At 38.7% G+C, this 142973-nt stretch overlaps 8 protein-coding genes across 21 annotated transcripts in view; 4 read left to right on the plus strand and 4 right to left on the minus strand.

Moving 5' to 3' along the window:
* Positions 1 to 614: 614 nt before the first annotated feature.
* lrrc38a (leucine rich repeat containing 38a) lies at positions 615 to 9502 on the plus strand. Its single transcript, XM_060894305.1, has 2 exons — positions 615 to 1505; positions 8618 to 9502. The coding sequence occupies exons 1-2, from the start codon at positions 872 to 874 to the stop codon at positions 8860 to 8862; spliced, it is 879 nt and encodes a 292-aa protein (XP_060750288.1). The 5' UTR covers positions 615 to 871; the 3' UTR covers positions 8863 to 9502.
* Positions 9503 to 14232: 4730 nt separating this feature from the next.
* Positions 14233 to 55416, plus strand: vps13d (vacuolar protein sorting 13 homolog D). 8 transcript variants are annotated; one of them, XM_060893728.1, is made up of 71 exons: positions 14233 to 14771; positions 15930 to 16109; positions 16205 to 16282; positions 17355 to 17545; positions 17639 to 17719; positions 17822 to 17938; positions 18020 to 18124; positions 18258 to 18428; positions 18520 to 18620; positions 18710 to 18878; positions 19024 to 19125; positions 19347 to 19548; positions 19691 to 19873; positions 20015 to 20145; positions 20238 to 20304; positions 20572 to 20748; positions 20842 to 20972; positions 21061 to 21193; positions 21315 to 23513; positions 23725 to 23867; positions 23982 to 25061; positions 25156 to 25246; positions 25336 to 25462; positions 25538 to 25718; positions 26227 to 26451; positions 26882 to 26929; positions 27761 to 27911; positions 28013 to 28223; positions 28412 to 28583; positions 28837 to 28952; positions 29045 to 29257; positions 29359 to 29630; positions 29716 to 29849; positions 29964 to 30119; positions 30205 to 30403; positions 30491 to 30565; positions 30662 to 30859; positions 31040 to 31129; positions 31707 to 31847; positions 31972 to 32097; positions 32614 to 32688; positions 33100 to 33205; positions 33292 to 33444; positions 33626 to 33761; positions 33941 to 33988; positions 34084 to 34234; positions 34444 to 34660; positions 34744 to 34991; positions 35248 to 35439; positions 35527 to 35653; positions 35749 to 35891; positions 35984 to 36114; positions 36238 to 36413; positions 36533 to 36656; positions 37016 to 37251; positions 37361 to 37463; positions 37549 to 37706; positions 37903 to 38011; positions 38168 to 38338; positions 38439 to 38543; positions 39737 to 39886; positions 40025 to 40174; positions 40315 to 40411; positions 40507 to 40655; positions 41223 to 41357; positions 41487 to 41654; positions 46646 to 46778; positions 46880 to 47075; positions 50707 to 50838; positions 52731 to 52971; positions 53098 to 55416. In XM_060893728.1, exons 2-71 carry the CDS (start codon positions 16013 to 16015, stop codon positions 53227 to 53229), a joined length of 13176 nt encoding a protein of 4391 aa, XP_060749711.1. In that variant the 5' UTR covers positions 14233 to 14771; positions 15930 to 16012; the 3' UTR covers positions 53230 to 55416. The 8 variants fall into 8 exon arrangements, with proteins under 8 accessions (XP_060749711.1, XP_060749709.1, XP_060749713.1 ...); XM_060893726.1 differs by having other exon boundaries at positions 14233 to 14763; XM_060893730.1 differs by having other exon boundaries at positions 14233 to 14763; positions 26227 to 26409.
* Positions 55417 to 57259: 1843 nt separating this feature from the next.
* On the minus strand, positions 57260 to 63096 carry dhrs3a (dehydrogenase/reductase (SDR family) member 3a). The gene is made up of 6 exons (XM_060894927.1): positions 62633 to 63096; positions 59854 to 59997; positions 59309 to 59428; positions 58196 to 58434; positions 57971 to 58096; positions 57260 to 57871 (listed from the first exon to the last, which is right to left on the minus strand). Exons 1-6 carry the CDS (start codon positions 62828 to 62830, stop codon positions 57787 to 57789), a joined length of 912 nt encoding a protein of 303 aa, XP_060750910.1. The 5' UTR covers positions 62831 to 63096; the 3' UTR covers positions 57260 to 57786.
* Positions 63097 to 64153: 1057 nt separating this feature from the next.
* On the minus strand, positions 64154 to 77618 carry igsf21b (immunoglobin superfamily, member 21b). Of its 2 annotated transcripts, XM_060894696.1 has the most exons (10): positions 77313 to 77618; positions 73222 to 73334; positions 72561 to 72682; positions 72353 to 72471; positions 70406 to 70521; positions 69291 to 69774; positions 68785 to 68885; positions 66006 to 66198; positions 65214 to 65252; positions 64154 to 65083 (listed from the first exon to the last, which is right to left on the minus strand). In XM_060894696.1, the coding sequence occupies exons 1-10, from the start codon at positions 77371 to 77373 to the stop codon at positions 65007 to 65009; spliced, it is 1425 nt and encodes a 474-aa protein (XP_060750679.1). In that variant the 5' UTR covers positions 77374 to 77618; the 3' UTR covers positions 64154 to 65006. The 2 variants fall into 2 exon arrangements, with proteins under 2 accessions (XP_060750679.1, XP_060750680.1); XM_060894697.1 differs by lacking the exon at positions 77313 to 77618 and having other exon boundaries at positions 73229 to 73334.
* Positions 77619 to 80248: 2630 nt separating this feature from the next.
* On the minus strand, positions 80249 to 118423 carry arhgef10lb (Rho guanine nucleotide exchange factor (GEF) 10-like b). Of its 3 annotated transcripts, XM_060893574.1 has the most exons (28): positions 118134 to 118423; positions 113841 to 113906; positions 111386 to 111712; positions 111199 to 111226; positions 110787 to 110863; positions 108122 to 108250; positions 106481 to 106617; positions 105558 to 105665; positions 105081 to 105189; positions 104807 to 104910; positions 104635 to 104712; positions 104303 to 104482; positions 103051 to 103167; positions 102797 to 102889; positions 99796 to 99966; positions 98500 to 98645; positions 97789 to 97961; positions 94938 to 95053; positions 94695 to 94822; positions 94105 to 94205; positions 93881 to 94002; positions 89176 to 89262; positions 86828 to 87039; positions 86562 to 86719; positions 84698 to 84840; positions 83220 to 83391; positions 81541 to 81660; positions 80249 to 81464 (listed from the first exon to the last, which is right to left on the minus strand). In XM_060893574.1, the coding sequence occupies exons 2-28, from the start codon at positions 113875 to 113877 to the stop codon at positions 80920 to 80922; spliced, it is 3918 nt and encodes a 1305-aa protein (XP_060749557.1). In that variant the 5' UTR covers positions 113878 to 113906; positions 118134 to 118423; the 3' UTR covers positions 80249 to 80919. The 3 variants fall into 3 exon arrangements, with proteins under 3 accessions (XP_060749557.1, XP_060749555.1, XP_060749556.1); XM_060893572.1 differs by lacking the exons at positions 113841 to 113906; positions 118134 to 118423 and adding an exon at positions 113386 to 113612; XM_060893573.1 differs by lacking the exons at positions 105558 to 105665; positions 113841 to 113906; positions 118134 to 118423 and adding an exon at positions 113386 to 113612.
* Positions 118424 to 123555: 5132 nt separating this feature from the next.
* On the plus strand, positions 123556 to 132686 carry rcc2 (regulator of chromosome condensation 2). Of its 2 annotated transcripts, none has more exons than XM_060894023.1 (13): positions 123556 to 123706; positions 124846 to 125054; positions 125419 to 125512; positions 126414 to 126557; positions 127187 to 127318; positions 128117 to 128205; positions 128367 to 128481; positions 128588 to 128754; positions 129135 to 129315; positions 129401 to 129506; positions 129610 to 129682; positions 131221 to 131298; positions 131685 to 132686. In XM_060894023.1, exons 2-13 carry the CDS (start codon positions 124851 to 124853, stop codon positions 131787 to 131789), a joined length of 1488 nt encoding a protein of 495 aa, XP_060750006.1. In that variant the 5' UTR covers positions 123556 to 123706; positions 124846 to 124850; the 3' UTR covers positions 131790 to 132686. The 2 variants fall into 2 exon arrangements, with proteins under 2 accessions (XP_060750006.1, XP_060750005.1); XM_060894022.1 differs by lacking the exon at positions 123556 to 123706 and adding an exon at positions 123794 to 124081.
* A 672-nt stretch (positions 132687 to 133358) lies between these two features.
* Positions 133359 to 136501, minus strand: LOC132862036 (large ribosomal subunit protein eL22-like). The gene is made up of 4 exons (XM_060893857.1): positions 136431 to 136501; positions 135830 to 135940; positions 133649 to 133773; positions 133359 to 133546 (listed from the first exon to the last, which is right to left on the minus strand). The coding sequence occupies exons 1-4, from the start codon at positions 136482 to 136484 to the stop codon at positions 133402 to 133404; spliced, it is 435 nt and encodes a 144-aa protein (XP_060749840.1). The 5' UTR covers positions 136485 to 136501; the 3' UTR covers positions 133359 to 133401.
* A 998-nt stretch (positions 136502 to 137499) lies between these two features.
* The window catches only part of rnf207b (ring finger protein 207b), a 10707-nt gene continuing 5233 nt past the window's right edge, over positions 137500 to 142973 (plus strand). For 2 of the 3 annotated variants that reach the window (XM_060893852.1, XM_060893853.1), the window contains exons 1-9: positions 137500 to 137735; positions 139098 to 139230; positions 140173 to 140317; positions 140422 to 140503; positions 140583 to 140658; positions 140748 to 140873; positions 141879 to 141925; positions 142614 to 142686; positions 142781 to 142849. In XM_060893852.1, coding sequence (XP_060749835.1) covers positions 137545 to 137735; positions 139098 to 139230; positions 140173 to 140317; positions 140422 to 140503; positions 140583 to 140658; positions 140748 to 140873; positions 141879 to 141925; positions 142614 to 142686; positions 142781 to 142849 — 942 coding nt within the window. In that variant the 5' untranslated portion in view covers positions 137500 to 137544. Of the gene's footprint in view, positions 137736 to 138476; positions 138665 to 139097; positions 139231 to 140172; positions 140318 to 140421; positions 140504 to 140582; positions 140659 to 140747; positions 140874 to 141878; positions 141926 to 142613; positions 142687 to 142780; positions 142850 to 142973 lie in introns of those variants that run through there. The other variant, XM_060893854.1, reaches the window with a different exon arrangement.

Below are 142973 nucleotides of genomic sequence, written 5' to 3' on the forward strand. Positions count from 1 at the left end.
TGATGTAGAGCTCTAAAAAAAGGTTATCCTCCCCGGTGAGACTCGCCGTCACGTTGACACTCACTATCTCACTTTTTCAGACAGTAATCTGTATGCAGATGGCTCCGGGTTTGTGCTCATCACCATGGCAATGGAGCTGGAATATGTATTCGTATGCCGACTACATGGGGAGGACAACAGAAAGGAAGCTAAGCGTCGCTGTCTGCGAGCAGTGCTGCCTTCTGTGCATCTTCTCTTTCCAACTGACTTGATGGGTCAAATATTTTATAGCCAACAAGCTGTGCATCATGCATGCTGAACAACAGAAGTGGACAGAATACTGGAGACCTGCCCCAATAAGGCATAAGTCTATGGCATCAGCACTGACTGTGGGTTAACCCAGACAAGCACACCTCCCCCTTTGTCACATCCCCTCCTCTGCCCAACACCCCCTTCACACCCCCGGCTTGCTTCTATTTACCTCTCGCCTAATCCTAAGCATATCTCTCTCTCTCTCGCTCTCTCTCTCTCTCACTCTCTCTCTAACTCTCTCTCTCTCTCTCTCTCTCTCACACACACACACACATATTCTGCTCTATCCTCCTCCTTCACATTCAGAGCGAGCAGGCTGCAACACGACCCACACTGCCTGCTATGTGATCTCTTGGAAAACATCATTTCGTGTCTTTCTGTGCTGTCTGATGATGCTGAACCCTTATTTACATTGTGATTTAACAGGCGGGGAAAGATGCCTTCACAACAACCCTGACTCCTTTCTCTTCCTTATGCTCCCCCCACCCTTCATCTCGCCTTCCCCTTGACCCTTTCCTGTCTCCCCTCTCCTTTTCCCCTTTCCTGGAATCCCCTGTTCTCCCTCTCACCTCTCACCCCCATGACAATGTTCTCATGTGTTCACTGGCTTCAGCCTTTCCTTGCCTTGCTTTCCTCTGCCTTAGTCACTTGGGGTCAAAACTGTCCATCCAGCTGCATGTGTCCAGATCATCACACCGTGGACTGCACCGATCGAGGGCTCACCCGATTACCAGACTCCTTCCCTCTGGACACACGAAGGCTCCTTTTGTCCAATAACTGGATTCCTGGGATCCCCTCAGATTTCTTAGTGCTCTACAGTGATCTGGTGTACCTGGACTTGCGGAATAACACTCTGACCAGGCTGGAGCCAGGGACGCTGACCAGCTCCTCCAGGCTTGTCTACTTGGACCTGGGAAGCAACAACTTAACCGAGATCCCCTCTGGAATCTTTGGAGAATCACGCAGCCTGATCAAGCTTCGTCTGGGTCACAACCCCTTTCTGAGCATGGTGAGCGAGGGGGCATTTTCGGGCCTCACTTCTTTACGAGAGCTGGAGATGGAGAAGAATGGCCTCTCTGGCCTAGATGTCAGAGTGCTAAGCCAGCTGCCTTCCTTGAGAGTAATACGTCTAGAGGGGAACCCTTGGGTGTGCAATTGTCATTTTGCCAAATTGTTTTTCTGGCTGAATGAAAATCAACACAAGCTCTCAACTGGTAAGTTGCCTAAAATCAAGTTTTTTGATATTGTCTATTCACAAAAATCACACATGCTTTCAAGATGCAGTTCGAACACTTAAACAAAATCTTAAGCCTTGGACCTGCACTTGCATCAGAGAACATTTGCCATCAAATTTAAAAGACGTTATAGGCATTTCGAGATCCATTCAGCATAAATAACTAGGAGACAATTTTGCATGCCTTTTCAGATATTTGATTTAATGCTTATATTTGCTTATATTTGCATATTTTTATATGAAACCCAAAGGCTATATAATCATCATTCATGTGTTCTGGGTACTATAAATCTGTTGTCAGTGTGCTCAGTGAACATATTTAAGAGATAAGACATGTGGCATGACATAGCACTGATTAGAACTCACTTAAATAATACATGAATATGGCAAAAACGCTGGCAGACAAATTACAACATGCTACGTTTTCATTCATGTGCACAATTTAAAAACCTACAGTGTGCAATTATACAAATAACCAGATTTTTTCCCTACTGTTGTCCAAATAAATTATATATATAAATATAAGAAAGTCTGAACCGGAAGCTACTTTAGACATGAAAACCCTAGATTGTTGATTACCAGTTCCGTATAATTGAGGTCAGGCAGTATCGGGTGTGGGTTTAAGGTCTTTTTGTTTCTTAGCGATGACCTGACAACGTAGACTGTGTAAGACGATAAAGACTGACATTCACTTTCTTTTTTCATGCTTTTTTTTCCTGTGTTGGTTCTTTAACTTATCGCATTAAATCTGGATTATGTAACTGAACTACCACAACCTAGTACATGAAATCATTACGGTCGAAACTCTCCCGAGTCATAGTCTAATAGTTTTTTAATGTGCTCCTTAATTAGATCTTGATGTCAGTATCATTACTTTACTCATTTGTAATTTACTGAGTGTAATTTACTGTAAACTGTAATAACTGTCCCTGTGCCTGAGACAGCATGCACTTTAATATGTAAATCGTGATCCTTTTTGTGAGATTGGTCTTTAAATCATTTTGTAGACATTTCTTATTCGATCGTTTCCTTTCAATAGATCCATGCGTTACAGCTAACTATTAATAGTGAATAGGAGTGAAAATGTCAGCTAAAAATAGGAGTCACAAAGTAACAATAGGAGTAACAAAAGGAGCAGTCGGTTCTTTCTGTGCAGCAGTACAAGGTTATACAGATTATTATGAAACCATTCAATTGAGCTCCATGAGATACAGTCCAAATATAATCTTAAAGTAATCTAGATTGCACTTTTAAGTAATATGTTTAGCAAATATTATGTGTTTTGTTTTTTAGCCACTGAGTTTGTAATTAGCAGCTTACCAGGTTTGTGTTTAACATTTTATCCAACACTATTAACATCGTTTACTTGTTTGGACAAAAAAAAAAAACAGAAAATAATTTAACTCCTTTATTAACACCCGGGAGTTGCATTCAGTCCTGAGTTACACACACGGAATGAGAATCGAATCCCCAGATTGTACACATTAGTGTTCATAAACCAAGTATAATAGCACATCTAAGTTTAATTCAGAGAGAGATCTGTCTCTGTAATGTGAGAACTGCATGTTACGATTACGTGACTTTGCGGTATGGTCCACCTACATCCTTTTTATTTGCTGCTCTGTTTACATCCACAGCATTTTGCTATTGCACTTTATTCATTACAAAACTGAGTACTAGTAACTGCTACACTGTCCCTTGTCAACTATTGTATTTTACTGTACAGTCTTGCATTGTTTGTATTACTCTCTTGTAATTCTGTGATTTCTAACGCACCACGCTTCTGGAGAAACCATGTTTTATTCATTTTACTATGTACTCAAAATAGTTGAAATGACAATAAAAGCTTCTTGACTTGATATTAAGTGCACAACTAATGTTCTGTTGGAACGTGCTATTAAACAATGCAACATAATAGTGTGTACTGTATCAAGTGCTATTTTTTCCACTGCTGATGCAATGCTATTTCCAGCTGTGGCTTCTCCGGGAGCTAAACAAAATATTTGGCAGTATGTTGTATTGACTGAGAAGAGTTACTCAGTATTCGTTTTATGTTCGGTGGACTGTTGTATGAAAGAATTATCGCACTCACAATCGTGCTGTTGTACCAAATATCATTCCTCATTCAGCCTACAGCCTCATGCCTATGCCCAAATCCTAGTCCAGCTGATGTTCTTATCAATGCTTGTGCTTGTGTGTTATTACTAAATTAGTTAAATCTAACAAGACAGAATACGCTTTAAATCTGTAGCCCAATATTCCTGATCCGTACTGCCAAATATTAAGAATTTAGTTCATCTTGCTAAAGGAATTATTAACAAAATCACCCTCATAAAAATTAATATAGACAGAGATTTCACCTATTTTGATGATTTGAGGTGTCTGCAATTATTACAGTACATTCAAATGTTGGCACATTCAGTGAGGTGCAATTTGAGGGCCTACAATGTTACAGTAGGTTACCTCTTTTAATTGTTGTGTAATTGCCATGCAATTGTTGTGTGTGTGTGTGTGTGTGTGTGTGTGTGTGTGTGTGTGTGTGTGCGCGTGTGCGTTTGTGTTATTTTTTGCATGCAGCTTTGTAAAGGATTTCTACAGAAGGTTGCTTTTAGGAGGAATCTGCAAACCTTGAAAAGTTTGATTGTAATTAGACATGCCGTTGTTGTGTGTATAGGAACCAGAGCACTAATTCCATTATCAGTGTTGATGAAATAGTATAATGTTATTTATGTCTGTACTTTTGAGAGTCACAAACAGCTGGAACCAAATTCCTTGTGTACGTCAACACACTTGGCCAATAATCCTGATTCTGATTCTGATTCGGAAAGTTAAATGTCAGCCAATCTGCACATCTTTCCTGCTCAATAGAAAATCTTTAATTCACTGGCAGTTGGAGTCAGGTAAAGGAAACTATAAGAGTTTCTTGACTAACTGCTCTGGAATAAGTAACAGGAATTCTTTTGCAAATATATAATCTACTCTGGATTATTAAATACACAAGTTCCAAGATTTTTTAAAAATGAGTTCATACTAAGCAAACAATCATCAAGGATCGTAATTCTTAATTTACGAAGGCATATATATATCTTGTTCATTCTAGTTAGACACTTAATATACGAGTCTTCGTTTTATTAGGCATTTAGACTGAAATTGAATTGATCTAAATTTATCTTTTTTCTAAATGTTTTTGATTTGTTTGTGGCACTAATAGTGATTTAGTTGGAGTATTAAAGATGACAGGATGATCCGGTAGATTAGCCATGACATGTTGTCCATTACCACTGCAAAACTGATTTATTTAATGTGTTGTGAGTTCAAATCCCAGGACCATCATGTTACCACTACTAGGACCCTCATCTGCTCTGTTGTATAAATCACATAAATGTAAGCCCTTCTGGGTAAGGATGTCTGGATGTATCTGTTAATATTTAAATTAATAAGGGTCATAGTTCATGTCATTACACTTGTCTCTCACCAGTGGTGGCCCAAGCTTCCACTGTTGGGCCCTTGAACAATCCCCTTAACCCTCCCTACTCCAGGGGCACTGTGTCATGGTTGACCCTGCGGCCTGACCTCAATCTCTAAAGCTGGGATACGCAAAGAAAGATTTTCACTGTGCTGTAATGTATATGTGACAAGCAAGTGCTTCTATATTCTATATATTTTTTAATTAAGTTAATAAGACCAATCTGTTACACAGTGCTAACACTGAGACTATTGACATAAATGTTCCCAAAAAAATAAAATAAATAAAGCTCCACCATACCAGCAAAGATTTGAGAATTCGGCAGCATTGTGTTGAATAAACTGAAATAAAACGTGCATGTGTGCAAACGTGTTTCTCTGTTGATGTAGAACTACAGCTTCAAATATGTGATTCTTCATTGAAGCAGCAAACCTACAGTATGAATTATCTAACAAGTTAAAAGCATTTTTGATCGAACGTGTGTTTGTGCATTTGCATACTTTGAGGTAGCTGCTGTGTAAGGCAGTTGTAATCCTCCAGGACATACATAAGACTGACAGAGTGTGTGGAGCTGAGAGGAAGGCTGAAGTCACTGAATCTCTTGTGTATGGAAAAGCCCTTCTGGTTTTACTGACTCACACAGACTCACTTCCACACTCCATGATATTGTCTGACTTCTGCCAAAGACACTATGTCAATCACAGTGCCGTCTCTGTCATTATAGTCTGTGCAATGCATAAAGACATATAATGAGACCGCAGCTAATTTCAACAGTATTGTCACTGCCGTGCCTGTGCTGACATTAGCAGACATTAACACAAAAACAAGCAAAATTTGTGATATTTGGTGGAGCATGCAAATATTTTTTTATAGATTGAGGCCATGACATGTCATGAGATATCGCAACACACATGCAGCCAAAGACAAAGTACATGAGTACTTAGCTGGAATTGGAAAAACTGCAAGTTGCATTGCACATTTTGCAAAATCAAGCCTTTTTGATCATCTAGATGTTAAGGTCTTGGACTACCAATCAGAAGGTTGTGAGATTGAATCCCTGGTCTACTAAGCTGCCACTGCTGGGCCCCTGAGCAAGGCCCTTAACCCTCAATTGTTCAGTTGTAAGAATTGAGATAAAATGTAAGTTGATCTGGATAAGAGCAGCTGCCAATTGCCGTTTGACTGATCTTTTGATCAAGGCCCTTAACCCAACTGCTTAGTTGTTTAAACACAAGTCACTCTGCATAAGGGCTCCTGCCACATACCTATCTACTCTACAACCCTACCATATGTCTCGCAAGCCTAAATTAGGTTTATTTCTTGTTTTTTAAAAATGAATCAGAAGAATTTAGTTCACAGCATCTTATCTGAACCTTTTAATATTTAACAAGGTTGGAATCACTTGTGGAGGATCACGGTCTTCTCCTCAATGCTAAACAGTTCCTGCTCCTTCTTTGCTCTCATTTAGTTTAGGATTTGCCTCAGGATTTAACAGGGTTTCAGATCACAGAGACTGAATTGGCCATTGCAGAACACGAGTTTGTACTGTATACCTCAGCCATTTTTTGTTCTGCACTGCATTCTGTGGGTTGATTTCACAAAGGATATTATTAATGCTACCACTGCTTGTTCTGACTGCGGCGTCTCACCGTTTTAAATCTTCACCAATCCTCTCAACTCTGCAGTAAAACTCTAAAACTCTTTGAGGCCTGTTCTGCTGCTCTTAACATCCTCCACACTGTGTGGGGGTTCTGTACGCTCATGCTTCCAGTTCCTGCCAGATTTTCAACTTCTTCAGGATTTGAAACTTTTTTTGCTTTGTTTTGTTCATTTTACTGTAGATTAGCATTTGCACAGATGTGAAAGAAGTCATGGGAAGATTGTGACTGTAAACAGGAAGAAGAAGGAGCAATGACACTGTATTGACAGCACTCTATAAACCATCACTGTATGTTTACTTTTCCCCCCCACAAAGTCCATTTCAGTGTGAATATGATTCATCAGAAAAATGGTTAGCAGTGTGGCCGTGTTACGTAGGAGATGTTCCACTTTAATTCTATCATCTGTCATTGTTGAAAGGAGATTAAAGTCATTTCTATGAAAACAGAGGCCAACCACTTACATCTTACTGCTGTGTAATAGGCCTTAACTGATTTATAGTATTATTATTTAAAATGGGGGGAAAATGCACTATTCATGCAATAATTATATACTGTAGTGTACTGTAAGGTTTGTTATCACCTGAACCTATAATAAATGTGTAAGAGCACATGAACTCAGTACAGTGCCTAGAGTACATAAATCCCACATTTATGTCTAGTCCTGTTCTGAATCAAAACCAGATTTTATGTATGTATGAGTATGTGTATGTGTATGTATGTGTGTGTATATATATATATATATATATATATATATATATATATATATATATATATATATATATGTGTATATATATATGTAATGTGTATATGTGTATATTTATCAATTGTGATGATTGAAATGTTGTTATTGTTGTAATGTAATTTTTATTTTTTTTTGGACCCCAGGAAGACTAGCTGATTGCGCAGACTTTCAGCTAATGGGATCCATATAAATAAACAAATAAACAATAAACAAACTCAGTACAGTGCTGCTGCGATGCAGGATTTTCATTGGTTGATAAGAACATCTGAATCAATCTGTGTTTAATGAACAGTGTTAAACTCCTATCTGTTGAATTAGTCACAATGTTTCAGCAAACTAGTCTTACCCAAGGCCTTAAAATGTACACTATTAAGCATAGCTACATTGTACCTTCAAATGCATCTGCCTTTACATATTGATATAATGTGAAATTGGACATTCCGTTAATTTTAATATCATGTATATTAAAATATAAAGCAAAAAATGACGTTTCCTAACTGAACAGTTACTTATTTTATAGACTTATTTAGTGTTGTTGGTAGCAGAGCATAGAAATGTATTCAATTTTGAAAAAAAAAAACAATCTTAAATTTTCAATAAAATCTTCCATATTTAAAATTACAACATATTTTACAATGAATGAAATGCTAACTGCTATTGGGGGCAGTCGTGGCCTAATGGTTAGAGAGTCTGACTCGTAACCTGAAGGTTCTGGGTTCGAGTCTTGGGCCGGCCTCGACTGAGGTGCCCTTGAGCAAGGCACCGAACCCCCCCAACTGCTCCCCGGGTGCCGCAGCATAAATGGCTGCCCACTGCTCTGGGTGTGTGTTCACGGTGTGTGTGTGTTCACTGCTGTGTGTGTGCACTTTGGATGGGTTAAATGCAGAGAGCGAATTCTGAGTATGGGTCACCATACTTAGCCGCATGTCACGTCACTATTATTATTATTATTATTATTATTATTATTATTATTATTATTATTATTATTATTATTATTATTATTATTGGTATTGTTAAAATCCAATAAAAGATATTTAAAATATTCATATTGCTTTAAGACGGGTTTTGAACTTATATAACTATTTTCCATTAATATCTGTCATATACTGTTCACCCACTTTTTGTTATTAATAATACTCTACTTTCAACACAACGAATGTCTTTGTTGGTATAAAATATCTTTTTCTGTCAGTGATTAGTTATGTATCGCTGTACCCCTGCAGGACTGGAGGGAATGGAGTGCTCGCTTCCAGTGGATGGACGGCAGATCTCTCTGAACCTGCTTTCTGAGGAGAGCTTCCGGGAATGTCGGGGAGTATTGACTCTTAAAGACTATCTCATTGTTATTTTCTCTGGGATCTGTATATCAGTAGCTGCCATTATTGCCAGCTTCTTCTTGGCCTCCATCATTCACTGCTTCCAGAGACTTAAATCCAAGAGGACAGATGAGGAGGAGGGGGACGAGTGAGCTTCAGCTATTCTTCAGAGACTTGTCCTGGACAGATTTACTAATACTGCACCTCAGCTTGGATGACGGATGGAGCACCATGTGTCCATGTAACAAGTCCCCAGATTAATATAATGGAGTGAGTAAGGTGAGGCTGAACAAGCCACACTATGCCCAGTGACTCACAACCTCCGTGAATGATGCAAAATATCAGAGCACTTTTATACTTGAATACAAATGACTCAACCAAGCCTTAAAAAGTAAACTGTTCTAGTAACAACACTGCATAAATATGTACAAGCTTCCTGTGTTCAGGCTGTTATAAGTAACTGAGGTACTGAGCAAAATCATTCACAGCATATTGGCAAGGACTTAAATCAGCAAGGTATTGAACAGTTTCTATTATTTATTTATTTGTTTGTTTTGCTAATGTAGAATTGAATCACACTGAGAACTAGTAAGGTTAATGAACTTGCACTTTAAGATAGATGATATATTGCACATAATCCCAGTAAGCCATAAAGTAGGCTGTCATATTGACTCAGGTCACCAAAGAGTTTCCTAGAAATTAGTATTTTGTTACTGATCCTGGGTGGGTGGGGGATCGAGATATGCATACTAAAGCTCTAATCACTGATGTTGTAAATGAAATTTACAAATTGCTCACAACTGCTTAGATATGCATGCTTCCCATTTACAAGATGATGTCCTTACTGTATATTTTAAGTGTAACCAGGGGACAACCAGCAATGTAGGCAAAATGTTGAGAATGAAACTACAAAATGGATTACAATACTTTCCCTTTTTTTTACTTTGTGTACAATTAAATAAATCGTGACGCCAAACTATAAAACAATTTACTGCTTATTGAGTTCTTTTCCTCATACAGGCATAAGTCACAAATGAATCCTACAAGACCCAACAAAAAAGTAGTAATTATTAAGATTTAGACTCTGTTGGTTAGTTTAACACTGATAGTTTGAAGATTCAGGAAAAGCATTGGGACTGGTTCTGTAAAAAAAATACACAGGTTTATTAAGAGGTAAATTTACATGTAATAACATGTCGTTATGTAAATTTAAAAAGAAGCCAAGAAAAAAGAAAAGAAAATATTTGGGGGTTATAAGAAATCTGGGTTCAGGTTTTCAGTAAGACATTGTATCAGGGATTGAATATGATCTCATATCTGGAAGACAGAAAGACTCTCTTAATACATGTTTTACCTGCAAAGACGTTCGTGCAAATTAAAGAGTTTAAGAAAATGGTTTTCTTCTCTGTGCAGAATTCAGCTACATGTCGTAGTTTTGTGCATGCACTTTTCGCAGAATTAAAAAAGTACTCATTTTGTCACTCCCACACAACCTGATGCGCAGTTTGTCATAAAATAATGATTTAACAAATAATAAGAAGAAGATGCCATTGTAATTATACTACAATTTCTAGACATAAATAGACCAATCAATGTAATAGAAGATACATTTTCTGAGAGAAGACCAACGGAATGAGAGGCGTACATCTGCAGTGTGTAGGAGGAGTACTGTTACAGCACATTTACAGTAGCAACAACAATCTGGTTGCACATCTTTGATCAGAAAAAGTAATGTGATGGAGAAAATAGCTCGATTTATACCATTTTTGCATGTTTGACATTTTATCTTTGATTACTCATGTTACTCATAATCGCACCGTTCTGCTTTCCATCTTCATTCATTCGCCTGTTTGTTATATTATTAAAAAAATCTATAAAATACATTAGGTTTACATTTACATTAGACCAGCATTACAAATGTCAGCGCACGTCTATGGAAAACAAAACAAATAACAAATGACATCTAAAAAAAAAAAGGAGTAATATTTACAGGAATTTCTCTAGTTGATGAGATTAGACACATTTATATATAGAGAAAGAGACTGTGTGGATGGAGGGTGACCCAGGCAGCACATCAGTGATTTGTGTGCTTCAAAGCAACCTGACAGAGCACACTTTCAGCTCCAGGGCATGACGAAGCGAACAAGCTTCAGCCAGACCTTCAAACAAAGCCATGTCTAGATGGAGCTTATCTACAAACATGATTCTCTACAAATGTGAGATAAAAGCACTGCCATTATTATTAACTATTTATTTCTGCCTTCACGTCCCGAGGCAGGTAGTGAGATGAGTCAGGAAAGTATATACAGATACCAGGACTCTTATTGGTTGATTTCTCCTGTCGCCATGGTTACATGGTTGTGGGCCAAATGTGTTGAGGAAAGATGCAGTCACTGAGGCACATGGTTTGTAGATTTGCATTGTCATGTGTCTCACTTTGCATTCACGCCATGCCAGACTGACAGAAGACGCATGCATTTTCAAAAAGAAAGAAATAAAAATGCTCACTGCGTGCTTGTATTTCAATGCAGCCATTTAAAGACAAGTATAGAGATGTAAGCTTGAATGAGATGTTTTCATTGGCATAGGCTGCAGACCATATGATTGACACATCTCCGAGTTAAAGCATGTTCTATTATCAGTAAAAACATTAAATACAACCGAGCTGTGTGAAAAACACAGTGCTACTGTACATACTACAAACAGCACTAATAATAGTGAGAATCTCATTTTTAGTTATTATAGTCTATAAAATGCACCAACCCAGGTAATGGGTCTGACTGACCAGTGATACCAGCGTAAACGGATACCAGCAAGAATTACTGTGAACATAGGGATTAGATCACTGATCTGCAAGCATCTGACTCATTATCGACACCCTGAGAAGGAAACCCGGATCCCTTTGAATAACAGCAATGTGACCTTGCTTCCTGTGTTCATCTCTTGTTACTGACACAGACAATGCTGCACTTACACGGGTTGTGAAAGGACATCCCTCTGCTCCGGCGTAAAGCGGAAAATCAAATGCTTTATATTAAAATTAACAGCATGTTACAAAATATATCATACCAACGTCTTATAAAAATAAAATAACACACTATTTTTTATGCAATGAAATATACAGTGAAAAGCATGTAATTACATAGGTCAACAGATCATCAAATATCAGAACGAGGGAAAATGTGATCTCATTTTTGATTGTTGGTGCCAGAGGGCTAGTTTGTGTACTGGAGAATTGTTCATGCACAATAGTGTGAATGGTGTGAAAAGCAACAACAACAAAGTACAGTATGGACAGAAAGGTTTATGCTGACAGGAAGGTTGCTGTAATTCAAATTACCATTTGATAAAACTGTCATGAGCAAAAAACTCAGAACACACAACACAAAAAAAAACAAACCTTGAGGTAGGTGGACTACAACAAATGACCACATCAGACTCCATTCCATTCTGCCAACCAAGAGCAGGAATCGTATGCGCTCAATGAAATTGGACAGCTGATAATTGGCAAAAATACCAGCAACAAAGATCCGGGTTGAGCAGCTTTTACTAATGTGCGAGTGAAAATATAGCATTTTTGCACATTGATATTTGATATTGCTCATAATCACAGCATTATGGTTGCACCGAAACTGGAGTGCTGAAGATGGGGAAAATGTCAGACGATGTTTTTAATCCAATCTCCATTGCACTGCACAAATCTTAATTATGAAGATTAAAAAAAAACAGTTCCACTGGTTGAAATACCCATTAAGCGTAAAAAGATGTTGAGCCACCACAAGCTGGCAGAACTGTGTCTTGGAAATGCACTGAAGTAATAAACACCATTCTTCCAAATAATATTCCCTAGTTGTGTTTTGATCATGGTTTATATATTCGTGTATAAAAAAATGATTTGTGTCAGATTCATTTGCCCTGTGAATGGGGGCAATGTTATCATTATAGAGGTCCCTCTCTTAATTATAGAAAAACCTTATTATAGGACAAAGTCAGAACATCTTTCTATTGATGCTTCCTCCTAAGGGGACAAGGGGACCTACACCATACCAGTAAAATACCCCCAGGGCATAAAGAGAGTCTGTGATTTTTCCTTTCATTTGACACAAGTCTATAAATATGCCAAGTAATAGAGGATTTTTCTTGCAGGCACAGTTTTAGGTAGCCATTTTGAAAACTTTATCAAGTATTTTAAGCCTTTTTGAGATATAGGCTATAAATATGGGCTATAAATATGTGGTGTGTTTTGTAGCCTATAAGCAATAAGTTATTGGGAAAAATAACTCGCCTTTTCAGTTCAGGATCAGATACAGATCAGATTCAGATTCAGATACAAGAAGCATAAATATAGGAAACAAAGTTTATAAAAGTTGACAGAAACTGTGACATTTAAGCTAAAATATGAAAGATAGTAAAGCCTGTGTTTATGCTAAGCGAGAGAGAGAGTATGATTCTTATGAAATGTATGATTATGAGAGAGATGGGGAGGAGGCAGAGAGTGTACTGCTCCTCTCTTCTGTCCAGATGTGGAGATCTGTAAGACTGAGCTGAACAGATGGCTCTCTACACCTCTGAAGCTATGCTGTGGAATATATGGTGGTACATGACCAGTCAGTACATTGTACAGCTCCACATGTCCTGGATTTATTGCTGAGCATTCTCTCTAAAAGCAGTAATTGTATTTGTAAGGCAAATACGACTACGAGGCACACCTAATGTCTGTTTGCATTTCAAATGTATGTAGGTTGGCTGGAAAACTGGCCTCTGTTAGGAGATTATACTGTGGCATCTGGATGGATCACTGTGGTTAAGTGTTTACGGTTACAAATTTAGATCACACTGTAAAGCGTGTGAGTTGAGTCACGAGTGAAAGGTCACACCGAACGTACAGATGAACATAAGAGACTGTAACAGCAAATTTATTTTGGATGATGATCATTACAGTAGCTTACACACACATCAGCATATTTCTCATTTAGCACTGAATAAAGACCAAGTAGTTTTCCATCAGCCATCTGTTCCACTTTTTTTTCACTAAATAATAATATCTTTATTAATCCATGTCTGGTTTAAAAGAAATAAATCCTGCATTAACTGCTAACTGATCATTTAAAACACACACACACACACGCGCGCATACACACACACACACACACACACACACACACACACACACACACACACGCATACACACAAATGACATTTTTGTGCAATTGCGCCACGATATGTACAACACTGGAACTGCACATCTAGTCAAAAAATCATGTTTTAGTAATAACATACTAGTCATCATGTGATTTGCTTTATATCTAATCATTTTTTGCCCTATTTCTATTGAATGTTATATTGTGTTTATACTTTCTTACTGCTTATTTTATTCCATTGTGATCTGTTTAAGCTTTTGTGGCATCAACGATAGCCTTTAGGCTTCCAGACGCTAGATGGCCACAATCACAATCACGTGTTTTGGAGGCGAGGTGTTTTGTTTTGACACGTGACCGGAAGTGCTTAGCAACGATGGACGCTCGGTCATTCCAGGAAGCTTGTATAGACGTGACATGTACTAACGGATAAACACGCATAACACCGGGCACTACGATGCTCACGGACAGCTTTAACAGAAGACGTTTTGTGAAAGTGAAAGCCAGATTCTGGTGACGTTTAGCGCGTGGTTTTATGTCAGTGTTTACAAAAGTTGCTGGTTGTTTGCTAACTATGCTAACCATGCTAGCTAGCTGGTGGGCTAAGTTCAGTCTCAGTACGGCGTCTCTCAGTGTCTCAGGGTCACGGCGGTGTTAGTATACAAGACATTTCAGTTTCGTTTTCTGTCTCTTAGGAAAACTGTAAACGTTTAAAACTCTGTTTAAGATGTGAAAACGGAGAGCGAACAAACGAACGCAAAACCGCTGTCATTCCGGATTGTTTTTGTTTTGTTAACAAGGACGGATTTTCTGCTCATTTCTCAGTTACACAAGTTATGTGGATTGAAAACTGAACCAAAATCCTTTCGGTTAAACTGTCTGCAATACCGCGGATCATGCTCGTCCAATACGATGGTGAGTTGGTAAGTTAAGGTTAGGATTTTTTTTCCAAAATACTGTCTTTATGTTGTATAGCTGTCCTCCGATCTGTTAGAAAAAGCAGGGGTTGTTTTGTCAGCCTTGTCAGATTATTTGTCATGAGTCCTCATGGATAATGTAGAGGATGTGGTAGCCTAGTGGTTAAGGTGCTGGATTACTAATCAGAAGGTTGTGAGTTCGAATCCCACGTCCACCAGGCTGCCATTGCTGGGCCCCTGAGCAAGACCCTTGAGCAAGGCTCTTAAACCTCAATTGGTCTGTTGTATAAATTGAGATAAAAATGTAAGTCGCTCTGGATAAGGGTTAGAGTTATAATAACTCTAATAATAATATAATAATAATAACTCTAATAACTCCAGAGTTATTCTCCGGTTATTGAGGTTCTGGGGCACTGGATATCACACGCTTACACCCTCCCAAAAACTGACACTTATCCATACTTGACTTCAAGACTCCAAGTTGGGAAAGAAAGTACCTTCTGATCATTAGTTGCATTTATTTGTATAACCTGCACAGCTTGTCTTTCTGTGACATTTTGCACACAACACGGCTTGGTCGGTGTGAGGGTCTCAGCATTAGGTCTCAGCTGATACCATGCGTTCTGATAAAGAAGTGGAATCTGTGCCACCGCATTATTTGTTCAGATCTGACCGATAGTTATGTGGTACATCGTTATGTTATTTATTAAGTAATTGTGACTGTTGCTATGATGCTCATCTGATTGGAGGACAGCAGAATAAATCTGCAGAAAAAACAGAATAAATCTTGCTTAATATCTGACATTCAAAACATTCCTGTTTACACAGTTTATCATTAAAAGATCTTCACTGTATAATCTGACATGGAGAATAAAAGTCTATTATTAGGATCATTTCAAACAGTGCGATGAATGAAAGACAGAGAAATAATATAAATGTTTATCATATTTCATACATGCTGTATGTTTTTTATGTAACTACAAAAAAGCATAAATTAGCAGGTACAGAAATTAAAGTGACAGTGGTTGAATGTGTGTGTATACAAACACACCTCCTTACACACCAATCTACTAAATTGTCTAATATTTGGGTCGTATTGTTTTTTTTTTCTATTTCTTATTTCACAACTCGGAGTCACATTAAATCGTGTTTCCTGTTTGCTAGACTTCAAATGCCTGGAGTGAGCATATATTGTAAAGCCTCTATCCACTGTCATCGAGGATCCCCTGCCACTTCTCCCTCTCACCATGTTAGAGGGACTTGTTGCCTGGGTACTTAACACATACCTGGGCAAATATGTCAGCAATCTTAACACTGACCAGCTCTCTGTTGCTCTTCTCAAAGGTATGAGTCCTGAATACATACACTTTTGTGGCATGTTGCTTGTGTCTGTATCTGAAATGATGAAGTAGATCAAATGGTTTTCATGTATGTTCCAGGAGCAGTAGAGCTCGAGAATCTTCCTTTAAGGAAAGATGCTCTCCGAGAGTTTGATCTGCCCTTTGAGGTCAAAGCAGGTGAGGGTTTACTTACTATTATTAAGGTTATAAATATGCAGCTGATTTATGTGAAGGAATAATATTTGCTACAGATTGTGATCTGTGATATCAGTAATAGATGTGGAACAATGCAGACACAGAAAACCTTTTTTAAATCAGGAATTTGACTTTTGTTGTTTGGAAATATTAACAAGCATTGGCTACAAACAAGGGTTTTGGGAGCAGGTAGTATCACTGCCTCACAGCTTCAGGTCCTCTGGTTTGATCCTGAGATTGGGCTATTGTGGACTTTTGCCTGTTCTCCCTCTGTTTGAGCAGTGTTACTCATTGCGCGGCTCGCGAGCCTCCTGCGGCTCGCCAAGCTTTAATATGCGGCTCGCATGGCAGTAAATAATACGATGATATGATCATGTGGTTAAAAATTATTTTTCATTTAAATAACATTAAAAACAATCAGGGAAGCATAGAAAAACGAATGTGCTCTATTACAAATAATAATATATATTTATATATATTATTTGACTCGTCACTGACTCATTGCGTTCTGCGCAATAGCCAGTTTTTGGCGGCCTGCCAGAAGCTAGTTTGTGTTTCATGCTAGTTAACAACTTGTGTTTACTGTACACACGGACTAAAAAATGGATCGATTTCTTATCAAACAATCCCGCGCACAAAATGAACAGCAACAAAACAATGTGACGGTGACAAAAGAGGTAACTGATAGGGAGCATGCATCATCTGTCAACTCGAGTAATTATTGTATTGCAATATTGTACATTGTATTTAAGCAGATAAGCTATTTAAGACTGAATAACTTGGCATACTTTGCGGTGAAAGTGGCTCTCCTATTGACTTTGTCCTATCAGTGTGGCTCACATGAAAAAAAAATAGTGAAGACCACTGTGTTGGAGTCTTCTGCTTCCTCGAATCCCCCAAAGAAAATACTAATAGATGGATTAACTATGCTAAAATGCCCATAACTGTGAATCCCCAAAAGCATGAAATCTACCACATCTCTTACCAGGAATAGCTTACTAGAGACGAAACAACATGTATACTGTCTTAACACTTGTTTTCTTATTTTGTCCAGGCTTCATTGGGAAGATTGTGCTTCAGATCCCCTTCTATCGCCCTCATAGTGATCCATGGGTCATCTCCATGTCTCAACTGAACCTTATTATTGGCCCTGTCCGTCCCCAGGAATACGACGAGGCACGAGAACAGGAAGCAGAGCGAGAGCAGAAGAAACGGTTGCTCAAAGCTTTAGAGGACAAGTGGAAGGTAGGGAAAGTTAATGCTGTAACTAATTGCAAAGAAACCGGTTTACCTGCCTGCTAAAAGAAGAAAAAATGTTACAATCTGTCTGTCATTTAGAGTGAACGTGAGCAGCAGGGTGAGTCTTACTGGTACTCAGTCACAGCGTCTGTGGTTACCAGGATAGTGGAGAATATTGAGGTAACCTTCCCCCCCCAACCCAATATCATGTTTGTTGTGAGTTTCAGTAAATTGACAATTAAATACGACTGTGAGCTCTATGGCCTTTCACTGTTTTTCTAGCTGAATATTCAAGGTGTGCACCTAAGGTTTGAGGATGACCGCTCTAACACAGAAAAACCTTTTGCCTTTGGAGTATGTATTAAGAATGTATCAGCGCAGAACTCCTCTACAGAACCGGTGAGATAATAAACGTAATAGATATACAAACAATAATTCGGCTCCACAAATCCAATTAACATTACAATTTTCTGCTCATAGACTCAGAAGCTTATGCGACAGAAGCAGCTAGAGATAGAGGAGTTTAGTGTGTACTGGGACACAAAGTGCACCATGATCGGGGATCTTCCTCTTGCTGAAATACAGGTAAAGTGTCTGCATTACCTGGGATTCTAAGTTGCTGAAGTAATTTTGCTATGAGAAATCTTGCTGGTTTAAAGATGGTTCTCAACTATAACGTGAACGCTGTTTCGTCACACTTCTCTTTATTCCTATATAGGAAGCTATGACCACGTGTATGCAGAGCAGGGAGCATCAGTACATATTTGAGCCAGTGTGTGCATCTGTCCTGCTGAGGAGAAATGCTTCAAAAGAACCGTTACGATCCCGCAACACCCCTCGCATCGAAGGCCATGTGCAGCTAGAGCCGCTCTTACTGCACCTTTCTCAGGTAATATGTGACGCACAATGTGACACTTGTTTAACAAGACCCTTTCTATAAAAGGTCTGTATGGGTGATTTCTGTTAAATCTGTTCTACAGGTTCAGTATCAGCAGATAATGACTTTTCTCAAGGAGCTGGACAGGCGAGAGAGAGAGATGCTTTTCCGCAAGTGGAGACCTAGAGTTCCTGTTTCAGAAAAGTAAGGCATAGAATATTTCAATAAATAATGCAACCGTTATGGTGGTTTTTTTTTTTGTAGCATTATAAAAGGTGGTGTGTTTATTACAGCTGCCGGCAGTGGTGGATGTTTGCCATCAGTGCTAACCTGGAAGAGATCAAAGAGAAGAAGAGGAGGAATAACTGGGACTTTGCACTTCAGCGAGCCAAAGATGCTCAGCTCTACACAAAACTTTATGAACAGAGGCTGAAAGGATTTACTCTGAGTCTACAGGATGAGGTAAAATTCCCTAAACAGCTGTAAACGAATTGCTCTTAAATTGCCTTTAAATCTAAATCGGGAGAATAATGATAATAATAATAAGAATAAGAATAGTTTTGGATGGTACAGAAGTGAGGTGGGTTGTTTTGTCTCTCATAAACAGAGTGAACTTGAAAGGATTGAAGAGGAACAGACCCTGGAGGAGTTGCAGATTCTCAGGGAAATCATTCATGAATCCCTTCGAAAGCAGGCGGAACTTGCAGAGGTAAGCGTTTTGCTATGACCTTTTTCTATGCTTTCTAAGGTACCAACTTCTAGAAACTTGCAGTGAATAAAATCAAAGTGTGAACAAAGATGCAAAGTGTATAACAATACCACTCTTCTCTATCAGCAGCTTCTGTGTGAGAGACAGAAACAGTTCTGTACATCAGTAATCAGTTACTGTTATTCTTTTTTTATTTTCTGTTTCCTTTATCCTGTTTTCAGAATTTAAGAGAGCCTATGTCAGAGCCAGAAGTTTCTTCACCTTCTGGTTCTATTCCAAGAAGTGGCAGTTCTGGTATGATTCAGTACCTGCAGTCTTGGTTTCCTGGTTGGGGTGGTTGGTATGGAGGTGCTGAGAGAGGGCCTGATGGCCAGCCTGTGACAGATGAGCTCATTCCAGCAAGTAGCCAATGGGATATGCTGGGTGAGTTGTGATGTGTTTATGATTATATATAAATGGATGATCTAAAACATAATATATTTACCATTTTACCATTTTTTTAATCATGGCTGTCCAGTAGCACGGTAGATAGTGTAAATGTAATCTGAATCACTGCCATCCCCAGCTGAACCAGATGACCTCTTTGACGCATTGGAAGACTCTCAATCACTGAATACGTTTACCCGAAGAGACCACTTGTTTGCACGGCTGGATTTCTTCTTAGAGAAAGCAACCGTCACACTTTTCCAGGAAGACAAGTTGAATCGTTTATCCAATGAAAGCGGTGTAATTCAGTTGGAGTTTTCAGGTGCAGTCATTTTAACATAACAATGTATTTTTTTCAGCAAGACAACCTTATTATTATTATTATTATTATTGTTATTATTATAATAAGACAACCAAATATCTATTTGTCCTTAAGCTGAATGCTTTGTTTTTCGGTTCGCAGGTGTAAAGATTGGTGTTGAGTCTCTGCCTCGCTCAGAGTCCTCTTTACTTTCTGTAAAGCTTGGGGGGCTGTTTCTCAGAGATCTCACTACACAGGGATCTATTTTCCCTTTCTTGGTGTCACCAAAACCGGTAAAGGTCTCTTAACTTCTCATTATTATTTTTTCCTTTCAATTTAAAATGTTAAGCGGTTTAATTGTCCCATAAAATCTCTTTATTTCTAGAGCAATATTGCTGTCAAGGTCAATCAGCCGTTTGGGCAGAATAGCAGCACAGACAAAAGCAGCACCAGTAAGTGTTTTCTTGGAGAGGGAAAATCAAACCGTGTGGTTATTTTTAACAAGTCACTGAGCTCCCAAATGACTCAACTGAAAAGGGTTTGACCTATTTTCAAAGATGTCAAGTAAATGATAATAAAAGTCCCACAAAAGTATACTTTATATATGACATTGTTCTGTATAAACAGATTATAGGCAGATTTTTGCCTTATATTGAGTGCAAAATCCAACACTTGGTAAATTTATTGATCTTTTCATATACACTTTACACTTTATTTAGCCTCTGACATGGAATCTTCTGCATCACCTGTCTTTGAGATGATCTATGAGCGTATCCCAAAAAGCAGGTTTGAGAGGAGGTTGGAGGTCAACACCAGTCCTCTTAATATCATTTACAATCCCCAAGCCATCAAGAAAGTGGCTGACTTTTTCTACAAAGGAAGAGTTCATACATCAGGTATTGAATTAACTCTCAATTATTAGACCTTTCACCCTTAGTCACCACATGATTTGTTTAGTATTTTGATGGTTACTGTTTTTTTTTTTTCAGGGTTTGGATATCAGTCAGAGTTAGAGTTGAGAGTGGCTGATGCAGTAAGGAGACAGTACAACAAGCTCAAAATACAAACCAAAGCTGAAATCCGGCAGACCATAGACCAGCTGTTAGTCGGAGAGTTCATAGTAAGACATTTTAGCGTGCACTATTATTTCTTTGATAATAGGTCGATAATACTTTTAGATGAAACAATTTTTCTTTTTTTTACTACAGGAAAATAGTAAGAGATGGACAATGAGATTGGATATATGCGCACCTCAGGTTATCTTTCCTGACGACTTTCAGTCCGAAGACCCCATGCTAGTGATTGTTGATCTCGGTCGTATCCTTCTTACCAATTCCCAAGGTGATATGTGTAGAATTGTGTTCATTTGACTACAGGGAAGTTTCTGTTGAGTATTTCTGCTTCTTTTCTAACAATTCTTCATATCTTAATACATGCCTCTGTTCTCTTATTGTGCTTCTAGAAGATCTGAAAACAAAGTCCAAAGTGTCTCAGTCCGAAGGAGAGGAGTTCAGTGATGAGGAATTCAAGACACCTCCTGGGTCTCCCCCTCCTGAACCAGAGACAGAGTATAAAGGGCAAGACCACTGTAGCCTTAAATCAATAGAGGAGGAGGAGCCCTTTGGCAGGAATCTGTATGAGAAGTATTCTTTATCATTTAATGACTTGCAGATCATGGTCGGTCGGTACAAAGACAACTGGAAGCATCTACAAGAGAATGAAGTGGGGCCCACTCATGTAGTGGAGAAATTCAATGTGCTTTTACAGCTGGAGCAGAGACTGCGTTACACCTCAGATCCTCGGCTTCCTGGTGCAGTTCTCTCAGGTACCTTACCAGACCTCAAAATACACATCAACCTGGAGAAAATGACTGCATTGAGAAGCTGCTTGGCTAGACTGGATAGTCCAAGTGCAGATGAGGCCTATATGGGAGAGACCATCAAGTCACCGGAACCTTTAACTCTGCGACACGAAAAGATTTTTGAGAAGGAGGACAGTCAATGTCAGCTCCAGGAGTCTGACAGAAATCTCACCAAGAGTGTAATGACTCTGGAGCAACACACACGTGAGGTGCTTGTTGAGTCTAGGCTTCTCCTTGCAGAATTCAACATCAACTACATGCAGCTTGGAGTTGAAGTTGAAGGGCAGTATATATCTGTCCTCAAAGTGTTTGGAACAAATGCGCATTTTGTGAAACGACCTTATGACGCTGAGGTTTCCCTCACAGTCCATGGACTTCTTCTGGTGGACACATTGCAAACATACGGTTCTGATTTTGATCTGCTTGTGGCATCCCATAAGCACCTCAGTTTTGATGTGCCCACCGGCAGTCTAAGAGAGAGCCATCCTACATCGCCAGTATCACAAGATGAGAAGTCTCCTGAGACTGGTGTGGCTTTTGAGAAAATATCATCACTCAGCCCTTTTCTTATTGATCAGGAGGCCCTCATTAAACTGGAGTACCAGTTTGTCAGCTCAGAGTGTCCATCAATGAATTTAGAAAGCTCTCTACAGGTAACTACCATGCAAGTGAACAATTTGGACATTATTCTCAACCCTGAAACTATTGTAAACCTGCTCAGATTTCTTCAGAAATCATTTCCTAAAGAAGAAAGTACATGGACTCCATTAACACCGCAGATGACAGCACTGCCCAATGAACAGGTCCATGAGGAAAATTATCAGTCTACTTATGACCAGAATAAGGAGCTAACTGTAGAGATCCATAGGTTAAATCTGCTACTTTTGCGAACAGTTTCAACTGGAAATGCCATTGGTGGTGAAAAGCGGGGCATGAAAATTGCCACAGCCAGTATAAATGGGACAAAAGTCAACATATCAATGGGAAGTCGACTGGATGTCAATGGCTCCCTAGGATGTATTCAGCTTGTAGATTTGACTCAAGAAGGTGGGAAAGGTCAATTTGTGGTCAGTATTGGAAATATAGAAGATAGTTCCTCTGAAGAATGTGCAGGATTCACTGGTTCTGCATTAATGCCTACATCTGAGGCTTTAAATTTCCACTTTTTGGAAAAGTCTCAAGGAGAATGCTCTCTGGAACTTCATATGGCTTCCCTGCACTACAATCACTCAGCTAAGTTCTTGAAAGAGCTCAGTCTTTCTGCCAACGAGGTAGAGGACAACTTTCGTTCCATGCTGAAGACTGCTGCGACAAAAGTTTCAAATGTCCTGGCTACCAAAACAGCAGAATACAGCGGTATGGTGTCTCTCTTTGAGACCCCATCCAAGAAAGCCAGATCGCCAAGTATGTGCAATTGTATACTGGAATTTGAAGACAACAATGACCCTGCAGATCTTGAGACAGAACCAAGTGTGGACTCCTATTTTGTCAAGCTTATCCTAAATGTCAGTATAGAATCACCTGTTGTGTCCATTCCTAGGAAACCTGGTCACCCAGAGCTTCTTGTTGGTCACCTTGGCAGCATTGCCATTCAGAACTTTGTTGCAGGGCAAGACTCCGAGCAGGGGAAATTGCAGGTTGAGGTTAAGGATATAAGGCTCTATTCAGTCAACACAAGTCACCTGGTCCTGAGAAAAGGGCCCAACTCTTGTCAGTCTCCCTCCCACAAGACTGTGTTCAACCTGGATGAGCCGCAGTTCACGCGCCATGATTTCTTTGAATATCTAAGTCGTGGAAAAGGTGAGCAAGTATATAGATTAACCTCTTTTAAGCTTTATTCTGGGATCGTGTTTGTTCTCTTATGTTATGACATTATTAAAGAAATCAGTAGATGAAATTTACGTGTCAGCCAAGATTCAGTAGCTGATTGTTAAGCTTTTTCTGCTTTTGGAGAACAATGAGTAGCCCCGGATTTTACTGCCCAGTGTTTACCCTCCGTTCTCTGTTTCAGCCTTCCATATTCTGAAAGATACCACTATCCAGTTAACACTTGAGAAGGTCCCTGTTGTTGAAGTCACACAGTTCTCCGTTCTTGAACCATACCAAAGTACAGGCTTTCTTAGAGTTGAGGGCAAATTTGTAAATGCTGTTCAGGTATGAAATTCTAAAAAAAAAACCCAAAAAAACAGTATAGCGGTTATTCTGTAAAGGTCACATTTCGTTGTATTTTTCATGTTTTCTTCTTTTTTGATTTTTTTCCCTTTTTAGGTTTTTCTTTGTAAACCTGTTTATGAGCAGCTCCTGCAGACTCTAGATAATCTCTCTTTAATTGAGGATGAAAAAGTAACTGCTCGTCAGCCTCCAACCCCACCACCCCCTACACCTTCCTCTTCCAAACCACATCGTTTTTCTGATCTTCAGGGTGGGTTGTTCCCCCGAGATCCCTCCCTCTCCTTGTCTTACTCGTCAATATCATCCTCCTTCTCAACTCCTCTTCCTCTTCAGGATCACAGCTCTTCTGTCAAGCCTCCCTCTTTCACCCAGGTCAGTGCAACTTTTAAGGTGTCTGAGCTCCAGGTGCAGCTGAGCGCAGATCTTAGCCAAGGGTCACAGGATCTGGTTAGTCTGCGATTCCAAGACCTGGAAGGAGATTTCACTAAAGACCATCCTCACACTCTGTCAATCCAACTGACCCTTCACTCTCTGCTGATGGAAGACCTTTTGGATCAAAATCCTGAATCAAAGCACAAGCACCTTATGGTTTCCAGAGGTGCCCCCAAACCATCTACCTTCAACCTTAAAGAATACCTTTCCCAGTCATGCCCGACAGCATCTAGTGCTATGTATCCAGAAATGCCACGCTCACTACCAGCCCAAATGGAAGAAGCACAGAACGTCTTCCAGTTTTACCAGAGGCACCCCAGTACTCCTGTATCCAGTCGGAAACGTAATAAGGACTCAGAATGTCCCAGCACCCCTCCCCCATCTCCTTCTCGCAATTCACAATCCCCTCACTCTCTGCCAGACTTAGATGACTCCCTGGTTCACATCAACGTGCTTCTGGTCGACAGACGACATCCTGAGTTTCAGACACGCTACGGCAGCATCGGTCGTAGTGTAGATGTGGACTTCAACTGTCTAGATGTTCTCATCACACTGCAAACCTGGGTTGTTATTCTGGACTTCTTTGGCATTGGTTCTACTGCCAACAACCATGCTGTGAAAGTGCCTAGTATGTCTCCTGAATCCAAGCCTGGACACACCGCTCCTTCGGATTTAACAGACATGTTTCCTGAGGTTAACGGAGACGAATCATTGGAGAAAGTCAACACTAAACTGGACCTGAAGGTAGAAAATTAGTTATGAATGTCATGCAGTTGTTTTTGTAAAATGGAAAATAAATGTGAGCATTTTTAATGAGGCTTCATTCTTTTTGTCCCAGGTTCATTCTTTGTCTCTAGTGTTGAATAAAAAGACCAGTGAGCTTGCTAAGGCTAGTGTGTCAAAATTGTTTACGCACTTAGAAATGATCGGTAAGTTTAGTTATCTGACTAAAAGCATTTAGTAGCTCTGTTTAGCTGGCTTTTCTGTTTAATATAATTCTTGCATTACATTATTTTAGAGGGGGATCTTGCCTTGCAAGGAAGTCTGGGTAGCCTGTCACTAAGTGACCTGACCTCACATGGAGATCTGTACAGGGAACGCTTCACAACACGGGGTGGAGAGGCACTCATTTTCAACATACTCAAGTAATTTATTTCTACATTCTGCACTTCACTGTATTTATTTCTATTCGACTGTGCTAATCATGGTTTTTTGTGTAGGTATGGAGATCCTGACCCATCCCTGGTACGGGAGTGTGATATAAAGGTTTCTTTGCAGATGGCTTCAGTGCAATATGTACACACGCAGCGTTTCCAAACTGAGGTGGTGGCTTTCATCCAGCACTTCACCCAATTACAGGATGTTCTAGGCAGGCAGAGAGCGGCCGTGGAGGGTCAGGCGGTAAGCAAGCCTTTTTTTTTTTTTCATTCCTTGTTTGTTTTCTGTTAACCTTTGGACAATGTATGCTTGAATGGTTTATTTATTGCCCTTAACCTTTGACCAATGATATTTTGTCTGTCTAAATGACATTCTGTCACTGTGATCTTCACTGTGAAATTCTTAGCTATGGGATACAGCATTGTAATGGCAATCAACATGGTTTCAATATCTGTGTGTGTGTGTTTTGTGTGGTTTATTAATAATCCTTGCATTTCATGAGTTTTCACACTGTATAATTGCTGCTATTTTGAAGACTGAATATTGGACTGTGTCCGTGCAGTGATGCCCTGTAGATATGTTATCTAGCTAGCAATATGAAATAATTGGGAATTTTTATCATGGCAGCAAGTATTACTAAAATTAGTCAAGGTTAGTAATCTGATCATTGTTTATTCTCTTCCAGAATGAGTAAATAAGTGGCGGTGTAAAAGCATTAAATTGATATTGTTAATTTTTTCCGGCTGTGCAGGTGCGTGAGCGTCCACAGCGAGCCTCACGCGTACTGTTGGATATCGAGGCAGGGGCTCCTGTCCTCCTGATCCCAGAAAGCTCCCACTCAAAGCGCCTCATAGTGGCCAACTTGGGCAAGCTCAAAGTACGCAACAGATTCCTGCCTGCAGGCACCCGTGGCACTTTTTCTCTCAAAGACAAGGTAGAGAAACTTACCATGGCACATACCTTTTTCCCATCTCTGGTGAGTCCTGCCAACCACTGTGAACACACACACACACACACACACACACACACACAAACAACAATTCCACTCTGTGCTTGTCGCATCTATGTAGCATTTTTTTTTCTCTGCACGTTTCAGTAGAAGAGTGTTTTATTAAGTGAAAGTTTCACCTGTGTGAAGGTTTGTGCATTTAAATGTTATTGTTATAGACAAAGACATCTGCAGAAAAAAGTGCTTCATAGATGCAGCTCCATCTTCCTGTGCATGATTACTAGCAGGGTCTCGGGCAAACTTTTAAAGAAAATTTGTGGTGGTATATATCTCATGCATTGTATTTTATGCTTGTTATTTTATATCGGGTAAAGACGTTAAGATCGATGAATGATTTTATATTAAAAGTCCCTATTTAATATATAAACATTTGCTGTCTTAACTTTGTTTTCTTAAGAATTTGATTTTGCATGCTTATTCATACAAGGACCCAACCTACTATAAGGTAGTTGTTATTGGTGAATTTAAGTTTGAATATGTTTGCTTTGCCCTGCGTGGTCCTATAACATTAGAGATTTACTCCTTGGGTGACATGTATTCATTTGCCTTTTTTCTTCTATTCTGTTCTCTGAGTACTGTGTGAAGCTTCCTGATGCACATGGATAATAAATAAGGGGTTTTTGCTTGTTTTATGCTCAGAGCCAAAAAGCTGTGGTCCTGGAGTGCCCCATGCACTGCACTTTTTAGTTCTTCAGCACACCACTTAGGCTTTGCTGTTTAGTTGAATTATTGGTGTCAGAAGCAGAACGGGGGGCACGGTGGCTTAGTGGTTAGCACGTTCGCCTCACACCTCCAGGGTTGGGGGTTCGATTCCCGCCTCCGCCTTGTGTGTGTGGAGTTTGCATGTTCTCCCCGTGCCTCGGGGGTTTCCTCCCGGTACTCCGGTTTCCTCCCTGGACCAAAGACATGCATGGTAGGCTGATTGGCATCTTTGGAAAATTGTCCGTAGTGTGTGAGTGCGTGAGTGAATGAGTGTGTGTGTGTGCCCTGCGATGGGTTGGCACTCCGTCCAGGGTGTATCCTGCCTTGATGCCCCGATGACGCCTGAGATAGGCACAGGCTCCCCGTGACCCGAGGTAGTTCGGATAAGCGGTAGAAAGTGAGTGAGTGAGTGAGAAGCAGAACGGGGTGACTCCAGAACCAGGGCTGATTGCAGGCTTTTCTGTGATTTCACAAACATTCTCTTCATCATTTTTATTTCATTTTGTACTGTATTTAAGCATTCAGTACTAAACCCGTTGTGCCTTTTATGTTAATACTCTTGTCTTTTCTAAAGGATCGTGTGAAGAATGCTCAGCCTACTTCGGGGAAAGCGAGTGAGGATGTGTCAGCAGACAGCGTCAAAGCCACTGCTTCTGGATTTACCTTAGGCAGGCCTCAGCCAGCTATGGGACACAGTTCTGATGCAGATACACTTTCAAGTCCAGGTTAATAACTTAAGTTAACCTTTTGAATGAATTTAACTTTCCATAATTTTATTGTATGAGGTTCTAGTTAAGCTGTCCTTTGTTTTTGTTTTTTCTTGTAGATTACATATGTCTGTTGGACTGCATTGCCGTGGATCTGCAGGAGATGGATTTATTTACTGCAGAAAGGCTGCCGTGTGAACCTTGGGACAGTGGAGCGAAGCGCCTAGACACAGACCTGGTTTTTCCCTCTTATTCAGTGTGCAGAACTGGAGGCAGCCTCCTGAAGGAGCGGTGCCACCTTAAACTTAAAGTGGAACGCAACCTGGACAAGTAAGTGTTCACTTGATTGTTTTTTTTTTTTTATCACTTAACACATCCTAATTACATTATGTCTGCTTTTAAGAACACCATCACGTCCTCTTTTTTTGTTATCCCTATCGATGTGTATGCAGTTGTATTATCACACAAATGTTTTTCATTACTTTAGCTTTATTACACGTTGCTAACTTGTGTTTTAGGGAGCTGAGTCATGCAGTCCCAGACATGTCCATCCATGGTAGCCTGTCTTCTGTACACTGTTCCTTGGATCTGGAGAGGTACCAGCTGATCCGTGGCCTGCTCGAGCACAACCTGGGAGAGCCTGTAGAGGAGTTCCTCAGACCTTACAACCTACAGGACCCCAGCACCTATGTAGGCTCCTGATGTTAAAAGCTGTGCTTGCATAGTTTGTACAAGTTCTAGTCAAGACTTTGATGTAGTGCAATTATGGTCTGGTCTTTTGGGAAAAGCATATGAAATATGATAAGATATGAATGTGTAATTACAACTGATATGCATGTAGTGATGTGTAATAAAATGCTAAATTCTCAAGTGTTGTGTCACTAACAGGAGACTCATTTAAGCAGCTTAATGTCTTCACCTCTTCCGTATTTCTCATTGACAGACGGTTCTGAGTGGTGATGTATATACAGGCCTGTCTTTCTTAGTTGACATGATGAATGTCAGTTTGGAGTTTTTGGATGGCCCCAAAACCTCTGGACATAACCAGTCTTTGGCCAGGTATTTCATTTATTTAAATATTTCTGTATGTCAAGGGAAATAATTTTATGGATTGCAGCAAAGATGAAGTGTCCTGTGTATTTGCTTGATAGGTTTGACTTCATGAAATCCAAGGTACTGTTTGAGAGTTTTTCGGACGGATCCAAATCTGTGAACCTGGTGTCTCATTCGCTCTTGGCCTACGACACACGTTATAGCGAGTCCAACAAGGCCACAGAGGGAAAGCACAATGTATTTGACTGCATTCTGCAGCCCTCTAGAACAGGCACCAATCGAGCTTCTCTACAACTAGAGCTGCATTACAGGTGCTGTTGAATATTAGATCATAAGTTAGTAATACGTTATAAATTAAGTTCCAGATTAGGCCCTTTTGTGATTGCTTTTAATCCCTTTATCCCTTACCTAGATCTACCAGGGATTCCTCATGTTTCACTGTTGTGCTAAACAACCTGCGAGTGTTCCTGATTTTTGACTGGCTTCAGCTAGTCAGGGATTTTCTGCGTATGCCTACGGAGAAGGGAGCGGCACCCACCCGACAGCGTTGGCCCAGCAATGGGAGTGACCCCGGCATGACGGGCACCGTCATGCCCAAAACTGTCAAGAGTGGAGTAGTTACAAAACGATCCACTGTTCCTGTCACCCAAGACAAATATCTGGAGGTTAAACTTAATGCTACAGGTAAATGTCTCTCTTTGTTGTAAAATGTATTTTTTTTTTTCATCAGTCCTTTTGTCAACAGTAGGTTCTTCTCTGTTCTGAACAGGGACTGAGTTTGTGGTTGTGGAAGACTCATCATGTTCAGATACCAATGCCATTATTCTAAAAGGCACTACTGTACTCACCTACAAGCCTCGTCTTCTGGACAGACCGTTCTCTGGCAGCTTGGCCGGAATTGAGGTGAATCATTTTTCATGGCATCGTAACCATTAGCAATACATCGGGGGATGTTTGCTAAAAACATAGTTAGCATTTCTTTAAGCCTTGTTTCTTATGGATTTCCTTGTTTTACAGGTGTATTCCTGCCGGCTGGGCAGCGAGCAAGACACAGCGCTGTCTATTATTGATCCTGTCAATGTACAGGTCGAGCTGTGTGGTAGTCCCACCTATCAAAGCAGCTCAGGCCTGCTGGATGCCTTCAACATGGAAGATTTTCCACCCCTGCTAGAGGTAAGAATACTCCCAAAATAATTCTTAAACTTAGAGGTATTAAATCCTTATCTTGGTATATTCTTTTTATGTCTTTGCTTTACAGATCCAGTTTCCTGCTCTGGATATCCGGCTGTCTTACAACGATGTGCAGCTCTTCCTGGCTATTGCTAAGTCCATCCCCACCGGCTCCCCAAGTGTTGATAACTCTGCATTTGACTCCCAGGTAGTCCAGTCCACTGCAAGCCCAGAGACTACCACCAAACCAAAAGACAGTTTCAGGCATCGAACAGAAGCCCTACTGGGTATGATTCTCTGATGCTTATGTTGGTGTGATTTTTAGATTGTTAAGAATTTACATTTTTAGTAGTGGTGTGTTTATGGAATTTTAGAAAGTCAGCTAACACGCCTTCAGGATCTGGGATTCAGGAGGGAAGATTGCAGACGTGCTCTCATCCATTGCAAAGGTAAAATGTTGTATTTGACTGAGTACTCAGCAGGTAAATTGATAACTTTAAAGAAACAGCATGAGTAAAGTGACATATACAATGGTATGGCTGTAGGTCAGTTGGATCAGGCAGCTACGTGGCTACTAGAAAACGCAGAAAGCACTTCTGGCAGGAGCAGAGCCGACTCCGGTTCAGGCTCCCACTCCGCTCCTCCTTTGTCTGGAGTGGAGGTCAAGGCTGAGAACGTGTGCATTTGCTTCATTGATGACTGCTTGGATTGTGATGTTCCCCTAGCTGAACTCACCTTTTCACGTGAGATTACTCTTCCTTTTCCAGTGAAACGCTGCCTTCTTAATATTACAAGAATCATTAGGTCACATGAATTTGCATTATTATTTTATTATTGTCTTTTCAGCTTGAATAATCCTAATATTTAGACGGGACAACTTATACTTTATATCTATATTTAGCTTCTACCTCCTTGTTTTAAAGGGCTGTCTGTGCTGCAGAGGATCGGATCTACACTGGAAGGAAAAGCTAGTTTCTCTCTGTCTGGAGATTATTATAACAGGGAGCTCTCAGGTGAGATCTCAAGAACTCATTTATTGCCTACTGTCAGATGTCTACAAAGTGCCTAATCCTGCTAGGTTTTTTCAAATCAAATAAACAGGCCTTTCAACCAATAAAAGGAACTGGTTCAGGTTACATATAAAAGCTCAAAATAGTTGAAGTCTGGCATATCTCACTATTTTTTTGTAGTCTAGCTATTTCCAGCCATCTTGAGGATTGTTCACATCACAGATGTGGTGGTGGTGGTGGTGGTGGTGGTGATGGTGGTGGTGGTGGGTGTGTGTATGTGTATGTATGTGTATGTATGTGTATGTATGTGTGTGTATGTGTGTGTATGTGTGTGTATGTGTGTGTATGTGTGTGTATGTGTGTGTATGTGTGTGTGTATATATGTGTGTGTGTGTATATGTGTGTGTGTGTGTGTGTGTGTATATATAAAATTACCAGAAGTTATATTCATGTGCTTTATCATTAACATGTTGCATAATTTTATTGTTATACAATAATAAATTGTTATTATTATTATATAATTTGGAAAAGTAAAGCAGATGTGACAAGACGGTGTGTCTGTTTGTATGTGTGAATGCAGGCTGGGAGCCATTTATCGAGCCCTGGCCCTGCGTCCTGAATTGGCAGCAGCAAGCGGCAGGTCGTCTCCATCCTTCTCGTTTGAAACTGGGAGTACAAGCCAAGCAGAGACTAGACATGAACATCACCTCCGTCTTACTCGGTAGCCAGTCTGGGTCAAGCACCATTATACATCTGCCTTCTTTTCACTAACTGTTTACCTTCATATTTATGAGTGGTGTGAGGTTTTTCTCACCCTGCTGTGGGCCTGTTGTTCTGACACATAGACCAGTACAGCACAACCAAGACTTCGTGGTTAGCAGACTACTGTAAGGAAGACGAGCAGTCGCCACAGACCTCCGCCTCTGTGTCTTGGATGGGCTCCTCCGTAGACCCCCCCACTTTTGGACAGAGTAAGTTGCAGGCATGCATTCAATCTTGACTCAGAGTGAAGCCTGGAAAACATTATTTACATGTTAACCTACTGGGAAATACATCTCCTTTTGCTTTCTACAATGTGTTTTTTTTTTTTCTTGCCGTCCGTGGGTCTAGACCTGCATTTTTGTTAAGCTTCTTTGTTGCTTAAAAGGGAGAAATATATCAATTCTACTCCGACATTTCACCCAAAATTGTATTTTTTTTTTTTTTTTTTTTTTTTTTAGAATTGAATAAAAATATCTGTACTAATACAGTTTTACTTGAGTGCCATGATTGCTTTTTAGATGATTCTGTTTAACTTAAGCAAGATTGACTTGTAGAATGAAGGTTTCACTGACTGAAATTAAAGTTTTGAAATTTACATAAAGCTTTTTCATCTCTTAGTACTCCTGGTCTACATCTCCCTTGCATGTCTCTTTCTGTGTGTCCTAACATGCACGTGTCTTTCTCTCTTCTTGTCTTCTTCCCTAAACTTCTCTTTGTGCTATCAGGTGTTCCTCTTGCTCACCTTAGAACTAGGAGCACTGCCAGCTTGACTTGCCTTGAGCAACAGATTGCTGCCCGAGGTACAGGTTGTAGACTAAAAAAATTAGCAAGCTGGTATCCGTCATCTGGTGATTCCTAGATAGTTTGTCTTCTAGCTTCAGCCTTTTAATGTTATGTTACGTTTTATTTTATTTTTTTTAATTTTTTTATTTCAGTAGCAGGTAGCGGTTCTTTTATGTGTACAGTCATGCCACTGCTTTTTTCTGAAATATTGAAGGCCTTTACTGTTCTATCCTTATATGCTTTCTTGACTAGAACTACGCATGTGCATGTTTATTAGTATTTTAGTATTTTAAATATCTGAAATGCCCAAATTATGGATTGTCATAAGTAATTTAGTTTCTGTGTGTGAAAGAAAATGAATTCAGTTTGTTATTCTTTTATTTTCAAAGTTGTAATAATTTATTTATTTATTTATTTATTCTTTTAAGGGGATGTGAAGTTGTCTAAAAGGAGGCAGCCTTTCGTTCCCTTTGCCCTGCGTAATCATACTGGCTGCACTATGTGGTTTGCCACCCTCACCACCACCCCAACCAGGTCAGAATGTCAAAATGAATGTCATTATTTTGATTCTAATGTAACATTGAGCTTTTTGCTGAGCACAATCCTTTTTATGTCCACAGGGTGGCACTGTCTCACAGCAGTAGTGCTGACTCAATATCCGACACGCGTGGGCCTGGGACAGAGGACACGCACAACATCAGTCAGTGGAGAGAGGTGCTGCCAGGGGAGGAGATTCCTTTTGAGTTCGAGGCCCGTGAGAAACTTAGACACAGGTGTGTGTGTGTGTGTGTGTGCGTGTGTATGTAGCATACATATGGATTCAGCTGGAAAGATAATTCAGATCAGCTGGGCATTCTCAGCATAAGATTTTTGTGACACATGATCTTTGTTCTTTGAATATAAATCTTTTAAAAATCTTTCTTTCTAAGTACTCGTTTCGTCTTCTGCTCTCAGGCATACTCATGAGTTAAAGCTACACCAGCTCTTGGTACGTGTCGGAGGCTGGGAGCAAGTAAAGCCTGTCTCAGTTGATAAGGTCGGTGTGTTCTTCCGTTATGCTGCTCCTGATTGCAACAACCCCTCCAACACGGTGAGGTTTCACTCTGTTCATGTACAACATACTATTAATCTGTAAATTTAGAATGAACAATGATTCACTGAAAGTTGCTCAGGTGCTTAACATCTATCTTATTTAACTAGCCATGCCAGCGTCATCGCTTAAGCTAGCAATATTAACATTTGATCTTTTTTTTTCTGTCGGCCGTTTAGGTTGGTAGTCCAGTCAGCAGAACCAACATCATACATCCTCATGTATATGTAAGTATTTTTTTTTTTTGCAGGTTTTCTTTATGTAAATTAGACATTTTTAACATCTCTGCTGTTAATCATTACATTTCTGAAATTCTATGCAGTTTTCAGCCTTGCCCCCTGTCAGAGTGGTGTTCTCCATCACAATGGAGGGTAGTGCAAGCAAGGTAATCACTGTACAGTCTGCTCTCATGGTGAAGAATCGCTTAGAGTTGCCCATGGAAGTACGGCTAGACAGCCCTTCTGCTCCAGACAGTGAGCATTCTGTTCTTTCCTATCAAAATATTTATTCAAAATGTCTTTATTTCAATTTCAAAGGGACACAGGTTCTCATTTATAATGGTCATATAAAATGTTAAGTAATACATTTACTGTGGAACACAAATAGGTTTATGAGTAATATAAGGAAATAACCCTATGCGGTGCAAAAGTAGTTCACTGATTTTGATTGAATTTACCAACAGAGCCTGTTGTGCTTCCACCTGTCCTGCCTGGAGAAGCTTTGGCCATCCCTCTCCACCTGACCTCATGGAGACTGCAAGCTCGGCCTAAAGGCTTGGGACTATTTTTTTGTAAGCTGCCCATCCACTGGACAAGTGTGGAGCGACCTGGGGAGGTCAGCAGCAACAAGAGGGAGTGCCAGTCAGCTGACTTTGATGACCAAAACAAACGTAGCTTCAGGTAAATAAAGGCTTTTAGAGAATGTGTTGGAATTGAAAGGAATCGGCAATATGGTTGTTTTTGTGTGTGTTTGTCCTTTTTAGGTTTTGTGTGGTTATCAAGAAAGAGAACTATCCTGAACAACAACCGGCTAAAATGGTCACTGGTAGTGCTAAGCAGATTTACAGACAACCAGGTCACACAATCTACCTGTTACCCACCTTAGTGCTGACTAACCTGCTGCCCTGTGACCTCAACTACTACATCAAAGGGACCTCAATCAAGGGAACCATGAAACCAGGCAAAGAGTCGGTGCTTCATGCGGCAGACACCTCACAGAATATAGAGTTAGGTAAGTTAGAGAACAACTTATGTCAGAGATTTCAAAAGTAAGCAGGGCAATGAAATTGTTCATAGAATTAAAAAAAACAGTCTTGCAAATCTAAAATGCTTTTAGTACACTTTGTAGTACCGTTGGCAGCTTTGAATGAGTTTCATATATTCAATATTTCTAGTTTAATAGTCCATCTAAAATAACAATACGTCATCCGGTATTTAAGCACGCTGACAGGTGGCATTGCTCCTAATCCTTACCTCATCTCTCTCAGGTGTTCTTCTGGAGAACTTCCCAGTGTGTAAGGAGCTGTTGATTCCTTCTGGCACTCAGAACTACGTGGTGCGCATGCGTCTGTATGACGTAAACAAGCGGCTGCTGTGTCTTACCATCCGCATTATTCTCCGAGCAGAGGGGGCGCTCAAGATCCTCATCTCCGCTCCTTATTGGCTCCTAAACAAGACAGGTACTTTACCCAGTAATCGAATTAATAAAGTGTTATTAAAAACGGTGCAGTTTTGTTTGACTTTGCATACAATGTTTTGTATTGCAGGGCTGCCTCTGATCTTCCGCCAGGACAACAGCAGAACAGATGCTGCCGGGCAGTTTGAGGAGCATGAGCTAGCCAGGAGCCTTAGTCCATTACTTTTCTGCTACGCAGACAAAGAACAACCTCTCATGTCAGTAAACGGGGGTTAACAAATTGAACATTGGTCAGTGTTTCTCTTACTTGATCTGACGTAGTTGGAATTTCTTCTCCCTGTCTGTCCATCAGGTGCACTATGCGTGTCGGTAAAGGGATCCACCCAGATGGTGTTCCTGGCTGGTGTCAGGGTTTCTCATTGGATGGTGGAAGTGGAGTTCGAGCAGTTAAAGTCATCCAAACCGGGAACAGACCGGGGCTCATCTATAATATAGGTGACCAAAATATTCTCTAATTTCTGTGTAATATTGTTTTTTTATCATTTGTGTATCGTGTTATTTAACAGTAGTGATATGGATTGTTTAAGGAATTAGTGTCAGGAAAGGGAAGGGACGCTACCAGAACACCCACATTGTGACTTTTGCACCTCGCTATCTGCTTGACAATCAATCTTCACACAAGCTGGCTTTCTCCCAGAGAGAGTTTGCTAAAGGAAAGGTAAACCATGTTCTTTAAAACACGTATCCTTAGGTACATGTTTAGATGTTAGTACTGCTTACATTAGTATGTCATGAATATGAAGAAAACTATTTCATATAGCACACACTATGTGCACTATAGGTCACAGCCAACCCCGAGGGCTATATCTCCACTCTACCAGGCTCTAGTGTGGTGTTCCACTGGCCCAGGAATGACTACGATCAACTCCTTTGTGTCCGACTTATGGACGTACCTAACTGCACCTGGTCTGGAGGGTTTGAAATCAGCAAACCCAAATCGTTCCATGTCAACATGAGGTAACGGTGACGTTATATACTATTGGCATTGAATAGCAATTAATAAGCACTGTCTATTTTTGTTTAAATATATATATATGTGTGTGTGTGTGTGTGTGTGTGTGTGTGTGTTTCCTTAGAGACACGTTGGGTAATTGCTACTTTCTACTTGCTGAAATCGCCCTGAAAGGAGCAACCTTTCAGATTTCATTTAGTGACACAGACCAGTTGCCTCCACCTTTCCGCATAGACAACCTCTCCGAGGTGAGAGATTAATCTCTTAGACAAAGCATTTGCTATAATATTTGTAGATATGTAACAACTGTAATATTTAATGGATAAATTAAATTAAAAATAAACATCTATGGTACTGCCATATAAGTAGCTCTGTCTTCTGCCATTATCGAGCTTTTCAGCTATGCCTCTATTTTTAAAAGGTACACAGGATATTTAGTTTCAGCAGAGGGAGCGTGGTTAATTGCAATCTGCAATTTTTTAAAAACTTTAAATGTTGTGTAGATGCATTTATTCATTTTATGTGTTCAGCTATCACATTTATAAGCACTGTAAAATAATTCATGTTATCTTGGGACTTGTTATATGAAATGCTGTTGTTGCTTTAGGTGCCAATCCAGTTCTGGCAGCATGAAGTGCCAGATATCAGACTGCACACCGAAGTGAAAGCTGGAGCTGTACTGGACTATGCTTGTGATGAACCCATTCTTCCTCCTCACATTACACTGACTGTAAAAGGAGCTGGGTCCTCTGAGGTCACCGCTAACATGAACTGCTTTAGAGAATACAACAAGCTTTACTATGAGAACTTCATCTATATCGCTGCAACTTTCACATTCTCTCAGTAAGTTCTCTAACAGATCGATGTGAAACGCATGATATATGGCATGTGATTATGCATTTGATATATATCTTGTTGATATTTATGATTTAAAGATTTGCTTTCACTTCAGGGATGCAAGTAAAAGGCCAGGAGCAATGAAGCATGATGCCAGCTGTGCTGAACTAGTGCTCGATGTTGAGACAAAGACACAGAGAGTCATTCTAAAGAAAAAGGTGCCACTTTATCTCTTTTAACACCTTTCTTGCTAACATTTTTTGCAGATGTCTCTCTAACCAGTCTTGATTCTGGCTTTTGTAGGAACCAGGAAAGCGTTCTCAGCTGTGGAGAATGAGCGGAAAAGGAATGCTTTGTCATGAGGGTTCCTCTCCCCCTCAGAGTAAACCTGCCCTACCCAGACCTCTTGATTGCTCCATGGTGCTGGACATTGCCGGGCTTGCCGCAGTCACAAACAACAGGTCAGTCAGTCCTATAGGCAGCATGAATTGAATTTTTCTGAACAAAAGGTCAATTCAGTGGAACATCTGCTTTGAATTTTTCTCTCCATGTCTTTTGTGCTATCCGTAGAGCTTTTTCTTGCCCTTCAACCACCCTTGACTTTTTTTTTTTTATCTCTTACAATCTACCTCCTTTTGTCTCTGTTTTGTCGTGCAGTTACGAGCCATTGATGCTGAAGCGGCCAGACTCTCGCCGCAGTACTACGCAGACATGGCACTTCTGCTCTGGCATGCTTACCTGTGGCTTACCCCGACTAGTTGTGCAGGTCTGTCTTCTCTTCCGCCTTTTTTCACCCCTCTTTTTTTGGTTGAGGCTCAACCATAATTACTCGTATCAAGTGCCCTGGTTATTATTATAGTATTACATTACATTAAGCGGTTATGTTCTACCTCTTATCCTGTTACTGGGATTGTTTCTGCAGGTAAAGGGAGGAATCTCAGGCCTGTATGATGGTGCAGAGGTGGTGCTCGGGCCAGACTCAGGACTGCTTGAAAAACCCCCAGAACAGCAGTTTATTAATCAGAAGATGAGGCCTGGTTCTGGGGTGTTGTCTGTGCAGGTTGTTCCTGATGGACCCACTCGTGTACTGCAGGTGCACAGTTGATTATGTTAATATTCGGTTGAATTAATACCACTTGCCATTTTGTGCTTGGCGATGATTGTTAAACTGGAGAGTTTTGTTTTTGTTCCAGATCAGTGACTTCAATCAGCGGCGAAATAACAGAACATCTCCCAGCACAGAGGAGAACCAGAACAAAGAGAACACACTAAAAAAGGATCCTGAGGGCGAACTTGAGGTTATTTGCTTTTATCTAATTCAATAATTTGAAAAACTATTAGAAAAGAGACTTAAAAATGAAAGCTCAAACATATTGAAATCAAGGCTACGGTAAAAGATGTGCAAAACTGCTGACATGCGCACACTGTGCATACAGTGAGGAGGATGCCAAAGAAGGGGAAATAGAGCCCAAAGATCAGTTTCAGAACTGCAGGTTTCAGCTGATTTGTGTGGGTTTGAAAGGCAGTTTCTCAACAGCAAGCAATCGAATGAAAGACGACTTTCTTGAGAGCAACACAAAACACAGCACCTGAACTTCCCCATGCGTCAGTAGAACCGCAAGTGCCATCCTGTTATAGTCAGACGAGACCAAAATAAAACGGTCATGCACATAATCGGCAGTTATTTAAGCCACATATGACTTCATAAAAGGAAGAGCACCTGATACGTAGTGGAAAATATGGAAGTGGATCAGTGAAGTTTGGGGAGAGTTTATGGCTGATGTTTCAGGGTTCATATGAAGATTGATAGTGTCATATATTCTCCTAAGTACCAGGATGATTCAGTTGAAACCTGGTTGCCTCGGTAAAGAGTTTCTGACTTCACCATGGATGTATCATTCCACAAGACAATGGGCTAAACACATTTCCACATGAATACAGAAAAGGGAAAAAAAAAACAACCATTTTTTCCTTTCTGGAAACACACAAAAATGATCTGCGTAACGGAGCAGACCAACGTCCTTGTACAAATGTCCCCAGCTTTCTTAGACATTACAGAAAGAGACTCGGTGCTGTGATTCATTACAAGGCAGACATTACAAAGCTTCATGTTTCCATTAAAAAAAAAACAACAAAAAAAAACATGACAATCTTCATAAAAGGTGCCAATCATTTTGGAAGGCCCTGTAAATATGTTTTGAATAAGTCTTCACAGGTTGAAAATCACTAATGTCCCAGGTGGTGAGTGTTATGAATATAAATGAATTCATTCTGATTACAAGTGAGCTGTTGATGAGCTGTTTACTGATATATACATGTGGTCCACCTCATATTTATGTACATGCAAGTATCAGTGTCACAATAACAATGAGAAGCTTGAAAAACTGTAACTATTAGCTAATATCGCTGAGTTTACTTATAATTCGAATAATGATCTAAGACCAGCCCAACTCATACAATCATGACCAAAACTTAACTTTTGTTCTTGCAGGTGTTGATAAACTTGGAGGAAGGAATAGGGCTGTCTCTGGTAAACAAGGTGCCTGAGGAACTGGTGTTTGCCACATTGTCTGGCATCAATCTGCACTATACACGCACTGCTGCCAGCCAAGTCCTAGAGCTCAGTGTGAAGAAAATTCAGGTGCCTGAAGCAAAATATTGCAAAGTAGCATTTTTCATGTTTATTTGAGGAGATTAGTAATACTATTGAATTCTGGCCTATTGTGTCACTCTGCTCTTTCTTTTCCTTTCTCCTCCTTTCTCTGGGTCTGTCCCTCAGGTGGATAACCAGCTGTTGGGCAACACACAGCCAGTGATGATGTTTGTAACTCCCAACATCAGTGAGGGCATTGTGATGGAATCAGGACCTGCTCTGCAAGTCAATGCTGTCAAAGTGCCCAGCAGTCTCACGCTTACAGAGCTGTTCAAGGTAAATCACTAGGTGTTGTTGTGTTTCTTGTCATTATGAAATACTTTGCTAAAGCAATTATTTAGTAGTGGAATATTTCCACGTGGATTTCTAACATTTCTGTGAGGTTTTGGACGATCAAATTCTTTTGCTTTGCTCAGCATCTTATGGTCACTGCTGGACGCTTCACTGTCATCATAGAAGAGAAACTCTTCCTCAAGCTGCTGACATTTTTTGGCTATGGGAAAACAGAAGGAGGTATGAAAAATCACTGTGTTGTCCCTTAGGGATAAAAGATTGTTTTAGTAAAATGATTAGTGCTTCGTATGACAGTGGAATGGGGGCTGTTTCAGAGGTTGAGAAGTTGGATGAGAACCTGCACGAGAAGGCAAGTGAGGAAGCAGGACCTCGGAAACGGTACTACTTTGAGAACCTGAAGATCAGTCTCCCTCAGGTTAAACTGAGTGTCTTCACTTCACACAAGCTGCCTCCAGACCTGAAGGTAAAATCAACACATTAGCACCAAACCAATCTTTGTAGATAGTGAAGCCTAGGAAGCGTGATTAACTTATTATGTACACTTCCTAGGCTTGACACACTTCATTACATTTTCTAGACATTTTGCATTTTACTGCAGGCCACCTAGGTGCAAAAGCTGAACACACCAAATATTCAGAAGAATAGCCAAGAACACTGAAATTGTAGCATCAGTGACACTTATAAAACATTTATTTGCTTAAATAAATCAATGAATAATGTATGCACCAACTCAATACTGCCATATTCTGATCAGGACAGTGTGGAAATTATTTTAAGACATGTTAAAACTACACCTTTATGTTTTTTCCTAATTTGGCAACAGAAGCCACATGTAGCAGGTTTGGTATTGGTATTTGATTTGGTATTGGTATTTGAAATGGGGAATAAACTTATTAAAGAAGGACACCTTAATAGTAGTACATCTGTTTGCCATACTTTTTAACAACATTGGAAAGGGTACACTGTTTATTTAATAATTATATTTTCGTGTGGATTGGATGAAGCTTTATTCCATTTTTACTGTTTGCAGACTCTAAAGGGAACTCTGGGAATCCCACTGGTCAGATTTGAGGATGCAGTAATCGATATGTATCCTTTCACTCGAGTCCACCCGTATGAAACCCAGGAAATTATCATCAATGACATATTCAAACACTTCAGAGAGGTAGGACTCCAAGAGCACATGCTATTCCTTTTTTGTTTCAAATGTTAAAAACACCACGTTTTCACATGTGTTTAAATATGTACCTGTACATTCCAATGATTTCTTGCTGGTCTACGGTAACGTGTGCAGGAGCTGATTAGTCAGGCTGCCCAGATACTTGGCTCAGTGGACTTCTTAGGCAATCCCATGGGCCTGCTAAATGATGTCTCAGAGGGCATGTCCGAGCTCATCAAATATGGAAATGTAGGAGGCCTGATACGCAATGTAACACATGGGGTCTCCAACTCAGCAGCTAAGGTAATGCTCTGAATCTTGTTGATTAGGTTTTAACACACTGTATGGCCGAAATTATGCAGACACCTAACTATCACACCAATATGTGCTGCATTACTGATCTACATATGTGAGCCGTCCCTATACTGGTGCCATGAAGTACACAATTGTCTAGAATGTTTGTATGTTGTAGCATTAAGATTTCAGTTCTTTGGCACTAACATATTAGTTACTAACATAACAATGACTCTGTGCACAAATCAATATCTATTAACTCATGGTTTGTCAGGGTTATTGTGAAAGTATTTGAGTGGCCTGCAAAGAGCCCTGACCTCAACGCTACAGAGCACCTTTGGGATGAACTGGAACTAACAGTCTGGCCCAACATCAGTGCTCAACTTTACTAATGCTCTTACGGTTTATTGGGAAAATAACCGCAGACAAAATCTAGTGTAAAGCATTCCTCAAAGAGTAGAAGTTATCCTAACAACTAATCTGAAATTACATGTTTAACAACAATTGGCCATCAAGTGTGTTTCCCCAAACATTTTAGCTCTTTAGTTATCCCACTTTTACACAGTGATTCTTAGGGCTTTTATGTTTCATTCTTCTTTTCCATAGTATTGTGTTTTTGTGTACTAGCTCACAATGAGCACAGTCAGTTCGATCTCTGCATACAAAGAAATTAGGGTTTTTTAAAACAACACATTATTTCGTCATCTTTTTTGCTTTCATGCTTTTGGCTTATATTCAATGCTAGGTAGGAATTTCAAGTTGCTTTGTTTGCTAAGTGGTTATTAAAACAACATTTCTCTGAGTTCATATTTGCAGGGAAAAGATGTAACAGCAGTTCATTCCATTGTTTAGTTCATAAAACTGAGCAGTGCAAGTTGATTCTTCTTTCACTATGTATTACATGATAGATGGTAGTAACACTTTGAAACAACTAGACAAATGGCAGAAACCGCCGAAATAAAAAGTTTAGTTAATCATCACACTACGTCTGTAAAAGTTCTCAAGTGTGTATCCGCATCATGCCGAGATGAAAAGTACACCAGCTACAACCTAAGAAACATAAAATCATAGTATTGTAGTAGTGTGTACTAGGTAGTTGTAGATCAGTGGTTAAGGCATTAGAAGCTTGTGAGTTCAAATCCCAGGGCTACCAAGCTGTCACAGCATGAGGGTGTCTGCTAAATTCCATAAATGGAAAATTAAACAAATGAAAATGTGTACATTTTCTTCCCGCGGCTATGTTTACTACACACATTTACATCTTATGTCATCTTATGAAAAGCTCATTGCGCTGACAGGCTGCTGTTGTAGCAGATGGTGTGTACAGTGTGTACAGTAGTGTGTGTGGTCAGACTATAATTTTGCTCCAGCCTGTATATCCAGTCCTGCAGCCAGCTCCCAGCAGGTCTGTTTAGGTCCAGGTCTTTCAGTGGCAGCCAGCTCCCAGTCAGCTAGCCCCTTTTTGAGTTTCCCTTTAGTCCTCCCCTCCTGGTTTACTGTTCTGGCCAGGAGAGCATGCTGACAGAGCTGACTTTATAATCAAATCCTACCCTAACTTCATTATACATTCCTGCAGTAGCTTTTGCTCACTAATCACCAAAACTCAGAAATGGTTTTCAGCCCATTAAGCTGATTCGGTTTGTTGTGCATCCCAAAGAACCAGAACTGACTGAAACAAACGAAGTGAAAAATTGCATAAATAAATAAATCTGCGAGAAAGCCAGGTGACATGACTGCTAATTACCTGGGAAGAGTTTCCACCCGTTCTTAATTCTTTGTTGCCACTGGCAAATTTTCATAACAAAATAAGACCGTATTACTCCCTGTACGCATATTTCCAAGAATGGGTCAAATAAAATGTTTTGCCAAAGCCTTTCCCTACCTCATAAAAAATTGCATGCTGTAATTTTCAACAGGGAAAAATCTTAAAAAGAGCTTTTGATGATTTGTCAAATAGTTTTTGGTTTTTATGTACCTGGAAATGGTTTAGTCATTTTATTTCCTTTTAAACCTATTTTTTATATATTTTTTTTCTTATTTGTTTGGAAGACATTCAAGTACTCCTTCAGCTTTATTGTGGACTACAACCCTAATCAAGTATTCATCTATCCAACTATGTTGCTGCATTATACTCTAGATCACTTTGACCATCGTGTTTTATGTTTTAAAAATAAAACTCTGTACTGCTTACATTATGCTGTGAATCTGTGGCATAATACATCCCCGTTGATTCTTTCAAGGCACGGTTAATGAAATGAAAACCTTAACTATTTAATAGTTTTGCCATCTTTACATTGTATGCATTGTCACCTCTGATCGCTGCACCCTGTGAACAAGTTTACGACTGCCACACTCTGGCTGGATCCCACACACACAAATTGCACAACCACACACATGTTCAGAGTTCCTTCTCTCCAACTAAACTAAAGGAACTAATGGTTTGAGCAGTGAGTTGGGAGGGCCATAAACTTGAAAGCATTCTCCTCTTGCTCACCCTCCCCCTTGATACAGATCTGCTAAGTGTATTGGTTTAGTTTCACAGCAGAGCTTAAAAAAGACAGAGGAGTAGGAGGAGAGAATTTTAGCTGGCCTTCAGTTGAACTCACCAGGGACTTTGCTTGGAGAGGTCATTCCAAGTTCATGCCTGGCTCCTGCCGGAACTCAGCAGAATGCGCCTGTGTTTACCCAGAGCTCAGGCTCCAGTAGGGAGCTCTCTCAGCCTGTAACACAAACCCACTTCCAGGAGGCACCTGCTGGGGATCGGGGGGGCCCTTTGGGTAAAGTCAGATCAACTGTGCCGAGAGGGTGGGAAGCCACCCCGCTAGACAAATTACTGCCTGATATATTTGACAGCTGAATGAGGCACTGTGAAAAATCAGCATCCCATCATCATAGCATCTCAGCATTGCTATGAGAAGAAGCACTCCACTGGTGCAGTAAATGTTTTCCTAGTCATGGGTTACTTAATGTCATGAAAGACGAATGCGTCATTTATCTTCTGACCAGTTAACAGAGTGTGGACTTTATGTTCCATCAATTATTTACGATCGCAAGACGTCATGCTATAATTTCCTAACCTAAAGTCGTTGAAAGAATCTTTCCCAAGAGTGGAAGTTCTGCTGTGTCTGTTACAGGACACAAAAAAACACATTTTCAATGTGTGACTGAATGAAATGGCTTTCTGGGTCATGTGTATAGAAGGACCTTTGACTAAGACAAATGAGTTATCAATCACTTCACACTGGGAGCCACAATAAGTCATTGATTGTGTCCAAGCAGACTGTCCACTCCTTAGGGACCCTGCAGGAGGCTTTTAACTGTCTGAAAGGGCCAATGTTGGCATCACAACTGCTTGTTACTTTAACAGACAAGCTCTTGAATAGGATGAAGATTTATTGAGACATGAATTGAAAATCACGTCACCTTTTGAGTGGTTTGAATTTGTCAGGGCAAACATTCACATTAAGAACATCGTGCTGACAGTTTTGAGATTAATTTAGTAAGATGTTACAAGTACAACTCAAATTCTGATGGGATTTTAGCAAATTGACTAGCTCTGCAAGTTGATCAATTGTTCCAATGACATGCTAACGCTCAGGGAATTGTGTAAATCTAAAACACTGCTGTACTGACAGCTTAAAGCTTTCCAAAAAATTACACTTGGATTTGATCAGTTTTGAAGGGAATTTTTCTGGAGTGGAATTGTAAAGATTTTCCATTCAGGCAAAACATCCTTCTCGAAAAAAAATTTGATCTGGGCAAATCTATTAGATTTAGTACCACAGAGGTTACAGGCCCTGTTTTTTTTTTTGTTTTCTTTTAATTTTTTTATTTCCAGCAATTGGAAATCAGTGCCCTTATTTGTCATTGTAAATGTACAGTGAAATATCACTTTGCTACTTTCCAAGTATGATGCTTAGTGTAGAAAGATTATTGGCCTTGTAACATTTTAGCTTATTTTTTTTTGTTGTTGTTGTTGCTTTTTTCCAAACTAGCTGGAAAAAAGGCATCTCGGAGTTTTCCATTTCACTTATCTTATCAAATAGTCATGACTGTTGATTATTTATTTATTTAGTCACCATTGCTACTATTGTTACTGGTACTTAATGATTAAATAGGTTATCTATAGGCTTGTTGGGTCTCGTCAACCTGTATTATTTTATAATTTGACAGAACTCTGAAGTAGAAGAATTGTAGAATATTAGTAATTAGCTGTCATGTGTTAGCCCATTTCTGATTACTTCCCCCACATACAGCTCTGATACAACATGCCTGCATTGGATAATGGAGATTGGGCTATGAATAAAGGAGGACAATAAGCACAGCATTCTAATCAGAGATTTCCATTCAATTTGGCTAACACAGGTTGTGCTGAATCACTCGTATTACCTCCCTTAGGTTTTATTACACTTAACAGTGAGCGTTTTCTCGATGACTCTGCTAAAATGCTACCACACCTTTGATCTCTTTGTGTTTCCCCACCGTTCTTTGTGTGTAGATGAACACCTCTGAAGTTTGTGTGTATGTGTGTGTGTGTGTGTGTGTCTAAACCTAAATCTAAGCCTATTGTGCTCCTTAAGAGAACATGAAGGAAAAGCGATATATGAAAAAGCGATGTTCTTTAGCCTGTGTAAGACTTCCTTACTGGTCAAATTATTGTGTGGAATATGTGTATTCTGTTGATAACTATGGCAAGAAGGTTCGATCCACTTTTTTACTGTTTATTTTTGTGCTACAAAAAAAATGGACGCTGTTTATTTTTTTCCTAACCATGATTAGGATTAATCTTAAATCCACTCACATCCTCCCCTCCATTGTCCAAACAGCAACGTAGAATGTAAATGGCAATTAAATAGCCCTTTAAAAGTAAATACAAAGCAATAATCTACTTTATAACTACAGATAGACTGCACCATTCTCTGGTTTAGCTTGTAGATTATTATAATATACATTTTGTGTTCATCTGTTTGTTTTTTGTGTTTGTTTTCTTTTTTTTGCAGTTTGCTGGTACTCTGTCAGATGGACTTGGTAAGACCATGGACAACCGGCACCAAAGCGAACGAGAATATATCCGTTACCATGGTGCGACCAGTGGGGAGCACTTAGTGGCAGGCATTCATGGACTTGCTCATGGTATGTATATATGCTATGGGTTTTCATCATATTCACACTGTTACTATGCAGTGGATTCTGCAACATTTGCTTCTCTCAGAGTTGCATTTTGTGTCATGCAGGTATTATTGGTGGCTTGACCAGCGTGATCACATCCACGGTGGAAGGGGTGAAGACGGAAGGTGGCGTAAGCGGTTTTTTCTCAGGTCTAGGCAAAGGCCTTGTTGGGACAGTGACCAAGCCAGTGGCAGGGGCACTTGACTTTGCCTCGGAGACAGCACAGACTGTTAGAGACATGGCCAGTCTGGACAACCACAGGTAATGTCCAAAATCAAGCATTGCATCACCCTAGTCATCACCTACACACACGCCGACAAGGCCTTTCCCGCTCTTTTGTTTCTACAGCATTCTGGGCCATGGTGTGAACTCTCCATAAACACCAGGTGTACCTATAAATCACACCTGCCTTTTAATTAGTTCTCTTTGTGGCTGGTGAGGTTCGCCTTGTAATGAACTCATCCTAATGATACGCACAACCACACAAAAGCACTCAAATCGGCTCTGCTCTCTGGTTTAAGAGCCTTTTCTCTGGGTGTGAATCCCCCCACCACTGTTTCCAATGCTGTTCTACCTGAACTTTTATGAGGGGGCCCAAGAGCAGCTCTTATTACACAGAGTGTCTGGTATGTAAAGCCATTTGTTCTGCATCTGCCTGTGTATATGTGAGGCAGCCATGCGTCGACGGGAATTGGAGTCACTGCACAAAGTGTTTGTAGCTTCCCTGGTCCAACTGGAGAAGGAATGAGAGCATTTCCTGCCTTCCAACCCTGAGTGTTTGTGTGTGGGCGTGTATATGTGTGTGGGGGACCTGCTGGTGAACTGTGCAGTGGGGAGCTGGAGAGGGTTGGGGTGGGGGAGAGCATTCGGAGCGTGCCTGCCACAGTGCGGCGAGGAGTTCAGCCAGAGTTCACACCAAATATGTGCTGCATTCACGGGTCACAGTGGACACTGTCTGTCCGTTAATACACTCATAAACACACTCACAGGTACAGCAGTTTCGTTCTCATATTGTTTTTATGTACACTTAAACACTAAACGACACTATAGATCACTTCTATATTTTAGGTTCCAAATACTCTAGTGTCCATTAAACTTTCTTTCAGGGTCATAAGAAATCCTAGGCCCAAGACATTCTGCATTGTTGTGGTTTATTTGTGCGCAAACAGGAGAAGCTCACAGGGAATAGTTTATTAATGCAGGGTCGTCTGTAGTGCAACAGTCTCATTACATCTACATGCCCAGTATGATCACAAACAGGAAATAAACAAGTAAATGAGATGCAGACCGGAGTGGGTGAAGAGCGGTGTAACTGTCCACATGCATCGATTGCTCTTTTGCCCTGCTAGTGAACTCTCCCTCCTTCATCTCTCAGCGCCCCATCACACAAACACACACACACGCACACACATTCACATATACACACCCTCATCGCTTCACTATGCAATCTAGGCAGCCTTCCAGAGCCAGCTCAGTTACAATCCCAAAACAAAGCAGGGAAGTGCTGGAGGGGCAGCGTCAGGGGCCCAGTCTTGGGCCGAATAAGCACCTTCTCCAAGCTTATAACTGTCAGTTACATCTGAAAAGTGTGTCACTTCCTTTATTCCTGCACAGCATATGAAATTCTCATGTGGTTGCCTGTGAACTTGCTTGACTTACTAATGGAGGCATTGCTGGGATGTGGCTCAGCGATTCCTTCTCAGGCTTCCGATTAGATAGTTATGCAACTCTTCTGATTATACAGGTTCATGTTTCAGTATTATTATATACTCTACATACCTGAGGAGGAATGTTGAGTTGGATTGAAGAGACGGGACTGGGTTTTTCCCTAGATAAACATTATACAAGAGCCACACATGCAAATGAGATTTCAGGCTTAACACACGGGTCACCAATGCATCACTAAAAGCATTTCATTTCATTTCAAATGTTTATGCATTTTATATAATGACAGCATTGAGGTTGCCTGGAATTTTCTTTTTAGTTATTCTTTTTTTTTTTCCATTTATTCTTTACCGCCTTATTCAGTTGTGATTATTACGTAACTGAAAATGCAGGAGGATTCAGTTCAATACAATTCAGTTTTATTTGTATAACGGTTTTAAAAATGGACATTATCACAAAGCAGCTTTACAGAAATATAGAATTGTATAATATAAATGAACGTTTTCTCTAACGAGCAAGCTAGAGGTGATGACGGCAAGGAAAAAGTTAGGAAGAAGCTGAGAGGAACCAGACACAGAAGTGAGCCGGATCTTCATCTGGGTGACGCTGGATAGTGTGATTTGTAAAGAGCTGAATACTATATAATTGGAAACATGAGCTTTTGAGCAACATATGAGTAATGAATACAGAAATAACCCTTACAATCATATAGTTTTAACTTGAAGTCTATTTTGTTGAAGTTTCGAACTGTTCAGTGATGTTATCGAAACAAAAAATGATCTAATAGTAAAGTAAAAAAAAAAAAAATTTTACAAAACAAATCAGATTATTTGGTCTTTCATATGGTGCACAATAAGAGTACAATGAACACTCATTCCACCTTAAAAAGAACCATTTTAAGTTTTAGTTGAAGATTTTAAACTCTCCATAAAGTTTCCCAAGAGGCATTTGAAGATGATTTGTCCGAGAGCTTGATGCGCAGTGGTTCACCTCACCTGATCATGTGGGTGTGGTGCAGTGTGCTGAATGAAACACCTCTGCTGTACTACTGGATTACTCTTTGGGCTCCACCCCCAGGTTTACTGCTCATGCTTCTTCTCGAAAGTGAACAAGAAGTAAGAGCTGTTTGTTTGCACCCATTGACAGCTGATTGGCTGTACTCCAACCCTGAGCCTGACCTGGAGTTGAACTCTATTGTTTGAGCAGCACAATCGAGCATAGGGCATTATGTGCAAGTGCCTTTTAGAGTGAAGGGTGAGGCTAGAGGGGGAGAGGTTAGAAGTCTCATTGGATACTCCGAGCCAGATCTCATGACTTATGGTTATGATTATGATCCATGTCTCAGAGAGCCGGCCAAGGACATGTGGGAATGTCGGTTTCTCATATAAAAAAAATCTCATTTTTATTTAAACCTTCTATACAATTAACAGTTTTAGAATTTGAGCTTATTTTATACATTGTATTTTTCCCAAGTCTACCACAGGCTCTTTAAGCAAAGATTTATTTTTGCTTTTCGACTTCACGGACTTTAGCGAGATTGGCATGTTATCAGTTTTTTCCCCTCAATTAATAATTTAAGAAAAGGGCAGTTATTTACCGAGAGTCAGCATTATTTGTATTTTTTCTCTCTTTCCTTTCATTCAGACCTCAGGTTTAGATTAGCTGCAGCAGCTGCAGAAATACATGACACAGTTTAAACAGAAGAGAGAAGCGAAATACACTGGCGTCTTTGTGAATCAACTGGAAACCATCAGCTCTAATCAAATGACTGTGAGCTCAGATTTAAGCCAGATGTAGGAATTTCAGTTCAGCCTGCGGTGGCAGCCAAGGACCGGGTCAATCTTAGGAGAAGTGAAACTCGGGTTTTGCCTTGGCATTGGAACCACTTGTCCTGTTTGACCTAAGCCAGGCTACTAAAGATGAACTCTAATATTCATCTGATCTAGTGTTTGGCTGTAGGAGCTAAAAGGCTTACATTGTATGTGTTATTCATTAGTAATATAAGAAGATAGGAAATAACTGTGATCACTGACTAAGCTTTCAGTCAGCACCTTGTCTAGAAGTACGTACACTTCCTTTTGGCTCTCTAGACTTCTGCTTTTTGTGCCTGAGGGTATAAACAGTGTGAATGGAGATGAAACAAAATATTGTTCATTTTGATCACTTATTTCTCATAATTCTGATTTTATGTGTATGTGTGTGTGTGTGTGTGTGTTGGGGGGGTTAGGCTGAGTGTGCAGCGTGTGAGGAAGCCCCGGTGCTGTAAAGGCCCTCAGGGTCTGCTGCCTCGCTTCTCCTCTACGCAAGCCGACGGACAGGAGCAACTCTTTCACCTGACCGATAACATCCACTCTGAATAGTAAGTATGCAGCTCAAATTTCTCCTACGTCCACAACATGTTTTATTTCATCTTATCTGACCTATAGTCTAGGAAATTGTTTTTACGATAAGAATAACACAGCAGTAAAAAAAATTATTCGGCAGAATAACGTACGGCGTCTCCAAAGACTTCGTATGTAGAGGACATTAACGATTTGTAGTAAAATGTAGCGGCATTATTTATAACATCCTCTACTTGATTACTGTTTCTTTATAAAGACACATGGAGTTGTCTCACCCAGCTTTAGCTCCCAGTTTGGCAGCAGTGTCGCAACCTTGTGTCAGCTTTCCCATCCAGTCATGCAAATGTTATATGTGATATAAACTAAGTGTGAAACATTTTGGATGACAAGTACAAGTTATTTTTGTCTATCACTAGCAACGCTGGACTTTCTTTACAAGATATATTTATTTCGATAATAATTATTTAATTAATATTAATTTAAAGAACCGCATTTGAAGATGCCAGACAGACTAGTGCATGCAGCAGCTTCAGGTGGTTTCAGTCTTTGCTTCTGAGCTTGTAGCTTAGCCAGGATAGGTGTTTGCTCCCACTGTGAGGTAATCCATCCAAATCAGCACTTCTCCTGTGACCCAGCTGACCTCTCTCCTCTCAGAGGTGCCACGAGAGCCATTATTCTCTCTAGCACATTGCCAGACTCCCTCACACAGCCACGCTGTGCTTTTGCTAGAATCACTGCCTCCACTCTGTACTATGTACATGTAGTCACCTTTTTTTAATATTAAATCTGAATTTGTCGAAATACCAAGTATGATGCACTGCCTAAAATGTACAAAAAGACATTTTTATGCTTTATCGGTGTGTTGACAGAGGAAAAAAAGACGTTCAGGGTGATGAAAGCTTTGCATTCTTTTAATATCTATTTACAAAACAGCATATTTAAAGTACATATTAAATTGTATACTACTGATTACCAAAAATAATGACCAGTGTCACTAATGACCAAAAAAAACATTGTGTCTGCATCTAACAGCACATACTACTTAACGAAGGATATGTGTTTGTTTGGTCTCCACAGGGACTGAACCACAAGCATATGTATGTAGCGTGTGGGACAAAGTCTATGTTAATATAAATGTGTGGTCATCCTTAAACTGCCTAATTTGGCCCACAGTGCTTTCTGTTCAGCTACTGGTTTATATAGCTTCTGGGATTTAGAACCAAATAAGTTTATTAAAAAATGTCACGGGCAGGTGCACACGAAAATAACTGCATAGCTACAGGCACACGATCACAACCGCATGAGCCACGCAAACTAACTGCTGTTAACTTCATTCCCACACACATCAGAACCAGATGCATGGCGCAGAAACAACTGCTCAACATAATCAATAAATTGATTTTTTTTTTTTTTTTTTTTAAAGTTGGCATCAAATGTCATTAGATTATTTGGACCGTGTTACGAAGCAGGCTGTGGCTACGTCCATTCAATTTGACACTCTAATGAATGAAAACATCGTTATAGCTTTTGTTTTCATGCGTGTACTAGTTCATCCATTCACTTGTGGCATTATGAGAATACTTTGGAAGCGTGCTGTCCAGTTGGAGTCATGATTGTTAACTGTTGTGTACTGATTTTTTCCAGCTTATCAGTGTTTGGCAGTGAGAGAGGGAAACAATCTGATTTAATCAGCTTGGAAGTAGTCTATTTATAGCATACGCACTATATTATTAAAGGTTTTAAGCATCGAAAGCTTAAGCTATTGCACAGAAACAGAAATATAGCAACAAAGTGATTCACCTTTTTTCATACACATTTGTTTTGTATGGTATATTTCTGGTGGTACACTGGTATAAGTGTTATTTTATATACACTGATTCAGTTCTCTGGTCTTCATTTGTCTTTTTAGCTTTATTGCTGTGGAGCCCATAGACAGCTACTGTGTGCTCATCTCCTCTAAAGCTGTGTACTTCCTTAAGCCCGGGGAGTACGTGGATCGGGAATCCATTTTTCTTGAGGTAAAATATGATGAACTTTACCACTGCCTGGTCTCCAAGGATCATGGGAAAGTGTATGTTCAGCTCACCAAGAAAGCCAAAAGCACTAGTAGCGGGGTAGCCATCCCAGGCCCGTCACATCAGAAGCCAATGGTAGGAACGCTTGTTATTTATTCTGAATTTATAAAAAAAAAAAAAAAACAATAATAATGTATCTGTAATCTAATAAACTGTCCCTTAATCATGTTTAGTTTGACGCTGACACTTTCATTCTACCAGGTTCACATACGAAGTGAGAGCCTGGCAGTGAAGATCTCGCAAGAAATTAACTATGCCAAGAGCCTTTACTATGAGCAGCAGCTCATGTTACCCCCCAGCGAGAATGAGGACAGTTTGCTATTAGACTCCTGATGAAATAAATTTGCGTGTTGCAAATTTTCGAGGTCTTTTTTTTCTTAAGGCATACGTGAAGAGCGAGCTCACACGTCACTGAAGGATATGTTTTATGATGTAAACTATGAGTCTACAAAGTCTACTGTAATATTCCCCATCAAGCACATTTAACTGGCAAATATGCAAGACTCTGTTAAACATAGAAGATTATTTTGTTTTACAGATGCTTATATAGTTTGAGTGGTTACTGTCGTTAAAATTAAATTAAGTAATTAATTAAAAATAAAACCAATCTTGTATATCTGTGTTTATAGGGCAGTTACAGCCAGTATGACACTGTTGTCATGTACATATTGTGGAGAAGTTTGAGGGGCAAATATAATATATACAATGTACAAAACTGCCTTTAATATAGTTTTCTATGTAAATGAGAGAATTGTTTGGTTGAAGAACTTGCACTGATGTAGATGTTTGAAACTCCTGCTGCTCTCATTGCTGTACAGTTAAATAAATATATATAACACGCAAAATTAACACAGGGAAGTGTAAATAATCATCATGCAGAACAGCCCTGACGAAAAAGAAAACCACTAATATTTTATTTATTTATATGTGTTTTCTTTCTATGAGACATTTTCCATGAGTGGCATTTGAAGAAAAGAAAAAAAAGAATAAAAATCTTGTAAATCTTCAGTAATAATATATATGACTGCTGTTTGATGGACAAACGGTGCACCAAAATCTCTAGCACAGAATAATACGAGACATTTAATCAATACAGTAATCATTAATACTTGGACACTTGGCCTGGATATGAACTGCGTAGATATTATTAGTAGTAGTGTTTTTTTTTTTTTGTTTGGTTGTTTTTTGTTGTTTTTTCTTTGTTTTTCTTAAATGATTGTTAATCTGCAGAAATTGCAAATGCAGGACTGTGTGAGATTTGGTGCCTTTTTTTTAATTGTTAGACCTCTTTTCTTTTGCGTCATACCTTATTTTTTGTCCCACACGGTTTTTCCCATTGGTAGATTCTGGTTTTCGTTCATCCTTTGCCACTAAATTGATTCGTGTGGCAGTCTGGGAAAACCATTCCAAATGTCAAATGAAATGTTTTTACAGAATAAAATTTTGCTTATCTCCAAGATTCAATTCATTTACATTTGATTTGATGTGAGATAAATAAGCTGTTCCTATTCTATTCACATAAATTCATTTAGCATTTATCTCTCTTTTCTTTTCACTTTTGTCACCTGAGTTAAACATCCTGTATTTTTGGCTTCGTTTTTATTCGTTTTAAAATGATTGTTCACCGTCATCGAGCTTGTAACTGCTCTTTTCTCTTTTACAGCTATTTTGACAGCTGGAACCTGTTTACAAAATGATTAAATCAGACTTGTTTACGCACTGTTGTGGCATCTGAACAAAGCCTGATCAAAGCATGACCTTCACTGTGTGAGGAACTTGGTCTGCTAGCAAGGTTACCAAACTGACAGAATTTTCTGCTGTTTTGATAAACTTGCCTAACATGCTAGTTGTAGAAATGCTAGACAAAAAATGTGAATAAATCATATTTCCATCATCTGTTTGTTACATATATTTCTTACGTAGTAGATACGTCAATGTGTTATTGGCCGCTTTCCAGAATTCAGCCACAGTGAAAGCTGGCAGGTTTTCCCAGACCATCACACATGAGGATTAAATTTACTGAAATCTTCTGAATATTCACCCCTTTTGTTCCTTTCTAATTGTATCATACCACTGCCATCTACACTAATCTATGCATATATGTACGTCAAGTTTATTAGTAACTGTATGTTAACCGGGTTCACAAAAGACCAAAGACAAAACTGAAGTAATGAATTCATCCTTTGTTCTTTTACTCAACTCTGTGTATTTGAGGTCACGGTAGCCTAGCCATCTACCAACCACTCCAAATGTAGAAGAATGTCAGATTTGTGTTTTATTAAGAACACAAGCAGGAATCGGGTGTTTTGGTTTTCTTTAATCAGCTTGAACGAATTTGAAGGGACTTTTCTTTACATTATTATTTCCCTGTATCGGTGTGATGAATCGGTTCAGTTTGAAATGCTAGTAGAAAAAGATAACTGCCCAGAGATTTCAGGTGACTCACACATTATAGAAATCTCATTGTTGTAAGTGTATATATTGTAAAGCCTAATAAAACTTGTGGTTTTTCAATTCAAATGACTGGTTTTGTTTTATTAATTAAGAATATTCTCCCTTTAAACAAATAAATACCTTAAATGTTTTGTGGTAGGATTTTATCCTTGAAATGTCTAGGAATCGTTATGGATCAGTTTCTGTGGTTGTATTTGTTTGTTTCTTTTATCTGTCTGTCTACGAGTTTATGTATCTGTCAGTAGCTTCTAATTTGAGAATACTAGTCCTTGATTTCAGGAACGGAAAGAAAAGCTGAGGCTTGTATCATTGTCACAGAGATCATTAATGTGAGAATTTCTATGAAATAATTCTGCTTTGCGATTCATTTGTAACTGTTGTCCTTCATCTCAATGCTCTTTTGCAGGCTTGTGTGAACTCTTTATAAACCTGCTGATGTGGAACCTTTTGCTTTAATGTTGGTTCATGACTGACAGTATAATGGCATCTCGAGGGTCTCCCCCTCACTGAGGATCATCTCAAAGAGCATTTCTCTATCTCTCCCCTGCTTGCATACAACTTCATGATGGATGTACGCAATGCCAGCCGGCCCGTGGAGCCCATGCTGTTAACAGCGGCAAGTTTGGCTTAAGGATTTCACTATGTATCCAGGATAATCTGTCAAAATGTTACTATATTATGAGTGGAATGAAAAAAAATGTTCACAATGAAAGCTCTTGGATGTGTCATTGTTCTCCCTGATTTCCAGCCTTCACCTGACACTTCAGTTTACTCTGAGAAAAATGTGTTCAAGAAATTAAACTGGTAAAGTCGATCAGTTCAGAAATATATATTTTAACTTTAGCAAGACCTAAGAATGCTTTAAACTCACAACAATGGTAAAATAAACTGAATGTAACTGAACAGAGCTTGAAAAGAAGTTTAAATGTCAAATTAAGACCTGAGTCAATGATGAATGGAGCAACAATGACTTAATCATACACATGGTTCATGTCCAGGGCTAATATGTAACGATACGCAGGTTATGTACTGTAACAGGGTTATGAAGTGTGACGTGCCTCTGAACAGCCGATATGGTCTGTCTTTTCCACCTGTGCTGGCTCTCGTGAAGCCTTTCTATTCCCTTGACAGAGTTCATCACAGGGTGAACTGTCCATCCAACAGCCTCCTCACATTAATCTCCTATTTGGCTAACCTTGCTCTGAACTCGCCCTCTGAGATCTGGGCTGACTTCTCCAACACACGTGCAGTTCATGACACAGAGATATGTCATGATCCCACATGAAAAACTTCCACTGGCAATAGTGACTGCGTGAAGCTCCAAGGTTTCGAAGGCGCTCGCTTCATATTCGGGTCACGCTGGATAGAAAAAAAAAAACTGCCAAAACTGATAGTGCTGAAATTTTAACTTGAATAGCTGTAGACTGACAGATTCTAATCAATAGTTCAGATTTCATTGTAGCCTCAGTGCTTAAATCGAATTTATATGAAGGTGGTATAAGGAATTTTTGTGTAATGGTTGATAAATGATTAGGGACAAGTAATAATTAAATATCTTGTAATATGATTCTAATAGGTCTCTGATCTTAAGTCCAAAAATGCAGTAATATATCAGTAGCTTATGGAGCTCTTTCTAATGGCACGTTTGACAGAGCTAAAAACAATGAAGGAGAGCCATCATTATTTGAATAAACCCACTGAAAGGCATCCATTAGCCCTCCAGTGGCTGACCCTTTGCAGCATGCTTTCCTGTTAAGTACAGCCTTGTTTTGACAACCCTGCCATGAGCGCCATGAGCTTATATTTGGCCGGCCTGCAGAGCAGGAATGCTGACCATGAAATGCCTGTGAGTTTTGGCCCAGATAGAACACACTCACTGCCAGGGACCCACGTTTCTAACCCGAATGAATCCACACAAAATATTGCTCGCTGGTGCTCTTTTATTATCAAATACTGTTTATTTAGTGTTGTCATTAAAGTTGAGATAGATACGCTGGATTTATTTACAACATGCTGGAAAGGGAACTTGCATTGAGTTACCTTAAAAGCATGTGAAATTAGTAACATTCTACAACTTTCATCTTTTCACTAAATCCATGGCATCTGTGTGTAATTGTACTTGAAGACTTCAGACATTTCCAGAACTTTTTCTTCGGTTTATGCAATCTGTATTCCTACTGAGCTCGCGGTGCAAGCTCCTCAGCAAGGCTCGAAGTCTTTCAGACTAACACGTCAATATTTCCAGCAGACGCAACTACAAATCATGACATCATGATGAATTACATCCATTGTGAATTTCATGCTGGATAAACAAGCCACCGTGATACACCGATCCCCATGGTCCTGAAGTCCTTTGCTACAACTCAGGGACGCCATGCTTGTACTCAGTTTGATTAAAGGATTTTTCACATTCCATGCTTCCCTGTGGTTACTTAATTAAGTCCGTCCCTTGAATGTGTTCATGCATGTGTAGCTTCCTGCAAACTTGTGGATTTCTTCCAGAGCACCCTGTGGTAAGAGGCTGTGGCAAAAAAAAAAAAAAAAAAGAAAGAAAATCAAGCATCCACATGGAAAGTTTTTTTTTTCCCCAACAATGAAACAGCAGTGTTAGCAAACTGACCTCTTGAGAATGACGAGAATGTGCATGGTCCAGGGCAGCACAACAAACGCGGTGTTAGTCCTGACTGCGTCTACAGTCCTGTGAGCCACCATTTCAGGATTCAGAGGAGGAAATAGCTGAGGGAACCTGCCAAGCATAATAAATTGACCACAGAGTGGGAATAATGATACTAATGAAACATTTCATTTCTGTTTGCACCGCTTGGCCAGGTTGCACTATCAGTACCTGACTCGCATGCCCTGAAACATCTCTGTGTCTGTATGGAAGGGGAGTATGGTGGTGCAGTCCACTCCTGGACAATCCAGCAAGCCTAGAGTGAGACTCTCCATGAAGGCGTAGGCTGATGCTTTGGATGTGCAGTAGTCGATGGCCCCAGGGATGGACGAGAGCGAGAGGATGGAGTTGATGCACACCACGTGGCCATGGCGCAGCTCCAACATGCGAGGCAAGAAAGCCTTAGTGGTCTGTTGGGAAAAGAGACAGGACCCATTTCACATTATTCAGCTTCTGCATGCTTTTCCTACAGCTAGTTTGAGGACTCAATAACGAAACAGAAAGATTGTTGTGATGCTGTGGGATTCAGTAAGTCCCGAAAATCACGTAGCCTGCTAGACTGATTCATTTAGCAGATGTTTTTTTAATATTGGCTCACGTTCGATGTTTGATCTCAAAACAAAGGATTAATAGATTGTGAACTACTATTATTACATCTGTCCACTGGCCTTGAAAATGCCCCGACATATCAAAGGATCCACTTTCATCTCCTTCATGTGTTTTAAATTAGGAGCTCAACAAATTAACTACCACCTTCGGCAGTGGTTACTTAACATATATCTAAAACATATGAACGTCACCTCTGATTATCGTTGCCTATAAATTTGTTCTGAGAGTTGCAGACAAATGTTGGACTGATAGAATCGACCAGATTTCCTCTGAACATTCCTGTAATACAGTCTCAACTTCACTCTCAGAGTTTTATTGGAAATGCAGCTCTGGGACATTTTTTTGAAGAGTAGCCAGTTATCATGACTGGGTTTGTTGTTTCCGAACGTCTGTATAAGAGCCTCTTGATTGTTTCATATGAGGAATGTGATGTTTAAAACAGACTTTTTTCTCTTCTTGGCAATAACATTGATTAATTATGAGAGGAATATTCCAAAACAGATAGTAAGCCAAACGATTGGAAAGTGTTTAAATAAGTTAGAGATGTTTTGAAATTCACAAAGAAGCCCGTGTACAATTGTTGGGTTCACTAGAAGGTTACTTTGGGATAATACTGTTGCATGTGCTCAAGAGAACAGAATGAGCCTGAACTCTGGTGTTTGTCCTTTTACTTACCCAGAACTGCCCAAGTGTGTTGATGTGCTGTGTTTTCAGAAGGGTATCATCGTCACTGTTTATCAGACTTTTCCCGTGAACCACTGCTGCATTGTTCACCAGAATAGTAACATCCCCAACCTTTTAAAGAAGCAGAAACATTACAGTTTATTGATCTCCCCAGAGATATTTGTTGTTATTTTGTGTGTGTGTGTGTGTGTGTGTGTATGTGTGTGTGTGTGTATATGTATATATATATATATATATATATATATGACATTTATCATTCCAGACATTCCCTTTGATGTCTGATGATAAGTTTGGATTTTTGAAGCCAAATAAGTTCAAAAGAGTTTTATTACAGTTCAATTCCTTCTTCACTAAATCTGCCTTCAGGTGTTTTGCTGTTGTAAATGAATTCCTTTAATTTAATGTTGATGGACATCGTGTACCGAGAGGTGCTGCCTGTTCATTCCCTGAAATAAGATTCTTCTCCTTGGAGGTGAAGTGAGCAGTGTGAATATGGTGTTTTGTTTTTTTTTTATTTGTTTTTTCTTTAACGTTACCTTTTCCCTCACCACCTTGGCCTGCTCATACACCTCCTCCCTGTTTCCCACATCACACACAAAGTAGTGGCATTCTGTCCCTGTCATGGAGATCTCCTCACATGTCTCTCTCAGGCACTTCTCCGTACGGCCCCAAAGAATTATCTGAAGGAATATCATTACAAAATCAGAACAAGGCAATAAGAATACAGCTTCAGGATTAATCCTTATTGTTCTCCAACACATCTGTCCTGCATGAGATTGCCACAAGGATTTCAGCATGTTCCTGTTGATTCACCACCCATTAATGGTTATTAAATTGGAACTAAGCATTTATGATGTGATTATACAACACAAATTTCATACACACCTTTTCTAACAGTAAAGAGACAATTCCTGTTACTCATAGTTTGTCGAGGTTTTTTTGTCCATGTGCAATAAGACCAAAATTTAGGCACTTTTATTTTTACTTTGAACTACATTGGCCATTTTCTTAAAATTATACCACAAATTCTTTACTCTGAAATAGTGTCATTTATAAAACAATAAACTGGACACTTTCATAGCTGGACTTGACACAAACGTTTATTGACTGCCACAGCAATTGCCCTTAGCCTCTTATTATAAGTTAGTTTTTATGTTCATTTCTTATTACATTGTGGAAATGTTTGTCTGTGGAAATTTTGCATAAAGTCTGTTCCTCAACCATATGTCTACGTATGACTTCTGTTCTGTATCATGCAGTATCGTACAGTACAGAAGTCATAGACTTAAGTTTGAGAATCATTAAGTTTCCCTTTAACGCAACCCAGAACAGACAACAATCCCTGTCATCCCAAAAATCGTTACACAAACAAAGAGCTGAAGTTCCTTTGGGGAAAAGTCGATGATGTATTCCTGTATCTTTTTTGCAGAAGAGTCAGTGAGAGTGATAGCAGACAGGGTCGGACTGCGGGGGCTGCTCCACTCACTGGCTATTAGATGTGTCATTCAGACAGGGGGTCAAAGAAAGGTAACACAAGAATGAGTCCTCCTCCCTCAGCCCGTCCATCTTCATCTCTCTCACTCATACACAAACACACACGCTCAAAGGCATTACACGGTTCAGTCGCCTGATGAGTCCTTTCTTGTCTGCTTAATATCTCAGCGAGAGAGAAGAGAAAAGAGAAAGACAGAAATAGAGAGACAGAGGAGTTGGGTCAGTAGGAAGCAGGTGTGGGCTCTTCTAAGAATGGCAAGCCACCTGACTCATGCCCAATCGGTGTCGCAATCAACACACACAGTCCGACTTGGGCCATGGAGCTCTTGCCTCTGTGCTTTTACCTCGAGCCGACACATTTACATACTCTACAGCTTCCTTATGGGAATTTTATTCTGTAGTTACATGCCAGTGTTTTTTTTCTCATCTCCCTTATTTCACATCAGTGCAAAAACGAATTATATAAATCAGCTTCATAGTCATATAAATTCACACATTTGCTTTTGATGTGTGAATCAAGCAGGACATGAGTAAGCATTAAGAATCATTTCAAGGATCAAACCAGTGAGACTAAAAAAAGTCTTCCAGTTTATCAGTCTCAGGACAACAGATAAGTGGAATGCTTTCCTGACATGTGTATGCCTGTTTCGTTTGGCTTCCACACAAACACACATTCACTCACTCAGCTCTATTCCTGTGGCTTCCAGTTTGAGTCTTTCTGAAGCCTGCACAATAACGCTAATGACATCACCAGCCCTACTCCACTAAAACTGGCTGACCTACCAATGAACTTGGCTGTAATAACCAATCTGTAAGGTGCTCTTTGCCTACTACACCACCTGCATGTGATCCATTCACACACCCACACAACACATACACAGATGTACACGCCTACACCGACAAGCATGATCTCCTCACGTATGCTCACCTTGGCTTACACGCATAGTCTTGTAAAGAACAGTTATTACTGTCACTCGGTCTTGTCAGGAAAAACCTTGCACCTGAACGATATCAGATATCTAACTATAGTTGTTTTTTTTTTTTTTTTTTAAGGTTCTCGTTAAACTTTTAAAGGATTGTTCTCGAGCTTGAATTTTGACTGTGCTGCCAAGAAAATCCATGATGCGTTGAACTTTGGTGAACTTCTGATTCAATGTAAGGTTTTTTTTTCCCCTCTTATTGAGTACAGGGAAGTTATGAGGGAGAAGGTTAAAAAGTCACAGATCATTTAAACTCAACAAAACAGTCAGTCTTGCCTGTCAGCACTCCATTGTGGGGCATTTGTAAAGGCAGAAAGGCTTAGGAAACACCTGTGTTTGTGTGCCCGCAGAGGAGAATCTGAGGAGGTACATGAAACACAACCGAGTCTGCATTCATCTGAATCCAAGTACTATGTGTAGAGTCTAGACTTCAACTAATGCCATCACGTGGAGAAAGTATAGTGTTGAAGCAAACTTTGTGGGTATGTTTACATATTTTGTGCATGGTTAGTAAGATGCTAGTTTACTGGGGGAAAGTAATTCTAACTCATTTAACTTCAGTATTTTCACAGAGTTGAAAATGAAAGAGTAAGCAATTATTCAGTACTTTTGTAAGATCTGGAACGTTCCCTGAATGGATATTACATGCATTATGCAGGGCTGTGATAAACTCTGTAGTACAAAATGCCAGACTGAAATCTGTTCCAGTCTTTCTGTTTCATATTTAAACCCCCAATGGTAGGAATTACCTGCAGAGAGGCTCACTAACGTGCTCATTCAGAGTACTCCTTTAAACGCACCCTGTAGATTATTTTGTAGCCTTTAAGAAGAACTTTTGTACCTTTTTGGCTCCTTGCTTGGCGAATTCTTTTGCCAAGTGGCGTCCGATTCCTCTGCCTCCTCCGGTGATGAGCACCACATCCACGGCGAGATCTTTGCGTTTTTGCGGCATCAGCCAACGCGCCCCGGCTTTCAGGACGCACAGGAAGATTTGGATAGGAAACAGCATCGCGCAACACAACAACTTCAGATCCATCATTCTGATCAAGAGAAATGTCCGATTGTATGCTTATCGTTTTTGGAATCAATAGCAAGTAATCTGAGGGTTATTTTTTAAAAAAAAACAAAAAAACAAAAACAAAAGTCCTTTCCGGTATGAAGTTAACCTGTGCGCCAGGTGTCCAAGTTGAGCTAAAACTTGTGTAAGTGAAGTGTTTCTCTGACTGACGCGCACTGAGTCCGTGTTACGAGCCTGACGCACTGATAAGTGAGAGAAGTGGGACGGTGCTCGTATGTACCGCCTCAGCATCAGAGCGCACTGTGACTGATGGAGACACTCGATGGAAGACGCCTCTGAACTTTCAGAGATCATCGTGACTTCATTTTCCACTGCGATCATCATGATTTTACGCTTGCTTCTGAAAATTAAACCCACTCCACCCATGAAAAGTCGTAGAAAATCATCTATTTGTTTCCTTGTTGCTTGTTGATTCAGGCTTCTTGCATGAACTCCTTCAAATAAAGGTACATGCAGGTTAAAATGCACACACTGTAGATGTTAAGAGCTGATTTAAGATGATTTAAGGGCTTTGAACTATAGTTTTTGAGGTATTTCTCTTTACCAATGAAATCTTTCTGTATTGAGCTACTTCTCTTGCTTTTTTATAGGCAATAAACTCATAAAAAGAGCCCTTTAAAGTTTCTACAGCAGTCCTTTAGGCTTTCTGAAAGAATTTGCCCAGTGAACCTATTCACATATAAATCTGTACAGTTCTACATTTAAGCTTAGGAAGTTCTTTTAGAGATGCAGCTGAAGATGTTTTATGCTTTCTATCAGGTTTTTTTTTCTGTGTGCATTTATGCTATATAGTGCAGTATTACTTATAAGAAATGGTTTCATCCAGCACCATAAAGGGCTCTTCATTAATTAATTAATTAATTTCGTTGTTTGCTTGTTTATTCATTCATCATCAGTAACTCCCTTATCCTGGTCCGGGTCACTGTGGATCTCAAGGCTATATTGGGAATACTGGGACACAACCTGGATCACACATCAGTCACAGGACACCACACACACACACACACACACACACACACATACCCAGAGACACAGACACGCTGATTTACACCTGGGGGTGATTTAGCATAGCTGTTCTGGTGTGTTTTTGGGAAGAGGGAGGAAACCCATGAGGACACATAATAAACATGCACAGAAACCACACACAGACAGTAAGTCGAGCTCAGGACTAAACTGGGACCCTGGAGCTACATGTCAGCATCCACTGCACCACAGTGCCACACAGGGCTCATCGGGTTCCATAAATATCTCTGTAAATCTTCAATAATATAAAACCGTGGGGTCTGTAAAGCACAGGCTGTGATTTATTTTTTAATTCTGTTATACATGAAATGACAACCCACTCTTATCAATGTTATATTTATTACTGAGTTCTTCTAATTAATAGCTTCGACTTGCCATGTAAAATGATCCCAAACTACAGTAACTAGAAAACAAGTTGCTTATAACTAACAAATAATATCAACTTTAGCTTAATTGTTCTGTCTGTGCAAAGTTAAGGAATAAAAAGTTGTATAAGCTATGATTCACCTAGCATTTAAATAGTTTGGTTATTTTCACGAAATGAATCTGTGCCAAAGGGGTCTGTGGAATATATCATAAGGTCCATGGAATTGTATTATGTGTATACAATTAAAAGGAGGTGTGGCTGTTGAACATTTGAGAACTCCTGATGTAGACCAGAGAGTGTTTTTTTTTTGTTTTGTTTTGTTTTTCGCCTTTAAAGGTTAGAAAGAAATGAATTTTGTCTATTTTTTTATATTTGGAAAAGGTGTTCTCTATAAACCCCTTCAACACAATGTCTTCCTTATTCACACACTTTTAATGAAGCAGCAAAACCCACATTTTAATAACAGTACAGTCAACCTTTTATAACAGTTCAAACCAAATTTGTAGTGTCTAGAAGTCTCTACTGCCATCTACTGGTCCGATCTTGCAGGTAACGCTGACGTCAGGTCCATTGGTCCAATGGTCTAGATGGCAGGTGGCATTTTTTTCACTTTCATGTATTGTAGCTCACATGCACAGTTTTTCATTCAGGAACAGAACCGTTGTTCAGCTAGTCTGTATTCAGTCTTGTCAGGTAAACTGTAGATGTCAGGGAGAGGAAAGATCATCTGTGTTCTTCTGTGTTTGTTCATGTAAACTCCAGGATAAGTAACAGCGGCAGTATAGTGAGTGTGGGTCCACATACAAGTCCACTCGAGTCAGCAACTACAAGCCAGAACACAGTCATAAAAAGATGACACAGTTTACACACAGCATTATCGCACAATAGCACAAATGTTTCTAACACAATTTTATCCTGTAGTGGTTACATAATTAGGTTCATCATATGCCTTACCATTTAAGTGATGTGTCTCCTTCTTTATCCTTGGATTTTCTATTTAAATGGAAAGCAAATTATGAGACCAAAATTCTGAATAGAGCATTATACTGTAGGTGTTGTCCAAATCTATGTGTTAAAATTCAAGGCAAATATATAATGCATATATAAAGACAGTAGTAGCTCAGTTGTTGAACTATTGATGAAAGATTATGAGTTCAAATCTTAGGACCACCAATCTGCCACTGCTGGGCCCCTGAGTAAGGCCCTTGTGTGTATAAATAAGTTGCTCTGTATAAGGGTGTGTGCAAAATGCTGTACATGTAATGTACCTTGTATGCACCATGTGTATTAGTTATTTATTAAGTGTATTAGAGCAAGATTGTTCTGATTTTATTTTCTTATTCACTGAGAACATTATTTTGGTAATTCTAAGTAACTGAAATGTCTCCAGCCATGAAACTACCCTCACACTGATTGGTTCTCTAGACGCTGACACTACAGTCTATATGGCGTGTTTCTCTATCCCTTCCCTATATCCCTACCCTTTATTATGCATACTGAACTTCCAGACATTTTCCTTCTTACCCTCCTTCTCCCAGCACCACCTGTTTAGATCTGCTGCCGGGTTGAAGCAGCATGTTCCTAATATGTCTTTGTGTGCTGGTTCAGCAGGCAAGTCTCCATACACACCCAGCAGCAGCAGCAGTGGTTCATTAACTTTATTCTGAGAGTTGTCATGACTGAACTCTGTTTAATTTTGACTGAACACCATGGGTGTGTGGGTGTGAGTGTGTGTCTGATACTTACCAAACACAATGAGGCGTGTGTGTGTATTGGTGGAGCCAAGCGGATTCTCAGCAGTGCACCGGTACATGGAGCCGTTGAGCTCTGCAGGCACTCTTTCAAGAACCAGAACTTTGCCTTCTCTCTCAGCGCTGCCATCCAGCAGTAGTCCACCGACACGCGTCCATGTGAACAAGGGCTCTGGAAATACCTCATTCTGTATCACATGCAAATACACAGAAATATACATCTTTAACATCAGTCACACATGCCAAAAACACTTAAATGAACAATAAAAAAAATTGGCTAAGCATGAAGCATGCACATGTGTACCCCAAAACTAGTTCAAATGTCATTCATTCATTAATTTTCTACCGCTTTATCCGAACAACCTCGGGTCACGGGGAGCCTGTGCCTGTCTCAGGCGTCATCGGGCATCAAGGCAGGATACACCCTGGACGGAGTGGCAACCCATCGCAGGGCACACACACACACACTCTCATTCACTCACGCAATCACACACTACGGACAATTTTCCAGAGATGCCAATCAACCTACCATGCATGTCTTTGGCCCGGGGGAGGAAACCGGAGTACCCGGAGGAAACCCCAGAGACACGGGGAGAACATGCAAACTCCACACACACAAGGCGGAGGCGGGAATCGAACCCTCAACCCTGGAGGTGTGAGGAGAACGTGCTAACCGCTAAGCCACTGTGCCCCCCCTAGTTCTTATTTAAAAGCTTATTTAAAAGTTAAAAAGATTTGGAATCGGATCTGTCCCAATTAACAGGTAACACACTATATGCTCTATAGTTTTTGAATTTCTTATCATATAGAGTTGATTTTAGCTTTTGTATTCATTGTATTTTTCTTATATTTGCAGTAAAATGACAAATTCAGTGTCAGGCTTCTTTGTTTTTGTTGTAACCCTTGTTGCAGTGCTGGCACACTAAGCCTGAAAATGTATTTATTTATTTATTTATTTATTTATTTAATTTCATTTGGAATCTGAGCTGAAAAATTAGAAGACAGTGTATCAGTCATTGTTAACAGCTTAAATACAATTGTATATGTTCCAGCATTATCCTAGTCTCATACTTTGTGGATATTTTTTGCCCCATGATATACATTTAAAAAAAGATAGATTCATATATCAGATTTCTTGTGCCAGTAGGATGCAAGGGTTGCAACATAAATCAAAGCAACCAGATATCAGATTAGTCATTGTAATGCAAAAGGATTGGAAAATGTAACTGAAAATAGTACACAAAATACAAACGCCAGCATCACTCGGTATTCTACAGTTCATTGTTTATCATGAAGAAAAAGAAAAAAAAATCAGCAATGTATGAGACTAGGATAAAGCTTGAATATACAAGTATTTGAGCTGTTAACAGACAGATGTAATGGATTTTGGTGGTTTGTTTTAGCTCAGATATTTTGTTAGATTTTGGTTCTCATCTCTTTTTGAAAATGAGTTAAAATATCAGGAGCTTGTGCTTGGGACACAAGGCTTGCAACATAAATCAAAGACACCTGACACTAGATTTTACTGCAAATGCTGAAAAATATTGCTGAAAATTGAGTATACCATATATTATACTCTGTATTATACAAAGCTCAGAGCTGAGTTGTAGGGGTGTAACTGAGATATTTCACACAGTCATATCAAGGTTGAGTTGCGGATGTGTTCTTGTGTTCAGAGTACAATGCCATCATTCTATTGCCGTATAAAGAGGTAAACATGTGCCATTTCTCATATGCTATCAGGAAGTCCTCAGGTTCTCCTAGTCAGTTCGGGCGTGAGGAGATACAAGCTACACGTGAAACCGACAAATCTTCAGTAACCTGAAGAAAATAAATGTGTTCACTGAATCAGTCAAAGTCAACACACTTACAGCTATGAACATATGAATGCCTTTACAGAACTTTTTGACAATTTGATAACACTTTGCAAATATGACAAAATTGCTAAGTTACTACAGTTACATGACAGTTACTACTTACATACAAGACAGGAAACCTTCAGTCAGTTATGAAGTCGAACGCACATATGTTAGCAGTAACGGTCAAGAAACTTGTTGCTGAGAAAACCTGACCTTTGTGTTTTTAAACTGTCTTAAGTGGAACCTGGGGAGCACGGTGGCTTAGTGGTTAGCACATTCGCCTCACACCTCCAGGGTCGGGGTTCGATTCCCGCCTCTGCCTTGTGTGTGTGGAGTTTGCATGTTCTCCCTGTGCTTTGGGGGTTTCCTCCGGGTACTCCGGTTTCCTCCCCTGGTCCAAAGACATGCATGGTAGGTTGATTGGCATCTCTGGAAAATTGTCCGTAGTGTGTGATTGCGTGAGTGAATGAGAGTGTGTGTGTGCCCTGCGATGGGTTGGCACTCCGTCCAGGGTGTATCCTGCCATGATGCCCGATGACGCCTGAGATAGGCACAGGCTCCCCGTGACCCGAGGTAGTTCGGATAAGCGGTAGAAAATGAATGAATGAATGAATGAAGTGGAACCTGTTCATATTTCTACTGAATTTTCAAAACTCCAGTTTTTTAGTAAGACACACTCACTGTCCACTGATAACGCTAAGGACATTGTCCATGTTATTGTTTTTTGCACCAGTTTGAGTAAACCCGTGACACTGCTGTGTGTGAAAATCCCAATAGATCAGCAGTTCCTGAAATATTCAAACCAGCCCATCTGACACCAACAACATCGCCATGGTTAATGTTATAAAGATCAAACTATTCCCACATGGACAGTGAGTGAAAGTCATAAGGGAATGACACGTCTTATGCTCTTACCCCCTTTGTTCCCACTTGGAATCCCTCCACGGTGATGCGCACAGTGTCTCCCACTTTTACTTTGCTTGGAGTCATGGAGAGTTTTGGTCCCTTTGGAGCAGCTTAATATAAAGCAAAAGATGACAAAATCCTGTTTGGTGATACTCATGTGATGGTTTGTTAACTGTAAAAGTGAAGATTGTTTCTCATTATATTGAGTTTTTACATTTTCAAAGAAGTTGATACTAAACTAAATCTAAAGAAAGGAAATTTTTATATGACTCATGATGAGCGATGAGTGATGACTGCTATTAGCGCTTGGAAAGAAGAAAACAGGAAACCACTCTGGTGCTTCTTCACTTTAGTCACAGAAGTCATTAGCTGCATCTGTGATAAGCAAAGCTTTGCAGTTGAGTGTATTTCTGTCTGTATTCATGTAGATGTAACTATATACAATTTTCTTGGTTCCTGCAGGCTTGATGTTTCATATGTTTTTTTTATTTTAGTCAGTATGACTTCATACTCACAGAGTGTGACTTCAGCTTGCATGGGCATGGAGAGAGCTGGGTGCTTGACCTCACAGCTAAACAGTGCGTCATTGTCGAGCTGTGGGTTCAGATGCCAGGTGATCATGGCCTGTACCTGCATGGTGCTGTCTATGAGCTCAGTCTTTGTGTGGTTGAAGTAGTAGAGTGGGCTGGAGCTGAGAACCCAGCGTGGAAACTCCCTGCTCACCACCGTCTCTGGGATGATCTCAGTAGTGGGATTGGCACTCCCTTGACCCAGAGCTCCTGGAGTGAGGCTGTGGCGAGGACGAGCCCGGTCCAATCTCATCGGCTCAATGTCTGGCTCCAAGTGAGACAGGGATTTCTGACGCTTGGTGTCATCAAGCTCTCGGCTAATCAATGGCCTGCTGCGTTCGGCCGAGCGCAAACCTCTGTTCTGAGCTGCCTCTGATGGCTGGGCTGAGGGAAGCACCTCGATCATTTCGCCATCTCTCTTAAAGTGCACCTGAGAGACAAGAGAAAGCGGGGACAAAGCGAGAAAACATAGCAAACAAAAATTATACACTGAAAATTCAAAGAAAACAAACAGATGTTACTCTTCAGCAGCTTGCACACCGAGCTTAAGTGACAAGTTTAATTTCTGTCATTTTTTATTTAAAAAAAAAGAATTAAAAAAAGAACACAATCACATGGTTTTTAAGTGACTTCTAACAGGATTGTATCTTGTATACATAATGCCATGTCAGTCCAAAGGTTGATAGCTTATCTAAAGGAAGTTTTAAAAAAATCATATTCAACCTTAATATTGCCATTATAGGATATCTAAATTTTATTTAGGTTATTTTAGTGAAATAAAAAATAATTAAATAATGTTTTTTGTTAATACATGCATATACACCAGCTGCATGTAGAATCCGTATTGCATACTGTAGGTACACCTTTCATGTCTTTTTTAAAAATAATATTTTCTACAACTGAGATGAATATCAGATATACAGTAAATGATAAAACATTGGCTATTTTAAATCACACTTATGACACGTTACAATAATTGAGTTTAATAATTAAAAATTTGAAATGACTTTATGGAATTTTAGGCTTTATTATTTTCTAAAGAAGATAAATCAGAGACGTACCACAGGAGCGGGTTTTCCTCCAGTCACAATGCATATGAGTGTGAAGTTTTGAGCCTCATAGCGATTGAACCGTGCCGGTTGGTCAGCTGCAATTAGAGAGATGGATTTTGGAGGTGCTACAAAATAAAAAAAAAACCCACAGAGTTAATTTGTGCATTCAATTATCTGAAGCAGAGTAATGACACACGTTTGGAACATCGTAGTGGTCACTGAAACAGAAAATTTGAGGGGCAGTAGAAAAGCCCACAGTTATATTTTCTGCCTATCTGTTTAATTAAAGACTTAATTACAGCCAAAGTGTGATAATACCATTAATCAAGCTATGACTGTGAGTAATCAAGGCACCACAATAACATAATATACAATACATTTAAAAAGTCTATGCATCTCCTGCACACAGACTGATTTAGGTCATTCTCCAGATTTCTAGCTGTTTTCAGGTCTGGGCTTTAGCTAGCTCATTCAAAATTGTCGATCTTTCAAGGGGAAGAAGAAGAAGAAGAAGAAGCTCTGATTTGTAACATATACATTACAGCACTGTGAAATTCTTCATTTTCAAATCCCAGCCTGTTAGGGTGCTGGGGTCAGAGTGCCGAGTGCTCAATGGCCCAGCAGTGGCAGCAAGGCAGTGTAGAAGCTTGAACCCCTGATCATCTGATCAGAAACAAAAAACAATTATTTTGTTGATTTGGATGTATCCTGAAAGGTGATATTTCATCTTGAGCTTACTAACAGACACCTGAAGGTGATTGTTGCATCATGAGTATGGTGGTTGTTTGTCGTGTGATCTGCTTTTTTGCACAAAACATTCATTTTGTAATTATAAAATTATTATTCTTTTTTGTAAATACATCTGGTTTGGATGATTTAGTTGATCTTGGATTTTGAAAAAGAAAGATTGAGGCCACCCTACTCCATAGCCCAGACAACCTGAGCTTGAATGGGACAGGGTTTAATTCTCACTTCTGCTCTGTGTACGCAGAGCTTGAATGCTCTACAGGTGCTTCAGGGGTTTCCTCCAAGTACTCCAGTTTCCTCCCCCAGTCCAAAGACACGTGTTGGCTGATTGACATGACATCATCTCTAAATTATTTGTAGTGTGTGAATGGGGCTTTGTATAGGTGTGTCCATGCCAATAGGATGACACCCTGTCCAAGGTGTCCCCTGCCTTGTTCCCCAGTCCCCTGGGTAGGATCCAGCTTCCATGTGACCCTACATTCAATAAGCAGTACAGACGATGGATGGATAAGATTGAATGTGATTGGTTAATTCTGAAAACAGTAACATTCTCAATTATAAATGGATATATCCAACCAGGTTACTTTTTTTTTTAATTTTCCCTATTTTCCTGTATTCCCCTTCTCATGCAATTATCAGTTTAATTGATAACTGAATGGTAACTAACCAGTCTTTACAGCCGTAGTGAGCAGAAAAGCATTTCAGAAGACGCAACACATCAGGCTCAATGAAACACAATGTTTTCCTAATAAAGTGTTTGGACACTGGATAATTCACTACAAGGACATTTTAAAATAGTTCTAAAGTGTCTAGCTTTTAATATATAGTACAATACATAATTCTCACTTATGAGTTATTAAAAGAGTTTCTAAACATATCAAACTGTGCTTGTCACAGCATGCTTATCTTTCAAGCATTACACATTCAATTAACAAAACAAGCTAGCAGAGTAGGATTAACAGCTTGCAAGTTCCCCAAGAGACTAAATCCAGCAAAAATAGCAAGCAAGATAAAGCAAAAAATACAAGCAATACATTTAGACATCCAGAGACAAAGACAACTACAGCCATTGTGTTGAAGAGAATGGCATATAAAGAGGAGAGAACCAATTACAGGCTGCTTAGTGCACTTCTAAATGTGTGGGTGGTACAAATAAAAGCACAACTGATAAAACATGTAATATTGAACTATATAAAGAGTAAAACCTACACATAACAGCAAGCGTTATGCTTCCAGATGCTAAGACCACCTTCTCTCTGGATGCCCTGTCGTAGATTCCCACGTGGCATTCATACGGCCCGTTGTCTTCCATCTGTACTTCGGGCAACCTGACGCACAGAACATGTTCTTTCAACTATCAGTTACAGAGACAGCAAAGATTCTCACAGGGAAACAATAGACAGGATAAGAACATTACCTAACAGTTGACTGGTAAACAAGATCTTCTCTTTTGCGAAAGTCCTCCATGTGGGAGAAATTGGTGTTGTACATGGCATCATAAGTAAAGATTTTCTGCTTCGAGCTACCCCCTTCAGTAACCTAGAAAATATTCAACATTTATTCAGAAAGAGACGGCCAGTGTAACTGTGTGCGAGAAATTTAATGTAGATAATTAATCTGTACAATGAAATAAAGCGACACTTTAATTACATCTGGCTAAACTGGGTAAAGAGTTATGATTTATGCTTTACCATGTATTAATAAAACAAAAACTAATTCGGCTGTGTGTTCTGCAAATGAAGCAGCGCCGTTTTAATAAAAAATGTCATCACGTCATGAAAGGGAAAACACTTTCTGGCAAACAGCTACAGCCCTGAAATTAAATGTGCATACACAGAAACTCATCTGTCAAGGCTGTAGCCCAGCATGCCTGAAAAACCACCAGAAAATGAAAAAGGCTTGTCCCAGAACCACTGAACCATGATCTTTTAATCCTGAATAGAATTTTCATATTTTAGGCACTTTCATCTAACGCTGTATCAGAAGTGGGGCAACACAACATATGCAAGAAAATGAATGACTGCCTCTTTAAGTAACTAATACAAATGATGGAGCCTGAAAGCTCTGAGTTCACTCACCCGAAACCACACGATTTCTCTCAGGTTGCCGTCAGTCCTGAAATTGCACTTCAAAGTCACTGTATCTCCCATGACCACAGGCGGGAGAGGCTCGATACTGACTGTCAAATATCCTGCAGGACAGAACGGAGATCACACACTGAAACTGTAGCCCCCAAACCCCCCTCATTTCCCAACATCTGCTCTAATTAAAGTCCATAAAATATTTATTCACCATGTTGGACTTTCTCAACTCCACAAATTAAAAATAATTTATTTCTGAAACATAAAAATAATAGTGAAAACTAATTTTGAAATAGCGAGGCCAAGAGCAGGCCAAGGAAAGAGGTCTCACCAGTAAATGATGTCATGAATACTTTATGTGGTATGAATCCAGAAGGCACAGCTTAGCTCTTAAATTAATATTATCTACCAGTACATACATAGTACATAGTTAAAAAAAAAATCACTGAATGATGTTAGTGTGAATGTTTTTTACAAATGTAATTGTATAGCACTTTTAACTATACAAATGATCACAAAGCATTGTTACAGAAATCCATCTATAGATTTAGATTCCTTATAAGCAAGCTAGCGCTGAAAATATGGAGAGGAACCAGATTCCCATCCTCTTCTAGTTGATACCAGATTATATGTTGGATTATATGTAATTAACAATATACATCTGTAGAAGCGTAAAGTCAAGAAATACACAGGATCCTCAGTATGAACATATTTCGAATGAAAGACTTTTTCATTACAGGAGTAGCTATTAGGTCCAATCTACTGTATACACAACAAATTATTCACTGAAGCAGGAGTGAGAAAGTTACTGTCCTTGAATTCATTCCATGTTAAAAAGGGTTTCAATGAGCTTTAAAACTACATATACTGTATGTCAAACCTAACCTGCTGAGATCTTCTGAAGCCTGCCACAAGGTCACAAATTAAAAAGGAATAAAACATGACAGGGCATGCTCTTATAGAAAATAATTAAAAAAGCACAAAGAGCCATTACTACTACGCTGAAGCTATTTTCTACAATTTAACGACGTTTTATTATTTTCTATTTACCAATTTAACAGGCAGGCACCAAACCCTCTGTGCTGAAATACGTCTTATGGTGGAAAACTCACTGAGACTGGAGACCATAAATAATAAATAGATAGCAACAATTGCTTAAATAATAAGACTAAAAAAAGACAAAAACCTATTTATTACTAGGCTTGGGTTATTTGTACATAAGCGTGAACGAGCTAAAAGGACAATATATTAGAACAAGTGTGTTAATATTAAAGTGTGGGTCGAGACAAAGCCAGGACAACTATCTGAGTGACTATATAGTCTGCTACAATTCTCTAAATCACTGAACAAACCCATATAAGAAGAATTATATTTTTAGATTCACCTGAGGCATCCAGCAACTGCTGACAACCCATTTGCACTTTAATATGATTAGCAGAAATGGACCCCATTAAAACGCAATGCAGGAGAGCTTCACTCTGCTAAAAAAATGGATCTCATTCCATATATAGAAATATTAGCGAGTCAGTTGACACAAATAAAACTGCATATAAACCATTCAAAGAGTCTCCAGTGTAGGATGCTGTACAATGCTGTCTGTCACAAATACAGTGGCCTACAAAATCTACCACTTTCTATGTATTGGCTCATCCACTATGAGGTTTGTGGACAGATTATTTTTTCTCGTATATTTTCCCCCACTCCGTAATCCATAAGCTCTTCTCCCATCAACCAAGTGGTTCTGCCTGCTGCCCTAAATGCAACTAAGAGACAGAGGCCAGAAGGTCATGTAATCCTACAGGCACTAAACCAAATAAATAAAATAACTAAAGCAGCTAACTCAGACAATGATTTATGCATGCAGCTTTCTCAGGAAAAATAAAAAAAGAAGATGTATTTTAAACACATATGCACAGGTTGCATTAGCTGTATCTCATCCCTTGCTTTAGTGCACAGTTTTCAAATCCTGGAGGCTGCATTGCATATTTCAGATGAATCAAAGGAATTTATTTCAATCAATTTTTTTTTTTTTTTGAATAACGCCTTTAACGACGAACATCGTTGCTAAGCACCTTTACAGGAATCTAAAAAATTCTGAAAAAATTCAGGCAGGCCTGGCATAAGTGTTAAAGCACCTGTGTGTAATCCATACACAAGTGTATAGGTGTTGAACCACTCTCAGGTGAGCTGTGACACTCATGGTACCATGTGGTGCTGGTGTGAGTGTCTCAAGCATAGGAGCATTGTCAAGGTTTTAAACACTGCATTCCTATTACTGCTCACTTCAGTAGACAAACACAGGCTGTTCTTCCACTTTGTAGGTGTACAGATAATATAGAGACTTTAGCTCATTTTTTTCCAGGTGCACTTTTTTAAATCAATGTCAGTTTCTGACCACATACATACTTTGGGTGGAAAATATCGGCAGGTAGGCTATTCTTAACACACTAGTGTCACTCATGCAGTCCAATTACATGGTCTACCTGATACCAGCATCACACAGATTACTAGGCCACTACTATGTCAGTGTCCCTGCTGTCCTGAGAATATTCAATCCAACACTTAGATCAAATCTCAGAGCTGGTTCTATGGTGGACACTTTCCACAGATATCCATCATAGCGGGCTGTAATCAGTAAGTATATAACTACCAAGTGCAACCATGTGGTACATTCACCTCATAAATAAACCATACGTTCGTCTGGTTTGCAGTGATCATGATGTGACTATAATGTATTGTGTTCAGATGATTTAAGTAAATCATGCTTCAGGAGTATTTGATTGTAATAACACTGGCCACTTATGTTACCATAACAACAGCGAGTGGCTAGCTATTTAGCAATATTATATTGTTATTATACAGGAAATATAGTTCTTTGCTATTACTTTTTCCCAGTTGGACATAAGTGCTGCATTTATTACCCCATGCTATGTGTTGCCCCATAAATATGTTGCAGTCAGTTACCTCGTAAAAATATATTATATATTATAAAATATATTTTCCTTTTTGTACTGAAATTAGTGTTATTTCTAAATGTTTGGTCTGAAGTGTATGGTCAGTGTATTCAACTGAAGGACATGTCTGTTCAGTTCATAGCTGAGAAGCACTGAATTTCTGCTACAGTAAGGCTTTTTAGGAAGGAAGCTGTCACAAGCTGCTGTATTTACTGCACAATCACACCTGTCTATCAAGCAGTATCACTCACTCACATACTGTACACACACACACACACACACACACACATATACACACACACACCTGGACAATATGGGCAAGAGAAACAAATTGTGCTATTTAGAAGCATTAATCATCTTTAAAAATGTAATGTGTACAAAATCTATTCATTACATTACATAACCATTCATCACATAATCTATCATTTTTGACTATAGAATTAGATTAGACAGATTTATTCTGTTTAAGTCTCATGTTGGATTCACAAGCCTGATATGCTCCATTATAGCTCTCAACAGACAACTATAATCTACCAAATATAGTTTATCTCAGTAGAATAGGTTTAATGCATTCAACAGACGTTCAGAAAATCCCTCGATAACAGCTGGGACTGTAAGAAGGTGATGGAAGGAATGCAAAAAGAGACTAAAATCCCTTTTACAAAGACAAGTCATTTATTATTAATATTAATATTAACAATATTAACATATATGAACTACTTGAGTTCATTTATTGAATTTTAATGTGATCTCTGAAAATAAACATTCAGTGGTTATTACAAAATCTAACCAATAGTTTATAGCTTAATGTTGGAACACACAACAACACACACACACACACACACACACACACACACACACACACACACACACACACACACACACATATGTTTGGAATATAAATTTATGGATGTAATATATAATAATAATAATAATAATAATAATAATAATAATAATAATAATAATAATAATAATAATAATAACATAGTATCCTATACAGCAGGACTACTGAGTTAAAAGTGTCAGATTTTTATAAGTTCAGAAAAGCTCCAGCTTAAGTTCCCTTTTTTTATTCCATACAATAATGTCCTAAAGAAGCATAAAGCATAAACAGAGCAGACTACTGAAACTTACCCATCACTAAATCCACCAAGTCGGAGGACAGAAGCAGAAATAAAGTGAGCAGAATCTTCATGTTTCTAGTGTGAACGAATTCAACATCAAATGTCGGGTTCCCATTTTACATTCAGACCTCAGATGCTCTCACATGTGCCTCTGGTGTTAAAGTAGAGCTAATTAGCATGGCCAAATCGTCAAAATGATCCATTTTCATTTGGTTCAGGTTAAATGTTCCTCTTCCTCTGTATTCCAGTCAGGGGATCGGGTGCGAAGAAGTGCTGCTTGTGGCTGCATCGGGCGGGGATTAGCGCAGAAACACAATTCAACTGATGGGTATTACGAGTCACTTGCCAGAATCGATTCATTTGAACGACCCGTTTCATTGAATCGAGTCACAGCCGTATATACAGACATATACTAGGGACATATATACTGGGGGAACAAACATGAAAAGCACTGCAGGTTTCTTTATCTTCCAGTGCTTTGTCCAATTTATTGTGATTGTTAGTATTACATTATGTGTGACTTGATATAATAATGTAAATGATGTAAATGGTTGACCTCACTGCTGAAAATTGTACACTAAATGGCTAAATGTGGACACCTGCTCATCACACCCGTATACGGTTCTTTGCCAAACTTTTGACACAAAGTTGGAAGCACACAATAGAATGCCTGTGCAGTCTGTAATCGGGTAGAACTTCAGTAGTCCTGACCTCAATCCCACTGAGAATCCTCTGCAAATCAGGGCTTCTTAACTAATTCCATAACTTTACTAATGTTCTTGTGGTTGAATGAGCACAAGTCCTAACATCCATGTTGCAGTAGAGAAAAGGAGAGCAACTTCATATTAATGCTCATATTTTTAAATGGGATGTTCATATACATATGTACATATGGGTGTGATGGTCTGGTGTCCACATACATGCAAATTGCAAGCTCCAAAATGACATGGTTTACCAAGTCTAATCTGGTAGAACTTCAGTAGTCCTGACCTCGATCCCACTGACAATCTTTGGGATGAACTTGAACATCCTCTGCAAATCAGGGCTTCTTGTCTGACGTAATTTTGTAACTTTACTAATGTTCTTGTGGTTGAATGAGCACACGCCCTCATATTAATGCTCATATTTTTAAATGGGATGTTTAACAAGTACATATGGGTGTGATGGTCTGGTGTCCACATACCTTTGCAGCTCTGCTAAGCTACCAATTGCTAGTGATACTATATTTTCAAGATTTCTTATCAATATGATAGATTGTGCCGTAAATATCTGAGATTATTTAATGGCCATTTCTGTTAAAGACAACTTGTGAATTGTGTTGGTAATTCAGTAATTGTTCCTATCTAGCAGGATGTACTAGCTAGCAAAAACTGGTCTGCCAGTTTAACCAGTTTACTTTTTGTTATATTCACATAAGGAATGAGGTTGTATTTTAGTCTGTGTTCAATGTATCAAGCATTTGTGGTTATATTTAGGTAGAACTAGCAAATATTACATTAGGATACAACAGTACAAAAATGATTGTACTTTGAATAGATCTTGGATCTGTAACTGAATCATTCAGTCCCTCATCAGTGACTCATTTTGCTTCAAGCAACAATTTAGATATGCAGAGTATCCAAATTTAGGAAGTCCCTAAAAAGTAAACTAAACATAATAAACACAGTTATGTCTGCAACTTTAGATATAATCTAATTATGTAAATGAATGAGCCCTAGAAAGTTTATGTTATCAGGATGCGCTTTGTGTGCTGCTAAAAAAAACAACATTGATTCATTTTTGCTTGAGAATCGATTCCCCTGATTCATTTCAAAGAGTCAATCTAAGCAAACGGTGTCTTGCAGTTCACTATCAGTGTTCATTCTCACCATCAAGCAAAGCTGAATTAATATAGTCTGAATGGCAAATAAAATATAACAGCTTTTTTTTGAGTTCCTTTAGACATAAACCTTAATCCTATCAATAGAATGGGACACAAGGCTGGAACATCTATTTACTATTAAGGGATTTGTATAGCTGTATGGGAGCAGCAATTTTTCTCATGTTTGTATGCATGCCATGATAAACACTTATGATTAAAGAAGAGCATATCGTTTTTGAGATTGATAGAATGAATATAAACAACGTGTAACTTTGTGCAACAAGCAGACCAATGTTTGGAATCAGATTGACTTGAATCCTGCCGAGTTGAAGGTACAGTATGTGTATCCTGACACAAAGGGAAAAAAAGCAGTACTTACTGCTGCACTATATATAATCTGTCTTTTCTGCTCATGGACCTGACAGGCCATCGACAGATATTCAAGCAGAAGACTCCAACCAGCATGAGATATTCATTTATTGCAAAATTTTAGACTTAGCACTTTAGGATCAGCATGGTTGCTTCCTTGATTTTCTTCCTCCTGACTTTTTGCGAAGCTAAAATGATTTTGTTCAGAATTTAAAATTTGGTGGTACACCATATGCTCTGTACCCAATTTCACAACCCAGGATGATCATTGTGCTACTGATGAATAAATCAAGACTTTATATAAAATTTCACCCAGAACACCACCAAGCAGGGATTATCCCAGTAGCCATCCTGACTGAATCCAAATCCAAGTGCCATTACTTATTACGCTGCTGTAATTTCAGGAGACATCATGTCTGGCTGACAGCTGTGCTGTAACATCTAAGATCAGCTTTGACACACCATCTCAAAGGTATACAGTATGATTTGGTTTCCTTGTCACGTTGACTTTGAGTCACGGCAAGCACGCATTAGCCACTGTGTGAGTTGCTTCACACTGCATCTGCTGATATGTTCATTGAGAGGGCTGCCTGTAGAGATAAGAGGCTGAAAATGGGTAAGGCGTAAACAGCTTCAGAGCTAAAGCTGAAAACAACTGCGCCTCAGATCCATGGTGCTGTGTTCAAAAAACAAAAACAAAAGGGTTTTGGCACTGCTTGAGAATTAAAAATGACCTGTATTAGAGATCAGATCAGAATAAGTACAAAATAAGTACAAAATACAGAATAAGTACAAAAATACATATTTATAAATGAACATAAACACATTTATTTCTTCTTTTTTAAAAAAAATAAAATAAAAACAAAGTGACACAGTGTGAAATATGTACCAGAAATATTAAGTACCTAAGCCAAGTGAAAAATCCTTTTATCACATTCACATTTTGGAAAATGTAAAAATAACAATTGAACTAGAATGACTCAAAGATGTTGACATTTACTTCTTTCCCTGTACAGCATCTGGATGCATCTGTTCCAGTACTACATTCAGCAAATACACTTTTTCATTATGCATAAATATTATATGAGTCACAACCCTTTTAAATATATTCACAATGACTTCTGGTTTCCATCTAGAAGAACAACATGCAGCTTGGGCATATACTGTAATTACATGTAATCATTTTGACATTTTGAAATGTTTCTTTTTTGATGTATCTGAAAATTCTACATATTTATGATGTGTGCTATAATGGTCTAGATGTTGAAGCTAGTTGACAACGAGGACTATTGTCCTGATAAAACTGGTTGGACGAAATTTTGGTCTATTTGCCTATCTTCAATTTCCTGTTTTGCTGAAGAGACTTCGGTGTCTTTACGTCATTGTTTCAGACTGTCAATGGAAGCTGCCAGACCATAAGGGTAGTCTCATTGGCTCCAGAGGAAGTAGAGGAGAAGCCAGCTGTGTTGAGTCTGCGGAATCCTCTTCCTCCTGATATAACAGCGAATGACATGACCCTTTCTCTTCGTGCGCCATCCTTTGTGGATGGTCCTGGTCCCTTGACCCAAACCTCGGGGTCATCAGTTAGCTCATAGATAGAACCATCCTCTGTAGTGTGCTCCAGGGAGTCCTGGGAGGAATTGGATACCGCTTCAGGCTGAGCAGTCAGAAGCTTGCCAGGGAGCTGGGAGGTGGAACGGAGGTGGTACTGGAGCAGCAGTCCTTTGGGTTTGGCTTCCTTCTGAGACAAGCCATCTACCTGCTGCTGTAGTGACTCCTGAGACAAGTGGATCAAGTCTTCACCTCCACTACCTGAATCATTCCCGTCAGCCAGAGAGTCCCGCTTTAACAGGTCAGGGGACAAAGTACTTGAAGTAGCCACTAGGATGTCCACAGAGCCGCTGTGAGCATTGAGGGAGGTCATTGCTTTACCTGGAGAAGACAGGGAGGATTGAAATGAGTTTGCATTCAGACTTCTTAACGCTGGGTTGAATTCATGGCTACTCACCTGTTATTTTCGGGATGCCCTCCAGCTTTGGCATTGGCAGGGTGATGATGATTCCCTGGGCCGTGCCCACCCACAAGAGACCCTGGCAGATGAGCAGGCTGGTGACACACACAGTCTGACCTTTTAAGAGAACAAACAAATATGGTGTCATTGCAGTTTTTTTTTTTTTTGTTTGTTTTTTTTTTACTTTATTTTTTATTCAGTGCATCCATTACAAGAGAAACACAGCTAAGGTGGATGAAAAAAGATCAAGGGAAAAGGGAAAGGCAACATCTTTCAGAAGCAATCTTCCAATTTTTACGTAACATAATGATGCTTAGGGAATCATATTCTTTACATCTAGAATCACAACTGGTTAAATAACACATCATGACTCCATCATTTTTAATGTGTCTTTAAAAATTTGCATCCACTTTCTCCGTATGGCCCTTTTTCAAGCTACAAGTAGTATTTAAGGGATTAGTTAGTTTCCTACTAGTTGAAGCACCGTACTGAGGTACAACCATGAAGGTACAATATATATAACTTTTCAATTCTCCCTTTAGGGGGGCACGGTGGCTTAGTGGTTAGCATGTTCGCCTCACACCTCCAGGGTCGGGGTTCGATTCCCACCTCCACCTTGTGTGTGTGGAGTCGCATGTTCTCCCCGTGCCTCGGGGGCTTCCTCCGGGTACTCCGGTTTCCTCCCCCGGTCCAAAGACATGCATGGTAGGTTGATTGGCATCTCTGGAAAATTGTCCCTAGTGTGTGATTGTGTGAGTGAATGAGTGTGTGTGTGTGTGCCCTGCGATGGGTTGGCACTCCGTCCAGGGTGTATCCTGCCTTGATGCCCGATGACGCCTGAGATAGGCACAGGCTCCCCGTGACCCGAGGTAGTTCGGATAAGCGGTAGAAAATGAATGAATGAATTCTCCCTTTAGTACAATTCAATTATTCAGCATTTACCCAAAATATGGAAGTGGTCAGCGACATGGTTGCCAGTATCTGATACCACCATTTATATATGCTTTTCTTTTAGAGGTATAGAAATACCTGACCAGACATTACCAGTTAAAGCCATTGCAGTGTTTTTAAATTCCTTTAATGTGTTTTAAAATTAAAATACACTCTCTCTCACTCAGACAATTATATTTGGAATAATGTTTTGCCACAGTTCCATCTATCTTCATGAGATTGGGTTACAATTTGTGAGGAGATTCTGTCTTCATGTAGGTTTCCTCAGATTTTCCACATTCCTCCCATCTCCCAAAAACATGCTAGCAAGTAGACTGTCTAGGTAAATGTGTGTGAATATGTGTGTATGAATTTGTCTGGTATACTGTATGTGTGTACAATGCCCTCTTTGGCACTGCATCCTAACCAGGCTGCATTCCTGATTTATGCCCAGTGTTCCTGGGATAGACTCCAAATCCACCACAACCCTGACCAGATTAAAGCAGATGCTGAATAATGATTAAATTTGTTCAGTTATGTTCCAAAATTCTATATATTTTTTAAAAATATATTTTTAAAGTAAATCCCGGAGACCCAAATAAAAAATGCTTCCTGCTCATTGCAAGAGTGTGAGTGAGAGAGAGTGAGTGTGTGTGTGTGTGTGTGAGAGAGAGAGAGAGAGAGAGAGAGAGAGAGAAAGCGTGAGAGAGAGCTACTGTAGCATAGCATTAATGTCCTGAACTTGCCTGGGCTCAGATATGTGGAGCGTGTGGAGATGTTGATCTCTTGCAGGTGCCCTAAAGTTTCAGTGTGGAAGAGCCGAAGTGACGAGCCCTCTGAAAACGCCATCCACACTCCTCCACCAGCTCGTACCATGTGCGTCACACTCACCATGGGGTCTGGATGAGCATCAAAGCTCTGACAGTAACAAAAGTCACAGGTTTAATGGAAAGGTGAGAAAGCAAACAGAAAGTTTCATGAAAGAACAGGAAGAAATACAGCAAATATAAATTATCAATTGGAACAGGCTAGAGAGAAGAGAAGCAAACGAAAGCAACAGTAAAAGACTACAAAGAACACAGAGAAGTAACATTTCTGGAAAGAAAAGGAAAAGAAAAAGTCTGGATGCAAAAACTTTAAGATGGACTAGTTGCATTAGATACACAAAAAACATACAAAAAATACTTTGCTATTTAATATATACATTACTATAGAAAAATTAAATAAAACGTAATAAAGTGTAGGAAAAAAATGTTTACATATGATTTTATTATTCTAGTACCGTTCTATTATTAGTAGTATTATTCAAGTATGTTAATCTGTATTTACCTTTTTTTTAGATTGTGTGCAAAAAATTGACTGATAGAGATGTTTCCAAAAGGACTAAGAAAATTGTACAGCATCAAAAATCAATCGCAATGTCAAAGCAAAAATGAATCATCTGAATGCCTTACATCTCATGGCAGCAAAAAAAGAAAAAAAAAAGAAAAGACAGATATAAATGAATAATTACGAGATATTAACCTTTCATACTTTGTGTTGTTCTAAAAGACACAGAATAAAACATCTTGAACAGCTTTAGTGTCTGCTTTAGTACTGAACCCTCTGAGCGATAGTGTGTACCACCGAGAGGTTCTAATCTTCAGCTGAGTTCAATTTCCAACTGCTGGAGCCAAATATATTCCTGCGATTAAGCGTCAGGATGAGGGAGGGAGATGAGAGCTGCTTGCGGCAAATTTCAGAGGATGGCTCAGCTGTCAGAAGTGATCAAAGGCTGGCATGCATGCAAAAATGCTGTTGGACTTCTACAAGAGGATACCTTTTATCTACTTCCTAGGATGCTCTATTATAATGTAGCTCATAGAGGGAAAGCAGGATGTGTCTTAAAATATATAAAAATATATATATATCTATAATCTTCACTTTCAGAGGCGATTCAAGTCTGCTCCACTACAGAAGAACTTACAGACTTTGATCTACAGAGGCAGATATCTTGCCTTGTTGTTTACACCTGTCAAAAAAGGTCTCTAGGAACTGCCTAGATGATGAGAGTGCGGAGAAGGTGCAAGTCTTTGAACATTGTTTTCATTTCAGCGAAGATGGCATCAAGACAAATGTCACATTTAGCAGGTTTCACTGTCTGCCAGTATATTTGTGTTTAAAAGTGATTAATCTATTTTTTTTTTCTTTTCATGCAGCTCGTTTAAGTGTTGACAGTGTTTACCTGTGTGGTGAGATTACAGCCGTCGATCACAACCACTTGGTTTGCACAACTAGCCCACACGCACTCATCTATATTGAGGAGTTTAAGCACAGGCGCATATCCGATCACAAGCAGTCGGCTGGAATCTGGATCCCACAGAGCTTCTGCGAGACATGGGAGATATCATTTTATATAATTTTTGAATAAAAGAATCACAAAAAGCAGATTTATTTATGCATAACAAAAGGTAGTCGCAGTAATGAGACTATAATCTTACGTGTAAAGGTTTACATCACCGAAGCTAACATAACGCTCTAGTTTATATTTAATATACAACAAAAGTAATACTTAAAAAAAAAAACACTAGGTTAAAAATAAAATTTGGCCATTTTTTGTAACAACACAAGAAAAATTTAGCAGAAATTCTAGCCTTTCTAGAGGCAGTGCGATTTCTAGTGGAAATGAACGAAAACCCAGGTGGGTTACAAAATTGTTGCACATTCATACACAACGTTTTATATACACTCCTTAGACTTTATTTGACAACAATTTATAAGACAACAATTTGTCACAGTTATAACAGGAATATCATTTTTCATTATAAAAAAATGTCTTTACTAAGTTGAATAGTAGTAAAATTTTCCAAATTTCTTAACTAATTTCTCTATACTAAGCGTATAGAAAAAAGACTGTCCGCAGGTATAAAAGATGGATATAGACAGGACAGTTCGTTCCGGTCTACTAATTTAATTAGTCGAGCGGTATTTCAAGAGCACTGGGACGTTTCACTGGGTATATCACTCCGCTCTGGGTATATATAAGCTCGCACCTGTTAGTACAGTATATTTAGTGAAGTATTCAGTAGAAATGGCAAACGATAATTTTTAGGACTATAGCTTTTAATTAATATATGAAAACTCGCCAGATAAAGATGAAACTGAAGAAGGGAAGCCGGAAGCACTTTGAGCTATATAACTAGACGTGCTGTAGAGTGAGTGTAGTTTTTAATGGATCTATTTCTGCTAACAGTTCAAAAATAAACAAAACATTTGGGCAATTTGGGTCTGAAATGTCCTCGATAGCAATTTCGTGTTCATAGAGCTGATGTGTAAAAACATTATGATAATAATATCACATAATATCACAATATCTCATAATATCACAATACACAACACAGCTGACTCACAGCAGTGGCATTATAAAAGAGATTGTGCTGAAATATTAATAGTTCTATAATAAAAAATGGAGATAAATCTCACGGTTTCTTACTCATGTAGTCTCAGTGAGTTATACTTTGCCACCATCACCTCTGGATTGCTCATTAGGGGGACATTTATAGATTTAAAACCTATTTCTATTTCCTAAACAATGTCCAATGTTTAAAATACTGAACAAAAAAAAATGTAATTAATATATTAACATACACAATTTGACCATTTTGCTCCTAAAAATCAAGCAATATGTGTAAAATATAAGCTTATATAATCAATATTACAAATATTGAATATTTCACAACTTGTTCATATAATAGACCTTTCTTTTTGTCTCATTTTATGTGCAAAACTTTAGGCACTTCTGTAATTTTAAGCAAGTACATGAGAAGTGTGCCAAGCAATCTTACAAAATGATGAACTGCAAACCAAGCGGTTGTACAGAGCATGCAGAGAAATTTCATTCAAGGCAAATAAATCATTCAAGCCATATGGTGCTAGTTTGAATAATCAGTGTAGGAAACATGTCCAAACACTAGGATAATTAAAGAGATTTGCACAGCGTGTGTTATGCTGTATTCCCTTTATATTGACTATCCCCTGATTTTAAGTTTTTGTTCCATATGAAATGTTACAGTATGTAGATATACTAGATATATCTTGGAAGTAATTACCTGTAATCTTTCTGCTATAAACTGCAACTTTGCCATTAGTAAGTCCAGCGAAGAGGAAGTTGTGTGTGTGTGTTAGGCACAGAACAGGACAACCTTCAGGGTTTTGGAAGGTTAAGAGGCACTGGGCAGCGGTATCCACATTCCCGTAAACTAGGATACTGTAATTAAACACACACACAAATTTACTCGCACTTCTAGAAAGCTACTTGAAATTTCATACACATTTTATTAGGACACACATCATTTAATCTCAGAGTTGGACTCACTTGCCATCTTGTAACCCCACGCAGATGGTGTTCCCAATTCTGGCAGCTCCTTCTGATACTTGTACTTCATTTTCTTCATCGCTGGCCTCCGTGACATATTCAATGCTCAGAGCAGGGGAGGCCAGAAGGAAACTCTTCACTGAGCGTGGAGTGGGTCTGTTCAGGGAGAAGATCTCCACCTGTCCATAAGATTCATCTCCACCACTGGCCACCTGTGCAGACCCGAGGGAAAAGTTTGTGTGTATGTGTAAGAGATTACTGAATGAGACAGGAACAGAGACAGAGGTAGCAGTGAGAACAGTTTTATCTACTGCTTCACATTAATTAATCATTTTGTACAGTGTGGTGATAAACAGAATGTGTGTGTATCTGGGTGTTAATAATCCCTATTATTCAACACTCTAGAGCAGGAATTATAATGTAGACCAGTAATATACAGTAGAATAACAAGCAAGAAAAATATTTCAGGGAATTACACTCAGAAGTATTATTTTTTGGTCCCAGATAAGAGTTAAAAAATATGTATTAAGGAGCTCCCGGGTGGTGTAACAGAAAAGCGTTCGCCCTGTTGGTCTGAGATCAAAAGTTTGAATTCTGTTAATGCTACAGCCATTGGAGCAGAACGGGCCGTGCTCTCTGATGATGCATATGAGATATCTAGATGTACGGCTCAAGATAGACTGCAAAATGTCTCAGAGGAAGTATGTGTTAGAATTAACCCTCCATGTAAAAAAATATTTTAGGGTTTTTAATGAAAGAAAGAATAATAAATAAATTGCAGATACTAAGTACAACAGTGGCATCGACGTAAATCCACAACCTATTTCCACAGAAGACAGAAGATGATATCGACAAAGAAAGATCATACCGTTGTTGAAAAAAAAAAGGCTTGTTCGTTATTATGTGAATAAATGTCTTAATAGCGGAGATATGTCATACAAGAGTTGACATTAAACCTTGTATGCTGTTCTGGTCTGTGGGACCCATATTCATAAACATCAATAGTTCAGTCAGGACCACTTGAGTCAAAATAAAGACAATTCTTTGACATATTAAATTTTTTTTATTTGCAGGCTTATAAAATTTACATTTGGTGGTATGGCTCTGTTCTGAATTCCCCAGCCTTTTCATGAGCTCCATGACAGCAGCAGCTTCGTGGGGGGACAATCTCCCATTTAACTGGGAAAGCAGCAAGACAAAATCCCCCATTTAGAACAGAGCCTGCATCAGTGACACTAGAATAACACTGATTAAGTTAAACACAAAGTTTCAAGGAGGAGCTAGGGGAGGAGGTGGGTTGCAGCAATGCAGAGGAAACAGCCAAGCAGACAGACTGAAAAAAGCATTTAAATAGGGTGCCCTGTTTGAAAAGGACCAATAGCGCACTTAGGAATCAGATCAGCTGATGGGCGGGTTAGAAAATTGACATCAGCTGATAGCCGAGCTTGACTATGTGGCCTGCCTGAACTGCGCTGAACGCTATATTTTTTAAAAACTTTGCTTCCTTGTAAATTTGTTGATTTTTTTACCACTCATAACTTGAATAAATTTCTCATTTCATTCATTCATTCATTTTCTACCGCTTATCCGAACTACCTTGGGTCACGCGGAGCCTGTGCCAATCTCAGGTGTCATCGGGCATCAAGGCAGGATACACCCTGGACGCCGTGCCAGCCCATCGCAGGGCACACACACACTCTCATTCACTCACACACTATGGACAATTTTCCAGAGATGCCAATCAACCTACCATGCATGTCTTTGGACCGGGGGAGGAAACCGGAGTACCCGGAGGAAACCCCCGAGGCATGGGGAGAACATGCAAACTCCACACACACAAGGCGGAGGTGGGAATCGAACCCCCAACCCTGGAGGTGTGAGGCAAACGTACTAACCGTGCCCCCCTTGATTAAATTTGATTTTCTTTTTTTATTACATTTTATTAAAAAACAACAAAAAAACAAGTAGCACTATAATTAAAAAATGTGATGTAATAAAGATAAAGGGCAAATATTAACCATATATGCTGTTTACATTGCTTGTAATTTGATGAAGTAAACATCTGTAGAGTATTTTAACATATAATTTTTGATTGTGTTGAATTAAAAACCCAAAAATGCAGCAAGTCCACCAGAGCCACGAACACTGAGTAACACTTGGCTGAGTAACAAAAATACGAACAACATACAAGGGTTAAATTAACTGAAGTTTAAATTGGCTCATGGACCTAACGCGTCAAAGCATTAAAATGGTACTGATTATACTCAAATAAATAACTTGAATGTGAACAACACTCTGATGACTAATGATGTTTGTTAGTGTTAACAGTGTAATGGAGACATGCTCACCCAAAGATAGCCTTGAGGCAGAGAGGTGCTGGCTGCAGAAAAACCCAACAGAGCACACTGGACTGGGTTGTGAAGGGCCATCTGGAGCTGTGGAGTAAGAGGAGACTTACATCATTACACACAGTCCCAAGCTTTTCTATATCATTGCACCATAGCAGAAAGGGAAATCAAAACACAATTATGTATTTATAACGCATCGTCGGAGTTACTCACAGAAATAAATACTCTGGCAAAGGTTAATGTACAGCTTCAATGAAATTATAGCACAGAAGAACAAACAAAGAAGGAAAGTAAAAGTACATAATGATAGTTTACTACAGCTAAATAACAACAGCTTTATTGTTCATTTCTCAAATGGTTGCTATTATAATAATACAAACTAGTTAAATGCTAATAACCAGTTAAAACAATTAAACTGCCTTGATTAATTCATATTAAAAGAGTCTGATGCTAAAACATCACCAATCACCATTTCTGAGAAACGTTTGTGCTTGAAAATACAGTGAACTGAATTCTTTTTTTTTTTTTCCTTTTTTTTTGTTTTGAAATAAAAAGTCAGAAGAATCAGATAAAAGAAAAACTCAATTAAAGTAAGAAAGCCATTTTCTTGGTTTGTTCGTTTTAGGCTTCGGTTTACATAAACCCATCCCCAGCTAGAACAATCCTGATCAATTCAGCCCCTTTTTCTTAAAAAGCAGCTCACAGCATATGCAGTATTCTCGGTTCAAGGGAAATGGAATGATGTTTTCAAAAGAATGATGCCAGTTTTTTCCCAGAAATTTCATTTTAAAATGAAGGCAGCAGAAGGAGTTAGAAATGAGCAGCATAAGTTAGAAGGAGAAGGAATAATTTAAACTCGGATGCTAATATACACTGCTCAAAAAATTAAGGGAACAGTTAATCATCATAGTACAACACAAAGTCAATTAAACTTAAGGGATATCCATGTGTCCAGTCAGGAATCATAAGTGATTGTGATTCACCTGTTTTGGTGATAATGGAAGTGAGAGCATGTTCACTGAAGAGGCAACAGCAAGACAACCACCAAAATGGTTTCGTAGTTGGTGGCCGCAGACAATTGCTCTTTTCCTGAATGATTTTTTCTCTGGTTGTGTTTTGTTAGTGTCCTTGTCACTATTGACTTACATTAGGAGTTGCCTTGATGAAAATCATGCAAGTTAGATCAGCCTGTAATGTTTGTTTTTAATTATTATTATTATTCAATCGAGCCCTCAGGGGGTTAATGATTTTGGTTTCCTTTGACTACTGACACATCACACACACACACACACACACACACACACACACAGATATATATAAAATGTATACACATATGTGTACACAAAATGTATACACACACACACACACACACATATATATATATATATATATATATATATATATATATATATATATATATATATATATATATATATATATAATTTTGTTCATCGAGATCCATTGTGTGATTTAAGTGTTGCCTTAATTTTTTTGAGCATAACCTCATGTATATCCCACTTGCATATGTTTAATAAGGAAAAATCCCTGTTAACACTAGGCTGATTTTAATTAACACAATATCTAAACATAGTACAAATGTAAACAATAGCAGTGGCACAGCAGTCAAACATCTGTTTAGTCTGATGTGAGAAAGCCCAGAGATGGTTGTATGTATAGTAAAATGCGATTATAAATAGATTCAGCTTCAATGTCTGTAGGAAAAAATATGGATGATTTGTTCCATCGCTTGTATGAAGTGGAGGCATGTTGTTATGTGAGTGTGTGTACTTACACTGGACCCTGCTGAGTGTGCAATGTGGGTTTCTGATGTACGGCACAACAGCCAACATACATTCTGCTTTCCATCTGAATTAGCTCAGCAGGAGCTGCATTAATCTAGAATTATCTTCGGGGCCTGTTCTTTTTTGTTCTTTCTGTTCTCCTTTCTATGAAAATGTCAGGCAGGATTATTTAACATGTGCATTAATTATCCAGTTAGAACTATTTATATTGGAGCTTAAATGTGGGCAATCTCACTTTCCATCTGAATGTGATGAAATGCGGCAGTTATGCCATTTCCATTCAGTTTGAAGCCTTACTTACTAGCAGTTTTTTTTTCCTTTTGTGATTAGATTTACTTCTGCACAAATCCAAAAGCTAAAACAAGCGAGCTAAGAACATTGAATTACCTGTCAATGAGAAGATCCCCCTTTTTCCTCTAACCTACTTTAGCTTTCTACTCCACTGCATCTTGATTACTTTACTCGGAAGTGGGGGTAGAGGTTATGTTACAATGGTGAAGACATGGCCATGTTCATTTTTCAGACATTTTCTTACACCGTCTTTGCCAGCGGCTGGATAAACACCCACTTTTGTTTGTTTGTGTCTCATCCAATGAACTACTTCAGATTCGGGTCATAATTAAGTTTTACACTCGGGATGAATTTATCAAATTAAATTCATCGTGATCCACTCTATCAATGGATCATTTATCTTTCATTTCCATTACTTATGGATTTTGATATTTCTGGCAGCCGCTAATCGTTTTCTTCTTTATTGATATTATGTTTAATTATTATGATTGTAATATTCCCTAATTTTCCATGCAAAGCTACCAAGCCTGAAGAACAAGACATTAGGGAAGTTTGGTGAAATAAACTATAAATTATGCGCTGCTACACACAAAAGACAGTCAGGGCATACCAATTGTACCTCAATATGCATGTCTTATTTCCTTCTTTATAACACCCATAGGCACAAATTTGCCTAGAATCACCAACATAGTACTCAATATCTTATCCGTACTACTACATTTGTCTCTCCATACAGTATAACTATTAAAAAAATCACTAACCTAATTGCTTTTTTAATTACTATCTACTGCATCTGTGGTCCAATTACCACAGACAAGAACTGACTATTTTGGGAAAATACCAAAAATCCATTGTCTTCAATCACACTTACAATGGAAGTTGTTGTAGTACTCAATAAATTTTCCCAAAAGATGTTTGTTTTGTATTATTTAGTTTTTGAAATCACCTTTATGACTTCCTTAGTGAACGTTACATACTTGGAAAGAATTTGTACCTCACTGAAAAATGATGACCAGAATCACTGTTTCCTTTTTTGGGTAAACACTCCATCACAAAACCTTTCAATTCAACAGTTTAAGCTGCCCTTATGTACTTCCATTATGTGGATATAGACTTCAGATAGATACAGTAAACAAAGAGTATGTTGAAAAAAACTGGAGGAATCCAATAAGTGTTTTCCATGCTATCAGAAGAGGCATAATATGAGAATGTAAGTGAAATGTCAAGAGAAGAAAATAAAATGAAAACAATCTAGACCTATAATAATATAATATAAGTGCTGAGGGCTGTTTTCCCTGCCAAGCAACTTGTGTATAGTGAGGATTTAGTAGTTAAATTGTGCACATCGGTATTCAGACCATATTACATATTACTAAATTAAATTGTATGAGATTTACACATGCAGGCTGAGTTTACTACACACAAAGATATATCCAATTTACGCTTAATTATGACCTTGAACTTGAGTTAGTATCAAGACTAAAGGAGCAGTATTAAGTCACTGGTTTGACAGTTTGATGTAACCACAATATGACATGCTGACAGTCATGTACTGGAAAATACAGTAAAAGGCTAAAGAATGCCATGTATGAGCAATATTTAATACATTAATAAGCTATTAATTAATTAATCTTATGGTCCTTGTAAAGTATACATGTATGTTTAGTTTGTTTAATAAATTTTTTGTACATTTATTAAACCAACTACATTGAAGTAATCAATATGCTGATCGCATGCATGATTGGTTATTTTGTCCTTCAGCACACTGCCAGCACTGAATTCTCAAACACTATTCAACAAATCTATTAAAAATAAACTCACACATTATGATTTCATGACCGCAATTTAGCATCTCTGGCCATATCGATGTATCTATATATAATACTACAGAATGTATTGCTCAAACCTTCACACTACTTCAGACGTCTGCTTTTTCTCCTAAGAAACCTGTAACATACCATCAAAGTAAAGCTGGTTTGGGTGCGTTCCAAGCAGATACAGAGCAAAAATGTGGACCGTCTGTGGGCCTGAAGACTTTTTTATTTTTTTTAGAACACTCCTAGAGGAACTAATTACCAAAAGCAAAATCTTTGCATTTAATCAGATAGTAGTGTCATAGAGGACTTGTAAAACCTAAGAGCTTCACTGGGGCTGTGTCACATGTTTTTGTGTGAGGGGTGAGAGAGAGTGTGGACTCATGATCCCGTTATGCAGATTATACTGTAAGAACCTTGAGTCCCATTCACTTCACAAAATATGTAAAATTTGTCATTTTTCTTATTGCTAAACTAGATATAGCTTATATAGCTAGACTAGATATTTACTGTGAACTGTCATAGGCTAGATTTTATTGTTTTTTCTAATGATATAAAAACAACTGTGTATCAGGTATTATCACGCGACTGAGGACTGATCCCCAACCAGAGCATGGAAGACAGGGGACAGGTGAAGTGTATATATATATATATATACTGTATATATATTATATGTGCCATCTTGGGCTATTCTATATACAGTCTTTGACTGTTTACATGACATTTCTGTGTTCTTATATACTTTCAGCTACCACCATGGTGTAAAACTATTTTAAAGATTTCTATGTTTTGTCTTACCTTTAGATCTTGAGCTTTTGGAGAGAACACAAGCACACGACAAGCCAGGAGTGGACACCAGAATGGTGGCTTAGTTTTCTCATCATCCTCTGCACACACCCAACCAGGCAAGTTCTCTTCCCCTATGCACACAGTAAGAGTTGCTGTACATCCTCTAGGACTGACATAAAATTGTAAATCCAGAAGACGAACATACAGTATAGACATCTTTCTAAAATACTTACTTTGAGCGACTTTAGCAAGATGCAAGCGATTGACCCATGAGATTTTACTGATTGGACTGGGTGTATTAAAAACCACTGTGAAACTGACAGGACGCCCAGACCTGCAAAAACATGTGCAAACAGACAGAAATTCCACAAGGAATTCAACACAAGCTCTCAAGAAAACAGACAGATTACTGGTGCTCTAAGCTCTAGTGACAGTTTGTTACAGCATTTAAGGTGCTTTAATACAAAGACATTACTAATAGACCTAAACACTCTCTAAGAGAACAGCACAAAGTACAAGTATTGCCATCACATTTTGCAATGGCACTTCGGTGTTTAATAACCAGCTGTTCTAAAATCTGTTCCCAACAAAGTCCTGTTGCCAAAGATAAGCTCAGCTCAGTCCATTTGGCTGTATGAGCAGGCAACATCGAGAGCAGCTGCTGCACCAGAACAAATCCACAAAGCAGAAACCCTCTGGTAATCATTCTCAATAACTGAAAAGCGCTTTAAATCGATTAACAGAATGAATGTGTTGCCTAGGGCAAGCCTGCCCACATTTGAAGGCAATTTGCCAGCCTGTTCCAGTTCTCTTCACTACTCACTTGTCAGGCTTGCCGGGCACCATTAGCCGCAAGCGGCACTTGTTGGCACACTGGATCTCACCCTCTTTCATGCGGATGAGCCTCTGCAGAGCCAGGCACCAGTCCTGCCCCACTGTTGTGTTAAGATTCTGCACAAACACACAAACGATACTGGTATCATATCACTTAACTAATCTCCAGATACACAGGAACTAAAGTATTATTCAACATTGAAATATTGCATTTGTTGATATAAAGTTATACCTGATAGGAACCCTGCAGTGTTCCCACTAGGAGTGTGACCTCCTCCACCACTGAGAGGTCATGCTGAAGCTCCTGCAGTTCCTGGTACAGTTTGGGTGGCCCCAGAAACAGCTTGCCTAAAACAAACAATATTTTATCGTTCACTTCATAAAAAGCAGATCATGTTCTAATCCTATAACAGCATTAGTTATTAGTTATTAGAGAGTCCCCAGCATTTCTAACATCATAGATCTTGCCACAAATGCCAATTCACATGGTTTGAGCATTTCAGAAACTGCTGATCTCCTGCGATTTTCACACACAGTAGTCATTAGAGTTCACAAAGAATGGTGTGAAAAACAAAAACAATCTTGTGAGCATTAGTTCTGAGGGTGGAATGGCTTTGTTGATAAAAGAGGTCAGAGGAAAATGACCAGGTGCCAGGAAGGATATAGTAACACAGATAATCACTGTACAACTGTTGTGAGCAGAAAAGAATCTCAACATGCAGAAAACATTGTGGTGGATGGTCATGAGGCAAAAGATATGCATGAGGCAGGAGAGGTTTCGCATTAGGTTTCATTTCAGTCAGCCAATGACAGGAATCTGGGGCTATGATCCAGATGTTTCAGCCTGTAGACTCTCCACACAATAAATGTTTTTTCATATCATTATGTGTAAATTCTAGAGACGATGGTATATGAAAAATCCCAGTACATTAGCAGTTTCTGAAATACTCAAACCAGCCCATTTGGTACCAACAACTATGCCACAGTTAAAGTAACAGAGATCACATTTTTCTTCATTCTGATGTGAACATTAACTGAAGCTCTTGACCTGTATCTGCATGATTTTATGCGCTGTGCTGCTGCCACATGAATGACTGATAAGATATCTGCATGAATGTGCAGGTGTTTCTAATAAAGCAGACAGTGAGTCTATATCAAGATATGGAGATATGATGCTGTGCAGTGAGGCAGGATATAACTACTTAAGGACTCGTCAGCTCAGAAGCACTAAGATCTGAATTCACACCTTACAATATGAAGCTCAAGGCTTAAACATTGAGACACCTTTTCCCTGAACTAGCTTTGCACATTTTAACAACCTTTATTGTTGACTAAACTCTCACTGTAATACAAATTTCAGTGCTTAACTTAACTGCAAAAACTATCTTTTTTAAAAAAAAAGAGTTCATTAAAAGACACAAAATTTCACTAAGATCCACAAGTATTTGTTTCACACATTAATCTTCCTATTAAATATTTTGCATTATGTTTCTGTACTGTAAAGCTGCTTTGAGATCATGTCCATTGTTAAAAGCGCTATACAAATAAATTTGAATTTGAATTTATTTACATCAACATACAGATAATCCTTACCATTCTTACTCCTGCCTCAAATGTAAAATGTCTCAGTGTGTTGCATTTTATTATATTTCACTGTAAACCAAGGCACTGCTCTAATTGACAAAATAAATAACAGCATAATAATATAAGACAAATATAAAATAAACACCGGAAATATGTCAAAAATTTTTCAGCACAAAAAACCAGCACAAAAAGCCTAAGGTCTAATACGTACGTATGCTGATGATTAAGAACCTATAGTGTAGTCAAGAGCATGTTCCACTAGCATAGTGTTTTTAACACGTTGCTAAGGACATTATGTCAACTAAGCATTGGGCCATAGCTGCCCTCTGAGATTGGGTATGTGTGCTCACTCTGAATGAAAAATGCTGTATTGGGCCCTAAACAAAAAACTTTGACCTGTATTTTTTATTTCTCCAAACGAAATAACTAAAAAAAAGGAGGATCATATGAGTAGCAATATAGATTAATTGAGTTTTTCTATCCTGTCACGTTAAGGCTGTAGTCTGAAATGTTGGAGACAATGAAAGAGTGAGATTCAGTGCTGTGTTACATTGACCAGGATGTGGCTGATTTTAGACAATAGACAATATTTGCAGATGTATGTATTTATCAGTTATTCATCATTGTTTGGATCCCACAGCCATCCATAGTCAGGAGTCCAAGAGAACTAAACTGTCCATGCTGTTTGGTTGGAAGAGATTGCATACTCTCCTTCTGGTGTCAGTCACATTGTAATTAACCAACTGTGGGAATCTCTGCACTCATATATGCAGAAGAATGCAGTTGTACTGGGTCTATTTTTGGTCGAAAGATGCAGGCTCTTTATTAGTGTCTAGAATAATAAAGACTACAGCAGGGCCAGAGCTTTTTCTTACAAAGCCTTCTGATTAGCAGTCAGGACTCTGCTTCAATTTCAGTCTTTAAGTCGAGGCAATTTGTATTTGACTGAACAAAAACCTATTTGTAGAGTCAAATTTTTTGTTAATAGTTTTCATTTAGGCAAAGCCACAAATCAAGGGGGTTCATGGGCATAGGGAGGTTGTTTAAAAGCTGTAGTCCTTCCCACTATTACAGGTTCACTCTGGCTTGTTGACAATGGAGTTGTGGGCTGCTTTATGTCCCAGGGCACCCTCTGCCTGTGTTACCTTCTGGCTCTTCCTTTTAATTACGCTGTCATACCTAGTCCCGCTGGAGTCTCTGCTTACACTTTGCATACATAATAATCTGTTCTTTCTCTTTCGCTATTCTCTTCTCTTTCTCTGTTGAGCTACACATTACTCCTGCAGTATGATGATATGCCAGTGATATTGACTCCTTCTGCCTTCTGGACCTGCCTAATTTGCAGCTGCTGAGACTGGCCCCTCAAAAAAAGTCTGAAAATTTGGAAATGTAGAAACAAAAAATGCAGCCTTATAAGAGTGTAATAAAAAAGATTACTTTTAGTGTCAAGATTCTACACTGTCAGATTATTGGTTTATTATCCAAGAAACCGTTCTGACCTTGTGAGTTGGCAGAGCTGAAGCGTTTGTTCCCGCTTGGCTGGTAAACGCTGTCATTCTTCTGTGAGATCTCCTGACCCACCTCCACCACCTGAACATGCTGCAGAGGAGCTGTCCATTTCACCATGTACTTTGGGCCAGCAGGAACCAGGCTGCTGATATCCGGAAGCCCCCTTATTGAAGACAAAATCATAATTTTATTAAAGACCATGACAGAATAAAGCTCACGTTCTGTTTTGGTGAGGTCTATGATCATAAAGAAAGAATCACAGTCAGTAAAATGAGCTGTTGTGATGAATTGATCTGGGTGGGAGGTGTAGGGTCTTTGCACGGTAGGGGGTGTGAGGAGCTTGTGGGGAGGATATTCGAAAGAAATCATCTCTACATTCCCTGGAATTCCCTGGTGAGTTTCCATCATGTGTGATCCTCAGTGAAGTTAGATATTTGAAGGTGAATAGCACACATTTTGCAGTGAACTGACCATATTGAAAATACTACATCATTTATCATTACTTCATTTATTATTTATTAGACTTGAAAATGTTACCTTCTTTCATTAATGTAGTAATCAATGCCTCTTTCAGTGAATCTAGACCACCATTAAATGGAAGATAAATGACAAACCAGAAAACCACAATGCTTTAAGACCTGAGACGATATAGGATTTGTTTAGTGCACAGATAAGAGAAAGAAGCCATGAACCTGACTTACTTGAGATTGATGTTTGCACAGATCAGTATGTCGTTGAGGAGGAAGACCTTGCGCTCCTTGGACTTGAGAACCTGCCCCTTGTCCCCATACACTGTCTCGATCAGGGTTTCGCAAAGAATAAGCTGTTTCTGATCTGAGTTCAGCTGCTGTGGAGACACATTATATTAAATTCTCTTGACTGTTGTTAAATTTTGTATAACATCTACAGGTTGCAAGGAAACTAGAGCTCATTCACATCAACATTTTTCATTTATTAAAGAAAAGCATTTAATCATTGATATCAGGAAACTCTGAAAGTTTATGTTTATTTAGTGTCTCTAGTGTCAGCACTTTGTAACAGCCAATATGCTTTTCAACACAAAAAAGAGGTCTTAACAGTTTTTTCGAAACATATACTTCAAGAGAAAGAATAATGGAGGCTGTTTAGGGAGCAATTGTTGATAGCTGCTATTATGTGTTACTAACATTCCACAGCATTAAATGTCATTTTAAACAAACTAATACTTCAACATAATGGTTTTATTAATACAAATAGAGTGGTAGCGCCTCTCCAGAATCCATCACCCAACCGTATTGGGTGACTTTCCTATAACAGCACTGTGGTTTATTCATCAATTAACAACCTAGCACAAATTCTTACAGTATTTTTCACTATAGTGTTACACTAAACCTCCTGGCTTTTCTTTCTATGGTTTTAATAATGTAGAAAAAAGCTACCTTTCTATTCTACACACTTTCTATTCTTCAAAAAACGGGTAGAGATGAATTGCTGTATCCTCGGGGGATTAACAAAGCTATTTAACTTTAGATCAGTCACATCAGAAAGCTGGCTGAAAATGTTTTTTCCCTCTCCACTGTGAGGCTGATGGCAGATACCGGAGCACCCTCTAGTGAGAATCATCACAAAAAGCTTCATTTACAGGCCAAAGACAGACGTGAGACACCAAAACGCAGCAGTGCATGACCCACATCATCAGTCATGACAGTTCCCAGCAAGAGTCAAATGTCTGTAATGTTGGTTAAAAAACAGCTTCCACTGCATTTGAGTCAGAACTGAATAGAAATCAGGAGCAAAGCTTAATATTACTTAAATGGATTTAGTCATTTTATTTAAAAAAAAAAAAAAAACAAGACTTATCTTATCTTAGGACTTATGTAAGAATAACATATGTCTTATCTTGTCTTATTGTCTGCATCTGCTAAATGGAGTAGAAGTAACAGGACTTAGAGTGAGTTGCTGAGCAACAGTGATATCTGCCTAGTAGAGAAATAAGAGTGTGTTTTGGTGTGTGTGACCTTGCTGAGGGCACGATCACTGTTGCTGCGTGTTAGCTGCTGGATCTCAGAGAGTTGCTCTGCCAGACGCTTCTGTTCATTCAGCTTCTCAGCTAAGGTCTCAAGCTCAGTCAGAGCCAGCTGCAGCGGCAGCCGGTCCTGGTGCCCAGAAGGAGTATTCTTCAGCATGTCCTGGACAAACAAACACGTATGATTTATTGATAAAGACCTCTGATACAGCCTGCATGCCAGGGTTGGACAAGATGAGAATGAGAATATATATTGATAATATCATAAATCATAAATATCATAAATATAAAGGGAAATCTATCTATCTATCTATCTATCTATCTATCTATCTATCTATATATATATATATATATATATATATATATATATATATATATATATATATATTATTAATTTTAATTAAAACAAGGCTAGATTGTTAGAAAAGTGGGCTAAAGGCAAGTGTCAGATTAATTCCTTGTTAACACTGTTAACCTTATTAACCTTTTAAATAAAGAACAGATTCTTTACTGTGTTTTAGTATTGAAAAAGAACTGAACTTTCAATTCTTTATGTAAGGCAAGATTAGAATATTTTCACTTTCACTGCCCTTCCTTTTTTTTTTACACACTTACAAACAAGTATTTAAAATCGTTTTTAGGATTATTGCTTAAATGCATCACTACTGTTTGGAAGTCTATATATATATATCATGATCCATATTGGGCGTTATGTTATGTACATATTGAGTTGTTATGTTGTGAAATATATCATGATATGTTTTTTTGCACCCACACCTTTTGCACACATTTAAAAAAAATTAATTTTCGAATGTACTATAGCGAAAAAAGAGAGGGTTAGTGAAGCAAGGAATTAATCTGCTGCTTTCCATGATGAAAAAGCTGTTCAGAAGCAGTGCTAGTGAACTGCCTTTAGCTTAGATTTCTAATTCTCAGGCCTTCTTTTGAATAAGCTTAAATAACAGATAGATGGAAATTTGCTATTACAGCAGCACAGCAGAAACAGCAAGTATATTAGTATAATAAAAGTCATTTAATGTTATAAGTGAATCAAACATTAAATATATAAAAAGAATAGTGTAAGTGTGTAATTTGGTAGTGCAGTCGGTGAAATGTAGATATAAGCAGAAGATTTAAGTGGAATTAACGTGGCATTGTGGTGCAAACATTGTCAACAATGATTGGAAAATAAAACAGAGCAGGTCCTGTTGTCAGGAGCTAAACCATGAGTTGGATTCCACATCCATATGTGGCTATGTGATTAGCCCTGATCTGGGAGAGATGGATGGTGCTGCGCTCTCTCCCCTACCACTTAGAGCAAGACTAGCAATCTGTGTGCTCATGTATGTGGAAGAGGACAGTTAGGTAACCTTCAGCTAAAAATACTACAAACACAGTGTAAAAATGTCTACGGAACAAATGAAGTGATATTTAGTTCATTTGTAGCCATAATATATCAAAGCCGCAAGGTAATATATTGAGGCTATACGTTATTTATTGTAATATTAATAGACCACAAATTATGTATCTTATGTTTAAACATCTCCTCCAGGTAATTATTTGGAAGGAACAGATGAAAAAGTCATTTCACTTTGAGAATTTGCTTAAGGTGGCACAGGCTAATGCTATATCTATGTTATAACAACAGAGACAAGATGTATTTATGTCTCATTCCAAGATTGAAGCATTATCTTAGCAATTATCACCATGCTAATAAATTCCTGTGGCATTCATTTTATTCATTCAATAGAATAAAAGCCTTTTATTTTGTCACATATACATTAAGAACAGTGAAATTCTTTCTTCACATATCACTTCTTCACTTTGGAGGTTAGGGTCAGAGCACAGGGTTAAAGTCCTTGCACAAGGACCCAAAAGTGGCAGCTTGGCAGTGCTCGGGCTCAAAGCCTGATCCTCCAATCAACAACACAGAGGCTTAAACACCACTGCCGTGAACATTTACGGATGAGTATGTTTTGCACGGTTTTCAGCATGGCTTGAACCAACAACATCCTCACTCAGAGGAATAAGCATGACCACTAATTCAAATTCAAATTCAAAATAAACAGAAAAGAAGAATAAAAATAGAATTTACATAAACCAGAACAGAAAACTTTCGAGGTGACAAAGGAAAGAAATAATATATTGAAAATAATAAAACATAAAGAATACAAAAATCTGTGGCAGAAACAACGTGACTGTATTTTAAATAAAATGCAGATGTGTGTTTGTGCAATATATGCTGTGCAATAGCAGGCTGAGGTAGGGGATGTTGTGCAGCAAGTACATTCATTACTGTACATTCATTTTTAAGTACAATAGCTGGCACAAAGTCAGTACTTTGTGGGCAAAAAAAAAAATTGTGAGAAATTTCATTCACAAGTTCTTTCTCACTCCCTCTCCCTCTCTCCTTCTCTCCCACTCCATCTCTGTCTCTCTCTTTCTCTTCTCTCTCTCTCTCTCTCTCTCTCTCTCTCTCTCTCTCTGTCTTTATCTATCTCTCTCTACACGCACACACACACAGACACACACACACACACACACACACACACACACACACACACACATTTATTTATTGATTTATTTTATGCCCACAAAGTACTGAATTTTTTGCATATATATAAAATCATTTGAGTACAAGTATTCATTTGAGTAAGTACATTCATTACTGTACATTAATTTGTGAAATCAAAATTGTGAACAGTGAAATCTGGTTTCTATGTAATTGACTCTAAATTTCATATGCCAAAGAGGAAGTCAGATGGATAACATTATAACACGGTGCCATCCACTATGTAGACTGCACGTTACAATATAGTGGGATCTCCTTTTCTGTTTCACTTTCTCTGAGGAAATTCCATTTAGATGTAAAATGAGAACAACAGATTTCCAGAACACCAGAAGATCGTTTGTGTGTGTGTGTGTGTGTGTGTGTGTGTGTGTGTGTGTGTGTGTGTGTGTGTGTGTGTGTGTGTGTTTGAAGAAGTGCTGACCTGTAAGAGAAGTATAAACTGAGGGAAACGTTGGATTGGCTTCACCATTAGGCCATAAAGGGTGATCCTGTCTGTGCTGACAGCCTGCCTTTTCTAAGATTCAAAGTAACATGTGAGCAGGTCAGACACAACAGCGCCTCTTGTTGTATTTAGATTAAAATGCAGCTCACAATCACAGAAAGTAGTACATGTCAAACAGCAGACACAAGAAGCTATTTGTACCAAGGCTTTAAATAAATAAGTAAATAACTTACTTTAAGAAATTCCAGAAATGCAGGCTTGGACATGCAGGCTTTCTTAATGAGAGCCATTGCATTTGTGAAATTATTGACATAATCACTGTAGACATCCAGAACCATTGATTTTGAAAACTGAAAGGGATACAGGAGTTTATGAAAACTTACATGCACATACATATACATTGTTTACTCACACACACACAGATATTCATTCACTCACAAACACACACACACAAACACGAACACAACTTCACAAAGTAATTCCACAAAGCAACATTTTAAAGTGCTAGTCTCTAGTCTAAAAAGAGCTTTGAGCAATAATACTTTTTAGCTGAAGTTGCTGTTGCAAACCTTAATTTATTACAAAGGCTTGAATCTTTTGCATCACATGTTAAAAATAAGCACAGCTGCTGCTCACAGCTTTAGGACTGCACAGGAAATGAGTACTGTTTAAATAGAAATGCTGAGTAGAAAATTTCAGGGGTTTTTTTCCGTATGAAAAAAAGCACACATGGTGGAAACACAGTCAGAACAAAGCTAGAAACAAAGTCAGAACAAAGCTAGCCAATAGAAGCGTACCAGAGATAAAGAATATTTTATATCCAGCTAAACAATCTTGATCTAACAGAAAATCCATACCACACTTTCAGTTAGATAACACTTCCTGAAATTGCCTTTGTTTGTGTCTTTTGTGAGATGTTTTTGTTGTTTTTGTTTGTTTATGGCAATGAAAATAATTGTGCTATGCATCTTAGGACACATCTTTCATTAACATGTGTGTTTTATATATATATATATATATATATATATATATATATATATATATATATATATATATATATATATATATAATATAAATAAATATATAAATATATTTATTTATATAATATATATTTATATATAATCATATTATATATATTTATATATATGCTATGTATTTATATATATAAGCGCTATACAAATAAATTTTAATTGAATTGAATTATTTCCAGAAAGTGTGTACTGTTACAGAAGCGTGTACAGAAAGTGTGTATAGTTTTGGTAAATCTTGCTAAAAACAGCGCACATGACAATACTTCTGCTCGGATGTTCCCTATTACTTAATACATGACATCATTTCAAGCCAGAAAAAGAAACAAAATGGTTCAGGTTGAAAGCGCTGAAGCTTATCTAGCTACTTAAGTATAATTCATTTTAAGTACATGAAACAGAATTTGAACCAATTTTATGTGACCAAGTCTTTTGGCGAAAAAATTGTGAAACTTACAGAGGCAACAAATAGATCCCCAATGGTCTCTACTTGGTCCCATTCTGCCACACGGGAGACTAGAGCGATCTGGAACATGGCATGGCACTGCAGGATCTCTTTCACTCGATAGAATATGGGCTGGATCTTTCTATTGCTCAGGATATGTGGCTCAGCCTCCAGTAAAGGCTTTTGGTAATCCTGGCATTGAATCAGAATATACAACATGAATTCAGGAGCAATGAATTAAATACTCATTTACTGTATGTGTGAGGATATGTTTTACAAGGATGAAATATTAAGAAATAGTATTTTCAATAGTTACATGATTACATTGCTAATCAGCGACCTACTTGCAGAATCCTTCGGAGGGAATCTAAGTAGCTTATCTCACTCTGTATAATGGAGCCAAGAATGTGACGTCTTACAGTCTGGAATAAAAGTAACTCAGTGCATAAGTTCATTGTGGTTTGACTGCGCTGCTCACACACACACACACACACACACACACACACACACACCAACCTGTTGGCTAGTGAGACCCTCTGGCATAGGAGAAAGTTGAGGTGGTGGATGTTTCACTTCAGAAACTGTCACATCCAAGTAACCAGAGTCATCTTCTGTGTCATCTGCATTGTTTCATATTCACATAACACCTTGTTAGTCATGTATTACTTCCACTTTGAAACTCTCACAATTTTCACAGAAGTCCACTGGCATTTAAAGATCTATGACAGACAACTCACAAGAAATGAACTTCCAATTTTTAACAAAAAGGGAATACAGAAAATTCTCAAACCTGTATTTTCTTTCTTATTCAGGAAGGACACTTTGCGCATCATGGCTATTTTAGTCTTTTCCAGTCCATCTTTAGTGCCATTCCGGGCAGCCTTCATGAGCTGTTGAACCTGTGAGAGATAAAAGGAGTACTGAAATGCACATCTACAGCTCAGAGGAAGAAAAAGGGCTGATCCTGTACAGAGCCCAGTGTGTACAGCAACAGGGCAAAGTCGCTCTCTCATGATCCCTCATGGTTCATTTGCTGTGAGCTTATGGCCATTTAGACAGTTTCATTTTCACTGGGAAGCAAAACATCTTTTTTTTTGCATTGTGCAAGAAGGAACAAGAGGAAGGATGGCTGAATATGGTTGAGTGATTTATATGAGTACATAAGTACAAGTACAAGTACAAGTTATAACCTGCATCATAAATTATATTTTTGACTATGGTGAATGATGAATGATACAGCAGTTGCAGTGATACTGGGAAAATATACCTTGATGTCATAGGCCTGTTTGATCTGGCTGACGTCACGAGCCCCTAATCGCATGGCCAGTTTGGTCCGGACACAATGTTCCTTTATGCGGCGTACATCAGGAGAAATCTAAGGTCATCGCCGTATCCACATACCCGTGATCAGTAGGGATAGTGTTTAGATCAATGTGTGGACAGAGACAGACAGAAACACACAAAGAGGGGAGAGAATGAGGAAACAGGCAGAAAGCCAGAGAGCCAGACGGTGACACATTCAAGAACAATCAAAAGAAACGGCCTGGGAGTGGCTATGATTTAGATACACTTATGATTAACATAAATAACACATACAAGCTGGAGAAAAAACTACAAAAGCATGCATAAATGTCACATCCATTGCAAAGAGACCTAAAATGGTTCACTGATTAGGTTAGTCAAAGGTTTCTGTACCTGATTTCAGCTGAAATCATGCATAAAGCACAGCAATGCAAACATACAGCATCGGCAACAAATGAAAGAATAAAATGTACAACAGTGGTAGAGGAACATGGGGAAGCCTAGGAAAGAAAGAGAACTGAAAGAAAAAGAGTGCTGAGTGGAAAAAAAAAATCACTAATGCAGTGAATTGACCTTCCTTTCCACTCAAATGCTTTGGCGGTTATAAGTTAGTGGTTTGTGATTTCTGCCATGTTTTTAGTAGCACAGGACCTGAGCGGATATAGTATGTATCTAAATGAATACATGGATCGATTGCCACCCTTTGACAATGTGCAGAAATGATCAGGATTCATTTTTGATCATTGTAAAATTAAATGAAAATGTATATCAATTAAAAAAACTTTTAAAAACTTTGCTAAAATCCCCGGGAGTGCATCGTTCTTTGACCTCAGTGATAAGATATTAGTGAAATCAGCTCCCATGAGCTGAATGAGTGCTTGATCACACCTTGCTGCGTGTCCGTGGCTTGGTCTCGGTGTCCGACTGCTCGTCATAACTCTCAAACTCACTGGAGCTCCAGCCATTATCCATCCCCTCTGCCGATTCCTCAGGCCTCTGCACGTCCTCGTAGATCATATCGTCGTCTGCACACAAAACAAGATACACAGAGGTCAGACAAACTGTGCAGTTGTGACGGTCACAGCATATACAATTTCCTGGCTAACAAATAATCTACTCCGAATGTTTAATGATGTATTCGACGAGTTCTACGGCGGTTAGACTGTAACGTCCCAGAAAGAACATTTCTTTTAGTGTTTGTGTGCATGTTTCTATACCGATAAATGTTGTAGCAGTATTTAGTAATGTTTATAGATGTCATGTAAGATGATATTGGCTGGGATGCATGGCATTTTGACATAGATAGCATACAGTCTAGATGGTCTGCATTAAAGTCTAAGGTCATGCTTAAGTTAGCAGGTTTTGTCTTGGTTGTCAGTATATTTGTTCTTTAAAAAGTAGACTGCCTTTCAGGAATGCACTTGAAAATATTCTCACAGCCGCCACACCTGAGGCTGTATTCACTACACAGATAATGCACATTTACATTTACAATTATGGCCTTTGGCAGACGCCCTTATCAAAAGCAACATACAAAAGTGCCTTGAAAGCTTAATGAATACATCGATACTGGTTCACTAGGTCACAGACTAAGGATACTATGAGTCTTAAACTCTGTTGGGAGGTGATATAGCACACAGACAAAAGGTTTTTTTATACAAACAAGAAAAAAACAAGTGCTTGTTTAAGTACTGTATTTCAGAAAAGACATATGCAAGCATCAGTGCTTTAAATCTGATATGTGCAGCTACTGTGAGCCATTGGAGGAAGTGCGGCACTGTCAAACTGTGAGATAAATTGAGTAAATATATGGTGAAAATATCGAAATCTTATCACATCCATTTAAAAATATTTGAACTCTACCTTTCTAAATTTGATAAAAAAATACTGCACATCCTCACTGACTTTATGCCGGCTCGAAGGGCTTGAAAATGTATTATATATTCAATATCTGTTTAAACGGTTTCAACAATATCTTTATTGGTGAACAATATCTTTATCTATATATCAATATCAAATATAATTTGGAAATTTGGAAAATTATAAGACAGGTATTTTAGAATGACAGACTTCAGCTACAATTTAAAGCAGAGAAGAAGCTTCATCAATTAGTTGACACAATTAATAACTCTTATAGAGTTATTAATTGTACTCATATAAAGCATACAGTTAAAAATAAAGATAAAGCATACAGATTTGTCACCAATATTATTGAGTTTGTGAACATAACAATCCATCACAACAACCAAAAAATAGCCACATTTAAGTTTTTTTCATTGTATTTTGAATCTGAGTTAAATGAAACCATCCACATCTTTTTTATTTCTGACCAAAAATGTCCCAACTGAATGCTCTGGGGTTACTGGCATGATTCCACAGGTTTATGTGGACCAGATGTAAGTGGATGTGTGGACCAGCACCGGACAATCACTCATTCACTATCAGGGTTGATACCTGACTTTCTACATCCACAGGTCATGTGGAAAATGTGCACAATAGTGTATATTTAGCCCAGTGTCTTTCACCTACCTGCATCAGGAGATGGGATGTTCTCACATGGGACATCATCGTATATCACCTCTGAGTCAGGGGGAGGACTTGGATATGCCTCTGAGGAAGAAGAGGGTAAGCCTCCATCTGCTTCAGAAGCATGCTTTCCTACAGAGGGAAGACAGTCTCAGGATAAGTACATGAAGTGCTTTTCATTCCAGGGTTCATTCGGATCTGATCATTGAATGTTCTTGAAGGACATGCCTGTGCTCCAGTTTCACATTCCTGTTTGAAAAAGTTTGAAGTCAAAATGTCGGAACATTTATTGATTCTGTAGTTAAAAGCAGCAGCCATTAAAATGAACAAGGAACTCATTAAACTGACTGTGGTATCGATCATAATGCAGGCAGAAGTGGTGGCGAGCACAAATGTAACAGAATTAACCTGGAGAGTAGAGAAACACTGGCAAAGGCTTTTTCAATGTCACCAGCAAATTGGATCAACAAAGAAAAGCTAAACAGCAACAATAACACTAAAGTCACTACACGTTATATTTTAACTACAGGTACTGCAATACAGGTATTGCTTGTATTACATTCAACAATACTGTGATTTTAAAAGCAGATGGAGTCATTTGCTTGATCTGACCACAAAGTATGAACATTGGCAGACGCCCTTATCCAGAGCGACGTACATACTGTAAGTGCTTAAATCTCTATCATTGGATACATTAATGCTGGCTCACTAGGTTACATACTTAAGATACCATGAGTTTAAAACATTGTCCAAAGTTACAATGAAAAAGTTTTTTGTTTTTGTTTTTTTATAAATGCAAAAGATAGGGAAAGGGCCATGGCTTAATTACGTACTGGAAGTGCACAATGACCAATTAATAAGTAACCCACATCTCCTTAAGCAGAAGGTCATGCATGTAAAGAACAATAACCTCTTACACAATTTTATTTAAACAACACAGGGGTCACAATTTAGCTGAGTATTTCTGGAATTCTAGCACCAGCACACAGGAGCTACATCTGTTTACAGTCTGGAGCAGTTAAAACTAGTAAAAAAGGATGCCTCCTACAGTCTGAGGCAACACTAAAACAGACTAAAAACAAAGTCGTTCTAAGTGGAGACCAGGCGATGTACCTTTGTGCAGTCGAAATGTGAGTTCTGACATCACACTGTACCATTCCCGTGAGCAAGTTGGTGCATGAGCTGAACACACACACACACTTCACTCAGAATACTGCTTTACAGGGTTTGGGCTCAAACTGTGGATTTGAATATGTGCTCCTGATTTCATGAAATTAAAATCTCAAGTGGGGTGCTATTATTTATGAGTTGCATGCCTAATTAATTAAATCATTGATGGACTTTGGTGCAGTGATTCCTTAGTGTCAGTCTTCTCCTTGTATCATTCAACTAAATAAAAAAAAGGTTTCATATGTCAAGAGTCTAGAATCACATCTGCATATTGGCAGGTTTCTAGCAAATTCTCAAAGTATGTCAAATATTTTCAATATTCTGTGTCTTTATAATGAATACTGACTAAAATCAGATGGTTTTGATTAGCTGAAGTTTGGATTTGAATGTGTCAAATTATTAGAGGACCGCATGTCCTCCTGAGAGTCACAGACCTGTCTGAGCAAACATGTGAACATCCTTCTTCATGACAGGTGTATAGTAGCATTCAGGTCTTGAAAGTAAACCTGAAGATCACAGACACATAAATGGACACTGGCTGAAGTAAGGTCAGATGTGGGTTTTTTTTTTTTCAGATTAAATACCATATTGGTGTCCTTGGCACATTATGGCTGAGTAACAATTTATATTAACATAATCATCCAAGTACGAAAGCACCGTTGAACAAATATTATTTAGCAGTGACACTGATGTGTGTTTTGGCACTGCCACAAGTCTATAAAGCACAGCAACGTTACATTTACTGCGTACTGTATCAGACTCCTAAACCATTTTCCTGGCCCAACTTGTTGACATACTCTTCGAACCGATTGCTCAATTTGTCTGTTCACAATTAGTATTATTTGGACTCTACTCCTTTGTTTTTGTTGGATAGTTTTGTTCCGTTCTCAACCTAGCAATGACGTTAAGGTGTTTATGCCTAGTACTTAGCCTGTTTTTGCATATTTTATCCATTATCCCCACTTTAAACAAGTATGTTTGATGTTTTCTGCATGATTTTGATGATGCATGAAAATCTTTTTTCTAAATGACCTGAAATATGATTGAGGGAGACTGAATAACAGAATGCACCCTTGATCTTGGTTGAATGATGTGGACCTGCTGCTATTTACATGTCTACCTTGAAAATCAAGTGAATAAATGAATTATCATTTAAAAAAAAATAAATAAAAAAATAAAAAAAAAATTTCAGTTATGTAGCAACAAGTGCATTTGAAACTCTGGGTTTTTGTTTTTTTTTCAGTTAAGCCACAGATCTCTGTGACAAGATGGAATTTATGCTTCTACACTATGCGATTCCTAAATAATAAAGCAATATGAACAATATAACATAATCTTTCATGGCTTTTAAGGGCTTTCAAGGGCTGCTTGATACACTCATTCAAGCAACACTCCTACCACATTGTATCAGGTGACTTTAATAGAATGGATAATGAGCGTAGAGGTTAAAGGAAAACGGACCATCCAAAGTGGCCACAGCGTGTATTTTGAGCAATACCTTCATTTGTATTTGTGTTTTTCTTCCACATGTATTTCGCCTCCTCTGTGATTCTTGGCTCAAAAGGTGCAGAATTTCTAAAACATTAACAAGACCAGATATTAGCCAGATAACCAAAGAATGTTACAGTATTATGTACTGTATTTTATACTCTTCTTGGGAAAGAGACAAATTTCTTATAGTGTGTACTGTATATCACTAAGCCACATCTAACTACAAGGCATAATGTAGCTGTGGCACTAAAAAAATGTAAATAATAAACCTTTATGGATTTCTTGTGTATAAGGTTACGTCTATTGGTCACATCATCATGAGATTTGAGTTGTACAGTATGTTTTTTTAGATGTGTCAAAGATGTGTCTCAGAATACTGCTGAAAGAAAATCAAAATTTCTAAAATATTGGACACTTACTCATCAGGCGATGGCCTGACTACCATATCTGTTGAAAGAAAGAAAGAAAGAAAGAAAGAAAGAAAGAAAGAAAGAAAGAAAGAAAGAAAGAAAGAAAGAAAGAAAGAAAGCAGGTTATTATACATACATGTTATTCTTGCAGTCTGATACATTACACTCATGCTAAATACATGAAAGAAACCCTTACCAGAGTTTGTTATGTCTGGATGCTGAGGAACAGTTTCATCCTCCTGACCAGCAGAGGTCACATTTAATTCCTCATGACAAGTGACTGGAAAACTCTTCACTGCTTGACTGTAAAGTGCATTCAAGTTTGTGCTGTGACCCGAAGCAACTTCCTGAAGTCCAGTAACAGCAGATGAAGCTACAACATCCTTAATTTCCCCAGGGTTTGAACCAGCATTGTTTTCGTCTTCACTATCCTCAAACTGAAACTGCTCTCCCTGCTCCTCGTCTTCATCATCCTCCTCTTCCTCTTGTTGGGGGGTCTGTGCCACACCAGTTGGCATAGACTCTGAAACCAAGTTATAAGCTTGAGTCTATACCTGTTTAATAATTAAGGATCGGCACTGAAGTCTTGAAAGATGTTTAGGTGCATTTTATTTAATTTTTTAGAACATTTAAAAATTTAAACCCATTAGATGTCAGATAGATTTTTTTAAGGTAAACCTGTCTAATATTGGATTAATTTTTTTTCAGGTGAAAGAGATAATTCGAGTGCAGTCAGTAAGTGCTGACTGAAGCCTGTCCCATTCTTCATTGGACACCAGTCTGTTGCAGAGCATTACACATAATTAAACGTTCACACAAAAGATCCGCACAAACAGTAGCTGAGATCAGGATCAAAACCCGCACACTGGAGTCAACACGACCTGTTGTGACACTGTGCCACCAGTATATATGTCTTTGTATGCAATAGCATTACAAGTTTCCTACACAGAGCACAACCTAACTACAATGTCCTGAACAAAGCCATACACCTTGGGATGAACTGGAAGACAGACTGCGTCCAGACCTCCTTGCCTAACATCAGTGCCCAGCACAAATCCTTACAGCCTTGCTCTAAACTCTAATGAAAAGCCTTCTCAGATGTGTGGAAGTTATTATAATGGAAAAAGAGAGAATTAAATCTGGAATGGGATGTTTAACAAGCAAAGATAAGTGTCATGGTCAAGTGTCTATATGTGCCTCTGGCCATATAGATTATAATATGAAAATACTATCCTTCAGTCAGTGGTCTATCATTCAGAACTCATCTACATCTGAACAGTCAAATCTTATACAGCCGTTGCTAACTAACTAACAAATTCTCTCTCACTCACTCATTTTCTACCGCTTATCCGAACTACCTCGGGTCACGGGGAGCCTGTGCCAATCTCAGGCGTCATCGGGCATCAAGGCAGGATACACCCTGGACGGAGTGCCAACCCATCGCAGGGCACACACACACTCTCATTCACTCACGCAATCACACACTACGGACAATTTTCCAGAGATGCCAATCAACCTACCATGCATGTCTTTGGACCGGGGGAGGAAACCGGAGTACCCGGAGGAAACCCCCGAGGCATGGGGAGAACATGCAAACTCCACACACACAAGGCAGAGGCGGGAATCGAACCCCCAACCCTGGAGGTGTGAGGCGAACGTGCTAACCACTAAGCCACCGTGCCCCCTAACTAACAAATTATTATATATAATAACAAGACAGGGTCATCCAAGTATGCCATATTTAATGACATTAATTACTAATAATAAGTAATAATAACAAATATTAATAACTACTGTCAAAGATCTGGTGCAGTTGTATATCCCAGTAACCTGAAGTTTCCTTTACAGCAAATGCCAAAGGACTAGACCACAAGCAACGGATAATTATAACCTACTGGCTCAAAATAGCATACTCGTCTACCATCCGACGGACATGGAAACAAACAACAAAGTCATTTTCAAACAACTACTGTATAACGCTTGTTTGTCTTAGGGATGTAGTTTCATGTGAGAAAATCCAGGCAACCCATGAGTCATATATAGAATTGGGTGGAATAAGAAAACATGAATGAGTGTAATATATTAATCTAATAAATCCAGTTGTGCACAACATTAAAACAATAAGCTCAGCTCAAAAAACTTTCAGAATAAACATTATCATCATGCTCTGTTTTAAAAGATCTAAAACAGCGATACCTTCTTTATCGTCCTCATCAGGTTGTCTCCAACAGAAACAGGCTAAACTTTTAGGAACATTGACAAAGTGGATTTCTGGTAACACTAGAAATCTGAGCGAAGGGTTCATGTTAGCGATCTCCATGACTACAGGGGTAGATGTTTGTAAAGAGCAGAAGGCGTATGGTGAACGTCCAGGATCCTCTGGATGTAGCATATGGTCAGCTGGCTTTAGAACAACATTGTGCTTTAACAGAGATTAAAACGGTCACACTGCACTGCCTGAGCCAAATTCAGAAAAGCCTTATAAACCACGTGGCATTGCAGACCAATCATATCTCAGAAAAGCTTTTATGTTCTTTATTAATCCTGTAGGAACTATTGCAAGCAACTCTTGTAAATATCATCTAACTTTCACTGCACATTGTGTACTCAGGATCTTGTTAATAGGTTTAAATGAAGGAAAAAGTATTCACCTGTAGGTTGTGGGGCAAGGGACTCCGGGGATGCCATGGGCTCAGTCTGTAGTCACATCTGCCTTCCTGTACAAATACAGGAGCCTTGTATTATGGAAAGAATGACACACTGAGTGATTAAAGGTACATTCAAGGTGATTACAACATCCCTGTTGTTTAGATTCTCACGCCCTTGAATGGAGCTTAATCTTGAAAGCAGTATAAAACCTAGCTGAGCAGACCATCTTTAGAAATAGGACAATCAATACTTTATGATGGTTACATATTTAGGAGAGAGAAAAAGAAGAAGATAGCTGGAGGAGGCAACTTGAGAGTTTCTGACAGCGGTTGGGCTGTATGAATCTGCTAAATTCCTCAGGGCTGCATGCGAATCCAGGCTTGTTTTTAACTGACTTATTCCTCTCTCAATGGCTCAGCAAGGCGAAGGCATGACACAAAAACAGACTAACTCAGCCTTAAGGAATGAGCATAGCCTAAACATAACAGCTTATGGAGGTGCCGCCTAGTTTAATTTCCAGTCATTCTGTTATTGATATCAACCCTGTACAGTGATTACGCAATCCTGTGGGAGCTCCTCATTTTAGTGGAAGACAAGCAAGGTTTAGTTTGAACCCAGCATCCTCATCACTTTAATGTAAATAAATCAACAACATGGAGCAGGGGCTAGAGAAAGGCAGGAACAGAAGGAGGCCATAGAACCACACTTACAGTATATAATGTTATCTTACAATTTACTGTGATATTGAATGGTAACGAGGCTATTAAACTCTCAGATCTGATTGGTCAGCAGGTATCCAAAGCATGGTTCTGACTGCAGTCTTGGCTATAATTCAAGCGATATGTTTATATTGATGTGCTTGTTTTAATATATTATAATTTCTGTAGTATTATCTCATTAACCAAGACTTGTACGTTGGACACTGCCCAAAGTTCTAAGGCTTATAATGTAAAGATATTATTTAACAAATAAAATGTAAGATGTCTATAAGGAGATGTTGATACACTTTGCCACTTTGTACACTAGATTACACAAGTTACAATAGATATAGCCTAAAGTCCCCTTTTATAACTTAAAAGAATTTGGGGATGTAATAAATTAAACCAAGACTGACGATACTGTATAAGATCTTATTATGCCTTTAATGTGACATAGCAAAAATGCTGTACACAGCCCTCTTCATGGAAGATGTTCAATTAGATTTATATCCGATCTTCTTCTTCTGATACCATTCATTTGTGCTTTGAGTTACTACTGTACTGGAATTTTTTTTACATGCTAAGCTATCTAACAGAAGCCTGCAGGTTTTGTGGCCAATGGATTGGTATTTGGCGCTATCCACGATTCCATCTTTCCTCTATCGGCTAAAGAGAAGCAGCTCCATCACATGATGCTGCTACCACTGTGGCCACAACACAATTATATCTTTTAGAATTTTGGCCAATAAATTTCAGAATCATTTGGCTATAGGTTTTGGGATGATTATATGTATGTTTTAGCAAAAAAAAAAATTCAAAGGGTTTCCATCTATCCACCCTTCCACATAGCCCAGACATGTCAAAATATATGACAGATGCCAGATTGTCACATGCAGAGAGAGATCTGTATTGCCAGATATTCCTGAAACTGCTTTAATGTACCTGCTTGTCTCTTGGTAGTCTCTCTAATGAAATTTCCTCCTGTCTTTTTATCAATTTTGGAGGAACTTCCTGTTCTAGGTGATGTCACTGTCACTGTCACTATCACTGTCAATTTCTCCACTTGTTGTTAAAGTCCTGAACACTATTCCATGGTACATTTATATGTTATTCTAGAAATTCACTATCCTACCTTACTATCGATACCTTTCAACAATGAGAACCCATATATTCTTTGCAAGCGCTTTGCAAACCTTGGCCGTTGGATGAAACCAAACTGTCTAGAAAATCCTATAGAAACAGGTTTATTCATCAGAATCAGAATCACTTCACTGATGATGGCTGTATGATGAATTTTAACATGAGTTTATATATGATTGGTTCATTCTGAGCACATGTCATGTGCTCCATTATAAAATAGTGATGCTGTAAGATATTTTTACTTTTTCTTTTTCTTCACTGAAAAGCTTATATTTGTTTTGTCAGTTGCTATATCACATTAAATCTGTTAAAAATATTGTGTTTTTATATGATTTATTATGATTTATATGTTTTTACATCACAAAAAACTGCTATTTCTATGGGGAGTGTAGACTCTTAAATATCTATTTTAAGTTTTCTGCCACAGAACACAGGAATTTCAAATTTCTCTGAAACATGACAAGCTTGGGGTTTTTTTATTTGAAAAAAGGGTTATAAACCAAAAAAATAATAATAATAATAATAAAAGATTATAAAAATAATCATTGGCAAATCACAGTAGTGTAAGGGGAATAAACATTTTTGGATGTGCTGTGATAGTCAAATAATCAATGATACAACTATGTTAATTTTTGTTAATTTATGCTCTCTATTATCACTTGCTAACTCTTGCTAACTCTCTTATACAGCTCTGACTTGTATGATGTGGCATGCGTTCCTACAAATAGCAAGCACCATTTATTCGGAGATTCTTTAGGAACAACTGACACAGCGTACCATCCAGTTCAGCACTTGCAATTTACTGCTAAAAAAAGAAGAAATTCTGCAAAGAGCTGGTCACGTGTCAGCTGTGAGAGGCAAAGGCCGTAACAAGAGTCGGAGTGTTTCAAACAGTCATCGTCATAGAGACACAGTCTGAGTGGGATATAAATAACGCAGGCATTGCCTTGACCACGGACACAATGAGTGAAACATCTGCACCTCCACACACATTTACTCCTTTCTCTCTCATCATTTTTCTATTTCATTCTAACATTTGAAAAACTGCAACTGTTTTTGCTCGTTCAGATAAAATTTAGCTTTTTGTAATGTCTTCCAAAGATATGGTTTCCACTCACAGCTCTGCTCATATGTTTTACATACCTGTGCTTTCACTAACATGATTCAAATGATTCATACAAATATGTTCTGAACATCTGCATTTGCAGATTTTCCTGAAATGTTCTAAAATCTGCTGCATTAATCTTGCCTCCAAATTTGTTCAAAGTACCTAGGGCTTTGATAGAACAGCAGAGAGCCATCATGTTTCTCGTCATAGTCTTGTTGACTCTACAAACAGAGTGAACATTTCTGTTTATGAGCATAACATACAGTTTTCTGGCTCGTCAGATCAAATGACTTTGCTCCAGAAGTCCTCAACTGCTGTTATTTATACATCACCAGGGATTTATTGTGCCATGGCCACCACAGTTATGATGTGATTTTTGTTTATGTTGGCTTCATATTTATGTATTTTATATATATAGTATATTATGTATTATATATATATAATATATAGTATATATTCCTTTCTGTCTTTTACTAGCAGTGTTGTCTGATATGTTTGTTTTCGAATCTTGATCCTGTCTTTGAATCAGTTTTGTTTGGGAGCCATGTCAAAACAGAAGTGACTTTTATTCTAGATCATGAAATATCTTTGTGCAAATTTTTAAGTTTATAGAGTTGAATTACTGCGTCTTATATACTAGTTTACCTTTGTTTTCTATACAAAATATGGTAATAAATATTGTCCCAAAAAAGGGACAATTTTTTTACATTTAACAGGAGACAGATCAGATTACTGTCATGAGATTTGTTGTAATAAAAGTATATTTAATTGTGCAGTTACGAGCCTAACATAAACAACTGTAAGAAACGTCTATCTACAGATAGGTACCTTTTAGTGTATTACATGCTTTTATGCCCATGGCAAGGATAAGTGAAATCTAGATCAAATGTTTCTTGGGTGTTTTAATGACAAATGCTGGGGGGTCAAAACATTTAAACAGAACTGTTTTGCTAATATGTGGAGTAAAAAGGAAACTTTGCTCTGAGCTGTTTTAAAGATAAAACGTCATACGACAAAGGGTTTGAGTTGCTCATTAACAGTTTAGTGTAGCTGTTTCTCTGACATAAGCTTGCATGACTACGATAAATGCACATTTGAATTTCAGTTCATTTCTAGTGAACGGCTTTCACCTAAAAACAAGTGCTGTGTGAAATCTGAAATAGGAAAAAACCCAGTGCTGAAATCCCGAGGTCATCTATAAATGTATTGATCAGATTGTGACATTGGATCTGCCTTTCTCATGCTCATCAGTTTTGGCTCTTCCCATCTGTGTGTCCAAGCTTTGTTGCATTGTGGTAACGGATGAAAAGAGTGATACATGATACATAAACACACACATGGATTCTTACCTTTTATTCCAAAGCCAGACTCACAAACCACAATGTTTTCCACTCTTGGTTTTCCAACTCCAAAATTCCCTGTCTGAGATCCAGGCTGCTAAAAAAGCACCATTGTCATATCTGCTCCCACTTTGGTGCAGTGCAGCTCTCAACCATCCTGAGCTCGAATACCCAACACCTCTTCTAGCAGTCAGTGATGGCGAGGCGAGATGTCCACCATTGTTTGCTTTCTTACAAGGCCCGACTTCTGGAGACCCTTCCACGAGAGCTGTCACGCTCACATATACAAGAGAAAAAGAGGCTCTTCCCTTCTGTTCTTTTCCTCTATCCCTCCCTCTTCCTTTCCTTTCTGTTGCCTCCCTCTTTCCCTCCCTCCCCCTGCAGCACATCAATAGACACAGCCTCTCTTCAGAATACAAAAACGCCAAAACCCTCAACAGCCAATAGCACACCAGAAGGAGCAAATCCTGGCCAATCACAGGCCACGATCATTTTTGAGAGTCAAAGGTTGGCTCAGAGAGCTATGGGGGGTAGGTATGGGAAAATGCAGAGCCTTGTATGAAGAGAAAAGAGGACAGAGAGGGAGAGAATGACCAGTTAGACATGCTTTTGGTATTACAACATCTGCACAACAAGTCATGTTACCTAAATGTTAACGTCATAGCTGGATGTTATTAGTGCTTACAGAAATGTCTGTTCTTCATTACTGTGAAGGATCAACAAACAATAAGTCAATATAAGGACCAGAGAATATAAATGTATGTAAACAAAATCTATTGTACATGACATAATGGTTTTTACTCGGAATTATTTTCACTTAGTGTACATGCAGCTTACGCAACCACTACAATCTGAAAAACATTTGGCAGATGTCCTTATCCAGAGCAGCTTACATACTATAAGGGCCTTACTCAGGGGCCCAGCAGTGGATGCTTGGTGGATCTACTTCTGTGAAGAGTTTACAGTCATCTCTAAGTTACACTTAGCACTGGGTCATTGTTAGTTTGCCAAAATCCACAGGGAGGTATGAATAATAGTGGGTGGGTTTTGGGTTTAAGATGTTTTAGAAAGGACTGTTTTCATTTTCCATCCAAAAACCACATTCTAAAACCCCCACTCATTGTAAGAGAAATATTACAACTGTGGATTAACTGTGTCTTCTGCTGAGGCTAAAACAGCTCACCACTAATCACATATTTCTCGAATCACACTACAATCATGCTTAACAGAATATTACTTTAACTGATAATTCCATGACATTTGGCTATTCTGTAGATGTAGACTGAATTTAAATCAGGACTGAACTTTTTACAGTGGCTAGAAAAACTTAAAAAGAAGTCAATCTTAATTTTCACTAACACTATTATCATTATTATGTTATTATTGTTTAAGCTGTGCTAATTATATTTACACAAGATATGCATAAAAGTAATGAATAAACAAATGCATTCAAATATATTAATAAGAATTACTTCATGGTTGGTTCGACATTGGAGAGAATAGCGGTTATAGTTTAAGCTCCTTTGGATCTGAGTTAATAAGCATGTAATATTTAACTTTTTTTATTTTAAAAAAAGTCATTGCATTTCATATCAAAATCAGAGCATGTTACAACAGTAGGTGAGAAATTCAGCTGTAATCCAAGTCAGTGGAGTCCAGCTATTTTGCTCCAATTGCTTATTAACTCTTTTTACCAGAGGCTGAAAAATGGAGTTTCCAGCTGTTTTGGGGTATCCATGATCTGCATTGAATATCTTTGCCATGTCATACGCCACAGTGGTGCATAATTGCTTATAGTAAATTATGATATCAAACCCATTTCTGCTCTCTGAGATGCTGGTTCATACAGTAAGCATCTAAATGTCATGTATGGCTTGGACAATTTGTTTATAACCTGTGCCATGTGAAGTTAGTTTTATCTTTTCACTTGTGTTGCCCTGCCCAATCCTTAGCCTGGTCCTGCCTCTGCACACCTGCTCTTTATGGGTTTTTTAAATGAATTTATGAATTATTCATTTAGGGGGCACGGTGGTTCAGTGGTTAGCACGTTCGCCTTACACCTCCAGGTTTGGGGGTTTGATTCCCGCCTCCGCATTGTGTGTGTGGAGTTTGCATGTTCTCCCCGTGCCTCGGGGGTTTCCTCCGGGTACTCTGGTTTCCTCCCCCGGTCCAAAGACATGCATGGTAGGTTGATTGGCATCTATGGAAAATAGTCTGTAGTGTGTGATTGCGTGAGTGAATGAGAGTGTGTGTGTGCCCTGCGATGGGTTGGCACTCCATCCAGGGTGTATCCTGCCTTGATGCCCGATGATGCCTGAGATAGGCACAGGCTCCCCGTGACCCGAGGTAGTTCGGATAAGCGGCAGAAAATGAATGAATGCATGTATGAATTATTCATTTATTATTTATACCTGTTGTCTTGCATGTGTTTTTCTCCCTTGTGTTTTCCTGTGTGTTAGTTTTGTAATTTTCTTAATAAAACCTCTGTCTACCTTCTCTGTATTTGTGTCTGGATTTTTGGTATGTAACACCAGTGTACTGGTAAAAAGAGTTAAACCAGGGATTTCCAGGCTTATCCATCAAGTGCTGGTTTGGCTGCAGGTTGGCATTCAAACCAAGCAGGAGCTATTCCTGATTCCACCTGCTAAATCTTGGTTTTAGGTGTGGATCCTGCTTAACTGGAATAAAAACCTGCAGTCACACCAGCCCATTATAAATAAGACTGTGCATCCTTTCATTAAACTATAGCTGGTTAACCCCATTCCTGAAGATATAAAAGTCTCTAAATGTTTGTTCCAGCCCTGATCTAACACCTTTAGTAAAGCAGGGAGTGTTTGAACTAATCTCACTGTGATACATTGCCTGGAATGGGGCTGGGCACCCATGCCTTAAGCATTAGACAAGCTCTCTTAAGTTTTTCATAGAACAGTGTTTTTGACTAAATTTCAGAGAAGAGACACTCCAACCAAAACAAATCTTGGTCAGGGGCCAATGGGTTACTTTAAACCCTAGAAGACTTTAGTACTTGACTTTGGTATTTTTGTTAGATAAAATATTCCAGAGATGTGGTACGCTTGATTAGAGTTAAGCTTGTGTGTTGGTTGGGGATGTCACCCAAAAGTAACCACTATGTACATCAATGCATCAATGATTCATCAATGATTCATGACAGTGAAGAGAGCCTTCTCTGTGATTAATTATTTGTTTGATATTTTTTAGCTCTCAGGTTTTTGACCATGTTAAAATTTTCAAGTACGAAATGTATTTTCTCTAAGAGCCAAAGGCAAAGTTTTGATACCTGTCTTCCAGCTCCATAGGCTAAAAACAGAAAGAATTTTTCTGCTGATTTTAATGGTGAGAAAACTCCTCAGGCACTCTGAAGACAAGAAGACAAACTGTATCCCAGGATATACTTATTCAGTTGTCTGAAAAAAAGTCAGAGCTACACCACTGCTACACAGGATAAGACTTGTTTCATACAGTGGTGTCTATGTTTTTTAAGGAGTGTCACCACCTAATAGGTTCTGACCCAAAGCCTTTATAACACCAGAAAGATTCGTCCATTTTTATCCAAACAGAACACTCAGGTGACTTGTTTTCACCTTTCCTACATTCTATCACACCACTCCATTGCTGTGCTACCACCAATGGCTTTCAATAGCTGTCCGCATCAAATATATAACATTGATGCTTGCCTTCAAAGACCAGCACCAACTTACCTCTAAGCTCTTATCACACCCCACACTGCACCACTCTCACATCCTCTAGCACTCCAGTACAAGGAAGGTACGCACCGGGTCTCTTCTATGTTCTTGCACCTAGGTGGTGGAATTAACTTCCCCTACTGTAGATGTCTGAAAGACTGATTTACTGACAGTCCTCAAATGACGTATAAAATTCTACTTCTACCTGAGGAACTTAAATTAGCACTTAAAAAAACATCAGTCTGTGTGCTATTCTTGCTAAAGTACCTCCCAACAGAGTTTTAAACCGATGATATTCTTAATCTGTGAAACAGTATAGATGTGTTAATTGGTAGAGATTTTTAAAGCACTTTTGTAAGTCACTCTGGATAATTGCATCTTCCAAATGCCATAAAAAATCATATAAATGTAATGAAATATATGGTCTTATAATTACTGTACTGTATTGATTTTAGAATTCCTCCAGTATTATCATATATAATCTTACACAGAATTATCATACATATATTACATAAAGATAATACAATGGTTATTGTAGTTAATTAGCTTAATCTCACAATTAAATATGAGGGAAATATAAGCATTAATTGAAGCACATACTACGAAAATTAAAACCTTGCTTCGAAATATTTCACATATCCACTGTTAGGGCAGTTTAATGTTTAAACCAATCATTGCTAAAATGAATCTGCCTGGACATGGATGCAAGTGTATTTTACCCCATAAACAGTGAGTAAGATGGTTATAGTGAGGAAGATAAGAAAGATTTTGAAAAACATGCAATATTGCCTGTGTGCAATATGTCTGTTAGCGTAACTACTTACTCATGGTCTCTTTTTTCTTCTCTGTATTTATACATTGTGTTGTGTATACTGTATATTATATTATGTCTTTATTATTTTATATATATATATATATTTGCATTTCTTTCTCTTTGCTGCTGTAACATTCCCCATTGTGGGACAAATAAAGGTATATCTTATCTTTTCTTATCTTATAGAGATTTGCAGAAGATGGTAGAATTTTGGGTTCAGCAAGCCCACAAAGCTACAATTAGTTGTAGTTATTGTGCTAAAAGTGTACGACAGAAGAAAGCCTTTCACCTAACCACAAATGTAATCATCTGACCTTCATTAAACACTATCTGAAGTTGATTCTATGTGTTTTTTGGTCACCTAACCACTCATGGTTGGTTTGGTATAAACAAACCAACAAAAAACAATATAATCCACACTGTGAAAGAAACGTTAAGGTTTCCTCCAAAGAGCCTGGAAACCTCGTTAATATTGCATCATGGACTCCATGAAATTCCAGGAGGAAATATGACTGCATGTTCCAAGACGTTTGATTGCGTGTGTGTGTGTGTGTGTAACTGTCTGTGGCCTCCTGAGCTACCTATTTCTATATTTACCTAGTTTATATTTAATGCTACGTTATGTATTGCAAATTGTTCTGTCTTTCTCCAGCACCATAAAAACGCTCGGCCACAAAGCGCATTCTGATTCTGATTCTCATTCTGATTCACCAAAGCCACCTTTCCCCAGAACCATTTTTGTGTATTTATTTAACAGTGTATTGCTTGTTCTGAAAGAATTACACTCACATTGAATTAGAAAACAAAATAGAAATACACCAAAATTAAGCCTCCAGACACCAGATGGCGCTACATTGGTCTATATAAAGAACTGTAAAGCCTATAATTAGCCGCATATTATATATTTTTTATGTTTATGTCCGAGCTACGCTTACGACATTAAAAGTTCCATGATTATGTCAGAGTTAGTTGCATAATAAGAGTTTTTAACCGAAGCGTCAGTAACACAGACGTCCTTTTGGAAAGCGAGACCGATTATCGAGTTAATTCGTTCAAACAATCAGGTAAACTTTTACACAAAGATGTTGGGGAAAGTGCAAACTCTGTTTAAAAAAAAAAACGTGTGAAAATCTCGCGTGTTGTGAAAGAGAGCGTGTAAAGTGAGCGGTGTCCCGGTGATGAGTGCAGCTGAACGAGCGCCGCCGTACCCACGTGGTCACATGGCGGAGACTCCGCACGCGCTTTTGTTCCAAATCAATCAAAAACCGGAGGAAGACGGACAGACATGAGCGGACCTGCTAATGCAGGAAATCTATAGTTCACCACATAGTACTGCATGTAGGCAAGTCTGAAAGCAAACCGTGGCGAGTTTAAGTAACGTTTACGTTCCTTAACTTCATACATCTACATTTGAGAAGCGAGGGAAAAGTTTTGATCCGGTACGTTTGTGTTATATTCGTTGTTATGAATTACGGCTTTGTTGCATGCAAATGCGGTACGTTTGCTTGCTAACGCGGCTGGATCGATTTTCTCTTATTTATTTAACTCGATCGCTTCCACGGTGACTTGTTGTTGTTGTCGGCACCGATTATCCGCTCACTCTTGTATTTTGTGCTGTTAGCTTGTAACCATGGTGTTTAATTGTTCTAGTTAGCTCGACGGGATGCGCGTGCTGCTAGCGGCGCTAGTTTGCTAACCAGCAGCATAACGTACAACAAAGAAACAAAGCCGAACGACGACGATGTCCGAGCCAAACACACCGCGAACACTCTCTTTATCCTGCTTATATCTGCTTCACCTTTAAACCAATAGACCTAGGAAGCGATGTGGAAACCAAAACTCTCCTTAACAACTTTTATAACCGAACTCTGGTTTAGCTTTCGTTTGTAAACACTGACACACGGAAGCTAAGAGTCTCCCTATAGGGACTCAACAGCCTTCACATGCTATAAGCTTATTTCCGTTCCTTAGCTAGCGGTTATTGTAGCAGAACAACATGAATGTGAATTAAAAAGCTTTTAAACAGCCCAAGTTTCGTATTTATTCCAATCCAGAGTGCGTATTAGTCCTATACAAGGCTTAGTTTTCTTCCAGTAGAAAAGTGTTAAGAAGTTCATCGTCACTAATGCGGAGCTCGTTAGCTTTATGGACGTTTAATCATGTGTATTTGGTGTCAGGTTGTTTTTTGTTTGGTTTGTTTTAGTTACTATGCCACGCAAGAAGGTGACAGATGTATCTGGAAATGGTGGACTGAAGAGAAAGAGAGCCAGCGGGAAGAAGAAAGACAGGGATTTCAGCAGCGACGACGAGTTTGAAGATTATGAGCAGGAAAACACAAAGAAACCTGGAAAGCAAGCCACTAAATCCGGCCTCCAGCCTGTCACTGTGTCTGACGACGTGAAGGAGAAGATTGTAAGATTCCATTACACTCTTACACACTTTATTTTAATACACATTTACTATTGTAAATATTTTATTTAGTAATATTCTGGCTGTTAATTGTATAGTGTTGTCCTTCTTCTTCCCAACAGACAGAACATGTTAATTCCAATATAACAATATTTAACCTACTAGGTTTTGTTTTAAGGTTTGGATTAAATCCATTCAAATAGTGACCAATCAAAAGGGTTAATGACTATAAACACTCAATAAAAAAATGTAATGTAACTTCATTTCATGTACCGAAAAACATTGCAGACTGTCCCAGAACAACTGCTATTAAAAAAAGGTGTCAGTAAATACGAATGTCCTCATTTTTCTTCCTTTACTCCTGTAGAATCTTGAGGTCCCCAAGGTTAAAGGCCAGCTGCTTGTTTTCGGTGCCACTAACTGGGACCTGATTGGCCGAAAAGAAGTGCCAAAGCAGCAAGGTATCTACACACATGGACCAAAAATGTTTGTCTCTCGGCTAAATGGCTGTTTGCCATAGAATAGAACGGTTTTGGAATTGGTTTGACCCGTGTGTATACATGCACTGATGTAATGTGTTTATGGGACAATCCTCACCTTCATGAGTCAGTTCATATAATTGCAGTTATTTGGCTAAGTATACTTTTTGTACCCAGCTGGTTATGTCCTCATTGTGTTTTTCTAAAACAGTTAGACTATTTATCAGCCTGGCCACTTGGTTGCTTTGTTAAATCTGTTTTTTGAGAGAGAGTTGGCAGAAAAACAGAGGCAAATGTAAACCGTCAAGTGAAAATACAAAAGTAATTTGTGTATACCTGTGAAGACACGACGTATTTCAAACACTACACAACCCTCTGATTTCTTGAGCATATACCATATACTTGCCTGATATTTTTGCAAACCAGGTTGTGTATAAGAGTAGTCTGAGGATGACACTATTGCTTGATCTGCTTTTAATTATTATGGATAATTTCTAGGTAGCTGTTTGATAAGGGTTATTTTGCTGAACAAAGGAAGTTGAAGCTGAGAAACATTCCTGTTTACCTTGGTGTATGCTGGCTTCAGCCACTGTTGTAACAGCTGTGCAGCATGTAGGCCATGGTCTAATGGGATCAATAAGGAATTGATCTTGGCCATGGCTGCTCTGACTATTATGCTTTAAGAAAACATGCTCACTTTAAAAGAGCCAAAGTAGGAGTGCTGTGTGTGTTTATTTATGGTTTTGTGCTGCTCCTCATCCGGTCCTGTATGTTTTACCTGAAGTTTTAGCTGAGACCTGATGCTGAAAGCAAAAAATTCCTTGTTTGTCTTGTACACGAGTAGCTTTGTGACTTCTAAATGTGTGTCCTTTTGTTTATAAAGCTGCATACAGGAACCTGGGCCAGAATCTGTGGGGTCCTCATCGCTACGGCTGTCTGAATGATGTGATGGTGAGCAGTGTGGTGTCGGGGCCTTGTGCTGCCCACAGCCTGCTCATCACCACTGAAGGCAAACTCTGGAGCTGGGGTGAGTCACGCTACATCGTGTTACACTGTTTACATTCTTTTACTCTGTGCTGTATGATGAAAAATCAAACGACTTGTATATGTAACTTGATATTTTAAATCTTAGTAGTTTTTCTTTTATAAACATTTTGTGTCCATAAGTGCCTCCCTGTGGCCTTCAAGTGCATGCTCATGGTGTGGGGTGAATATGACTAGAGCACATAAACTTAAAATACAATAAATAAAATGTCATTTAAAGTGGCATTTAAAGCGGGGGCATGGCGTTTGTTTGATTTAATGAAATTTGTGTTAAGTGCCGTTATGAATACTAAAAGGCACTTTCGGTATCTGTATTCATTCATCATTACTCACTTCAGCTAGTGTTTATAATATAAACAGTCACTAAGGGGTGTTTAAAAGTTTTTGTCTGTTGCCTTTCGTCTGTTGCCATAGACAATGAATGTAAGTGGATGAGTATAGTGGTTTACATGTTAAGCGTTGTTACATGTTAAGCTTTCAAAGCTAATGCCAACAAGCTGGTTCCAAGTGCTAATTCTTGAGTACCGTAGAGTAAGAATTAAATCTTACTTTTAGAGCTTATTCTTGTGTGCTTAGACAAAACAATAAAAAATAACATCCTGTTTACCTCAGGTCGCAATGATAAAGGCCAGCTGGGCCACGGCGACACCAAGCGGCTGGACGCTCCAAAGCTGGTGGAGGGTTTGGGGGAGGAGGTGATCGTGTCTGCTGCCTGTGGTCGGAACCACACCCTCGCTTTAACAGGTAAGCTGACAGAGTGCAGCACCCAGTGATGTGGGATGCTTAACCGTGTTCTCACTCTAAATGTTTTTCGATAGTCTTTTTGTCCAGTACCCCAAAACACTTCAGGCTTATGAATTTAATTGACTTCACATGCAATGTTTTAGTCTATAACAATGCAGGGGCAGACACAGAGATCATACAGCTTACCAGGCAAAAGAATAAATACTTTAGTATTCTCATTTTTATTCTATTTCTGTGCCATTTCAGTTTGCCTGCTTTACTTTCACAAGTAAACTTTAACCCAGTTTGTCTGCAACCCTTGAAAGCATGAGCAATTAGTAAATGCCCCTTTTGTTTATTGATTGAGATCCTAGGCCATGTCCACACTAATCCGGATATATTTGAAAACGGAGTTTACGTCTAAAAACGCTCCGCGTCCACATTATCATTTTCAAACGTTTTCCAAAAGTTGCTTATCCACACTGAAATGTATGAAAACGCTTACATCTCCCTACTGCGCATGAGTAAAGCTTCAACCTGCGTCATTTCCGCTAGACGTTTATTTACTTTTGACTGCATCACATGACTAAAAATGCGTCGTAGTATTCAAAAGCCTCCGTCTTCACGGTCCACACTAAGGCGCGAATACGGTGTTTTCAAATTTATCTCAGTGTGGACGAAAGGCCAAAACGGAGAGAAAAATATACGTTTTCAAACGAAAACGTATTAGTGTGGACATGGCCCTAGTCTCAGTGCAAGTCAAGATCACAACAATGCAGTTTGAATTGTTTGGCTTAACCACCATTTTTTCCCCTACAGAAAATGGTACTGTATACTCATTTGGGGAGAACAAACTTGGGCAGCTTGGTCAGGGCAATCAGACAGATGCAGTCCTGAGCCCAGCTACAGTAAGAAACTTCTCTTTGAAATATTTTAAAATCTTTCACTTGTTCTTCTATATTAGACGGCAATTTTTAATTTTCTATAATCATTCTAAAATTTGTAATGTGCTGATGAGTTGTATTGTATGTCTGAATCTTAAACTGTCTGATTTCTGTTTGGTCTGCAGATCTTGTACAGTGGACAGCCTATAGTTAAAGTGGCATGTGGTGCTGAGTTCAGTATGGTGGTTGACTGCAAGGGCAATATTTACTCTTTCGGGTGTCCAGAGTATGGCCAGCTAGGTAATCTTTTAGAATATGATATTTAAAGGACTGTTGGCTGTTTATCATTTGAGGCAGAATTTATTTATTTTTTTTTTTAATGGGTTTTGTTTCTTTTGCTTAACAGGACATAACTCTGACGGGAAGTTCATAGCTCGTGCCCAGCGTATTGAGTTTGACTGTGAGCTTATCCCTCGACGAGTGGCCATTTTTATTGAGAAGACTAAGGATGGCCAGGTGATGCCTGTACCAAATGTGGTGGTGCGGGATGTTGTGTGTGGTGCCAATCACACTGTGAGTAACCAGAATGTTTTTGTGCTTGGAAACTGGAGTTTTAAATGTTAATTTCAATGCTTAGACAAGTTTTTAGTTAAACTTGAATTTTCGTTTGAATAAAAGTGCATTATGTGTATTTGAAATTTTATAGATATTATGATGGTTAAAATGGAGAAGGAAAGATTAAAGGGATTGCCTTAAATGTTTAGACGTTTGAAAGAGAAGACGTATTGGGTTAAAGGAGAGACGGGTGATTGTTTCCAGTCTAAACACGTCCTTGGCAGAGTTCTTTAAACCACATATTATACAAGCTGTTATGCAATGCTGACATAGGGGGGAAAAGTAGAACCTTACGTATTGGACGTTTTATCTAACTGATAATCTGGCTTGCTTTATAGCTGGTACTGGACTCGCAAAAGCGTGTTTTCTCTTGGGGTTTTGGTGGCTATGGACGTCTGGGTCACACTGAACAGAAGGATGAGATGGTCCCTCGATTGGTCAAGCTGTTCGATTTCCCTGGACGTGGAGCCACTCAGATATACTGCGGATACCAGTGTTCCTTTGCTGTCAGTGAAATGGGTAAGAAGAGTATCTGTAAATCATGGATGACCCCTAAATAGTGGTTTTGTTTTAGTGATTGGTTTGGCATGTTTTTTATTTTTAGGTGGTTTGTTTTTCTGGGGGGTGACAAACACATCTCGTGAGTCCACCATGTACCCAAAAGCTGTGCAGGACCTTTGTGGCTGGAAAATCCGCAGTCTGGCCTGCGGGTGAGCGTTCAGCCTAGTGTCATTCCAAACAAAGTCTATAAATGACATTTGTTTTATTGTGCAGTGTTCATCAGTGTAACCATTATCCTTTTTGGTTTCTTAGGAAAAGCAGTATTATCGTTGCTGCTGATGAGAGCACCATAAGCTGGGGACCATCTCCCACATTTGGAGAATTGGTATGTTTGGCTTTATAATTAAAATTTTTACTGAGGTGATTATTGAATTTAGGAATTCTTTATAGATTTTATGTAATCCCAGAGGTTTTCATTCTTTTCTGCTAGTGCTTCTCTTTGTCCACACACTTTTTCATGCAATGATCTCTGAGCCCTATTCTCAGTCTTGCATTATGGGTTGCTGTTCCATCATGCTGTAAAATGCATGGATCATCACCAGATTGCTCCTGAATCATTGGGAGAAGGTTTTTTAGCCAGACTTGGATGCCCCACCCCCTTGGATGAAAAGCAATGGATGGTCTCAGGATGTTCACTGAATTCATGGTGCAGGATTCATGGTAGCGTTCACATTTTTTTTTTTTTTTTTTATCTCTACAAGCCTTCCAGATGTTTCAAACCATCAGAAGGGGGCTTAATCAGAGAAAATAGCTTTGCGCTATTCTTCTGCTGTCCAATCCTTGTACTTCCTGCAGAATTCCATTTTGTCCTTCATGTATTTCTTGGCTTCTTTGCTGCCCTTCCTGACACCAGGCAGTTGCCATAAACCTTCGCCTCACTATGCATGCAGATGCACTCACACCCACCTACTACAGTAGCAAGCTGTGCATTGGTGTAGAGAGGATTCCATGGCTGACTCCTTAGAAGGAGACGGTCCTGATGCTTGCTGAACACTCTAGGACATCCCATCTGGAACCTTCTTCACTTCAGTTGAACCTCTCTCGTTAAAGTTCTTAATGAGCCGGTAAACGGTTCTTTCTGGTTAAGTTTCCTTTGCAGCAGTTTCCTTGCACTTCTTTCTTTGGTGGTAACATTGCTAACACAAGAACACAAAAATCAGAAGCACTTTTTCTTCTATGTTAGAACAGTCAGTCTGCTTTTATAATCCAATGATGGTGATTTGACCTGATTATTACTCATTTACACTTTCCTTTGTGCTGATGATTGGATTATTGGAATGATTTTTTTTTTGTGCAGGGGCTTTTGTGATTTTAAAAAAAAAAAAAAAAGCCTGAAGCTTTTTGCTGTTATTTAAAATGCACCCGATCACGCAGCAGAATAATCAAGATGATGCCAATACTTTTGGCTGTGGCTGTATTTTGGCTCAGGGATGTGGCGGAGTATTTGGCACCCATTTAGAAATTTTGTGTTTGGCTGGTAAGAGTATGAATTGTGAGTTAAGTTTATGCTACAGGCAAGAGAAAAAACTGTTTCCAGACCTCTGTGTCACTCTTCAGAACTGGTCATTGATATGCAGTTCATGATTGCGAGTCTCAATATGAAAGCCCTTTCTAATCAATGTGGGATTGTGCAGTTCTCTCAATCCATCCAGCTATTCTGACCCAGCACACACAGGCTTTCAAAGGAATTTGAAAACGATCATGATCGTATTATACATCAGCAACGTAGCCGCTGAACTGCACATCTTTTAAAAATAAATAAATAAATAAATAAAAAGCACTATTAGCTCTGTCTGTTTAGCGGTGAATTTCTCAGCTTTCTTATTGCCTTCAAGTTCATTGTATGTCTTGTATCTTTTACAGGGATATGGAGACAACAAACCCAAATCATCCACCACAGCCCAGGAGGTCAAAACTTTGGATGGAGTGTATTCCGAACAGGTGAGGAAAGGAGAAAAAAAAAAACCGCGTCTTTGGCTAATTTCACTGATTTCAAATTATGTGTACTGCTGATGTTTAGGAAGCCTGTAATACTGAGCACAACCTGGGCTACTAAATACAAGTATAGAAATCTTAATCATTCATACAGGATTTGGGTCAGTAGTTCTTATCATTGGTTTAACACATTCAGGATCTCGTATCACAGACGTTAAGTTGACTATCTGCTCAATCTCCTACTTTTCTCAATAGTTTATATTTCATTGTAGGTGTATAGTTGGAGAGAATAGTTTAACATGCACAATAGCGTGTTTGACCACATGGCTGCAGTTAGTTAGTCTTTGGTTGGTGGACTGCAATAACAGTTTAATGGGGTTTTATTCCTTCAGGTGGCAATGGGCTATGCACACTCACTGGTTATTGCCCGTCAGGAAACAGATCAGGAGATGGAGAAACTCAAGAAGCTGCCAGAGTACAATCCACGCACACTGTGATTCATTCAGGTTTTCCATCATCATCGTTGTTCTGCAGAGGTTTCTAATTTTCCACACAGAATCTCTTTGCTCACTAGGTCACTGGTGTAGTCACAGTTTGGTTGGGATGCAATTATTATTATTATTATTATTATTTTTTTTTTTTTTTTAAATAAGGACTTCAGATTACAACTTGCAAGATGTGTATTAAAATCAAATTGAACCTTGGGGCTTGTACTAAGTGATGCGTCTGAGCTGGAAGTCCTTCACAATGACTTTTATGCACCTCTTTTTATACTTAGTGTCTGGAGCTGAGAGGGAAGCCTCTTATGGCTCACTCCAAGCACTTAACTCCATTTGGATTTCTTCTACTTCATACTTGTACATTCCTAAAGGATGTCTAAAATGTTTTCCTTTTTTTTTTTTGTGTATTTTCTTTATTTCCATTAAGTTGGCTGGGAAGAACTGTTGTGTGTCTGCTCTCTCCAAATAATTGGTGCTAAATCATTTTGAGGCAGGCTGTTTCAGCTGATGATGTTAGCTGGCATCACTGAAAAGACCAACACTCCATGCTTGTGCCTTTTTAAGTGATCGAATTCAGGCTGTGGATGCTTTGTTGTCCCAAAGATCTTCCGTCACTATGTAATCTGGGACCATGGCAGTGTGTATTTTGTTTGCAGTCACTTAAAAGTAGTTTTACATACTGTGCCATTTTTCTCCTTGTGTTTATCTGTGCTTAATTGTCGTCTTTCTCGTTCTAGTAAACTACCTGTATTTGTCTGACTACAGGATGTCGACGTAACAGACTGCAGAATTTTGTGGGATGCCCCAAAATGTTTTTGTTCATGAAGTGTATCTTAATTATGATGCCCAAATGTTTTCATAATTTTAAATAAAGGTTCATGTTTATGTTGGTAATTGCTTTCTTAGCTGCACATTCATTCTGGATAAGATTTTAGCATGTATTACAGATATCTATGAATATATCTGTATACAAATATATAGTAAGAAATAAAAGCTAACAATTGTGTATGTATTTAATAATTTTAAAGTCTGTAAAATGGGCTGATTTCTCTTTTATAACTTGTTTATAGCAGCTATAATCAGTCCTGAACCGTCTTTCTTCTGTCTTGAAGTTAAGATGATTAAAATACATATTCTCCTGTTACCATGGAACTGAAAAGCACAAAGTCATCTGTCAGGAAGATGTTACTGTTATTAGTGCTGATACTGGAGCCTCTTTTCACCAAATAAACATCCTTTCACAAAAATGCACCGGCAATGATTACACATTATTTTTTTGCCTTTGGTTATAATGAATGAATTACAATGAATTAGCCGTTACTACTGAAGAGTTACTGTCAGAACTGCTGTTGTAGAAAATTCAACACCTTCCAATTCTATTTAAGAGATCAACTGTGCTGTGAAAAAAAAAAAAGCTGAATTGACCTTAATCTGACAAGATGTGACACTATTGCCTCATGATCATCATCTCAAGTGTGTTTTTGAGCCATTCTGGGCAAACCAGTGTGTGCAGTTTAATTACTGATGGGCAAGTGAATACAAAAAAAAAAAATGAAAAGCTGAAAATGATTGTTAAATGTATTTATTTAAACGTACAAAAGAAAACAGTTTAATCTTCATCCTCTTCGTCCTCCTCATCTTGGTTGATCTGGAAGTAGCGAAGTTCATAGCTTTCCTTCGTATTAGCCACAACACGTAGCCAGTCTCTAAGGTTGTTCTTCTTCAAGTACTTCTTCGTAAGATACTTCAGGTACCTGAAGATAGCACAAAATTATGATGCAGTGATGAATGAAATTACGGTGATGTAATCATATCCAGACAGATAAATCAGTGAAGTAAAAACTGACTTGACAAACCTTTTGGAAAAGGGAACCTCAGAAGAAACTGTGATCTTGCTTTTGCTTCTCTCAATAGTTATGACTCCTCCGCCGAGGTTTCCGGCTTTGCCGTTCACTTTGATGCGCTCCTGAAGGAACTGCTCCTGTGAGAGTACACAAAACAAGAAGCTTGAAACTTTAAGCAGAAGAAAATCCAGAAAGGCAAATTGGGTGATCATGGTGAGCCCAAGCCAACGCTTTGTGGTGCTGGACTTTTAAATCTATTGGATAGAAACACCTGGATTTCTATTCAAGATACATAAGATAATAGTGTCCAACTAAAAAAGTGGCGTTCTCTGAGCCGCCAATGAAAGCGACGTAATTAAGGTGAAGCGTTTAGACTTGTTTCCTATAGACACTGTTCAGTCTTACCCACTTTAGAATGATTTCAATATTTCCTGCATATTTCTTACAGTATTCGACTGCTCTTTACGTTTAACACTTTTGGTATTTATTACAGAACATCACACTTCACTTTTATCCATGTATGTAGAGAAAGAAGTTAGCACCTGCACCTAGTTTATTTGGAACTGCACACTTTCCTGTGGTAGAAAAGTTACAGTAAATTATAAGAACAAGCTCATTAGTACAATCATCTAACTCGAATCAGCCTGTTTTATGGCTCTTGCACCTAATAACGTGCATATGTTCAATTATTGTATGCAAACAGGGCTGAGGATGTTTCTAATGCTAATGTTACTGTACACGTAATATTATTATTTAAGATCCATCATACACGTTCAGGAGTCAGGAGTGTTGTTTGACAAGAGTGTCAGCAAGAATCAAAGGAAAGGTGTACAATTCAGTAAGAGAGCAGCTCTGCTGTATGGGTTAGAGACTGTAGCAGTGAGGAAAAGACATGAGGCAGAGATGGAGGTAGCAGAGATGAGGATTTTGAGGTTCTCTTTAGGAGTGATGAGGATGGACAGGATCAGTAACGAGCACATTAGAGGGACAGCTCGGGTTGGCTGTTTTGAGGACAAGGACAGAGAGGATAGATTAAGATGGTTTGGACATGTACAGAGGAAGGAGATGTTTAAATCGTTAGACGGATGTTGGAGATGGAGCTGCCAGGTAAGAGGTCATGCGGAAGGCCAAAGAGTAGATTATATGGATGTGTTAAATGAGGACATGAAGTTAACTGGTGCCAAGGATAGATTTAGGTGGAAACAGATGATTCGCTGTGGTGACCGGTAACGGGAAAAGCCAAAAATAGAAGTAGTAGTTCTGTGATCAATAGTGAGTGCTATATCTTCAACTCAGCTAAATTAAATTGCTGGCTTGTCCGTGGTTAAATCATACTACAGCCTCCTCTGTCTCTCATTAAAGCAGACCCTACAGTACTGTAAATGCTTTGGCTATGTAAATACGCTTTTTTGTAGACATGTTATACCACTACCTCTGCTACCACCTGACTTGTTCTAGAAAAGAAAAAGAAAAGAAAACATCACACACTTCACTATAACCAAATAAAAGAACAATCTACACTATATGGCCAAAGGTTTGTGGACACCTGACCATCACACCCATACATGGTTTTTCTCCACAAAGTTGGAAGCACACAGTGTCCCTGCACTGGAGCTAAGAGGCTCAAACCTATTCCAGCGTGATAATGTCTCTGTGCACAAAGCGAGCTCCATGAAGACATGATTTGCCAAGGCTGGAGTGGAAGATATCACATGAACTTCACTGAACACTGGGAATGAACTAGAACACTGACAGCACCCCAGAGGGAATTAATTTGAATTGTTATGGTTGAATCTGGATGTTCAAAAAGCACATAAGGGTGGGACAGTATTATGTTTGCAGAAATCTGGGCTAAAACGTGTATTTTATCTTAGTTACCGTGGAACTCATCGTGGTATATCAGTATTTAGTCATCATGTTCTTATAATAAGCTCATTACGCTTATTATGAAAACATGACAACTAAATACTGATATTTAAGGCAAAAGTCATTCTCAACAGTCTCTTTCTAATAAAGAATAATTAGGGAAACCTTTTTGTTTCTTTTTTTTTTGGTACAAGAACGTAAGCAGAATTCTTGTGTGTATTTAAATAGGAGATTAGTAACATGAGCAAGGTAAACTGTGCCATTTTAGACTAGGATATAATAGTTAAAACCCTGATACACACAAAAAAAACAAGAACCCAGGCTTACAAAGTTGGCTGCATCCATGATGCCATCCTCTACAGGGTGAGTACAGTCCAGAGTGAACTTCAGCAATTGCTTCTTTTTCTTGCCACCTTTGCTTGGCACGACTTGCCTCCTCTAAATAAAGAAAGAAAGAGTGTGTGTGTGTGTGTGTGTGTGTGTGTGTGTGAGAGAGAGAGAGAGAGAGAGAATATAAATAAAAGTCCTGCTGTCACTAGATGCAGCTAACACAGGTCTATAAAGTCTCTGAATAAAATATTCTTCTATATTCTCCAAAGGGTCTCCAATTTCAATTATTTTCACAGGGCACAATCACAATTGATTCTTATTATCAACTCTGATTTAAATAAATAAGTAAACAGTTTATTAGCACCATCTGAACAGACTTAGCTCTTAGCTACATAGCTTGTGTTTAGCGGTTAGCTTAGCTTCACTCACTACGAGCTAACAAACTATCAAATAAAAGCAAAGCTGCCTTTAGAAATTGTCTTTTTGGTTTATAATACGATAGAGACATGTCCGACAAAGCAGCCGATACTAATACGACAGCACAAAACGAAGATAAGACGTTAGACATAAGACCAAATCCGACCATATGATCACTCACCAGTGGAGCCATGGCGAGAAAGTTGTACCGAGAGGAAGAACAACAACTGCGCATGCGTACTGTAGTCTCTACCTAATCGAAACCAGACTTATTCGATACATCGATATATCAGTGTTTGACATTTTGGGAGCAAAAGTTTGCACCCCATCCATGAAAGAAGTTGTGTGTGTGCCATGCAAAAAAATTTACAACAATCCAACCGGCTTGGTCTCTGCTCGGTGTGGCTTCTTCTTGATTGGTATAAAAACCTGCACCCACACCAGCCCTTTGTGGATAAGATTGGACACCCTTGGGTTAAGGTGGACTACTGATTGGAAGGTCATGAGTTTGAATCCCAGGTCCACCAAGTTGCCACTGTTGGGCCCCTGAGCAAGGCCCTTAACCCTCAATTGCTCAGTTGTATAAATTGAAAGAAATTGTAAGTCACTCTGGATAAGGGTGTCTGGTAAATGTAATCACTGCATAGTTCGTTGCACCAGATTTAAAGAGCCAATATAATAAAATACATACTATTTTTGTCAGTCACTGATAAATAAAGGATATCTAACTAACCACCCCCTCATCCAGTTGCTGTGCTGTGTGGATCCCAGGTTCGCCTGACGTCAAGGCCAGCCCTCTATCTAGGCAGGCTGACAAACACTCTGCATGGCTTTCATTCCAGCCGCAGACAGCAGCTAGGACACCAGCAAGGTGAATGAATGTCTCTGCCTTGGTTTTATTTATTATGTGCCAGTTTTCATGTGACATTTTGCCTGCCATGTTCAGTAGGTTTCTATTTGTTTGTTACTACAGTCTTAGAATAAATGATTCTATTTAACACACTAAAGGGTTCTTTGGTTTGTCCATCTAGGGGAACCCTGTAAATTCTAGCTTATAAAAAAGTTCATCCTTTTAGAGAATTCCAGGTAGAAATCAAAATGTAGAATTGTTAACATCCAAAGAACCCTTGAGTAGTTTCTAAGAGTGTGTCTTAGTTTATTAAAAGAATTCCTGGGTCAAGAACCAGTGAAATTCTTTTCTAATATAATGAGTCTTGGCACTCTTTTAATATATCAGTTCCTCAGTTCTTTCCTGAAGTTCTCTGAAAAGACGAAGAACCTGCCTGCCTTTACAAATGTCTGGAGGAATCTTCTCTCCTTTGGATAAACTTTTTGACCCAGACAGTGCAAACTGCCATCCGCTGGTGTGTCACTTGTGCCGTGAGCAATATGAGCATCCGTGCCTACTGGACTGTTACCACACTTTCTGTGCCAGCTGCCTGCGCGGTAGAGCCGTGGACAGCCGGCTTACATGCCCCCTCTGTGGGTAAGAACCTGCTAATGCAACTGCAAACAAAAGAGCCCTAACACTCTGATTGGTGGAAAATTGTTGCTATTTATTTGATGGTTTGTTTGTTCGTTTGTTTGTTATTACAAATTCTGCACAAATATGACAACAGTTCCAGCTAAAAGGTTTATATTCATTTGCTTTTAAAACAATGATACATTGTGTAGTTATATTATACGTTTATTATACGTTTATTATACGTTTATATGTGTTTATACGTTTATATGGATTATACGTTTTCTGTGATGTTTGGTGTAGTTGTGTGTGTTGTTACTTATTCTTACAAGCTACTATAACGTTAAAATTTTTAACTTAAGAATTTTTAAATTATTCAAGGACATAACATTATACATAATTATTAACTAAAAAAGGGCAAAATTTTTGCATGTCACTGATTATTATCCTATAATATAACAGCCCACTGGTAGTCAGTGTTAAAAATCTTGTGCTGCAATAATAATGATGATAATAATGTAAGGATGTAAATAGCAGGAATGAGAAATTAGCTCAGTTCAGTTTTAATGTGTAGCTTGTTGCATTTTGAATAAACAGGCATCATGTTCACAGCTCAGAATGACACGCATTCATTCAGTTCACCAATGCCAGGGCATACCAGAGGCAGCAATCAACAGCTGCAATATAAATCCTGCCCTTGTTTTAGCCTGGATATAAATTCACATGGCATACTCCAGTAAGGCCACTGTGGCGCGTCAGGCAAACCCTGGGCATGTACCCTTATCTTGTGCTGTGTATGAATAGAAACAGCTTCACTTTTCCAGTCCTGTCCTTTCTCTTTGTGTGGAAGAGCAAGTCATGCGACAGCTAACTTCTAGAATATTTATGGATATCAAATATAAGAAAATACGCCATAAAAGAGGAAACCGTCATGGTTAAATTAACATGTTTATGTAAGTATTGGTTAAAATGTGCTTGCACCTGGATACTAGATAGATTGCAGCAGAAATACGAAGTGCACTGATTTATATTTAGAACACCAATATTCAATGTTAGTTATGTATATAAAAAAGTATAAGCATGTTTGTTTATGAATGTTATCACCAACCTTGACTAACAATTGGAAATCCTGGTTTTCACTGCAGCATGTGCTCTTGACTATTTTTTCATAACTATCTTTACAAATACTGTTTTATCCAGGTATTCAGAACAACGCTATTTCTAGCCTCGTTACTATGATGACAAGGGAAAGGGCAAAGGGGGATACTGCAAATAGCAGATTATTAACAACAATAATAATAAAGAAGAACAAAAAAGTCTCTCACGTTCTAAAATGGAACAAAAACGGCACGTGAGATGTGCTTTCCTTTCCCTTGTGACTTGCAGGCACCAGTCTATTGTGAAAGGGGTGTGTGCGTTGCCTCAAGAGGACCGACTGCTGAAGTTCTTGGTGGATAATTCTGCAGACAGCGAGGAAGTCGTGCAGTGTGCCAACTGTGACTGGGAGTGCAAGAAACAGGTCTTCTACCGTACACGAATTAAGATTCATATTAATACGTTGGCTTTAAACTGATTTAAAATTGCATGAGTAAAAAAAAAGTAGTTTACTCAATGTAAGATTTTGGGTACTTAGGGATTTGAAGCCCTCATATGAAAATACTCATGTGAAAGAACATTTCCTTAATGCTGATTGGTAGACATATACTGTTATTTAATATATGCTGCTATATAATTAGATATACTGACTGTCAGTGCAGATCATTATTCAGGGTTGTTTCACTATGTGCAAGTCAGTAGCACAACAGCATTTAATTGCATGTTGTACTGTGTATGGTTGTGTATGTTACAAAATTTGAGTTTGAACATTCAGTGCTCATTCCCCAACGACACAACTTGTGTGTGTGTGTGTGTTTAACTTGATCTGTGTTTTATATTCGGTTTCATCTATGAGCTCTTGTTCTAACAAGCTAATGAGTTTGATAATGAATTTATATGGGTGATTAGCACACTGCAAAAAAGTCAAGTAAAGTAAAAATAGTTTAAATATAGTCTATATACTATATTGTTTCTTATTTTAAGATAATTAAGCCAAATGTAAGAACATTAGCCATATTTCAGGAATATTATTACTGACTTCAAGCTTGCAGTTTTCTTCCTCTATTGGCAAATAATTTTGCTTCTTTCTAGAAAAAAAAATGCTTAAAATGAACAAAATTATCTGTTCATATAACAAGACCATTTTAATAAATAGCTAGAAATAAATACAAATGGCTTGCATTAGGTTCAATATCCTAATTTGAATATATTTGCGGTACCTCCACTTGCTAAGACTTTTTTTGCAGTGCAGCAACTCAGGAAAACTTGTATTAACCAGCAAAGAGTTTTTTTCCTTTTCCACAAAGCAGTCTTACAATTAGCATTAATACAAATCCATCCTTCTAATTAATGTGTATATTGCCAGGATGTGGATGCAATGTATTATTGCAACACTTGCAACCAGCCCCTTTGTGGAAACTGCAGAGAAGCCACCCACAAGGCCAAGATGTTCTCACGCCATGAAATTGTCTCTCTGGCAAAGCGCACCAAAGAAGCCCACAAAAAGTGTGGTACGCATTGTGCGCTAACAAATCTCAAAAACATGCTGGTGAAATTGTTTGTGTTGAAATCACTACCAATTGCATAACTACTGAGACTCTCTGTTTGTATATAGCCCTCCATGAGGAACTATACATCATGTTCTCTACAGAGAAGAAGTCTATGCTTTGCATCAACTGTTTCCGAGACATGCCAGTGTAAGTGCAACTTCCCCTCAGTTACAAAAGTCTGATAAATATTTTAATATTTGATTTTTTTTTTTTTTTGGTTTTTCAGGGAGAGCAGAGCGCACTGCATTGATATTGAGACAGCCTATATGCAAGGCTGTGAAAAACTGGACCAAGCCGTTTTAGTAAGGAGCCTGAAATTTGACTTCATAAGTAGTATTCAGGTATTGGAAGGTGACGCCTACTGTAGACAAACCATCATCTGTTGTTTAAGGCTGTGAAAGAACTCCAGACATCAGCACGAGAAGCCATTGTTCTCCTGAAAGCTATGATTGGAGAAGTCAGGGCGAACGTGGACGAGGAGGAGAGTGCAATTTGTACCCTTTTTAACAGCATGCAGGTAATACATGGTTAAATTTTACACAAATGTTAATTGGTAATAATGTTTCACTCTAATTTGCAAGTGCCTAAATTCTGCTTGATGTATATTAGGGCTAAATATCATGAGCACACATTAAGTAACAGACCAAATATGTAACAAAAGCAGAAACAAGACCAAACACGTGGAATCAACTTAAAAGATGAGAGCAGAACACGATTTAAGACACAATCACATGAAAACACACTAAACTAAACTAAACAATATTTAAGAATAAACCATAAATAAAATAATCAGCCTGTGAATATCAGCATTACCTAATATATATTCTTACACTAAACAAAAAGTCCACAACTGGCCATATTAACTAATGCTGTGGTGAGATTGAATGACAGGTACAGAAGACATTTACAGAATGCATTGCTCATGGAAGGAGTCTCTGTTAAGAACTATGGAGGAACTAGGAGTCAATGTTAGAACTATGTACTAATAGTCAGTAAATCTTCACCTTCAGACATTTTCATTTGCATTTTAATGCTAGCTGCATTTTGTTGGATTGTTTTTTTTATTAACTTTTAGATAGCTTAATGATGTTCATAGCTCGATTTACACAACATTAGTGGAAAAAAAACATTTTTTAATCAGTTGCTCTGGTAAAGGTTCAAGAAAACACATCGGTATGTGCTGGCAAGAAAATAATCAACTGTCAACAGTACAATTAATTGTTTTTTATTCTTTATCTCTTTTGTGTGGATGTTCTTACAGTCCTAGTTTAAATAACCATTAGTTTATGCTAGTGTATTTTTGTGCATGTTGAACATTTAATACGGTTAACATGTCTTAATGAACTTCTGGTTCATTAGAGCTTATGTTAGTTTTTTTTATGTTATATACCGAATGCAGTGAATACTGTTAGTTTATATAAGTTGTTGATAAAGCACACTATTTTAGCCATTAAAATCATAGGGTTGCTACCATTTGGTGTTGTAAATTTTATAAATACTAATCTGCTACTCTGCCTTGCAGGAAAAACTAGCAGAGAGAAAGAAGATTCTACTTAAAGCAGCTCAGAGGTTAGTGTCTTATAACCTCATGTTATATAATATATCTAAATGTAATTGTTCTGTGGGACACATCGTGCCTCTGTCAGCTATATAAAGCACAATAAAATCCACCGAGGGCTTTGAGGCAGTAGCAAGATATTATGGATCTTATTACATGATCTAAAAATAGTTCAGTGATATCGCTGTAAATCCACCTCTTCTATTTATAAGAAATATAGTACTTTGTTTTATGTTTCTACATTTCTGTATCTTGTGTAGCTTGAAATTTGGTACAGTTTTAAGTTATTTTTTTATTGTACCACAGCAATTTGTTTCAATTGCTTTACAAACATGCAATGACACAAAAAAATGGTGCTTGTTATGTTACCTCTAGATTCTCCTCTAGTCTGAAACGTTAATGATCGACCCTGGCCAAGGCATGCCTTTCCAAAATGCTAAATAAACCTCACCGTTTTAAAAAATGTGTTACTTTTTTTTTTTTAATCCATTATGTGGTGCATCCTCTATTCATGCCTTAGTAAATGATCTGTTGCTATAGAAACTATAATGTATTAGAACGATTGCATTAATATAAGCTGTGTGACTTGCAGTCAGAAATACTGTCTGATTTATGCTATTATAGAAAGTTAATCAGCATCTAGTGATGAATCAGAATGAAGAATTTCAAGTTATAAATGAATAATGAATCATTTTGCAGCCAGCATGAGGAGAAGGAACGGGCTTTTAAAGAGCAGCTGTCACACCTGGCTGCACTGCTGCCAACTCTCCAGGTCAAGAGCTTTTCCTGCTTTCTCTCTGCCTGTCTATCTGTCTGTCTGTCTGATTAAGTCTATCTGAGACAGTAAAATCCTGTTTCCTCTGCAGGTCCATCTGGTTACATGCTCTGCTTTCCTTAGTTCAGCAAACAAGTTTGAGTTTCTAGACATGGGTTATGTAAGTAGACTTTTTCCTCCTTCTTCCTCAGGAAACTCACATTGTAAAAACTGTGGAAGAATGAAAAGGTACAGAAAGTATATATTATTTTGTAGGCATTAACGTGATATAATTGTAGACACAT

This window comes from Tachysurus vachellii, chromosome 19, assembly GCF_030014155.1.
Source record: "Tachysurus vachellii isolate PV-2020 chromosome 19, HZAU_Pvac_v1, whole genome shotgun sequence".
NCBI lineage: Eukaryota > Metazoa > Chordata > Actinopteri > Siluriformes > Bagridae > Tachysurus > Tachysurus vachellii.

What these genes read in the sequence shown, in the direction of transcription:
- lrrc38a (XM_060894305.1), top strand. Translation starts at nt 872, where the DNA reads ATGACAATGTTCTCATGTGTTCACTGGCTTCAGCCTTTCCTTGCCTTG. An exon ending in TCAACACAAGCTCTCAACTG is followed by an intron (nt 1,506 to 8,617) that starts GTAAGTTGCCTA and finishes GTACCCCTGCAG; the next exon opens with GACTGGAGGGAATGGAGTGC.
- vps13d (XM_060893728.1), top strand. Translation starts at nt 16,013, where the DNA reads ATGTTAGAGGGACTTGTTGCCTGGGTACTTAACACATACCTGGGCAAA. An exon ending in AGGACCCAACCTACTATAAG is followed by an intron (nt 26,930 to 27,760) that starts GTAGTTGTTATT and finishes TCTTTTCTAAAG; the next exon opens with GATCGTGTGAAGAATGCTCA. An exon ending in GCAGCTTGGCCGGAATTGAG is followed by an intron (nt 29,850 to 29,963) that starts GTGAATCATTTT and finishes CTTGTTTTACAG; the next exon opens with GTGTATTCCTGCCGGCTGGG.
- dhrs3a (XM_060894927.1), bottom strand. Translation starts at nt 62,830, where the DNA reads ATGATGGATCTGAAGTTGTTGTGTTGCGCGATGCTGTTTCCTATCCAA. An exon ending in CCAAGGTGGTGAGGGAAAAG is followed by an intron (nt 59,429 to 59,853) that starts GTAACGTTAAAG and finishes CTTCTTTAAAAG; the next exon opens with GTTGGGGATGTTACTATTCT. An exon ending in TTTCAGGGCATGCGAGTCAG is followed by an intron (nt 58,097 to 58,195) that starts GTACTGATAGTG and finishes TATGCTTGGCAG; the next exon opens with GTTCCCTCAGCTATTTCCTC.
- igsf21b (XM_060894696.1), bottom strand. Translation starts at nt 77,373, where the DNA reads ATGAAGATTCTGCTCACTTTATTTCTGCTTCTGTCCTCCGACTTGGTG. An exon ending in CATAACGCTTGCTGTTATGT is followed by an intron (nt 70,522 to 72,352) that starts GTAGGTTTTACT and finishes TTTATTTTGTAG; the next exon opens with CACCTCCAAAATCCATCTCT. An exon ending in CACACGCCTCATTGTGTTTG is followed by an intron (nt 65,253 to 66,005) that starts GTAAGTATCAGA and finishes CCATTTAAATAG; the next exon opens with AAAATCCAAGGATAAAGAAG.
- arhgef10lb (XM_060893572.1), bottom strand. Translation starts at nt 113,581, where the DNA reads ATGCTACATCCAGAGGATCCTGGACGTTCACCATACGCCTTCTGCTCT. An exon ending in CCCTCCGAAGGATTCTGCAA is followed by an intron (nt 104,483 to 104,634) that starts GTAGGTCGCTGA and finishes ATTCAATGCCAG; the next exon opens with GATTACCAAAAGCCTTTACT. An exon ending in CTCCACATATCTGAGCCCAG is followed by an intron (nt 81,661 to 83,219) that starts GCAAGTTCAGGA and finishes TTCTCTTAAAAG; the next exon opens with GTCAGACTGTGTGTGTCACC.
- rcc2 (XM_060894023.1), top strand. Translation starts at nt 124,851, where the DNA reads ATGCCACGCAAGAAGGTGACAGATGTATCTGGAAATGGTGGACTGAAG. An exon ending in AGGCAAACTCTGGAGCTGGG is followed by an intron (nt 126,558 to 127,186) that starts GTGAGTCACGCT and finishes TGTTTACCTCAG; the next exon opens with GTCGCAATGATAAAGGCCAG. An exon ending in TCCAGAGTATGGCCAGCTAG is followed by an intron (nt 128,482 to 128,587) that starts GTAATCTTTTAG and finishes TTTGCTTAACAG; the next exon opens with GACATAACTCTGACGGGAAG.
- LOC132862036 (XM_060893857.1), bottom strand. Translation starts at nt 136,484, where the DNA reads ATGCGCAGTTGTTGTTCTTCCTCTCGGTACAACTTTCTCGCCATGGCT. An exon ending in TTCTCGCCATGGCTCCACTG is followed by an intron (nt 135,941 to 136,430) that starts GTGAGTGATCAT and finishes TTCTTTATTTAG; the next exon opens with AGGAGGCAAGTCGTGCCAAG. An exon ending in TCATGGATGCAGCCAACTTT is followed by an intron (nt 133,774 to 135,829) that starts GTAAGCCTGGGT and finishes GTACTCTCACAG; the next exon opens with GAGCAGTTCCTTCAGGAGCG.